General features: G+C 39.3%; 7 protein-coding genes across 9 annotated transcripts; 2 read left to right on the forward strand and 5 right to left on the reverse strand.

Moving 5' to 3' along the window:
- Positions 1-2,090: 2,090 nt before the first annotated feature.
- LOC133128607 (cytosolic 5'-nucleotidase 1A-like) lies at positions 2,091-8,562 on the forward strand. The gene is made up of 6 exons (XM_061242265.1): positions 2,091-2,323; positions 2,487-2,654; positions 4,313-4,442; positions 4,600-4,722; positions 4,848-5,032; positions 6,298-8,562. The coding sequence occupies exons 1-6, from the start codon at positions 2,204-2,206 to the stop codon at positions 6,658-6,660; spliced, it is 1,089 nt and encodes a 362-aa protein (XP_061098249.1). The 5' UTR covers positions 2,091-2,203; the 3' UTR covers positions 6,661-8,562.
- A 14,916-nt stretch (positions 8,563-23,478) lies between these two features.
- LOC133129300 (potassium voltage-gated channel subfamily S member 3-like) lies at positions 23,479-27,617 on the reverse strand. 2 transcript variants are annotated; one of them, XM_061243280.1, is made up of 4 exons: positions 27,377-27,617; positions 26,382-26,547; positions 25,491-25,559; positions 23,479-25,379 (listed from the first exon to the last, which is right to left on the reverse strand). In XM_061243280.1, exons 3-4 carry the CDS (start codon positions 25,491-25,493, stop codon positions 24,033-24,035), a joined length of 1,350 nt encoding a protein of 449 aa, XP_061099264.1. In that variant the 5' UTR covers positions 25,494-25,559; positions 26,382-26,547; positions 27,377-27,617; the 3' UTR covers positions 23,479-24,032. The 2 variants fall into 2 exon arrangements, with proteins under 2 accessions (XP_061099264.1, XP_061099263.1); XM_061243279.1 differs by having other exon boundaries at positions 23,479-25,559.
- Positions 27,618-32,180: 4,563 nt separating this feature from the next.
- On the forward strand, positions 32,181-37,082 carry LOC133128702 (uncharacterized). The gene is made up of 21 exons (XM_061242420.1): positions 32,181-32,328; positions 32,406-32,464; positions 32,536-32,628; positions 32,693-32,817; positions 32,931-33,059; positions 33,190-33,273; positions 33,368-33,529; positions 33,703-33,799; positions 33,872-34,092; positions 34,203-34,359; positions 34,520-34,728; positions 34,898-35,015; positions 35,093-35,292; positions 35,360-35,474; positions 35,556-35,725; positions 35,822-35,901; positions 35,993-36,120; positions 36,193-36,382; positions 36,453-36,594; positions 36,680-36,788; positions 36,915-37,082. Exons 1-21 carry the CDS (start codon positions 32,306-32,308, stop codon positions 36,977-36,979), a joined length of 2,676 nt encoding a protein of 891 aa, XP_061098404.1. The 5' UTR covers positions 32,181-32,305; the 3' UTR covers positions 36,980-37,082.
- Positions 37,083-38,662: 1,580 nt separating this feature from the next.
- ttc32 (tetratricopeptide repeat domain 32) lies at positions 38,663-40,254 on the reverse strand. Its single transcript, XM_061243626.1, has 3 exons — positions 39,889-40,254; positions 39,535-39,701; positions 38,663-39,272 (listed from the first exon to the last, which is right to left on the reverse strand). Exons 1-3 carry the CDS (start codon positions 39,999-40,001, stop codon positions 39,145-39,147), a joined length of 408 nt encoding a protein of 135 aa, XP_061099610.1. The 5' UTR covers positions 40,002-40,254; the 3' UTR covers positions 38,663-39,144.
- A 4,886-nt stretch (positions 40,255-45,140) lies between these two features.
- On the reverse strand, positions 45,141-61,048 carry LOC133128814 (matrilin-3-like). Its single transcript, XM_061242622.1, has 10 exons — positions 60,970-61,048; positions 51,675-52,250; positions 50,486-50,611; positions 49,935-50,060; positions 49,337-49,489; positions 48,627-48,752; positions 48,033-48,158; positions 47,383-47,535; positions 46,730-46,855; positions 45,141-45,325 (listed from the first exon to the last, which is right to left on the reverse strand). Exons 1-10 carry the CDS (start codon positions 61,046-61,048, stop codon positions 45,141-45,143), a joined length of 1,776 nt encoding a protein of 591 aa, XP_061098606.1.
- A 4,629-nt stretch (positions 61,049-65,677) lies between these two features.
- LOC133129622 (syndecan-2-like) lies at positions 65,678-71,960 on the reverse strand. Of its 2 annotated transcripts, none has more exons than XM_061243837.1 (5): positions 71,784-71,960; positions 67,729-68,262; positions 67,202-67,307; positions 66,389-66,571; positions 65,678-65,789 (listed from the first exon to the last, which is right to left on the reverse strand). In XM_061243837.1, exons 1-4 carry the CDS (start codon positions 71,844-71,846, stop codon positions 66,402-66,404), a joined length of 873 nt encoding a protein of 290 aa, XP_061099821.1. In that variant the 5' UTR covers positions 71,847-71,960; the 3' UTR covers positions 65,678-65,789; positions 66,389-66,401. The 2 variants fall into 2 exon arrangements, with proteins under 2 accessions (XP_061099821.1, XP_061099819.1); XM_061243835.1 differs by having other exon boundaries at positions 65,719-65,842.
- Positions 71,961-75,442: 3,482 nt separating this feature from the next.
- LOC133129477 (apolipoprotein B-100-like) lies at positions 75,443-93,310 on the reverse strand. The gene is made up of 26 exons (XM_061243594.1): positions 93,215-93,310; positions 92,573-92,617; positions 91,766-91,878; positions 90,436-90,581; positions 89,657-89,804; positions 89,124-89,276; positions 88,593-88,717; positions 88,318-88,403; positions 87,683-88,133; positions 87,379-87,496; positions 86,174-86,320; positions 85,856-86,067; positions 85,505-85,733; positions 85,214-85,384; positions 84,889-85,092; positions 84,633-84,800; positions 84,287-84,492; positions 83,992-84,174; positions 83,757-83,890; positions 83,439-83,640; positions 83,169-83,341; positions 82,862-83,037; positions 82,585-82,697; positions 82,088-82,461; positions 77,030-81,801; positions 75,443-76,897 (listed from the first exon to the last, which is right to left on the reverse strand). Exons 1-26 carry the CDS (start codon positions 93,267-93,269, stop codon positions 75,737-75,739), a joined length of 10,065 nt encoding a protein of 3,354 aa, XP_061099578.1. The 5' UTR covers positions 93,270-93,310; the 3' UTR covers positions 75,443-75,736.
- Between the last annotated feature and the right edge of the window lie 8,562 nt (positions 93,311-101,872).

Consider the following 101,872-nt stretch of genomic DNA (forward strand, 5'->3'; position numbering starts at 1 on the left):
GTAATGCAGGGGGATACAAGCCGTGTCGATACTTAGTGGAATACAGTAGGCTTGGGGTCTTACAGCTGGACGATGACAAGGATGATGTTCGCGTGGGTTTCTTCCAGGTACTGCGGTTTCCTCCCTCAGCAAACAACATGCAGATTAGATATACACCTGCCATTGACCTCAGAACTGGAGTTGGTCTCTCTCTCTTTTTTTTTTACTTTTTAAATTATGTATTGCACCATTATATATCTTTCTTGACTTCATCTTGGACTCAATACCTGTGTCTTGGTTAACCAATAGACCTTGAAGTGAAAAAGTACCAGCAGACATGCATTATTGTTGCTTTTCCAAACTAACAAAGGGGGTTACAATAATTCACAAAGGATTGACAAAGGAGGTTGCAATGCACTCCATATTTTGGTGTGTAGAATTGTGTTCAAACTTGAGGCATCTGAGACACAACAATTTTTTAATGAATACTGATGTATATGTAAACCTACAGTAGCAATATGTTTATTATGTTTATTTTATATTTACTGTTGCAATTATTATTTCATAAATGACATATATAATCATGAATATGAGGATTATACACTCAGTGACCACTTTCTAGGGTATTGGACTATTTGGTATAGCCCATCAACTTCAAGTTTTGTGTGTCAATGAAAACTTGCTATTCTGCCTACCACATTCTTCCCCTTTTTCATATGGGTGATATGGGTGTTTGCAAACATTTTGTCATTAAAGAAATTCAATAATTGTTCAAGTATGTTTTGTGTTTAGTTAGTTTCCCTTTGTCAATTATTACATTTTGTCTAAACATCTGAAAATAAATATGCAATACTAGAGGAAATCAGAAAGGGGGAAATTTCACAGCATTGTATTGTATTTGAATGTGATATCTGATATCTGAAAAAGTGCAAACATTGTTTTAATCGGTAAAAATATATTGATATCTAGCTTTGTGTTATTTCATGTAGCAATTTATCCTTTGCTATTGAGCTAGGTTATACCACAAAGGCGTAGTATATCAGGTTTCAAGTGAATCAGACCTATTTTCTATGAAAAGATGATTATAAGGATTAAGAAAGTCTGTTGAACCTGCATGATAATGTATTTTCAAGATCCTTTGTACTCCATACGTTATTTTACGATTTCCAGGTTGGCCTACCCAAATATCTTTTTAGTTTAGTGGTTAAGGTACATGACAGGGTCCGCAAGGTTGGTGGTTCAATCCCTGGTGTAGCCAGAATAAGACCTGCGCAGATTGTCCACTACATTGTTTAATCAACTGTAAACCGCTTTGGATAAAAGCGTCAGATACATAACATACAATTTTTTAAAAAGGAAAATGGTTTCCATTTATATAGCGCCTTTATCCAAAGCGCTGTACAACTGATGCTTCTCATTCACCCATTCATACACACACTCACACACCAACGGGGATTGGCTGGCATGCAAGGCACTCAATACAAATGAAGAACTGCTCGTTTGCGAAATTGAGGTATCTCCCATGGAGCTATGGTACCCTCTAGCGGCGGTGTGTTTTTACTAAAAAAATATTCATGAATCATAACTGGAACTTCTTTTATTCCTGCGAATGCGGGTCAGGATTAATTTAACAAAAAATGCATTAATCAGTCCGGCAGTCTTAAGTATTTCAACCATCATCGCTCTTATGTAAGAAAATTATAAAATCCTCCATAAATCTATTGTCACACCTCGAAATAAGTTATAATTTGCTTTATGGTTAATGGTTGGAAAAGCGCTGTCCAATTGATGCTTCTCATTCACCCATTCTACACACACTCACACCCCAACGGCGATTGGCTGCCCTGCTAGACACCAACCTGCTCGTCAAGTGCGTTTGGGGGATAGGAGTCTTGCTTAGGGACTCTTCGACACATCTAGGTCGGGATCGAACCGGAAACCCTCCGACTGCCAGACGATAAACATCTTGTTATGTTTATGACGATAAATATCATGTTATGTTTATCGCTCGAGTTTAAAAATGAAAGCAAGCACGGTACCAACATTGGGTAACGCCACAGTTCTTATACAGTTCTGTGGGTATCTGGGTGACGCCCATTTCAGTTATGTCACAGTTCCCGTTCCTCATTTCCGCAATCTAAAAAGTTGCGGCGCTGTCTCCTTAGAAGGTGTGGACGACTATTATTTGTAGTATAAGTTGATTTTATCTGAATTCGCCGCAGATATGAGCGAAATAAATACGAACGTTGACGAGAGTAAAGCGAATGGTGATAAAACAGAGGAAGAGGAGTGGGCTGCAGCTAAAGTCGCCTTTGAAAATTTAAAAGCAAAGAAACCACTGCCAGTAAGTGATTTTGGTATGCCTGCTCATGGGAAGCTAACGGAGTTGTGGAAAATATGTGCCCCTTCACCAAGTTTAGGGAAGGCATTATTGATTTCTATTTTATACATTTTTGAACAATTTAATGTGGCGTTTTTAAACTTTTATTTTTTTACATCATAACTAGCCCAAACCTCGGTTTGCCGTCACCATCGCAGTGTCATCTCGCACGCTGTTTGACATGGTAAAGGAAAGGAAAATCTACGAGGAGGAGGGTGTGGAAAAGTACGTTGCCTACCAGCAACAGCACGAGGATGAGCCTCTGATGCCAGGCGCCTCTTTTCCTTTTGTGAAGGTAACAACCAGGAAGTGTGTGGTCTGGTATGCAATGCTTAGTTTGTCATCTCATTTGTTTCTATTACATTCTAACTTTGGAGCCAGGAAAATAATATATACAAAGATATCCAAATTACATTCTAAACACACGTCGTACAGCTAAATTGTGTATCATAACTTTACTCGGTTGTTGCACAAGTACTTTATGCAAAATGTGTATTTTCAGTTTTCATGATTCCAGAATAATTTGTACCGAAAGCTGCCAAAATAAAAAATAAAATGAATGAATAAATAAATAACTGACTCAAAAAATAAATTAATATGCCATTAAATGGGCCAAAAATACTATTAAAAATAATTAATTGATAATGTGACATACATTTATATTTCTGTTTTAATTTGCTTCTATATTTATTTACCTTTGTATTAATTCCCCTATTTCTTTTTATGAATCAATTAAAAAAAATAAAATGTATCATTTATTTTTACATTTCTTTATGAGCTAGTGATGTATTATCATTTTTGTTATCAGTGTATGAATTTAACTGCACAAGCCCGATGGTCAACACTCCCACATTGTGTGTAACCCATCACAATGGGCGGTGAAGCAATTCTGCATGTGACTCATTCAGTTGAACCACAAAGCACATGCTATTTTAGGCTCGGGGAGGTATGATGTCTAGTGGCTTCATAAAATATTCATACCCCTTCACTTTTTGCACACTTTATTGTGTTATAGATTTAATTTAAATGGATAAATGGATTGCTGAAAGGTGAACCATCGCCCCAGTCTGAGGTTGCGTGCACTCTGAAGCAGAGATTCTTCAAGGATCCCTCTGTATTTGGCTGAATTCATCCTTCCCTCAATTCTGACCAGTCTCCCTGTCCCTGCCACTGAGAAGCACCCCCATAGCATGATGCTGCCACTTTAAATGCTGCTTGGCAAACTCCAAGTGGGCTGTCATATGCCTTTTACTCAAGAGTGGCCTCTGTCTAGCGACTCTAACATAAAGGCCTGATTGATGGAGTACTGCTGAGATGGTCATCCTTCCGGCAGGTTCTCCCATCTCTGCAGAAGAATTCCAGAGCTCTGTTTGAGTGACTGTTGGGTTCTTGATCACCTTCATAACCAAGGCCCTTCTTGTCCGGTTACTCAGTATTTCCGGATGTACTGCTGTTGTCCTAGTGGTTCCAACCCTTTTCCATTTCACAATTATTGAGGCTACTGTGCTCCTGGGAACACTCAAAGCTTTAGAAATGTTTTTTTACCCTTGCCCGATCTATGGCTCGCCACAAGGCCACAGGTCTACAGAGAGTTCCTTGGACTTCATGGCTTGGTTTTTGACCAGACATGCAGTGTGCATTGTGGGACCTTATATACACAAGTGTGTGCCTTTTTAAACTATTGTCCAATCAGTTCAATTTGCCCCAGGTGGACTTCAATCAGGTTTTAGATTTTCTCTCATTAAATGAGAGAATTCAGTTTTTGATTTAAAAAAAAGATTTATAAAAAATGATGGGCAGAATGGCAATTTTATTATTTAAAATCTACAACACAATAAAATGTACAAAAAGTGAAGGGGTGTGAATACTTTCTGAAGCCACTGTAGATGCAGTGCTTATCCCAGGTGCTTAACTGTTACTCTGTCCCAGGCTGAATGTTGTATTTATGGACAGGCTCTAATGAATGTGAACAAACGGTTGAGGGAGCTGTACCCTGAAGGCCAGGAGCTGTTTGACATTGTCCTGATGACTAATAACCCTGCCCAGATCGGGGTGCGCCTCATTAACAGCATCAATCACTACGGTACGTGTATCACACCATCACATCCAGTGTCTGCTATGTGCATTGCCTATAGTCACAAATTATGCTACACATGACATTAACTTCTTAAATGACGCAAAGTGAGCAAATGACAGTAATGATAATGACATTAATCGGTTGTATACTGTATCCAAATTAGATTTAACAATTGAGCGGTTCTGTATGACGGGTGGGAATAGCCCAATTGGATATCTGAAGGCCTACATGACCAACCTCTACCTCTCAAAAGACTCTGAAAAAGTACAGGAAGCAATTGAAGAAGGTGGGTAAAATTTTGGATATCAATATTTCACCAGTTTTTAAAAGAAAGTGTTACCTGACATAACACATTTTCTGACATAACCTGCATTTTGATTGAAAGCTCTCGATAATGTTCCACTGACCCAGGTATCGCAGCTGCTACAATGTTCACTCCACAAAAGGAGATCCAATTAAGTGACACACAGCTGCGTGTGGCCTTCGATGGTGATGCTGTCCTCTTCTCTGATGAGTCCGAGATCATTGTGAAACAGCATGGGCTAGACACCTTCTTTGAACACGAGAAGAAGTATGAGAACAAGCCCCTAGCACAGGTGAATAGACTACATCAATGTTTTTGATATGCAATACAGTGCAGTCCGTACGTATTTGGACAGTTTTCGGCTCTGTAGTCCAGCGCATTGGATTTGAAAGGAAACAATGTGAGGTTAAAGTGCAGAGTTTAATCCCCTTTAATTTGAGGGTCAATATCAGGTGATGTGTGTAGGAATCACATCCATTTCTATACATAGGCTCCCCTATTTTAGGGGATCAAAATTAATTGGATGGTTGGATTCTTTTATGCATTTAGTTGCTGCCACATGATTGGCTGATTAAATATTTGCATTAACAAGCTGGTGTACAGGTCTACCTAATAAAGTGATCTCTCTCTCACACACACACACACACACACACACACACACACAGATAGAAACTTGTGATCACTTTTAAATAGTGCACCAGCTGTACACCAGCTTTTTAATGCATAATCAGCCAATCACCAGGCAGCAAGCAGAGAAGCATACGACATGGTAAGGAAACTCACTTGTTGTTCAGACCAAACATCAGAATGGGGAAAAATATGATCTAAGTGACTTTGACAGCAGAATGATTGTTTCTCTGATCTCTCTCATTAACAAAGCATTTTCACCCACAGAACTGCTGCTCATTAGATGATTTTAGTTTTTCGCACCATTCTCTGCAAACTCTAGAGACTGTTGTGTGTGAAAATCCCAGGAGATCAGCAGCTAGTCAAACCATCCCGACTGCTGCCAACGATAATTCCAAGTCACTTACAGTAGATCACATTTCTTCCCCATTCTGATGTTTGGTGTAAACAAAAACTGAACCATGTCTCCATGCAGAATTGCTGCCACATGATTGGCTGATCAGATATTTACATTAACAAGGTGGTGTAGGGATCTACCTAATAAAGTGGTCACTGATAATTTCCATATAATTTTAACTGTAAGTAAGCATTCAAGTGGAAAAAAGGCAGTGGCATTGTAAAGACAAATGAAATGCTGTCATTTTATAGCTAGCCCCATACTTTAGATTAGATTAGATTAGATTAGATTCAACTTTATTGTCACTGCACAGAGTACAATTATTATGATGATGAAATACAGTTTGGCATCTAACCAGTGCAAAATAGTGCATAAGGTTACAGAAATAGTAAATACAGGATAAATGTGAATATACAGTATGTACAAGGGCGATTGTTGTTATAAATAAATACTCAAATGACCTTGACGTAGACACAGTGTTATTGTTGATTTTACATTAGCTAAATTTGTTAACACATTGCCTTCCATCTCAGGGGCCCCTGAAGTGCTTCCTGGAGGCACTGGGGAAGCTCCAGCGCAAGTTCTACGCCAAGAATGAGCGAATGGACTGCCCCATCCGGACCTACCTGGTGACAGCCAGGAGCGCAGCCAGCTCCGGGGCCCGGGTACTGAAGACCCTACGGAGCTGGGGTTTGGAGATCGATGAGGCACTTTTCCTCGCCGGAGCCCCCAAAGGTCCACTTTTGCAGAAGATCCACCCACACATCTTCTTCGATGATCAGATGTTCCACATTCAGGGGGCCGAGGAGCTGGGAACCATTGCTGCCCATGTGCCTTATGGAATTGGACAAAAGTACCACAAGGGTAAACTTATTGAGAAGACCCCTAAGGAGTAAAGTACTCGGCTCTCTACATAGGATAGGAAAACAGGAATAATTGTACACAATGGTAGAATATTAGTAGCTTCACGGCAGTTCTGTCTAGTTCGCATCAGTATCTTGAACTATGACGTTGAATGATCCAGGACACAGTTATCAAAATTTGCATTGCATTGTTATATTTTAAATATATTTTTATTCATATGAAACACAATTGCCATTATCAGAATTATGCAAAACCTGAAAGTGGAATTTCAATACTGAATGTAAATGTTAGCTCAATACATACTGGTTTTGTATTTTTGTAAGTGAAAAAGAAAAGCAATGATGTCAAGTCAAATTTATTTATAAAGCACGTTTAAAAACAAACCAGAACCGGAAGTTGGCCAGTGTGCTGTACAGAATAAAAGTAAAAGATGTCTAAGAATTTACACAATGATCACTTTATTAGGTAGACCTGCATACCAGCTTGTTAATGCTGCCAATCATCTGGCAGCAACTAAATGCATGAAAGCATGCAGAAATGGTCAAGAGGTTCAGCTGTTTTCAGACCAAATTTCAGAATGGGGAAGAAATGTGATCAAAGTGACTTTGACCATGGAATGCCAGACAGGGTGGTTTTATTATCTCAGAAACTGCTGATCTCCTGGGATTTTCACACACAACATTGCAGAGAATGGTGCGAAAAACATCCAGTGAGCAGCAGTTCTGCAGGCAGAACCACATTGTTAATGAGAGAGCTCAGAAGAGAAGGGCCAGACTGGTCAAAGCTGATAGGAAGGTGATAGTAATACAAATAACCACACATTACCACACAGTGGTATGCAAAAGAGCATCTCTGAACACACAATGGATCAAAATTATTAAATGGATAGGCTACAGCAGCAGAAGACTTAATAAGTGTTAATCAGCACATTTTTCTGGTACTTTCCAAGAAATATTTTCCTCTAAGAAGGGAAAGGAATCTGTCTGAAAGAAAATTATTCTCCGTTTTTTGGATTACATTACACGATGACGTTATTAATTTGGCACATGGAACAATTAATTGTTTTTCATACATATTATACTCAGTTGCACCCAGTCAGTTGACCTCCAATTCTGTAAAGACAAAAGCAATGAGATGGATTGTATTTTTTTTAGTTTACCATACAATTCTTTGTGCTTGTTGCGCTCTGAGGAATGTCTCCATGTGCCTCCAGTTTTTTTAACGGCGTACATGTGCGTAACAAACTTTTGCGACTTGCACATTTTGATATTCGTTTTTTTTTGACAACCTATATTCACCTCTTTATGAAAGCGTATATCTTTTGTATTACTCTTTGTTAAACTTTGTCGAATACTTTACTAATTCACTACAATTTTCCATGTTAACAAAATTAGGCAAAACACAGGTACTCCTGTAGGGGGTGGGTTCACAAAAAAAAAAGCTGTTTCATATTTTACATATTATTATGAAAGGTTATCTTGATGTTGTTCTTGCATTCCATGTTGAAAACTGGTTTCTGGGATGACCTACAGGTTGTCAGACAAAATGGCTAAAAACTCACTATTGAACATATTCTTTTTTGATAACACTGTAGTGATTTATAGTGGTAAGATTCCTGCTTAGCAGTAGGACCCTTTTACTCATGCTTGTTGACTATTGACAACATAATGGGTGGATTAATGCATTTTGTGGCTATAATAATCCAACACAACGTGTTGAAGATTTTTTCTTTGGTCTGATGACTATATGTAGTTTCTTATTTCTGACACTTGAAATGGCTTGAAATAAGCTATAGTATTCATGTAGAAGGTGCTATTTCTATGTATGCTAGTATGTTTTCTAGGCTATGGTCTTTTGATGTTCATATCTTTTTGCTTCATTAGCATACCTTAAATTTTATATGGATAAATAAAGTTTTTGCAACCAAAAAAAAAGTTTTTATTTATTTTTTATTTAAACTTTTATGTGGTTTCCTTCTTTAATGGCCTACACTACAACAATCAATAATTTGTGGGAAACTACTTGTACCAGATTTGTATGGTAATCGCACATTCCTGGGCTATAACAATACGACACTAGAACCGTTATATTACAGTTCAATGTCCAAATCTCATCAGGGATCCTACTTTACCTATATGACATAACATCTGGGTGTTGCATCACCGGTCCATTATTATCTATAATGATTAATGACCTTTATGTATGATCATATAAATCCAGCCATTGGTAGATCACTGTTTGCAGATTATGGAACCCTCTAGAAAAGGGGGAGGAACAGAGGTGTTACTAGGATGTCATCTTTGGGTGGGCATTTGGATTATTTGGGTTTCTTAAGTCTGAATCAGTCACTGATTTTAAGGAAAAAAAATAAAACCAACAGACTGTGGTTCTCCAGACTGTGGTTCAGCCCAGGACTGAGACATTTTTGTTCAAGGTATATTCCTTCCCATAATATATTTTCTGCTATGTTACTTTGGCGGTATACACAGAAATCTGTAATTCATGGGATCTACATATTTTAACAGATTTTGATCTGAGTCGACAAAACTGTGAGTAGGAAATTAATACTAAATATTGACCACCAGGGGTCAGTGAAGTTTTTTTTGCAGAAATTGCCCTGTCTGGGAATATACACTCAGTGAGCGCTTCATTAGGTATTTATTAGACTTATTTTTTAGACTTCTACTGCTGTTTAGAAGAAGAGTTATGATGTGTTGTTTTTTCAGAGATATTCTGCATACCACTGTCGTTATTTGCGTTAGTGTCACCTTCCTGTCAGCTTTGACCAGACTGGCCATTCCCCTTTGACGTTTCTCATGAACAAGGCATTTGTCGACAGAACTGCTGCTCACTGGATTTTATATTTTTGCACCATTCTTTGCAAACTCTAGAGACTAGTGTGTGTGAAAATCCCAGGAGATCAGCAGTTTCTGAGATACTCAAACCACCCTATCTGTCACGAACAATCATTCCACGGACAAAGTCACTTAGATCAAATTTTTTCCCCATTCTGATGGTTGATGTGCACATTAACTGAAGCTCCTGACCAATATCTACATAATTGTATGCATTGCACTACTGCCACATAATTGGCTGATTAGATAATTGCATGAATATGTTAAAATGTTCATGCAGTGCTCAGTGAGTGTATTTCACAGTTCAGTGTTTTGTTTTCAGCTGTATTAGATTAGGGAGCCACTATTGTACCAAGTCAAAGACATCCAAGATGAAGATACATATGTTAACATATAGAAATGTGTCTTTGAAAATCTACAGTAATACAGCTGTAAACAAAAGATTGAAATGTGAAATACAATTAACAAACAATGTACTGTTATATGTCATAAATGGCTGTAAAGATATTAATTGGCTTTTCTATTTCTCATTGTTAGTTTAGTTTTTCGAGAATATGGGCTTACTTGCAAATTGCTTGCAAATGAAAGATGACCTTTTCAGAAGGTGGTTCATATAGTATGGCACACAGCAATGTAGCTAGGACAGCTCTAGTCTTTTTCAGCAGCAGGGAGGGCAGAGGAATCTTCACAAGGGTCATCCCTATATACCGCAGGCACTCAACAGTATGAAGTCAGTGCTGTGCTGGCCAAGCCTGATTGAATTTGAAGCTGACAGTTGCTCACTTGATGCAGACATCGAGTTGTGATGTGATGGCAAAGACTTTGCAGTGGTCCAATGCCATCTTCATTGCCCCAGGGGTTTGCATTCTCCATTATGAAGTGGCCTTCTTCCAAACCGCCGAATTATCGGAAGTGAAGTATGTGTCTAATGTGAATTGCATAGTGCAGTGGTGCAGTATTCAGAGATGCTCTTCTGCATAGCACTGTTGTAATGTGTGGTTATTTGCCAGTTAGTTTACCAGTCTGGCCCTTTTTGCACTGAACTCTCTCATTAACAAGATGTTTTTGCCCACACAACTGCTGCTCATTGGATGTTTTTTGTTTTTCGCACCATTCTCTGCATAGTGAACTCTAGAGACTGTTGTGCGTGAAAATCCCAGGGGATCAGCAGTTTCGGAGATATTCAAACCACCCTGTCTGGCACCAACAAACACAGTCAAAGTCACTTTTCTTCCCCATTATGACATTTGGTCTGAAAAACAGCTGAACCTCTTGACCACATCTGCATGCTTTTATGCATTTTGATGCATGTATAACCTCCCATTGCCCCCAGATCAGCCTGAATTCTTTGTGGCATGGAAACCTTGTTATGATGACATTGGCAATACATTCATTCTGCAAATCTCACAGTCCACCACATCTCAAAGCAAAGGTGCTCTATTGGATTGAGATCTGGTGATTGTCATGTTTGTGGAGCCAGCTTGAGGTAACATGTCCTTTGTGATATGCTGTGTTATCCTGCTGAAAGCAGCTATCATTTCAGGCTGCTAAGGGGACTGCCCCACATTACATACAATCCCTGATCACTCCCTACTCCCCAGCTAGACCACTCCGGTCTGCCAGCTCTGGTCGCCTTACGATTCCCTCTCTACGGGCACCTGGCGGTCGAGCTGCACGTTCACGCCTGTTTTCCGTTCTGGTTCCTCAGTGGTGGAATGACTTGCCTACTGCTGTCAGGACAGCAGAATCCCTCCCCCTATTTCGACGCAGACTCAAAACACACCTCTTCAAACTCTACCTTAGTCCCCCCTCCTGATTTACCCCTATCCCTGTCTAACCCCCCCCCCCCCCCAAAAAAAAATAAATAAATAAATAAAATAAAATTGCACTTATGATGACGACTATATGTTTAGAACAGCAGTCCAGGTGTATTTTTCTAGTTCTGGATGTGATGCTTTGACTTGTGGTAGAACCTATGCACTTGTAAGTCGCTTTGGATTAAAAGCATCTGCCAAATGACTAAAATGTAAAATGTAAATATCAGAAGATGTGTAGACTGTAGCCATAAAGGGATGGACATGGTCAGCAACAATGCTCACACAGGCTGTAGCATTTAACAATGCTCAGTTTGTATTAAGTTGCCCCATGAATGGCAAGACAACATTCTTCAAACTTCATGTGTTCAGCAATGCTCTTCTGCATACCACTGTTAAATACTATGCGTGGTTATGTGAGTTACTGTCACCTTCCTGTCAGCTTGAACCAGTTGGCCATTCTTCTTTGACCACTCTCATTTACTAAAGGTTTCCATCCACTGAACAGCTGTGGCAGCTGGCGAGGGAGGCTCCTCACCTAGAGGACCCGCTGCTGCAGCTGGTGGCAAGAGAGGCAGGGATAGGCCTCAGCCACCCGGGTCAGGAGGTCTCCCGGGTAGTCCAGGGGGCAGTCCTCAAGATCCTCCCACATCCAGGGCCCTGTGCTCTCTGAGGGCTGGCTGGGAGGAATGGTGGCTCGGTGTGGGCCTTGTCCCCGTTTCCGGCATATTCTCCACAAGGAAAATATATCTGTCTGCTCACCAGGGCGCTAGGCCCACATTCTCCACCATTGTGATGCAGGGCTGGGGGTGGTCACTGTTCACAACCTATGTGCCACATCAGTGCAGAAGTGAATGGCTTACTCAGTTAGCCAGCTTCAAGAAATACCCCCTGATACAACATCAAGGCTTTGATTTGATGCATTGGTGGGCTTGAGACAGAATACATGAACCCGCATCCTGGGGGTCCCTGCGAAGAGGTTTGTGAACAACTGGCACAGTGCACATTATCCATTCATACGGCTGCTTAATTACTGATTTGCACATCACATTAGTAAATCCCTGCACACCACATATTGTGTGTTCTCACTACAGCTGAAGGCTGAATTATACCTTTATCTATAATGGACATACTGCATGCATCACTACCGTGATGCTGATTCCACTTGGCACAAACAAATCTATTACTTTCTCCTCTTCGAGTCAGCAGTATACTTGTAAAATTACTGCCAATGGGTGAATTAATGAAGCTTCAACCCATTTGTCTTCTTTACAGACCTACAAGGTTGCCAAATTCCTTAAGATTGCACACAGGTACAGGCAAGTCTGCTTTTATCCATCCTTGAGATCTATGAGGTCTCCCTCTCGATTAATGGAGTGTAAACTACTTTATTTCCATTAAAAAAAACATCTGCCTCTCATTCATTTCAGAGGAAAATGAGTCATTAGCCGCCTTCCAGCAACCTGTGAATGTGACTGATTTTCAAAAAGAAACTGCACATGTCTAGTACCGGTAGGTCATTCAATCAAGCAAGTGCCATTTAATAGACCAAAGCATGCGTGGAAAGACAGCTGGCCTTTTCCAATTTGGGGAGCTGAGGGAGAGGGGTGTTGTTTGTAAAACCGTTACTCAGCCTGATGAAGTCCGGATGAAAGTATTGTTTTCTCTGTGGGTTGTAGTCCATACCTGAGCACTGAAAAGTTTGTATACTCTACTTTTAGTCTTTAGTTTTCTAAAGATACAAGGTACGCTCTTTGTTTTGCCAATTTATTTATAAAATTACATCACTGGTTCTTGGTCAGGCATATTCATGCTGAAATCACAAAGTGAGCATCTGTGATTAATCTACTCTAAGATTATGAATTCTTTGAGAGGTTTGAATCTTGAACAATCTGCCCAGTGGTGACACATATTGTCTGATGTAGAGTAGACATTGTACATGGCTGTGGCATGTTGCCAGATATCTGTGCTGATACCTTGATGGAGAGCGGGGTGATGTTAGTGTTAGGGCTGATCAATTTAATTTCCTTTCTTTTGAACCTTTCAGAAATGCAAACATAAAACATATTTTTTTGTGATTAATAGAAATGAAATTAAACAATGGTCAATTGCTAGAGAAATGCCAGTGGGAATATGTCTTTGTTTCGCCCAATGTATGCTGGGATAGGCTCCAGCCCCCCTGCTACCCTGTTCAGGATAAGCGGGTTAAGATAATGGATGGATGGATGGAATATGTCTTTGTTCTTATTAGAAAATCTTAGACTGCCACTTTAATAGTAATCATCCGAAAGCTAGCAAAACACCAGCCCTTTTCCTCTAGGACCCGTGAAATGTATCCCACTGATTTGTGGCTTTCATATGAGGTCATTAAATGTGAAACAGGGCTCATATGACTCAGTGAGTAGTCCTTTTTTTCTGTGAGAGTGGTAGTGATGATAATGTGCCGTCACTGTTCTGTGATTGTAATTGTCTTCTTTTGGGTTTTTTTTACAAAATGTCTTTAGGATTCAATACATAAGTATATAATTAGGCCTATTAAGCTATATAATCCTATGAATAAATACAGTTGGCTCCATAATGATCAGCACCCTTGATTAATATGCACAAAAAGTGCTGTAAACTAAAAAATATATAGTTATTGACATAAGCTTTATTTTCCAACATATGTAAAGTATTGTGCTTCTGTTTTTACCATTTCAACATGCAGAACTTTTTAGAATTATAGATATCCTTGAGATACCCTCTCTTAAGTTCAGACCACAGGTTTCTCATGGGATTTAAGTCTGGAGACTGAGATGGCCATTGCAGAACATGGCTGTTGTTTTTACTTAACCATTTATTTGAAGATTATGATGTATGCTTGGACTCATTGTCCTGTTGGACAATCTACCTAGACCAAGACTCAGCTTCCTGGCAGAGGCAACCAGATTTTCTGCCAAGATTTCCTAGTACTTTGTTGAATTCATTGTGCCAGTGATCTTAAATAGTGGCCTTGGACCACTGCCACCAAAATAATTCCAAAACATCAATGACCCACTGCCCGATTTGCTTCTACTTGTATGCATTTCATTTTGGCCAAGGCGTTCAATTTTGGTCTCATTTGACCATAGCACTCTCTTCCAGTCATAATTCTAATGAGTTTTGGCAAACTCAAGATACTTGGTTTTGTTTACTGTGCTGTCAGGGCTGTCATTCTGCCACAGTGTCAATTACTATCTTTGTCTTCTGAATTGAAAGTTATTTGGTTTTTCCTAGGCTGATGGTTGACAAAGGGATCTTGCATGCTTGTTGCCTCATTTCTAATGAAACATGAAGTGATGGAATAACACAATATAGTAGTTCCTTTAGACTGTGATGAACTCAATTAAAGTAAAATCGTATTGCCAATTCCACTTTGTTTGATTTTATCTATAATAATTGTTAGGGGTGCCAATAATTTTGGTGTCTGTGGTTTTCAGAAAAAAATTTGAGTAAATATTTAAGTATGTATGTGTGTTTGATTCTTCTGCTGTAGCCTATCCACTTAGTGTTATGATGCGTTGTGTCTTCAGAGATGCTCTTCTGTATACCACTGTTGTAATGTGTGGTTATTTGCGTTTTGTCAGCTTTGACCAGTCTGGCCATTCTCCTCTGACGTCTCTCATTAACAAGGCATTTCTGTTAGCAGAACTGCTGCTCACTGTATTTCTTTTTGTTTTTCACACTGTAGGGACTACAACTTCCACAAAATTCCGGGACGTCCACCACGAATGACGTCTAACTTGGTTCAGCCAATCCCGTAATGGCGGGAGCAATAAACGGTCCCGTATAAGAGCAAGACACGTTCTTGGGATCTCTCTCTTCTGCTTTTTCTGCTTCTTCTGCTTCTTCTCTTCGACGAACCCTTTTTGGCCATTCGCTTCAGCTCATCTGCTCCGAGACTCGGACAGAGGCTGAATGCTGCACAGCGCACTACCAGGCCTACGGACACACCCAGTTACCTCGCGGTAACTTCGTGGCCTACAGCGAGTGGAAACTGGTGTACGCAGAACGCTACATCAGTTAACCCCTGCAAAGCTCACCAAAGAACAACAGCAACGAACTTTTCCACCCGGAAAAGCCTGCGCATCTCTCCAGGACACACATTCACAGCACCATCGCGGCTCCTACAAGGACAGCACGTCTTTTGGATCCAATGCGTATGGACTCAGTAAGAGAACAAACATTCAGGCATAGCCAGTGTTTAGTTTAGTCTTAACTGTTTTTGTGAATCTGTGTTTCCATATTTGCCGTCTTATCGTTGGAATGTATTGTGTTAGCTATATATGTACGTGAATTGATTCGCCGTCTTTTGCGCATATATACTACGCAAGTAGTCTTCTCACAGCTAACAATAACTAACACACCCAGAACTCTAGCTTACCCAAGCTAGCTACTCCCACTTTTACCTTTCCTTTGTTCAAGTGACACGCGCGCACACACACATACCCAACTAAATTTCCCGTTAGTTTATCTGTTCTGTGTTTTACGTTTGTTTAATAAATATATTTTATTAAACCCCGGTGTCCGTTTTGGAATCACATAGACATGAGAGCCGAGTTCAAGCAGACTTTCGAAGAACTTCCAACCTTCAGGTTATCGGTATGTTTAATCATTAATATTGGTTATTTTAATTATTAATTAAAATACTAAATTTGTGGTTAGATATTTCTGATAATAGTAATTTTATGAGACTGATTACTTTTTGCAGTTATACTGCTACACAACGTTTAACTGGCACCCCGGTTTCGTAGAGAGTAAAATCCCTGCGTTATTTGGCGGCCCGTGCGAGGACCCTACATAATTTGGAGTCCCGTGCGAGGACCCCTACAACACCATTCTTTGCAAACTCTCAAAATTAGTGTGTGTGCAAATAACGGGAGATCATGAGATTGTTAATGAGAGACACCAGAGGAGAATGGTCAGACTGGCCAAAGCTGACAGGAAGGTGACAGTAATGGAAATAACCACACATTACCACACCAGTGGTATGCAGAAGAGCATCTTTGAACACAAAATGTATCAAAACTCTCAATGGATAAGCCACAGCAGCTCTAAAAAATAAGTCTAATAAATACCTAATAAACTGCACACTGAGTGTATATGTATATATTATAACCTGTTACCTGCATTATCTATTTTATACAGCCTTTTTTATCTTTATTCAGAGTCATTCTAGAGGGCTCTGTAAATTGGTGGGCACAAAGATTTGCAGTCTGGGCGTTTCCCGTTCCTGTCACGCAAGTTGACATGACCTCGAATACATCATTTAGGAAATCAATATAAAATCTCCTGGAATGTGAAATAGCTCTTAGGAAAGAGGTTTTGTGGATTAGAAAATGGTCATTGTTGGCAGAATTTCAAATACAATATCCAATTATGTCATATATAACTCCTGCTTAAGACTGATTCTGAGTCAGCTGATTGATTCTGAGCAGTGTGCGTTTTACCATGACAATGCATTAGCCAGACCAAACACACACACACTAAATGGACCACAAAAGGATATTAGCATTTCAGTAACTCTATCTAATTTGCCAGGTGTGTTGAAATATATTAAATAAAACATATATAGTTTTTTCAGCCTTGAGTATCAGATTGATATTTCATATGTATCAGCTGCAGTGATAACCATATGATTTACTGAAATGAAATATGATGTACACTAAAGTTGGTCCAAATCCAATTCCGACAGGGCTGAGATCATTGTACTCATTCTCCAAGAATGATATATGCACAGCAAGTGAAACAGTAATCCCTGAAAAATTAATTAATTAATTCAATAAAATCAATCAATCAATCAATCAATCAGACAGTTATTTTAGCCATAGCTCAAGTGTGACTTCAGCATATTCTATAGACAGTCTCTTACAACATAGTAATGGTTTTGTGAGACGCTTTATACAGGGGCATACTGGTTACATGCCTGATATTAATGTTACTCTTTCTGATGAGTCATTGTTGTATTTGGTAGCCTATGGACACCTATGATAAATCAAGGGCATTTTATTTTCTGCCCACGAAGGAATCATTTTCTGGTCCTTGTGATATCAGTAATTTGCCTTTATGTCTGATGTTTCTTTTTCTTTCTGGAGAATGTCATAATCATTATCATTATTCTAGTGCAGTTGTATAATTGCTTGGGGCAGCATTAGGACTTCAATTTGATAAAAGTAAAATTATCTTTGAAAGGAAGATATTTTATGTTGGGTACAAACTGATCTAGCCACACAGTATCCTCATGGTTTGCCCTTGCAATGCACCAAGTTGCCAGAGAAATTCACACCTTCAACTCAATTGTACCAGTCACTGTCAGATTGTATTGCAAATACCTCAAATTATTTGTCAGATATCTTTATTTTTGGTTTTAAATGTTACATCTTTTTTTCCTGTATCACTAGAGTAAGAGATATATTTATGGCTTTATACAGTATGTTTCTCTTATCTCTGTGTCAGTTGCAGGAGATTTGATGGTCAAATCTGCTCTACTGATGCAGAGAGTAATGTGTCTCGCTCTTCAAATTAGTCAAAGAATGAATCTACTCCTGAGGAAAACAGAAGAAGTTTGAATATTTGGGCGTGGTGTCAATGCATGATGTGTCATTAATCTCTCTCTCTCTCTCTCTCTCTCTCACTCACACACACATGCACTCACAATGCAATCTCTCAACAGCATGGCTGCATGCAGGTAATAGTTTTACTTTGCACATCTCCAATGCGTGTGTATGCCAGTGGGATTTATTCCCCCAGTCCCGCCCATGATGTGGGTGGACATATTGATTTTTTTTCCCAAACAGACTGCTGTTGAGGCAAGAGAACAACGATCAATACGCTGATACTGTAATTACAGCTCAGGCAGAACATAATTCAGCTAAGCTCTCCCAAAGTTATTGCTAAATTGTCACATTGCACTTCCTCTAGCACACATCTGAACAGTATGAACCTCTTTTACATTACATTACATATTATTTAGCTGACATTTCATCCAAAGCAACTTACAGTTGATTGGACTAAGTAGGACAATCCCCCCTGGAATAATGTGGGGTTAAGGGCCTTGCTCAAGGGCCCAACAGCTGTGTGGATGTTATTGTGGCTATACCAGGGATTGGACCATCAACCTTGCAGGTCCCAGTGATGTACCTTAACCACAATGCAACAGGCTGCCTCTGTATGTTCTTAATGTTGTATTGCTATGGTTTGTTATGTTTAATATGTCATCACATTTAATCATATGATAAATCATACTGCAATGAACATGGAGTTGCTGTGTGGCATAGTAGTTACAATGCCTTGCGTAAGTACTCACCCCAGGTAGTTTTCACATTTTGGCCTCAGACCTCACAATAATGTTTACATGAAAATGAATCTCATCAATACATGCTTCTCCACATTCTTGAACTACCAAGGTGCAAAGAAGAACTACATGTAACCAAATAATATACATATTTGAATGACCTCTCTGCAGTTAGTGATTTCCAAGACTACAGTATATATATGCCTATATATAATAATATTTATGCAACACCTATGCTCCAATATCTCCATATTTCTAATTAATTTAAGGCAAAAATGTAACCATTCAGAAAAGGAGGCATCAGCATAATTCAGGGATACAGCTGTAGAAAGGCACAGAAAATTACTACTTCATGAGGAGGAATATCCATTTGAATATGCAGAGGTGGAAACTCCTGATTCACAAAGTAAAGGTCCTCCCTGGTATTTTGTTACAATCACATTTTGTATTCACTAATTAGCACATTTTTTCAGCAAGGATTCCCAGGAGTGAAATCAGCTAACTGAAACATATGGGCAGGACTTTTACTTTCTGACCCCTTTCCACCACTGTGAACATGATCTAATCAATAAAACAATTGAAGCTTTAATCTAGTATCACAGCTGGCATAATCCTAACACACGCTGTGCAGTGGCCAGGCATCAGCATCCCTACTGTCAAGCGTGGTGGTAGCAGCGTTATGTTATGGGGATGCTTCTTACCAACAGGTACTGGGAACCTTCTCAGGATTGGAAGGGAAAATTAATTAAATAAAGTACAGGCAAATCCAACAGGAAAACATACTGCAGTCTCCTAAAAAATACAGCTGAGAAGGAAATTACATTTTAGTACGACAAGGACCAAAATTCAAAGTTACAGCTGGAGTGGCTTAACAAGAAGACCAAGTGATTGTCCTGCAATATCCAGCACTTTTGTTCATAGCTAAAACCCACTCTGTCACCTTTCCTAATCTCAGTGTTGTGAAAGAAGATAGCAGGCTGACAGAAATGTCATTGCGCAACAGTATCATTTACCTGAACTGCATTAGGGTCATCCAGTCCATGCACGGTGACTAGATTGGAATCACTAAAAGACAAAATGTTGCGGAAACAAGGTTATGGTGTTCACAATTTGGTCTTCATGATATAAACATTTCCGACTGTGTTTGAATTCTTATATTAGGAACCATGGAGGCAGAGTGTACTGCAATAAACATTTAAAAAAATGATGAAGTGTGAAAATCATAAATATTGCCATACATACTTGTCACTGGGATGTTTTATGTAACAATACACTGTATATTCAACTATATAATCAATAACATAATCTAATGCATTTATTTGTATAATAAAAGTGCATTCAATGTCACACTGGCCCAGCAAGTTTGCAGTACAGCAACATTCAACACAATGGTCATATGGACTGGCTTAAATACCCTCTCTTTCTTACAGGATGACACAGGTTTGTTCATCAACATTATATCATACATGCTTAACTATGCATACAGAAAATGTCTGAACCCATCACTTTCTTGTTGATTTTCATGATATTGATTTTGAGATAAAGTATCCTTGAACGATTCATTGATTGTTCAGTGGCATGCATATACTGTTTCATGAGCTGTTTAAATGCACATGACCGAAATACGGACAAGGTCCATTTTCTTCAGGCTGCATTTCATCATAGTATTTTCTGTCCCCATCTGTTTATTAACCTGTTAGGCATGGCCCACCATTACTTTTTCTGGTTCTTAATAAAAAGGTTCATAAAAATCCAGCAAAGTTACCGCATAATCTGAGGTGCTCTTTACAAAGTATCTAGAGTGGAACTTATTTCACTGAGACACTCTGGCTGACATCACCTTATGATGCGACCACGTCACTACAATTCCTGTGGACCTACTTATACTGCTTGGGTGTCTTCCACCATACTTTTTAAAATTATGATTTGCTTCCTTAAGGTTTCAATATCTTGGCCATATGTTGCATTTAATAAATTCATGCATTCGTGCCATCACTTTCACTGGTATAAAAGGCACTGAACATCACCCCACCAACAGGGGTTTATAATTTCACCTGGCATAACAAAACTATCACTGCACTTTTGAAACCGGTTCACATAACTACTAGGAACATACACTGCCTGTGAATTGGTTTATGAATCAACATTATAAATACACATGGTCATTAGCCAAATGTACCAGTACATAAATACTTAATGAGCAGTGTGCCAGCTGACTGATTTAGAGAGCTGCGGAGAGGCTACTAAGTGCTAAATGGCTGTATACTGTACTGAAAGTCTCTGTGAACAGATAGCCACCCAGCCCATGATCTGTGCCCTCCTTGGTGAAACAGACCTGCACATAGCATCCAAGTCAATTTTCTGTTAGGATTCCTCTCCCAACCATTTTAAATCATCCCCCAGTGGCATTTATAAAACAACGTAATGATGCCTTTGCACTTCTAATGTTGGCTGCAAAACTCTTTGCATCTTGTAGGCCATGCATAAAATGTAGGCAATCCTATTGCCATCAAATATTTTACAGTTCTCTACATTACTAGTCTACATTCAGTGAACACTTTAACACTGTATTTATTAAGACATATATTTTTGATTTATTGGTCTTCTGCTGCTGTAGCTCATCCACTTCAAGGTTTGATGTGTTGTGTGTTCAGAGATGCTCTCTGCCTAACACTGATGTAACACATGCTTATTTCAGTCACTGTCACCTTCCTGTCAGCTTGAAGAAGTCTAGCCATTCTCCTCTGCCCTCAACAAGGCATTTTTCCCACAGAATTGCTGCTCACTGTATGTTTTTTTCTTTTTCTTTTCCATACCATTTTCCATTTCATTTCAGGCTCTGTAGAGACTGTTGTGTGTGTAACTCCCAGGAGATCAGCAGTTTCTGAGATTCTCAAACCACCCTGTCACCTACAATCATTCCACAGTCCAAGGTCATTTAGATTATATTTCTGATGTTTGGTCTGAACAACAACTGAGTTGCTGCCACATGATTGACTGATTAGGTATTTTCATTAACAAGCTGGTGTTCAGGTCTACCTAATGTTGAGTCTATATGACAATCACACATGCACAATGTCATTCTTGCAAGTTTATTCCACTATCATTTGCGATTCATAAGCATTTTTGATATTACTAAACATATTACATTATTGGCATTTGGCAGATGCTCTTATCCAGAGCGACATACAGTTGATTAGACTAAGCAGGAGACAATCCTCCCCTGGAGCAATGCAGGGTTAAGGGCCTTGCTCAAGGGCCCATCGGCTGTTCGGATCTTATTGTGGCTAGACCGGGATTAGAACCACCGACCTTGCGTGTCCCAGTCATTTACCTTAACCACTACACTACAGGCCGCCCCATACAGGTGCTTATACTCAGTTCACAACCTTCATTTCTTCAGTCAAATACAGCTCAATTAATATCTACAGGACGAGAGAACAGTGGTACAGACCCATTTAAGATCTGATCAGGAGTCAAATTAATGTTGCTACATGTAACTGGTATAATGCAGACATATAACAGATGGACACCGTCAGAAAGCCATTTTCCAGCTGAACTGAGACTAAATGTAATGTATCTCAGTGGAGTCAGATTCCTCTTAGCTTTTCAATTCCTGTGTCAGATTTCCTCCATGGTGTTATAATAACAGTAACTCCCTACTGTGGGCTCAAAGCTTAAGCACAAGGTTCTTAGCTTGTGCATTTCTTTTGAAAAGGGCACCCTGTAGCCTAGTGCATAAGGTACATGACTAGGAACCGGAAGGTTGGTGGTTCAATCCCCTGTGTAGCCACGACAAGATCTGAACAGCTGTTGGGGCCTTGAGGCCCTTAACCCCGCATTGCTCCAGGATTGTATTTGGAAGCATTGCGCTGTTTGTACTTTGAATGATTGTAGCTAATGGTACTAGTGCTGTGATGTTGTTCAAACTTCTTAAGATTAACTCAAAAAGGTCTACACTGAGGAGTATTGGTCAGTGCACTGAGGTTTGAGTCTGAAATAACATTCTCAACCCTGGTCCTGAGCACCCACTGTATATAAGTTATAGAGAGCCAATTTCTAAAGATCAACTAAGGTTGTGTGACTGACTGAAATTTCCAAAGATATTTCTGGCATAATGTGGCTAGAATGAGAAGCTAGATTGTCCTCCATTAGTTGTAACAAGTTTGAATAAGAACAATGAGCAGCTCATTACAATACAGAGCACAAACACTGCTCTGTACAATAGCTCAGGGATCATCAAAATCACAGCCCTCAAGGTCTGAGAACTGCTAGTTTTCCAACCTCCCTTTAATTAGCACTACTCGTGTGGCCAGGCTGGCCAATCAGTAGCGCTAATTGTTCAGGTAATTAATTACCAAGGAGAAAAGAAGATCTGGGCTGGATTTTGATTCAATATCCAGATTTGATGATTGCTGCTATTGGTGGTGAAAATATTCTGGCATAAGGAAAATCAGTAGATGAAGAACAATCATTCAAATCCTCTTATAGATGTATGTGTGGCCATATATACATATGTCCTATTAAATATGCATGTATGTGATTTCTGCCTTTTTTGTGATTCCATATCAATAACTTTATTATTTACACAGCTGGACATAATTTTTGAAGCAAGTACCCTATTGATGGGTACAACAGTGGTTAGGATTTTTGGCTCGCCTTGAAATGCTTCATTATGTCACATGGTGGAGTGGATTCAGTTTTAATTTGTTGGAATAAGGTAGGCTTTTAAGTTCAATTAGATATCACAGCAAGCATTGGGTAAATATTTTTATTGAATAATAAAGAAACATAATGTTTGTGGACTATGATTTATTGAGCATTTATCAATATTTCACAATGTTTCATTTAGTATTTATCGATATTTCACAATGTTCACAAAGCCTGTCATCATGCATGCACTCATTCATTTCTAAGATATATTTGTTTTATTTTTTTTGAGGGGAGGGTCATTGAGGCATTGCAACGATATGTCATAAAATTAAGTCAGACATTTTCTTTTGTGAAAATCTGCAAATTGGTTGTATACCATGTAATGCATATACATTTGCTTTGAAGTGCAGTACATAAATATTTCATCACTAAGTGGTTCATTATCAGCAATTTGATTTTTCAAACAAACCATGTATTGACAAGAAACAGAAGTGAAACCACAGCAAAAACCATTCACAAGGCACTTGCACTATTAAAATGCCAGTCTAGGAAGCAATTTACATTCACAAAGCAATTTAAAATGTATTTATTTGGATAATCTATTTCAATGCTGTGGAATGATGTCCCTAGCCTGATGGGACTGATAGTTGAACTTTTTATCCCATTTTCTATAAGCTAACTTAGAGATACAATGGACCAAGGCTGTGAAAACAAAATACTAATTAATTAAATGTGGCATACCTAGCCCTGACAGCTTATGAGCTAATGAGCTAATGTATATTACCTTCATTGGCAGTTTCCATGTCTGGAAGACTACAAATATCTGCTATGTCTTTACTACCCCTGGGAGAAGCATCCTCTATGAAAGAATGCATCTTTGCAACATATATATCTCTAAAATTTAAGTACAGAAGGTCTCCTTCTGGAGACTCCATTTCATTGCCACACTGATCCACATCCATGGCCTTGTTCCGCTGGTAGTACTTGGAGAACTTATTGAATATCATTGTGATAGGCAAGGCTACTACCAGTAACCCACAGATAATGCAGAGAGTTGCAACCACTTTCCCCGCCAGTGTGACAGGACATGTGTCCCCATATCCCACTGTGGTCATACTGATGGTGGCCCACCACCAGCCTACTGGGATAGTCTGCAACTTTGACTCTTCCTCCTCCTTCTCCATGAAGTAAATAATGGCAGCGAAAATAGACATCCCCACGGACAGAAAGAGGATAAGCAGACCCACCTCGTGGTAACTGTGTCGGAGGGTGGAGCCCAGTGCACGAAGCCCAACTGAGTGCCGGGCAAGTTTGAGGATACGGAAAATCCGCATCAGTCGCAGGATCTGCACCACCTTTCCCACGTTCTCCAGGTCATCTTTCTCCTCGTCTACCTTCTCAAACGCCAGCGTGGCGTAAAATGGAAGGATGGAGACAAAGTCGATAATGTTCATGGGGCTTACCAAGAACTTTCTGGGGCTTGGGGCCACAGCGAGCCTAAGAGAGAACTCTGCTGAGAAGCAGATAACGCAAGCGATTTCAAGGGCAGCAAGCACAGGGTCCTCAACATGCCGGTCGTTGGCATCAACTTGTTGAAATTCAGGCATACTATGAATGCACATGGCCACAATGGAGGTAAGGACCACACCTAGCGAAGCAATCATGACCGCCCTGGAGTAGCGGGAGTAACCAGGGTCTTCCATCATCAACCAGACCTGCCTCCTCACCTCTGAGCACCAGGTGCCCTCAAAACTCTCCAGGTCTTCATCTCGGACCGAGAGCACCTCAAGAGAGGAGTCCATACTGAGCTGCTGCTCATCAGTCATGTCCCAGTCTTGGTACTCCAGGTGGTATTCCATGTGCTCCTGGAAACTGTTGCTACAGCAAGGTCCTAGGTGATGCTCCTTAATACCCCAGTACTCTATCTCCTGACTGAAAGAGAACACACAGAGTTGCTCCATTAAGTGAATCCTACCCGTTTTATAGAAGTTGAGGACACAGCGGAAGACAGTGGGGTTCCTGTCAAAGTAGTATTCCCTTTCAGCCGCACAGTAGTCGTCACACAGCTCCAAAATGGCCTCCTCAGTCCGGCAGTGGAGCAAGCGAGCCAGCCGTGTCTGTGGAAAACGCAACAGTGTGTCATGGGACACTTTCTGCCTGAATCCACCCACATTTAGGTTGATGAGGTCCTCCTCAATCCCATGACTGTGGAGGATGTGCCCATATACCATTGCAGTGTATACCAACTGGGTGTAGAGTGGCGTGGCTGAGGAAACTCTCAGGTTGCAACTTATCACCTACAATAAAAACAAGGTACATATAATCAATACATTTTAAATGTACACTGAGTGAGCACTTTATTAAGTTTTTTTTGGGTGACTTATTTGTCTTCTGCTGCTGTAGCCTGTACAGGTTCAATGTGTTTTGTGTTCAGAGATGCTCTACTGCATACCACTGTTGTAATGCCAGTCTGGCCCTTCTCCTCTGACCTGTCTTATTAACAATGTGTTTTTGCCTGCAGTACAGCCACTCACTGGCTGTTTTTTGTTTTCCCCAACATTCTCTGCAAACTCTAGAGACTGTTGTGTGTGAAAATCACAAGAGATCAGCAGCTTCTGAGATACTCAAACCACCCTGTCTGGCACCAACAATCATTCCAAGATCAAAGTCACTTGGATCACATATCTTCCCCATTCTGACATTTGGTCTGAACACGTCTGCATGCTTTTATGCATTCAGTTGCTGCCACATGATTGGCTGATTAAATATTTGCATTTACAAGCTAGTGTACAGGTATACCTAATACACTGCTCACTGAGTGCAGCACATCATTTTAAAGTATTGTGCATCTAAAAGAAGGAGTTACAACTCTGACAAATGTGTTGTAGCATTCTCTGATTTACTCATTTGTTGTAGCTATAACTGAGATATCATGTACTGGCACTGCCTTGATGATTCACTGTTTTGGAAAGGGGACTCCGCAGTGCCATCCCAATGGTTTTGGATGCCAAGATTCCTCGGTTTTTACATATATTTGCTGAATGATGCCACTGCTACTAATATGACACTGCAGCATAAACACTGTTAGCTAGCATTATATCTGTACACAAAATGCTTGCCTTGAGTTAGCTGCTGCCAGACTCTGTGGAAATCAACCTTCCTTGATAAACTTGGATCACTCTAGTATAGACTCATGGGCCTCAGCAAAAGACATGGAAGACTGGACTGGAAGAGATACTCTCACTGGACTGGAAGAGATGGCCCAACCCGGGCATTTTTTTTTGCCTGATATAAATCAAGAAAGAAAAAACATGAAGTGACAAATAATTTGTTCTCAACACACAAATACAAACAAACAAACAAATAAATAATGCAATAAATAAAGCATTGCTGGAAGAAAAGCAATGCAGGATGACATTCCAGGAATTGCGTGTCACACTTAATTGCTCAAGTTATCTTTCTTATTAGAAACCAAAGGAAATGATCATAATTGTTAAATGAGAAGGCATCCTATAATACACACAAATGCAAACATATAAACAATAAACCAAGCACTAAATAAATCATTTGTAATAATTATCTACTAATAAAGTACTAAATGCTTTAAACTGTATAAACACTAAGTACACATATCATATAATTACATATTAAGTGTTTATGGACAGGTTTTTACAATTTAAAGCATTTTTAATAATGAAAAAAACTCTATTAAGTAGGTGGTTTTAATGTTGTGGCTGATCGGTGTATCTTGTAGTTAGGTACATCATAGGGTCTATACATTATCCTGTACGCAAGAGAATTCTGAGTAGGCTGCACAGTCAATAGGCTTTCCGAAGAGCATTGCAGTCACTGCCCCTCATTATCATTAAAGCAAGGATTATATTGCACCACTTCGGAGAAAAACGAAACAATGCTTGAATTTTAAGACAAGAATTCATCCATCTATCAAACAGACTAATTTGAACCACGTGTCAAAACTACAGTATTTTATAATATTGGTGACGCTATTTTCACACAGACTAATTGAGGTTGTAGCATTTCTACTTGATACAACAGGGAGTATGTGTGTGTGTTTGTGTGCCTGTATGCCTGTATGCAATTATTAAAAGCCTACCTGATCATATTAGATTCCCCATTTTCGCGAAAAGGCGCCCGAAGATGTTTGAATCTTCATATGAAAGCATCTTGAATAAATATATCTCTCGGGCTCAATGTGCTCTTTGTTTGCTCCTAGTTTTTGCTTCGGGTTGTTCCTGTGTCCCGGGAATGCAACTAGTCTCAATTCCCGCATTCACTAACATTGCATGTTCATTGGCTTGTTGTGCGAACAATCCCCGTTTGTATAGTCTTGCACAACGCTTTCTGAAAGCATTAAATAAGCGTCATTTCTTAGAAAGGCATCATTATTTTCAGCTGAAGAAGCTTGTAGAAGATGATAAAAAAGAATCCCTTGTCATTTGTAATTAATTTTGATATGCTAATAATTGACAGAAATGAGTGCGGTAAAGTTCGTTTAATGTTCGATATTAGATTTTCGAACTTCAATAGCAACAAAACAGGTCAAAGTGCTCAAAATAACTGTTTCGTAATCAGAGCAGCTAAGAGAACGCAGCACAACGCTTTGTTTGATCTTTTATCGCACTTTTAATATTAGTCAATAGCTTCGAAATTACAATTAAAACACATCCCAGGAGGTGTGCTATTACGTGGCACCTTCCAACATCAAGGCGCAACATTTAATTCATCCATTAAGCCCATTATTTATTTTTTAATAATACTGATGATATGTTCGCAACAATTCTTAATTTCTGTTGCTCAGATTGCTCATATTTAGGGACCGTCTGAAAAGTGCTGTATTGTCTGAAAAGTGGTTGTCAAATAAACATCTTAATAGCTTTCGAACCACAGTGCTCAGAGTGTTCAAATAATGGGTTGATGATCAGGAGGATATGAACATTCGGGCCGTTTTCGGGCTGTGGCGAGGCGTTTGTTGGGGTGGGCCCACATCCTGTTCCCCTGGCTGTCAGGGGAGGGATGTGGGTGCGCCCTGGTGGACTCTGCTGCGGCCCGGGGGTGGCCTGACGCATAATTCTGGTGGGACTGGTTGTTTTACTTTATTGTTTTACTTTATTATTGCTTTTATTTTGTAATGTGTATCTTATATGTATTTTTCTTTCACTCTTTCACACTTTCTTTCTCTCTCTTTATCTATTTCTTCATTTTATATTCTGTATAAATATTGTATATTGAGTTATTGTTCTCAATTATAATTATCTTTGATTGCTTTAAATAATAGTTAATTTTGTAGTTCTTTTTTCTATAATTTGTATGCAATGGTTTCTGACCATTGTGTCTCTTGGATGAGGCTCCAGTAAGCCCAGTAGGGTTTCATGTCTCACCTTGCATTTTAAACTGTGATAATCTCTTTTTTGTTGTCTGTCTTTGCTATTGTGCAAAAAATAAATAAATAAAATAAATAAATAATACATATTCCTGGAACCCCGCAGGAGTTCATGTTTGATTTTTAACAAATATTTCAATTATTAGGCTTTAATATGTTTTGTTAATATTTCAATAGCTTCCAAGTCACATGACCCACTGACTCCAAACCAATCGGAAATAACCAGGGGGACATGAAGATAAGGGAACAATGCTTTGATTCCACTTTGGTCTTGATCTTTGATAATTATAATATTTCAATGCCTTGTCACACGACCCACTGAATCAAAATCAATGCCAAATAATTCCACGATTCAAATAGGGCTCTAATTAGCTGAATAACTGCACTGAGTAGGCTAAACCATGGAACATCTTTTTTTTTTTCATCCACGTTCCAGATTTAGGAGGGTTCCAGGTTTTACTCTGGGTGCAGTAATCCAGTAAACTCAGTAATCCGGTTTTGTGATACAGTCCCGTGATCTATGGATGCTTTTCTACTTTAACCCAAAGATGACAGCCAGGCAGACATGCAACTGCAGCTGAGATACAGTAACAAGCATATGTCACACTGCACCACTCCCATTCATACAGGTCAGCTAACTGTGGTATCGAGCTACTCCCTGTAATTTTGCCAAACTCCGAGATTGCAAAGAAAATATGTGGATATGGATATACATGTCCTACGAAACCTTATTTTTGTATTTTATTTTTGAGTCCTCATAACCATCTAATTCATGTCCAGTCAAGCAGATATTTGACATGCAAAATTTGTGCATAATTTATTTTATGAGTAATTATAAAGTCAGGACAGGATACGGAGGTGTGTTATGCCATCTAGTTAATTCTGTCAGGACTGGGACAGAGGAACCAAGCAAAGACCTGACTTGGAGACTTGGAGAACGTGAAAAATGGCAGGCTTTAATAAAGAATGAACAGAGGTCAATATCCAGGCAGACAGGGTAATCGGAGGCAATCAGTTGCATAAACGAAAGGCCAAAAATGGGTACGCAGTCCAAACAAGTGAAATTACAAAATGTAATCCAGAATCAAAATACAGATAAACCATTCAGAGGTCATAAACGGGAAATCCAAAACAGAAAAAAAACAATGCCACACAGGTAAAGGAAACAGATAAGTGGTGGCAAGAACAGCGGACAGGAAAATAACAGGTACATGATAAGACAAACTAACAATAAGAATGGAAAAGGACAGGCTTACATACAATACTAACGAGCCCACAATGAGAAACAGGTGAAACAAATAAATTAGTAAACAGTCACAGCAGAATATTCAGAAGGGGAGCAAGGAGTGAATATACAGAAAACAAAAGGCAAAAGGGCACAGATATGACAAATTATGTTTCTAAGACTGTTTTTGCTTACTGTTCAATAATTAGGTTATTATTGTTTTATTGCACATTGGATATAAATTATGTATCAATAAAGACTGCACTTATTATTTACCATTTGCCACGTTTTCAATTTATTTTGTCATTTTATTCAAGCATATTATACAGTGTGCGCTGACTAGTGGGAAATAGTGTAACTACAGGTAGGATATCTAATCATGCCAGCTATGCATTATATCAAAGTTAGCCTACTTTTTTGCATTGGTAACCGATACAAAATTAACATTATCAATCTTTCCTGCATTGTCCCTTAAAATCTTGCATTTGGACTGTTTGCATCTGGTCATCCTATCGATAAATCTAAATTATGCAACCTCATGCAATAAAATGGTTACGTTTCCTGAAGCCTTCTTACCGCTACGTCGTTCGTAAATTGTACTTTAGGCTCAATCTTTACGTTTCAGCGTGTTTCCCGAAACGTTCTTAGCTAACTATAATATCTGTACGTTGTAGTTAATTTCGTAAAGTTGGTCTGGACCACTCGTAGCTATACCTCAGCGATGTTGTCAGCTCACTCCGCTAGTGGCCACCACTGTTACTACCGCAAGCCTCTGAAATCAGCTGTTGCACTTAGTTACTTCTCAATCTGTTAAGTAGTATGTACACTGATCATTCTACAGTTGTTGTTGGCTAATGATATTACAAAAAATATATATATTTTAATAAAATTATGCAAATAATAAAATTGTCAATTACGAAGGATGCATGTTGCACTTTATTGAATATGTTGCCTAATTGCCTTTTAAATTACTGACTATTTCCCACTCTCTCTCTGTGGGCTGGAGCGATGCTTAACCATACTTCTTTATTTGTTTTGTTGGACACCGTAGTCCTAAAACTGGAAAATAATGTTTCTTTACTCAGCGCCACGTCGAACAATATCTTCATTTCGTTTGCTGTGAAGCTGTGGGACCGCTTATTTATTTGTTTTTGTTTTTTCCTGCCATATCTTATGTTGTTTTCGTATTGGTGCGTTTTGCTTGTTGGTGAGTTTTATTGAAAACGTCAGCTAATCAGGGAAAATAGTGAATTACACCAGTTATGTGATGGGGCTTCTGGCAAATCAAAGTAATTTAAGGCACCATGACAAATATATTAAAATAATGCAAATAAAACATGACATGCCAAAGAAGGCGTAGCTATTGCTAGATGGCATAGCCACAAACCGTATCACTAACTGAATATATAATTTGGGGAAATTTATATATACTGTTGGATAATTTAGTTTAAGTTTTTAATTCTATTAATACGTTCCCACCAGTCGTGATAAGTGCAATTTTTTTTTAGTATTCCTGCAGTGTGTTATTCATAAATAACACTACTTTCTCTCATAACGCAGTCAAACAGTCGCTGCATGGAGTGCATAATCGATCTTAGAGTGAGTCGATTGTCCTAGTAACGTCGTACGTAGAAGCTATGCCTTAAGCAGCCTCCTAAGGAAAAGTTCAGGGAACAACTTTATTAAGGTATACCTTTCAGGTCTTCGTAAAACGCTAAGATACACCGTTATCGGGAAACGCGGCCCAGGAAGATAATGCAAGTAAATTAATTAAATAAAAAAGACAAATAAAATAATAATGAGCCAAACCTGTATGTTGTTAATTATTAATTAAATAAAACACAACCTAAATATGAGCTTATTGATTAACCTCAGTCTTTCCCTTTATCAAAAAATGTATTTTAAATGTCTCTTTTTCTGTATTGTTTTTGCAATATAGCACAATATGACCTAGGGAATTTTATTCATCATGGTATGCAGAGCCATTTCTAACATAATGTGGTTTACATATTCCCTCTAAACATGAAGCACCCAATTAAGCAAAATGAACTGCTGTCCAAACAAGAAACGGTTACTTATGAACAAACAGTATCCAAACTCTTTGCCTATCGCTTTACAATTAGATAGCCCTTTGTAACATGCAGGCACACCTAGTTATACAGTGTGTCTATATTGCCAATTAGACTGCAACAATAAGCACCTGAGCTCCATCTCTTTCTTTCTATATTAATGAGCTCAGGTAGGTGTGGGGTAGTATCTAACCCAGCTATAGAAAGGGGGGGGCTTTTTAAAAACAACATAAATAAATAAATAAATACATACATAAAATAAAGGGCCTTTGGGGGGGGGGCTTGGTTGGGTTCATTTTATTCATTATCAGTAATTGCCAGTTTGATTAATTACCTTTCAATTTTGTGATGGGACATTTTCTTGGATTTCGGTACGAATGCATGCAAATGTTTGCTCTTTATTATTATTTTATTAATACAATTACTACTTCTCTTCTTTGCCTGTTAGGATGCTGTGGTTTCTGCTGATTGCTCTTGGGATAGAAGCCCAAAAGCATTCCATTCCACGTAAGTAATTTCAGTGTTTTGGCTGAGTAGTTTAGAAATTACTATTCTATACCAATGCCAAATGTATTAAGGTGGACCCAATGTGGAGTGCCTTGGCGGCCTGTTGCGGTTGTCGTCCAATGAATCTTGGTCCTGGGGACATCAGTTGGAGATTGACGCTGTTGGTGAGTACACTCGGTACTTTATTTAAATGTATGTGCTGATTTATTTTCTCCAATCTGTCTGCAGATGGTGCTACCTTTTTACCCATAACTATGGAACTGGCTTCGCAATGTGGATTCCGAAAGAAAATTGACCATTGGGGCAATACCAAGCTGTTTGCTTCAGTCCTGAACTGCTTTGTTGACAGCACTGTAAGGCTAGTTTCATTTTCTTCATGGTTCAGAAAATGGGAGGCTCAGTCATTTCAGTCAATTAAATGTTTTTCCTTTTTTTTTTTTTTTTTTTTTTTTTTTTTAAATGTAAGGATGATGAGTCCTTTGCTCTCACCGTACGACTTAGACCATCTGGAAGCCCTGCATTTGAAGTTTCCAAAACCTGCCAGTACAGTGCATGGGCTTCTCGTGAGATCATTTGCAATGAAAATTATATGGAGGTGGGTTGCTGGTGTGGGATACTTGCTTACTTTTTGTTATGGTTTGGAGGTTTTCCAAGGTCTGACACATTTTGGTCATGTGCTTGCGCCCTAATTTCTACATTGTTGCCCCTCCCCTTTTTTGGTTTAGGTTTCTGTAAGGAGACGGGTCCCGACTCTTGAAGATTTTGACCTAACTGAGCATGAGGGGGTTGATGATGATGATGGAGATCAGGTAACTACTTTCACATGTAATGATGTGAGGCTAATGGTAACCTTGCTTCTGTAGCTGATTGTTCCACAATGCTGACATGTCCCAATTGCAACAGGCAAGCTCTCCACTTAAACTCTGGAAAGTGCAGTTTCTTACTGGAGCGTCTAGGACCATGACCTTAGAGGAGGCCCACAATGCAGGTTTTGGCCTGTCTGTTTCCCGCACACGAGCAGTTCTGAGAAGCCCTTTCGATAAACCTGAGATCGTTATGATGAATGTGAGTTTCCTTTTTAAACCTCTGCTAAATTGTGACTTCACTAGCTTTAAGGCTACATTTCAGACTCGATTCAATTTCTAAGATTGTATCTGTAATCTGCATGAACTTCATGTATGTCCTGAAATTTCTAAGGCAACCCATGCCTTTCAGTGATTCTCAAATGATTCACACAGGTGTCTGGAATTCCCATGCAAGTGATTAAAGCCTCTACATACTTGAAGCGCAAATGGATGGTGAAGCTGCTAGACTCTGCTGCTGCTTGCCCTTCTGGTGAATGAGTTTAACCGACTCTTTATAAAGCAACTTTTATTCCAAGTGGTCCATTCTCTAACTTTTTTGTAGGTGGTGTCACCTTCACGGAAGAAATGATCACCTGGCAGCTGCCCATCCGAATCTCTCCTCTACTTTCCTCTAATTCCCCCACCATTTTTGAGCTCCACATGGGAATTGAAGGCAAAAGGCTGGATGCTTCAATAATGGCAGCTAGGAACTACAAACTGACAAAGACTAATTCTCACCTCATTGTTGAAATTCCAGTGGGGTCAGTTGATGGTTATTACAAGGTTTGTCTGGCAGTGCACCTACCGTTTACTGCTAGCATTCTAGAATGATTTAAAGCATGCTGAAGCTTTATTTTTTATATATATATTTTTTTTTAACCCTTGTTTTCTAGAGTCATGTATTCGATTATCAGTACTACATCACTTATAATATTGAACCCATGCTGGAGGTGCTATGGAGGGAAGAGGCAATGTATGATGACACAAGATACAAGGTTCTCTTTCCCATAATCACCCCACCTATGGCCAGACCACCTTTTATCCAGGACTGTAAGTATTGCATTCTTGCATTGCATGTAATTACAGGATGGCCTCCTTTCCTTGAAGACATGAACTGTTTTTTGTATAGCACTCCAGACACTGAGGTTGAAGGGGTAGCATTAAGGCTGCATGTAAGTTTAATTTTATTACATTGTCATCCTACCCACAGACACTGTTGGTGAGAATAGAGTGTTTGACCTCTTTGTGGGGAGCTTCCTAGCTGATGTAGATCTGGTCAACATCTCATTTACAAGTGGTGTGATGTCTGTTGCTGAGGCTAATGCACAAGGATTCAATGTACAGGAGCACATGTTGCCCAATGGCTTCAAGGGCTACTCGCTGCAAGTGCCTTTCTCTGACCCTGTTGTACACCAAGAGGTGAGAACTCCTGGGTTTAATTCCATTTTGTAGTTTGGAAGCCCTGTTGCAACATTAAGTATAACCAGTGGATTGACATTGTTCAATCCAAGAGCTACATTCAATCTAGAGGGGCAATTTACTATCGGTGACTTCAATGGATAGTTTGTATTGACCGTCTACCCTTTAGAACTCTGCTGTGGATGTCACAGACAACATCTTGCTTGTGACTTTTGGCTTTGTCACCCTACCGGAAAATGCCCCCTTCTCTCACCCAGGAATGCTTAAAGCCAGCCTACAGGATATTGGTATGTGAATTGTCAAAGGTATAACTTGCTTCTCAGTATTGGTCTCCTGTCCCTTTTAAAACAAATTTTGTTTCTAGTTTTGCCCAATGTGGTTGGGACCTGTGACCAGAAGTACTTCTATATCACTGTGGCATATGGAAGCCAAGGCCATAATTTTGATACTGTGGTGGGCCAGAGGAAACTTTCACCGGACATCGCAGAAGAGCATAGATATACACAGAATGACACCCACTTCAGTATCACTGTCCATTTTTTGGCTCAGGATGCTGCATTTGAGGTATGGTCTTATGCTTGTAAACCCTGGTGTAGTACATGACCATTGTTGACACTCCCTTTCTCCTCAGATGGTTTGGGCATCTACACTCAGAAGCAGGTTAAATGTTGTTCTGAGGAATTCTGTTAATGATTGGAATCTCAAAGATTTCTCCCTATCCTGCAGCTTCCCCATGACCATGACTGGTTTGTATTCAATTTAATTCTCCATTTGTGGTATAAGGGTTGTAAAATGTCAGGTTCAACATTAATGTTGTGGTTTTGCAGAATGCTTCTCTAATGGAACAATGACTGCCCTGGCTGTGAAAGTGGAATCTGTACCAGACCTAGACATGTCTCAACTGACTCTGAAAGATTCCCGGTGTAAACCTGCCTACAGTGACCACATTTTTGCTTTATTCTCATTTGGTGTGAGCACTTGTGGGACTACTAGAAAGGTACTAGTTTTTTTTTTATTTATTTTTTTATTTTTTTGTAAATGTTTGCTTTCTATTGATTTCAAGAGTAAATGCTCCTAACACTCTCTCTCCTAGTTTACCAACCACCACATGATCTATGAAAATGAAGTGTCCCTAGGAAGTAGGAAGGCCATCACTGCTGCTGACCAGTATCTGTAAGGATGTGTGGTGTCATCCAGTTTGGGTTCGCCTGTGTTTATTTTTTGATTTTAAAAATAATAGTGCTCACGTCTTTTTACATTTGAGGATCATGGTTTCCTGCTACTATGGGATCAATGACACCTACACACTGCCATTTGGTACCATGCCAAACCCTGAACCTGTTGTGGATGCAGGCATGGGTGTGTTTATAGTCAGAATGCAGCTTGCCCTAGGTAGGTCTTGCTTGAAATTGGGCTGGGGTTTGTTCATCTTGGCCTCCCTAATTTCCCCTCCATTCCTTCCAGATTCATCATATTCATTCTTCTACTTGGAAGAGCATTACCCAGTTGTGAAGTACTTGAGAGAGCCTCTGTATTTTGAGGTGCAGCTGATGCAAAACACAGACCCACAAGTGGAACTGTCCTTGGAGAACTGTTGGGCCACTTCTGCAGAGGAAAGGACTTCTGTTCCTAAGTGGGACATTATAGTGGATGGGTGAGTTGACTGGCTCAAATTCTGAAATGTGTAAACCTTGACATGCATTCATGCTTCTCTCTTCCATCAGGTGTGAGAGTCTTGCAGACTCCTACCATACCATTTTCCACCCGGTCTCAGCGGATGCCAGAGTACACTTCCGTAGTCACTTCAAACGCTTTGAGGTCCAGATGTTTACATTTACATCAGAGGGTGTAGCTCTGAAGGGACCGGTAATCTCACCAGCATTGAAATATCCATGTACACTTGTTCAAAGCCAATCTGGTCACAATGAAAAGCCCTCAATGTCTTTCCTAGGTCTTTGTCCACTGTGATGTTATAATTTGTGAGGCCACCAGCCCCGCAGATGGCCTCTGCAGCAGAGCATGCATAAACAAACCAACCATGAGTACTGCATCAAAGAAAGGTATAGCAGACATTTCTGTTTCTGTCCAAGTAATGGTCTGGCTGACTAAAACCATATGCAAATTGCTGTGTTATCCCTTTTCCTGTCCTGAATTCAAATGGCTGGCTCCTCTGCTTTTGTCAATAGCTCGCAGGAGTACAGGGAATGTCCATATGGAACCGGTGTCATCTGGCAAAATTGTCCTGATCTAGAAGCACCTTGTCTCCTGGCAAACATGGGTTGACGTGCCAGTTGACAAATTTAAACCGTTCAACATGTGTATGCAATCCAAATAAACCTTAAACTATATTATGACTCGGTGGTGTTTTTTGCTTTTTGAGACTGTTCACCATAGCTAATGACAAGTTGGCTTTGTACTCCTGGAAAGCTATTGGATTGTCTTGAAGCTGCGTATCTTCCAGGGTCCCAAAGATGACTTGTTTTCCATGAGCATATTGTCCTAACATGTTTAATGGGTTTCTCAACTCAAGCAACCCAGACCACCTGGAGAGGGTAAGTGCTCTGGAAATTACAGACTATTGCAGAGTATCCAATCCCTCCTAAACTTCACCTTACTACCCCGTTTTAACTTTACAATAAAACGGCAACCACTTGCAAATGACAGTGACTAAATGTTTCTCAGAGGTTTTTTAACAAGACGTGCTGTGCCATGGAATGTATTTACCCCTTGAATTTCCTAACTGCATATTTGCCACCATAAATTGCTGACGATTTAAACAAACTAATTCTAGACCAAGGGAACTGGAGTAAACCAGTTTTAAATGAATTCTCAATCATACCTGTAGAAGTAACGAAGTTGAACTAGTTGCACTACCTTTTAGCAGCAATAATTGTAAGCATTTCCTATAATTCATTGCTGTGGGTAAATTTTAGCCCATTCTTTGCAGAACAATAGTTTCAAATTTGCAGGTTCAAGGCTGAACTGCTAGTTTCATGTGAGGACATTCCAACCTGTTAAATATTCCTTTTAGGAGGTAGAAATTAGGATCTCCCAGTCGTACCCAAGTAAGGAAACCTGAGACCCATTCTTTCCTGTGGAGTGCTTTAGTTGTGCTTATGTTTGGGGTCAATTACAGTGTTTGACATCTTCGAAACCAGTTAACCTTTTTATCTTTATACTGTTTTTTTTTTTCTAGTTTGGTGGGATTAAATGGTAAACTTGCAATAAACAATTATTTTTCAGAAGTCCTGTACCCACTGCATGTGTTGTATGGACTTATTTTGACCCTCTAATATATGAATGTATAAAATGTCAGAATATACAACCATTTTTATCTGCTGGCACTTTCCCATACAGGAACTTTCACTTCCTGTACTTCAGGCTCTAAAATGAGTCCCAGAGCCTTAGAAATGGCTTTGGAGTGCCATGAAGTCATAACTTCAGCCTAAAAGATTTTGTGACCGCACCTGACACGAGCAGTTCATGCTTGAAGACCTACCAATTTGGAGACTGGGGTTCACTTCCTCCATTGCAATGTGAAAGACCCATATCAATTATAGGGTTTGGTTGCAATTATTGCAAAGGGGTTATTTGGAGGTTTTTATTTTTTTTTATTTTAATTGAATAAATGAAATGGTCATTTTAAAGTAGTCCTTTTACAGTTTTGTTTACTGAGGTCACCTTTGTCTATTACAATTTGTAAGTTTGTAAGCACAAGATGAATACAGATGATCACCATAAGCAACATACAGCTCTGTAAAAAATCTAATATTTCAGTTTATGGGTTACGTGTAAAGTCTTCTGATATTCTGAACTATTTATATTTGTTCCCATAAGTAATGTCTTTGCTTAGGTTTGACAATCAAAAAAATAACATAGCCTTTTTCCCCCTAGCAGTATGTTGTATGCATATACAAAATAATGAATGAGAGAATAGGATGCATATACCTTTTATTCCTAGAAAGTATAATGGTCAGTTGTATTTGTAGATCTGTCCCATCACTTTAACTTCACAAGAGTGCAGTTCTACAATAACCTTTGCATCATGGAAGGACACTGCATTCCAACAGCTAAGCTGTGCACACATTGTGCTGGACTAACGTTGACTAGGGACCTACAATAAACTTTCCAAAGTGAAGTGAGTTTGCTCAAAGATGGAAAATCCAGCCAAATTGGATCCTTCTTCCTCGTGGAATGCCTATTCAGTTTTCACATTCTGGAACTCAGTCACTACTGGCACAGTGCATTATGAGCATGAATCTGGAATGTCGCTGCACCAAGGACTGGTGCTTCAGACACCTAGGCAATCAAATTCAACTAATTTATGCTTTGATTTTTTTCATGTCGTGTTGATGAAGGACACATATCTGTGTTCATTGAGTATGTACCCCAAATCATGGCTGATGTCTTTGTACTTCAATACCCCCTGCTTATCCTATGTTCTCTGTCAATTATGGTCTGCTTTAAACTGAGTTTTGCATCTTCGAAAGTAGGATTTAGTTCCAAAGCCTTTCGGAAGTCTTCCTCTGCTTCTTGAAAGAATCCTGTGAATATAACAAACACATTTCCAGCTAATGGCAAGTTATTTCACTGTTTTAAAAATATGCAACATTGCGCTGTATTGCAAATGATTGCATGGAGAGGACATTTTTTAACACATCAAATAAAGCTAATGTTAACTAATATTCTTTAGTTTACTGCATTTTGTGCATGATTATCATGGGTGCCAATAATTCTTGAGCCCACTTATTATATAATGGGGGAAAGTCATTTTATACTCAAGCGAATTACACAAAATACCATTACCTAGCCTGTAACGAATAAGGCCTCTGTTGTAGAACGGAACTTCGAAACTGCTCTTCGCCCGAATAGCGAGTGTGTAGTCCTCCATTGCTTCGTAGAAATCAACCCTCTTGTACTTTATTTGTCCACGGTTGTTAAAGGCAATAGCAAGGTCGTGTGCGTCACGTGTTCTAGAACAAAACCACAATGGTATTGTGATTTGGGCAGCCAAAAATCAAAGCCAATAACACGTCAAGCAAGCTGGCAACAGATACCAAGCTAGGAGTGAATGCAAAGTAACTTGGCGAAGTATAGATTTGCATGCTAACTTGGCTAGCTATGAAGCAACTACCCTAACGTTACCTAACTAACTGTTACCTTGGTTGAAAAGATGTGATGAAGTTTGTATACAAATCCTCCGCCTTATTAAAGCAGTTTTTATTAAACTCGATATGAGCCTGCTCTAAAACAGAAACGTTATAGTTTTCCATTTGAGCCGGCTATACGTATTGGTAGCTAACCAAGTAGTTCTGGAGACCAATCTGGGTCCCATTAGACGGGAAGTGCATGCTCCTCCACTCCGTGCCCCGGAAACCGATCTTTGTGGACTCCTTCTATGACTTCTTCTCTTCCCTGTCCCATTTTCAAAGTAGACGAACAAAATGGCTACAACATAGACATCTATGGGCTACAACTCCACCCTCCCCCACTCCCCGGGTCGAGTGCACTACATTGAACTGTAATATTCAATCGTGTACAACAATGTATATTCCAGCGGAAGTCTTTTCACATTTCTTCGTGTATGTGTGCTCACGCCCACATACTATGAAAACCCAACCCACAAAATCTGGCAAAAATCATTTCTGGATCAGGACTAGTTCATTCATCAAGACACTTGTTCATTAAAAAACGGCAATAATTTATTATTCATCATAATTATTACTATATTTTATTTTTATTTGGGGGTGCAAGTTTCACGTGTCAATAGAACTATCGCCACCTTCTGGTAAAATAAAGAATTGGATGAATGGGGGAAAATAGAACATTGGTCATCTTTTTGACATTTGCTGAAAGCTGAAATTATTAATAACTTATTTATCTCTGATAGATTTCACCCTGTTCCCTAGTTCGATTTCAGCACGAGTTTAATGGGGTAAAAGGAAATACAATCCTGTAGCCTACTTTTTGTTACAACAATTTTATAAACATTTTTTTATGGTGATATTTAAGGAGAAACAAATTACATGCTTATATTTGCACCGCAAAACTTAACTATACTATACACTTCAGCCACAATAGCATGCTACCGAGTCATTTTCACCTCTGTGTCTTGCAGTACTGTTTTCTTCAGCAGATCCATCTTTCACACAGTGAAGCTGTGACATGTACTTCCATGCGCATGTGAAATGGTTTCCACAAAATATTTGTCAGTTGTATTGCTGGGACATCCGTCCTGTGCCTTTCTCCCTCTCACAGCTTGACTCTTTTGCTGGATCGAGGGAAAGAGCCAGAGTTTATTTTTTCAAAAGTAAAAATGTCATAGTGTGCTGTGAAAATTAACACAGAAGGCCCAAGTCCTCTCCTGGCCAGGAGCAGAGTGAACAAGCATCAATCAGCCCACCACATCCAAAACAACACTATAAATTTCCCATCTTGTCAAAAGAACTGTAAGATGAACTAAGAGCTTCTAAGACTTAAGAAAAGTCATTTTCAGTAATATTCTGCACTGCCAGGAGCATGCTTAATACATTTACCTGCCACATAGTACTACCTATGTAGTACCAGGTAGGATCCATTTGACAGATAATATGATGCGTGCATTCATTTCAGGGGAGTGCAAATCAACACTTGTTTAAAAAACGGTAATAATTTGACATTTTGATTTATTATTATTATTATTATTATATTATATTATTATAGTAATGTAAGTTATCTGTGAGTCAGCAGCTGACTGTACTACAAAGGTTTGATAGGCATACAGAGATAACCAAGCAGGATCCTTGATATTACTATCGTTTTGTGATTTGTGATGTCTTTATTTGATGATTTGATGTTTTTTTTTTTAAATCCTTGGGTACATAAGGGATAAAGTGTAATGGTTTGGGGAGACTCATAACAAGACCTCCTATGTGACGCTTGCATATACAGTAGCCATTTAATTACTCACATATGGCAGTGTGCCATTGCATATTGCTACTATTGCACATTTAGTACAATAAATAACATTTGCTCTAACCTTTCATTCTGATCACTGCAGATATAGTGGTTTTAAGGTCCTAACAAATACAAAAGTTAGAATGTTATTTTGGTGTCATATATCTAATGTAGAAAACATTAAATTACTCCTGTTCCATCAGCAACAATGTTTAGGCACGCTGTAGCATTCAACCGATGCCAGTCCGTATTAAAGGGCGCAATGTGTGTCAGTAAAACATTTCCCACACCATTAAACCATGACCAGCAGCCTGCATCAATAACACAAGGCAGCATGGATTCATAATGTTACGTCAAATTCTGACAGCTGCACATCATAGCAGAAATCAAGATTTTTCCAATTTTCACTCATCCAGTTTTGAGGATTACATGCCCATTGTAGCCATATTTTCCTGTTCTTATCTGACAAGAGTGAAACCCAACATGGTCTTATGATGCTGTCATCCGCTTTAAGGTTTGATGCGTTGTGCATTCAGGTGCCCTTCTGCACACAAGTTGTAAACCCCCGGTGAGAATTTGTGAACTTTATGTTAGCTTGAGCAAGTATTTCTCTTCTGACAATTCTCATTAACATGGAATTTTTGGCCACAGAACTGCCATTTATTGGATTTTTTTGTATACTCTGAAAACTCTAGACTCTAGAGAGTAGTGCATGAAACCATGCCTGGTACCGATAATCATGCCAAAGTCCTGCAAGGTCGGTGGTTTGATCCCTGGTGTAGCCACAATAAGATCCACACAGCCGTTGGGCCCTTGAGCAAGGCCCTTAACCCCGCAATGCTTGAGGGGAGGGTTGTCTCCTGCTTAGTCTAAAATCAACTGTAAGTCGCTCTGGATAAGAACGTCTGCCAAATGCCAATAATGTAATGTAATATAAAATGCCAAGAGATTTTTTGTATCACTTACAACAACTTGAAACAACCTGAAAATATTATAAGCAGACTCTGGTGATGTTGATAGGTCAAAGACTTCAGGAAGTCATGGAATGCAACCAATATGAAATGTGGAGCTGTATAAAAAGTACTAATAATTATTACTACATGGTGGAACCAATATGTACAAAACCCTTTAATAAAAGCTGAGAATCTATACTTTGACCACGTATGAAATCTTTGATTACAGAGAAAAGAAAACATTAATAGGAAAAAGCAGAAATGGGCAAGCTATGTGCAAACCTTTGACTGGTACTGTATGTATGTTGCCAGTAATACATACCTTGCATACCACTATGCTGTCTTAAAGACAGACAGCTTAGTGGTATGCAAGTGAAGTATTCCTCCTTTTTATGTGCTGCAAGCCAATGAAAGGTTTCCCTGTTGCCATAGAACTCAAAGGAGACACGGCGGCCCTTTGGAAAAATCATAATACAAACAGCACAGGGAGGCCTGAATGTTTGCCTGTCTGTAATGACAGGGAGTGTTAAATGTTTCACTTCTTGGTGAAGGAAGCTGAGCCTGCAGTGAAGACATTATGTACAGCCCTTTCTGTACCTGCATCTACCAGTATCACATAATTTAAGAAAGATATAAATGGACGAATCTCATAACACTTTGTGACAGGAAAAATATAAGCTGTTTGCCTGGCTATTACATCCTTATGTGCTATTCACTAGTAATCATTTTGAAAATATGGTAAAATTGTCATTTTGAAAACCTAAATGAGCACCCATGAGGCTAGGGATAACTAGTTCAGGTGTGTCACACTGTACTGGATGGAATTATTTCAGATTTTTCAAGACCCATGAATTGGGCAAATGATTACTACTGTAAGTAGACAAACTTCAGTGCTTTTAGAACAGCTCATCTTCATAGGTTTGTATGAATTCTGGCTTTGCGCAAGGATGAATGGGGAGTTAATGAAGAAATGTTTATTTCTTATTTACTGTAACTCTTAAATATCGAAGTCATTTTCTCCAATGGAAGATACCATTCGAATAAGAGAATGGCTTGCCAGAGTAGTTACATACAAAATATGCCAATATAATTTAACAATATAGCTCTTCTTTTTCATCACCTATTTTTAGACTTTGTATTGTTCCTGGTGGTGCTACTAATGGAAAAATTCCTAGCGTGCTTGTATGTGTTGCCTTTCCAACAGTAGCCTTTTTTAAAGTTCAATTTTGGTTGGAAACAGTTTACTCTAGAATCCAGTCAATTGTTGTTTTGAGAGATTTAAATTCATCCATGCATGAGATAGTCAAAAAACTGAAGATTCCATAAAAAGATTACTACTGTCTTGAAAGAAGAGAGCCAGGGCATAAAGGGAACTACAAGGCCTAGCTGTAAAACTGTGCAAAATTGCAAAAAAATAAGTCTCTACTCATTGCCAGTATGTGAATATACTGTATGATATTAGTGGATGTATTACAATAAACAATGTACTCTGAATATTGATTTTTTTAAAAACTGGAATCCTACAGCCATTTCACTTCTATGTTTCTATGAAAAAACAATTTATCCTGAAACAAAATCTTTTTTATGGTTTTAGGTTTTTCCCCTTGGGGAAAATTGCTTCACATTGTTTGCGTTCACTATAGTGATGCTGCATATAGCAGCTGATCTGGGAATGTTAGGATTATGGTGCCATTGCTCAAATAAATAAGGTAAATGCAGTTCTGCTATGCATAAGATAATCTGCTAAATGAATATGTAATGCAATAAAATAAAGTCATATTGATACTTCTTCAGTGATTGTTTATTATCACACAGTACTATGTTAATAAAAATAGAATACATTTTACATATAGAAAAAACAGCACACAGAGGTTAATACTTTCCATGTTCTTTTCCCAATGGTATTGCTTGTGTAATTAGCACCTCAAAATGTAAACTGAGATAGGATGGCATATCAATGAAAACCTCACACCATCACATAGCTCATGAGTGACATGATAATGACATAGAATGTAATGACATTGATATCTCATAGAAGTCATAGATATGTTTGCTGAGGCAGTAGAGAGTGCAGTCCTATAATTTGCTTACAGTACATAGCTATAGTGATTCATTTAAAGGTGCATCATGGCAGCTGATTACGTAATGGACGGAATCTAGCTTGCTTGGTGATATTGGTCCTCCCCACGTGAACACCAGCCATCTCTTCTTTTAGAAATTACGCCTTCCACTCTCAATTTGGTCAACTCTCCTTGAGATGTCGCTTAGTGATAAACCGTCAAGGAAGACTCGTTTCTGATTTATAACATGTACATCATGATAAACTACCATTAAAATGGAGCTGATTTAATAAACTAGCCAATGTGTTGCTGGGGTTTTCTTCACTGTATGTACAAGCCATTTACATTTGACATCATTGATGCCCTTGCAACAATTTGCAATATAGCTTAGTAAACAGAAAACTGCATGTGTGTGTGTATGTGTAATGTCTGGAACAGAATATTTGAATGGCAGCCAAGACCCTCAAACAAACCAGTCTGTTCGATGCATTGATTGATGATGACCATCATGATAATTGAGAATGTGGTCGAGAGCTGAAAGGATATGTCTGGCAGCCAGGTCCTGGATGGAGGACTGAACTGTTCTCTGGAAGGCCAGCTGAGCCTCGCACTTGCAGGGGTCTACTATCACCTCCGCTCTTACCTCTTCTGGAAATATGTAAAAAAATATATTCCCGGTTAGCTTCTGAGATAAAGCAACACAGGGGTCCTGCATATTCTGCCAATTTCCCATAACCCTCTCTTTGAAATAAGCAGAGTGCCAAAGCTTCTCCATAATGGAAAATGTCCACCTTCTCCAGTGATGCCATGCCAAGCCTGTACTGCATCTTCAGCTTGTGCATGTTTTGGGGCCTAGTTACCTTACGTTTTTGCTTCAGCACATGGGACACATGTTCAATTGGATTATGATAGGGTGAATGACTTCCCCAGTCAAGAATTTGGCATTGAAAAACTAATTTGTTGCTTTAGCAGTATGTTTGGAATCATTGTCTTCCTGTAGGATGAGGCATCATCCAATGATTTTGGAGGCATTTGGTTGAACTTGAGCAGATAAGATGCTTATGCAAACTTAATTAAATAATTAATTATGCTGCTAATATCAACAGTTACATCATCAATGAAGGCAAGTGAGCTAATACCTACAGCAGCCATACATGTCCAAACCATAACACTCTCAGCACCATGTTTCACAGAGGATCTGTGGATCTTAGGCAGTTCCTTTTGGCCTTTTGGCCAGCACTCTGATACAAATGAATCTTGGCACCTCGTCTGCTCTTTTAACAAACTTTAACCTGGCCATCCTGTTTCTTTTGGATAATTAGTGGTATTTTTGTTTGTGAAGTGTTCTGCAGACAGTATCTACACCTGCTGCCTGAAGAGTGTTTCTAATCTTTGAGGACTTTTCTTCATTATGCTGAGAATGATTTGCTTATCAACTGTTACTGAGATCACCTGTGCTCTATTTCTTCTTAATGATGTTCCAGACAGATGATTTTGGTAAGCCCATGGTTTGGCCCATGTTTTTCTTATTTCTTATTTTCTCATAATGGCTTCCTTGACTTTTACTGGCACATTCTCATCCTCATATTGACAAATGTGAATAACTCCAAAGGAAATCAAAAGCATAGAATCAAGACTAGATACTAAAAGCTCTCTTATACCTCCACCAAGGAAGCATTTGAACACACCTGTCAGCAGCCATTTCTCCAAAACATTATGGTGTCCTGAAATGGGGGAGCTATGTATAGAAATCAATGTAACTTCCACACAGTGAAATCAAAACAAAAAACAAAACAAATGCTGAGCACTTTAACCACACGTGAAATATTTGATTACAAATCTAAAATTGAGGAGGACAAGAAAAAAACCCCCAAACATTATGGAGCTCACTACATATATGCATGTGTTACATATGTGTGAATATGGCAATATATTATAAAGTTCTTCGTCCTCACTCTCAACAGTCTTATTAATGTGCAATGAATGAAATATCAAATTAATAACCAAACACCCCCACTGCCCCAGTTATCATAGCACCAGCCACCATCTTACTTTTCTTGGAACAAGTTTTCATGTCCTCGTTCAAAACAAAGCCCTCTCGACACCTGCAGTAATAGGAGGCATTGCTGCTGACACATATATGCTCGCAGTCATGTCCCATGGCACAGGGGTCCACACCTGGAAAAGCACAGACAGAGGATTGCCTTGGGGTGGCAAAAAACATTAAACTTTCGTGAACCAGACTCAACAGCACAAACATAATGAATGGGGTACCTTGGATTTTTTTCTGGTAGATGGTCAATCTTGATTAAGAATTTTTATCATACCTTTCTAGTTAGAGGGTAGCGTAAAACATCTGTTACACTGAATCATTAGTAAACCTAACCCAGTGAAAGGACACCAAACATGCAGCTGGGACAAACCCATACCTTACTGTAAGTGCTATTAATGGTGTATACATTTTCTTAAAATCTTAAAATAAATAAATATTGACGTTTTATTAAGTTTTTAAGAGAAACAAACATAAAAAATCAGACATATTCCATTTGGATGGAATGGAAATATTTGTGCAGTTGATATTGCGTTGAATTAATCATTTGACTAGACAGTATCAACTTGCTTGATACTGCACATTATAGCCAGCTCAATGTAAGAAAAGCTTTCAAAATGTTATATTATTACTGTTGCAGCATGCATAATCTTACTTTGCTTGGAACAGGTATTCATGTCCTTGTTCAAGACAAAGCCCTCCTGACACTTGCAGTAATAGTCACCATTGCTGTTCACACAAATATGCTGACAGTCATGTCCCCGAGCACAGGAGTCCAGATCTGTAACAAGTAAGGCCCGAGAGCCACCTAGGGGACGATGGGGTCGGGATGAGGGCGGTGGGGACCATAAAGCAAGTAGGATTAGTAAACTTACACTACATGACTCCGTTTGAATTGTTTTATGCAATATTTCAAAACTGAAATAGATTTTCTTTGTTCTGATTTTGGTTTCAATTATTTGAATACCAAACTCAGAAAAAGTGCTTGGCTGAATAAAAGCCTACCAAACACACTGAAAGTACAAACAATCCTTGATGGTAATGCATTTCAAAGCCCTTGAAACAGTGAAGTTGCTATTGTTTGAACACGTTGAACATGTTAGCATAGTTAGGCTACTAGCCAAACTAAGTATGAGCAGTCTTGAGTGACTGTTGCAAAGATCCATTAATATTTATCTATATTACATGGATCGATCAATGCATGATCAATATGGGCTATAAACCTATCTACATAAAGAAAGGTCCTGATTCTCAAGCCACCTCTTTCCCTACATATCATTACTATTGCAGCATGCAAAATCTTACTTCGCCTGGAACAAGTTTTCATGTCCCCGTTCAAGACAAAGCCCTCCTGACACCTGCAGTAATAGTCGCCATAGTTGTTGACACAAATATGTTCACAGTCATGTTCCAGAGCACAGGAGTCCTGACCTGTAACAAGTAAGGCCCGATAGTTGCTTTGGGGACATTGGAAAGGAAGACAGGGAACAGAAACTATCAACTCAGACTTAGAAAAAAAAAATTGAAATCAAAAAACTGTTTTGGTTTCAATTATTTGAAAAATAAAGTTAGGGAAAGTGATTAGTTGAATATACCAAACATACTCCAAATACAGAGTATGACATTTGATAGGTTCAGTTCTTCCCTAGCTGTTAAAATTAAAACCCTTTTTGTTTTCCTTTTGCCATTGAATCCAAACAAATAGTTGATTCCGATTCAATACATTGTTCAATACATTGTTGATTCTGATTATGACAATCAGCACAGAGAAATCAAACACTTGCTACAATCGCATTTGAGAGCAGCTGAGAACAAGAGACAGGCACAACAATGGGAGGCAAAAGCAGAAAACACTTCATTTCATGAATGTTATTACTATGGCAACATGCAATATCTTACTTTGCTTGGAACAAGTTTTCATGTCCTCGTTCAAGACAAAGCCCTCCTGACACTTGCAGTAATAGTTGCCATAGTTGTCAACACAAATATGCTGACAGTCATGTCCCAGAGCACAGGAGTCCAGATCTGTAACAAGTAAGGCCAAAGAGTTGCTTTGGGGACATTGGGAAGGGACAGGGAACAGAAACTATCAAACTATCAATTAAATTGAAATTAAAAAACTGTTTTTGTTAAATATGGTTTCAATTATTTGAAAAAGAAAGTCAGTGAAAGTGATTAGTTGAATATACCAAACAATCGTGTGCTTCAAAAGCCCTTGAAAAAAAAATGTAACCTATTTTTTTTTCCTTTTGGTATTGAATCCAAACAGCTTATTGATTTCTAAGGCAATACATTGTTGATTATGATTATGACAATCAGCACAGAGAAATCAAACGCTGGCTAAAATCGCATTTGAGAGCAGCTGAGAACAAGCAAAAGGCACAACAGTGGGAGGCAAAAGCAGAAAACACTTAATTTGATATTGGAGTTGAGCATGTTGCATAGTAAGTCTACTAGCCATACTAAATATAAGCAGACTAGAGTGACTGATCTGAGATCAATGCAAGAGTCATTGTGGGTTACAATCCTGATGAAAAATCCAGCCATAACCAGCTTGAAATACCAGCTACCAGCTAATGTTATTACTATGGCAACGTGCAAAATCTTACTTTGCTTGGAACAAGTTTTCATGTCCTCGTTCAAGACAAAGCCCTCCTGACACCTGCAGTAATAGTCGCCATAGTTGTTCACACAAATATGCTGACAGTCATGTCCCTGAGCACAGGAGTCCAGATCTGTAACAAGTAGGGCCCGTGAGCCGCCTAGGGGCCATTGGAGAGACAGACAAGTAGGATTAGTACACTTACAGTCCATAACTTATGACAGAATCGTTCAATGAAATATTTCAAAAACTGAAATATGATTTCATTGTTATGATTTTGGTTTCAATCATTTGAAAACCAAACTCAAAGAAAAAAGGCTTTGGCTGAATTCAAGCCAACCAAACACACTCAAAGTACAGTAAATACTTCTTGATAGGAGCACATTTTGAAGATGTTGAAGCAGTTAATTCGTTTTTCTTTGGAGTTGAACTAGTTGCATAGTAATCCACGAGCAATACTAAGTATGGTCAGGCAATAGTGACTGTTGTATACCTATTCATATAAATTAAAGAGCCGTGAATCTGCAATGAATCTGCACAGGGTGATTCTTAAGTTACCATGCTCACGTGCAGTGTTACTATTATGGCAGGAGGCAACATCTTACTTTGCTTAGAACAAGTTTTCATGTCCTCGTTCAAGACAAAGCCCTCCTGACACCTGCAGTAATAGCCACCACGGTTGTTGACACACATATGCTCACAGTCATGTCCCCGGGCACAGGAGTCCAGACCTGTATTAAGCAAGGCCCGGGATCCGCCTTGGGGACATTAGGGAGGGAGACAGGCAAGTAGGATTAGTACACTTACACTACATTCAGACTGTGACTGAATGGGAAAGATCAGTGCCCCAGAAAGACTGGAAATCACATTTTTCAAAAGTCTTTTGGGCTGAAATAGCAACTTCTTGATTATTGTTTACACATATTTCAGATGTGACAAAACAAAGAAGTTAAACACTTGTGACAACAATATTTGATAGAGTATTGTTGTCTGCTTTCTTATCAGTACCAAATTAAAAGTGAGTCTGTATTGCTCTGTGAAATATATAAAAACTGTTTAATAGACACATATATAGTCTCTTTTAACATATCATTTAGTAAACTCTTGGAGATAGAGAGAGATGCACATGATTACAAGAATGCATGCAACATCTTACTTCGCCTGGAACAAGTTTTCATGTCCTCGTTCAAGACAAAGCCCTCCCGACACTTGCAGTAATAGTCGCCATAGTTGTTGACACAAATATGCTCACAGTCATGTCCCAGAGCACAGGAGCCTGGACCTGTAACAAGTAAGGCCCGAGAGTTGTTTGGGGACATTGGGGAGGGAGACAGGCAAGTAGAATTAATTCAGTACTTACAGTACATTCAGCCAATGACTGAATGAAAAATCAGTGCCCCTGAAAGACTGGAAATCACATTTTTCAAAAGTCGTTTGGGCTGAAATAACAACTTCTTGATAATTGTTTACACATATTTAAGATGTGACCAAAAAACAGAAGTTAAACACACGACAACATTTGATAGAGTATTGTTGTCTGCTTTCTTATCAGTACCAAATTGATACTGATTCATTTATATCAATGATGAGTACTGACGGTTGAACTCAGAGTGTTTGTTTGGATATAACAATTGCACTCCAAGGACAGTAAACAATCATCGACATGGCCCATTTTCAATGACCTTAAAGAAAAAATCTAAATGGGATTTTGATTTTTTCTTCCTCTTTTGGATGGAATCCGTACAACTTGTTATACCTGGCATAGACACATAGTCTGAGAAGAACAGTAAAGGTTATGAAGTCATGCAATGGTAAGTTTCCTCAGTGAATAACTTAAATGGTAGGCAATTCTGCATATCTTTAACTGGGAAGATAAAATAAAATATTTTCAGCATCCCCTGTAATAATTATAAAAATATTGTGGTATTTTTTTCATACACAGCATTTAGCTAAAACCAATTTAAGAAATGTAAAATAAGATGAATGTAAAGTAACACTGCCTTCAATTTACTTCAAGGCAACATTATTGGTCAACACTTTGCAGTCAGTCGTTTCCTTTAAAAATAAAAATTTGTGGATGTAAAACACACTGCAATTAAAAATACTGTATTAATGGTCATTTTTAACATTTAACAATAACTAAAAAAAACTATAGTTTACATACTAAATAATACTTTGGGAATAACTAATCTGTAATTATCACAAGGTAGTCCTGTGCTTGTGCTTTTTTTTCATGGTTTCACTTCAAGAAACAGATTTGCTATAATTAGCAATATACCTACCTTGACACACAAAACAGGACAAAGAAAGGAAAATAATTTGCTTATTTTTAGCTCAGCTCTTACCACACAGGGTCTCCCGGAACTTTGAGGTTAGCTTCTCTATAACACCATATGTTTCAACATAGAAGACATGTTCATCCAGTGGGTTGCTGGCCATAAGGCGCAGGGACTTCATGTCGGCTCGATCCACCCCAACGGCATAGATCTCTATCCCCGAGGCTCTAGCTACTGCAGACACCTCCTCCACCTGGTCCTGAGGCCGGCCGTCAGTGACTATGATGGCCACCTTAGAGATGTTCTTGTCGCGCGGCCGAGCTCCAGACTGCTCGGTGAAGGCTTGTTCCATGGCAGTCTTGATGGCCAGGCCAGTCATGGTGCCAGCTGCCAGTGGTTCGATACGTGAAAGTGCCAGCTTCATGTCAGCCTTGTTGAGGTAGGTCTTCAGCAGGAACTCGATGTTCACTGTGCTGGCGTAGTTGACAACGGCCACCTGGGTGGCGTCTGGGCCAATCTGCAATGTGTCTACCATGTCGGCCAAGAAGATCTTCACCTTCTCAAACTCAGCTGGGCGCACACTACGGGAGCTGTCGATGATGAAGACCAGGTCCAGGGGTCGGCTTATGCACTTTGTTTCTGCCCCTGGAGATTAAATAGAGACATTGCAGCTCTGTCCAGCCTAAGATGTACCACATCTTCACAACTGGATTTTCCCACTAATTAATGCTAATTAATTTATTTGTACAAATTACTAATTATTTCCATAGTTTCTGCTTAACTATGGAAATATATATCTCCTCATTTTAAGTCGTCATCTTTAGCCAATACCATTTTAAATCTAGTAGTTAAGGAATAAGAGTAAGTGGACATACACAGAAAAATATTCAGTTCAGGGGTACACTCAAATTGAGATTTTTGTTAAAGGTGATAATGACTATCTGGAGTGGTGAGAAGTCATGAAACTTTGCAGGGTTAAGGTTGACCACCCTCGTTTGATTGTATGTTAGTTGGAAACCCTTGTGCACACAGTCCTGCCAGCTGACATAAAGATTTAAACAATGTAAAACAGAAGTAGCCACTGCAGTACTGCACGAAAACATCTGCTTAAAAATCCACACTGATTGATAATGATATTGAAATGTGTTTTAATTGCAACCGATTGTACAACTAAAATACAAATGTTCTCTTTGCAGTCTAATCAGAAACGGTCTGAACCAAACAAGGAAAAGTATTTTTGCACACACTTTACTTTGCATAATTGAACTTAACTGCTGGGAAATTTGCATAGTTCCACAGATAGCTTACAGATACTTTATTGAAAATCAACAATATATAAAATTTGTAGGATTAAATAGTAATAATAATCCTAGTCATACATAATAATAATCTACCAAGAGGTTATCGGAACACATTAAACATACCTTGCGGAGTGAGGGTTCTCTGTGATGTCTGGACGCGATGAGGAGTACGCTGTCGGTATCTACTCTGTGCATAACTTCGGGATAAAATACGATCTGTCTCTTCTCCACTGACCCTACTGCAAGTTTCGCGAACCTCCAATGCCAATATAGAGAGGCAATAGACGAGACCTCTGAATAAGGATTTCATTGTTCCGGTGCCTTCCTCTCACGTCCGTTATAAACCCTGGCTCTCTTTGGAAGATTGCAATATTTATACCCGATGGTAAGCAATATATCACAACCTGTACACGTGTAAAAATCTTATCCAATCAAAAGCCAGAGAACGGGTAAATAGCCTACCCATTTCTCATTTCAGAAGAGAAATATCCTCTTCAGGGGCCGGTTTAATGCAGTCTTGATATATTTATATGAATATAATTATAGGTAATTTGCGCACAAGAAATGGAAATGGAAGTAAATTAAGAACACCCGGTTTAAGTGGACATATTTATGAGGATAATTCTGTTTTTCAAATACTTTTTTCAAAATGTTCCTTTTACTATATACAATAGTAAAATGTTAAGGTGAAGACCGTACTACAGTTGCTGTTGAAACACGAAGAAATTAACCAAGAACGTTTGCGATAACGAACGGGACGCATTCTACACTTCAACTTGTTTAGCACAAGATGGCGCTCTAGTATACAAAAAGCTATGGACAGAGGCCAATAGTCACTCACTGAGCACTGTATTAGGTAGACCTGTACACCAGCTTGTTAATGCAAATATTTAATCAGCCAATCATGTGGCAACAACTAATTGCATAAAAGCATGCAGACATGGTCAAGGGGTTCAGCTGTTTTTCAGACCAAATGTCAGAATGGGGAATAAATGTGATCTAACTGACTTTCACCTTGGAATGATTGTTGGTGCCATTGTTGGTGAATATCTCAGAAACTCTCCTGGGATTTTTACACACAACAGTCTCTAGAGTTTGCAGAGAATTAAGCAAAAAACAGCAGTTCAGCAAAAACTCCTTAGGTCAGTGGAGAAGGGCCAGACAGGAAGAGGCTAAAATCCAAAGCTGACAGGAAGGTGACAGTAACGCAAATAACCACATATTACAACAGTGGTATGCAGAAGAGCATCCTTGATCTCAGAATATCATTAAGTAAAAAAAAATAAGTGCTGACTGAATTTCATTCAAATCCTAAAATTAGGACTTAAGAGTACAGGAACATTTATTCATTAATTAATTCATTATCCTAACCCACTTATCCTGAACAGGGTCTCAGGGGGGCTGGAGCCTATCCCAGCATACATTGGGCGAAAGGCAGGAATACACCCTGGGCAAGTCGCCAGTCCATCGCAGGGCACACACACCATTCACTCACACACTCATGCCTATGGGCAATTTAGACTCTCCAATCAGCCTAGCCTGCATGTCTTTGGACTGTGGGAGGAAACCCATGCAGACACGGGGAGAACATGCAAACTCCGCACAGAGAGGCCTTGGCCAATGGGGATTTGAACCCAGGATCTCCTTGCTGTGAGGCGGCAGTGCTACCCACTGCACCATCTGTGCCGCCTGAGTACAGGAACACAGCTATTGAATCCATTGGGAACTCTCATGCCCTACCAAACTACATATATTGGCATATATATTGGCGTTCAAAAAAAAAAAAAAAGAGCTCCCCAGCACTCCTGTCGCTTAGTTAATTTGTCAATATACATATACCTGCCTGTTTGTTCTGTTCTTTGCTAGTTTGTCTGACTTTGTTCTTGCTTCATGCCTGTTCTCTGTTCTGGTCTAGCCTCCACTTCCCTGTCCACTGGTTTTTTCTGTATTACCTGTTATCGAACGTATCGGACTACATTTTTGTTCTGTCGCTTGTTAGGACTGTCTGCCCATTTTTGGACTTATTGCCTGTCTCATGATTATGCACATCATTATCCTGGTTATACCTGTTTGCCTGGATTTTGACCAATGCCTGCTTCATCTGCCTGTCTTATGAAAGTCTGCGGTTTTCACTTTATCCCTGAGTCTGCACATGGTTCTTCAGTCCTCATGCCTGATTGTCGTTTGGGAAATGGGCTCTTGAGGACAATTCAATACTGTAGGTCGAAATCTGAACTGCTGAAAATGCACCTACTTTGATGAATGCCTCATCATGACGCCATAAAGTATTTGGTACCTTGGTTAGAGTTTTGAGCAGAGCTGCCATCTCATACAAAAGTCCTTCCTTCTCCTACTAGTGTATGAAGTTGCAAACCAACTGTGTGGCATACCCAAGGAAGAAACTATTATTTATGGTGTCAAATACATCCATCCATCCATCCATCCATCCATTATCTGAACCCGCTTATCCTGAACAGGGTCGCAGGGGGGCTGGAGCCTATCCCAGCATACATTGGGCGAAAGGCAGGAATACACCCTGGGCAAGTCGCCAGTCCATCGCAGGGCACACACACCATTCACTCACACACTCATACCTATGGGCAATTTAGACTCTCCAATCAGCCTAGCCTGCATGTCTTTGGACTGTGGGAGGAAACCCATGCAGACACGGGGAGAACATGCAAACTCCGCACAGAGAGGCCTTGGCCAATGGGGATTTGAACCCAGGATCTCCTTGCTGTGAGGCGGCAGTGCTACCCACTGCACCATCTGTGCCGCCTGAGTACAGGAACACAGCTATTGAATCCATTGGGAACTCTCATGCCCTACCAAACTACATATATTGGCATATATATTGGCGTTCAAAAAAAAAAAAAAAGAGCTCCCCAGCACTCCTGTCGCTTAGTTAATTTGTCAATATACATATACCTGCCTGTTTGTTCTGTTCTTTGCTAGTTTGTCTGACTTTGTTCTTGCTTCATGCCTGTTCTCTGTTCTGGTCTAGCCTCCACTTCCCTGTCCACTGGTTTTTTCTGTATTACCTGTTATCGAACGTATCGGACTACATTTTTGTTCTGTCGCTTGTTAGGACTGTCTGCCCATTTTTGGACTTATTGCCTGTCTCATGATTATGCACATCATTATCCTGGTTATACCTGTTTGCCTGGATTTTGACCAATGCCTGCTTCATCTGCCTGTCTTATGAAAGTCTGCGGTTTTCACTTTATCCCTGAGTCTGCACATGGTTCTTCAGTCCTCATGCCTGATTGTCGTTTGGGAAATGGGCTCTTGAGGACAATTCAATACTGTAGGTCGAAATCTGAACTGCTGAAAATGCACCTACTTTGATGAATGCCTCATCATGACGCCATAAAGTATTTGGTACCTTGGTTAGAGTTTTGAGCAGAGCTGCCATCTCATACAAAAGTCCTTCCTTCTCCTACTAGTGTATGAAGTTGCAAACCAACTGTGTGGCATACCCAAGGAAGAAACTATTATTTATGGTGTCAAATACAAATATTTCTAAATGTTTATTGAAGCTACAAAGAGAACACATATGGAAGAAGCATGCATTCCCTGGCTCTTACCGAGGATAGGGCATGGTCACAAACCCCTGCCTTTATACACTTCACAAGTAATAAGAACTGAGCAACTCAGCCAAGGCAACTTTGAAGATTTTGGCACACTAAGTGGACAGACAAAGATGTCTGGGAATGGAAACAGATTACCTATGGAAGATAAGTGCAAATTGAAAAATGCATTTCACTCTTCAATAAACCAAAAAAAAGAGATAATTCTCTGCAATCTCAGGCAGGTTTCCGGCTGTTGATATACCTGTTGTAGCAGCTCCATCAGCTCCAACACAGTGGATCAGGTAAGCCTGCAGAGTAGTGGTGTTTCAGTTCTCTTTATCTTAACAGTGATTATTTATCCTCAGTGGTATAAGTGTTCGTAAAAATATAACATTTGACAAATCATATTAAATTATTGCATATTCAAAATATTACAAGAGACAGTCTGAAGCAGAGACACATTGTGTTCAATCCAAGATTGAATCATCAAGACCACCACCATAACACAGAATATGTTGGTAGCTGACTCAGGCGTGAGAAGAAGCTGAAATGTCCTTGCAGCAAATATGAATCCTAAGGCAAAACTAAATTTTCTCAGTGGACCTTACCTTGAGAATGATTTGGAAGACAAAGAAAATGGACAAAGGACAAAAAAACAGTTGGCAGCAGGAAACCCGGAACAGCTCTTTTGACTTAAGTCTATGTTCCAAATTTGGGAGGGTTCTGGGTTTCACTCAGCGCAGTTATCCAACTAACTCAGTAATCCAGCTTTGTGAAATACCCCCCAGATTGTCCTTGCAACCCTGGCTGCACACTGTGCGATATCGGCCACTGGCTGCACACTGTGCGATAACATCCAATAATTCTATATTAAGAGCAGAGATTCCATCCTATGATTACAGTAGCTACGTCATCTGACATCCACACACAGGATTTGAAGATGACGGAGCAAAAAGCTGAAGACTAATCAGGAAAAAAATGAAAACGAGAGACATTGTTGTCAGAGAAGTTAGACAGTTTGAACTATAACTGCTGAACACACATGTATCCTGTTCCTTCTTCCACTCGTTGAGCCTAGTGATCATCACACCTTCTGAAGGTAGTTTTAATAGGTTTAACATCTCTGAAAAAATGTCTTGTTTCCTGCACACATATTTCAAATACAGATGATACCTTGTGTAAATAAGACAGCTTCCGAGTTGCTCTAAGGTGTATTTCTTCACTTTGAAGGAGGTAGGCTATTGACTCCTATAGGTTACTGACTCCTATAAGGCTTAACACATTATGCTAACATGGAAATTGAGCCAGTGAATACTCAAAAATGAAAATTAACTATGTCAGAAAAAAAGGCATATATTTTCCTTTAAGAATGGGAATCTGATGATTGGTCCAAGTGTATATGAGGCCGCTGGGAATGGTTAGAGAGTGAGTGGAGTTTGTGTGTGCATTTTGAAAGAGAGCATGGTCGCAGAGAAAAGACAGTAATGCAACGTAATTTTCTTTGGTGCAATAAAGGAAGCAAATGCCTAAGGACTCCTTGTTTGCACCAGAAACCAGCCATTAAGTAGTTGAGTCGGGTATTACTCCGAGGCTGCTAACAAGTGAACCATGCAGCTACAGTTAACTAGCTGTAATTAGCAGCTTTGGCCCTGGAATTGAAAAGGAATAGTGGTTTGGTACCCTTTTGTCTCCCAACATTGTGAAAAGAATATCAATTTTAGTCTGAATCGTGTCGTCTGTGAAGTTTAAAAATGCATAGATTAGTTCCCCCCATGCTTGATTTGTCACCGCACATACAATATGGAACAATTGTTGCTAAAACAGTGGCATCATAAAATAATTCATACAAATATATCTGTTATTTTATTACTAACTGTTAAGAAGAATTTAATGGAAATACATACACTCTGGCTGTGAATTTTATTGTTGTCTGTTTCGGTGTTGTATACTTCTACAAAATCCTGGGATTTATTAGGATGACAGTTTTTAAATTTTTTAATTGCCTGGGTATTTTAGGGGCGTCAATTTATGCTAATAATGTTAATAAAGTTCTGTACACACATTTTTTGTTCACGCTTGATTGATATTTCTGAACATACACATGTGAATATGAAGAAAAGCTGTGTCTATGTTTAATATTTATGAAAATATTGATTAATGAGGCCATAATTGGATGGTTCTTCATCCCACAGCAAGGCAATGATCCCAAGCATACTATGCACCAGTACTCTCTTTCTTATCAATGATGTTCCAAGCAGTTTATTTAGGTTAGCCTATTGTTCAGTCTCTGACTGTTTATTTCTCATTTTCCAGCCTCATAATGCCTTCCTTGGCTTTCATTGGCAAAGCTATGGTTTTAGACACTGAACGTTTTCTTACACCTGCAGTATGGAAGCATCGGAATGCACCTGTCTAATCAAAAACAGCTGAATTATATTTGGCCCCCTAAAATGGGGGGGGGGCAATGTCTAAAAATGGTTGGTATTCCTACACGGATTACCCAGATCAGCCACCCACCACTGCGCTGGAGGGGAACAGGAAAAAAAAAACTTCACAGTTGGGGATACTTTTTAAAACTTGTTTAATTGAAATTAGTTTGCGCCCGTTAGAATTTGTATAGTGTGAATGTTGTCCAGCAAAGATGGATATCGAAAACTTGGATGTTATGCATTCAAATGTGAGGTTGATCCAGGAGCAAGACTTCTGTTCATCTTTTGTAACACTTGACATTCATAGCTTATTTCTATGAAGAGAAAACATCTTGTACAAAAAGAAACTGTATTTGTAACGTTTGGTGCAACTACGATTTGCAAAAAAAAATACTTCACTGATCTATGAATAATTCTGAATCCTGGGTAAGATGAGGCTCTCCCAGAGGCTTCGGTCATATCTTCTGACTGCCGGCCCACCCACTTGTCTGTGTACACCGGTTCCACAGCAGTGTGAAGGGCCATGGTAGTGCTGAACAAACACATACAGTTTTGTGCTGAAGAACACTCTTTACTTAAACACAGATCTGAAATCAGTCTAGCCAGCCCGCTTGGCAAACAGCGACGTGCTAGACTCATAGCACTGGACTCATAGCACCTACTGTCTGTAAATAATGGCTGGCTTTTGATCTACTCTGTGCCTGTGATTTGATTCCTGGCTGACACCTAGCATTCACTCAACGTTACAACGGTTTTACTGCTACGTACAGAAGGCAGTGAGATCATTCTACTTTATTCAGGTTAGAAGCAGATACTTATTATACCATGTCTATTATACCATGTCCCACTTGCCATAGTCCCACTTGCCTCATTCACAGCTGTTTAATGCAGACAAAAACATCAGCACTCATAATATTACCAGTAACCTTGGCTTCTACTTTTAACTACACCACAAGTGGACCAAATAGCCATAATTCTGAAAAATATGGATCATCTATCAACTCGAAGTAATTTTTCTTTCAGCATGGCAAACTGAGATTTAAAGATGTACATTGGCCTGTACATTGAATTATTGCCAAAAAAGGCTGCGTATAATAAACAACATTTATAATTATCTATATTTTATGCTCAAACATATATGTACTCAATACAATACATGTACTCAATGTTATTTATCTCGTTTTTTAAATTTAAATTATTGTAATCATATTGGTTCTTTTTTTGAAGTATTTTTGTGCGTTGCCAATAATTCTAGAGCCCACTGTAGATTCAATGAAATCATATTGCCAATTTAACTTTGTTTGATTGTATTTGCAATAATTCTGACACCCAGGTTTTTCAGAAAAAATATATATATTAGAAAGAGAAACATTGAAACATGAGAGTAAATATATTTAAATAAAAGTATATAGTTCTCCCATGTGTTTGAACATGACATATATTATCATATATGTTATTAATTATATATTATTATATATTATTATCTGTGTGGTGAATGATATGCGGCTTTTTAAATTAATTTTTATCAAGGGTGCCAATAATTGTAAGTGCTTACAATAGGCTACCTCAGCACCAGTCTTTCTGAAGGTACAGTATAAAGAGCACATGTTGAGTACCACTTTTGCCCACTAGATGACATAAGAGTATTAGTAATGCTAACAGTTTAATACTGTAATATGATTTTTCATCATATCATAAAAATAAGACTCTATCAATGGTTTATAAACTGGAAACCTTTGCTTATGCTGGTTTTTTGTGACAGCCAATGCCTTGATCAATTCAGTTTTTTGAAAGGTCTAAATTTTGTACTTTCACTAGTTCCAACATAATACAGGATTGTATTATGTCATTGAAAATATCTTTGTTTGTTTACAAATAGTTTTGGTGAGAAGGTGACAGCACTAATAACTTCACCTGTCTATAATAGCAGAGCCGGTTCAAGGCATCAGCGGTAACCTAAGGTGGTCCCCTGGGGAAGCACCAAATAAATCCACCTCCATGCCAAACTGTTGGTAAGGTTTTCTTCTGTACAAAGGCTTCACCCTTTTTTCTCCAAACATACCTCCTTTGGTTGTGGCCAAAAGTTTAATTTTGGTTTTTGTTCCAATAAGCTTCTGGTCTGCCCTTCCTTGATCCGTCATTTGGGCATTCCCGGATGAAGACTCCTCTTCACACCAACACTCTTACATCACTCTTAGATTCTGGTCTCTGGCAATCATTGGGAGGAGATCTCTTTTTTTAATTTTTTTATATTGGGCTTGGATAACCATGGCTTGCCAAGCACAATCCCTAAAGGGACTGGCCTCAGTTCTGGTGGCAGCTCTGTAAGTTCTCGGCCACCTCAGAAGGAGGAGGAGATCGATCTCACCAAGGTGCCAAGTGAATATCACAACCTCTGCCCGGTGTTCAGCTGCTCCTGGGCCTGCTCTCTCTCCCTTAACACTCCTACAACTGCCCCATCAACCTGCTTCCAGGAACCTCGCCTACCCTGTATCGCCCGGTTTGCTGGACATACGGTATACCTGTTTCCATGCACTTTGATTAAAGCCTGTTATTTACTACCTCTTAGTGTCTGCATGGGGTTCTGATCAGTCCCCTAACACATCTAGAAACAAAGTGTTATAGCGTTCCATGAAGCTCAAAATAGAACTTTCTTCCATTTTATGACATCTGACATAATGGCAGGGGCCAGTTTTCAGTCCAACTGTTTTCACTCTATTGAGATGCATTATTATGCATAACACTGTTGATAGGTAATTCTGCCACAGCTTATACAGGTCCTGTAGATTGATCATAAGTTTCCCTGGTTCATATGAATTTCCTTCCTCCTTTTAAAGAGTTCAGTACAAAGATAGATACCCCCTTTTCCTGACATGGTATGCAGGTTATATAACTTATTTTTTTACAATCCTTCCTTTCCTTGCTGCAGTGGGTACTGTGGATATCTTGGAAGTTCTCTAGGGGTGAAATGATCTCTGAAGGATGTGAAATAAATCTTCTCTATGTGCACATTCCTGTAGAATATAGGTTATGCACACAGCGGAAAATAGAACAGTAAATCAATTGTTTGCAGAACAGAAAGATGACTGCAGAACAGGCATCTGAAACCTCAGGGGGGAATTACATTTAAAAAAACATGGTGAAAAAAATAGGATCGTATGACCTTTCCAAAAACTTGGAAACATAGCAGTGAAATGTTAACAAAATTGACCTGTATTCAGCAAAATGATTGAACTTTTTAACATCCTTTGTATCAGCAAGCCTAAGTTTACACTTGGCCTCAGAGACCTGCTAAATGTTTCCATATCTTCAGTGGCATTGTTTTGTTATTTAAATATCCTGGTATGTACTGGTGTTCCTAATCATGGCTATCTTAACAGATGCTCCAGGACGTGTATAATTTGTCATATTTAAAAAATAAAGACCGCCTGCCATGGCATCTACATCAGTTTCACCCTTCTTCCCTCCATTGGAATTACATGTGGTGAAACGTATGTAGGAATAGCATGCATTTTGAAATATGGCGGGTGGTCTCTATTTTTTTAACCTGTTTAGAGGTGATCATGAACAATGTTTTCGTTTGCATACTTCAGATGCTTAATTTTGTGTTTAGGTCGTTCTTTCAGGCAACTCTTCCATGTAAGTTGTGTAAAGTATGTTGTATTGTTGTCCTGTGAACAGCTAGGCCTGTGTTTGCTACTCTTTTTTGCAGCTCTTTTGCAGTGATGTGTGGGTTCTTTGGAGTATTTCTCAATAGGTTTCTGGCCATTCTATCTGAAGTCTTTATTGGTCTTCCAGACCTTGCCTTGACTTCAACTGTTCCATTTATTAAATATTTTCTGATAATGTTTCTGACAGTGGAAATAGGTAGCTTGAAACATTGAGTTTTTTGTAGTCATGTCCTTCTGGGTGGAATTGAACCATCTTCATTCTGAACTGTTCAGAGTTTTGTTGAAGTTTGTTAACACCAGACAGAGCGGCCACTGCAGATGGACACTTCTGAAGGCATGGAGCTATTACAAAATATCGTAGGTAAATAACCTTGGTCTGGGCCTTAGTAATCATCTTTTTAAAAAGTAACATGGAATAATCTAAAAGGGTTCCGAAACTTCTGCACAGGGCCCTTTTCCTTTTTTAAAAATAATTTATAAGCAGTAAAAAATTACAATAAAAATACATCTTGCTTTAAAATTCGCAGAAAGGTCTCATGTTTAACCATTTAGAGTTCAAAAGGAGTTCTAATCCATAATTTAGTTATACATGTCATGTCATGACTGCCCAGACTGACAGGCAATGTAAGATTTCATATGTTAATATACAAAATAAAGGCCAAACCGTTTTGGGCAGGATAATAATTGTTATTTTTATTTAAAAAACAAATATAATATAGACAAATAATATCCACATAAACACAAAACCTGTTGGGCGGATTGCTGGTACAATAGTTTTCTTTTGTTACTCATTTGATTGGTCTAGACAGAATGTAGTTTCAACCACCCCATTTAAATGGTAAACATGAATTTATTTTATCAGAATTCCAATACGGGTGAATGGCTGAATAGAGTAATAGACAAAATGGTTTTAATTAACTATTATTTCCCCATGTCTGCCACATTTCTTTTACAGAGAGGAGAGCACAACTGAGGAGACAGAATGCAGTGGAGAGGAGAGGAGCGCAGAACAGAGGAGACAGAATGCAGTGTAGAGGAGAGGAGAGGAGAGCAGAGGAGACAGAATGCAGTGGAGAGGAGAGGAAACAATGCAGTGGAGAGGAGAGGAGAGCAGAACAGAGGAGACAGAATGCAGTGGAGAGGAGAGGAAACAATGCAGTGGAGAAGAGAGGAGAGCAGAGCTGAGGAGACAGAATGCAGTGGAGAGGAGAGGAGAGCAGAACTGAGGAGACAGAATGCAGTGGAGAGGAGAGGAAACAATGCAGTGGAGAGGTGAACAGAGGAGACAGAATACAGTGGAGAGGAGAGGAGACAGAATGCAGAGGAGAGGAGAGCAGAACAGAGGAGACAGAATGCAGTGGAGAGCAGACAGAATGCAGTGGAGAGGAGACAGAATGCAGAGGAGAGGAGAGCAGAACAGAAGAGACAGAATGCCGAGGAGAGGTGAACAGAGGAGACAGAATGCAGTGGAGAGGAGAGGAGATAGCATGAGAGCAGCAGAGGAGTAGTAGGATATAATAACAGTAGTATTAGCTCTCAGCAATCTTTTCCATTTTAACTGACTTTAGGAAGAGATTTTTGATGTAGCTCTCATGTTAATGAGTAAAACCAATAATAAAAAAACATTCAAGCATTCAGCCCTTGAGTTTAGCAAAAAAGAATATCCTACATTATTGTGTAATGCTGTTCATGAAATGCATTGCATTTATTTGTATATAAGTTTAGCAATTATCTTCATTTTCCAGGGAGTACCCGTCCAGACACCACTCATCCCAGCAAAGTATGGTTCCCCCAGTAAAACGAGGCTATTTCCACCACTGCCTCTGTTAAGAGTAAAATTAACGCTGGACATATTACTGTGTGCTGATTTGAGCAGCTGGGGTAAGTCAAAGCATATACTATACTTAAGAAATGGCATTATAAGCCATTTGCAACAGGCTTTGTTACAAATTATAACTGTTGTGCTATAACAATATTGATGATGACGATTTTGGAAAACAGACTGCTGTGTATTTGTTCTAGTCATATTTTATACCTGGCATCTATTCCAAACAATGGGTGTAAAAGTTAAATGTGTTCTTTAGTAGATCCATAATACACCTTTAAAGCTTCCACAGAAAGTAAACTCTGGCTTAACAGCACTGAACTATTGACCTCCTATCCTGCTCTTATAATTTAGCAGTGTAGTATGACTGTTTTTATGGATATATGGATATATGACTGTTGTAATAGAATTTGAATCTGTAACATACAGAAAATGTAAAGCCCAACAGCTAGAATAGTCTATAAAATTCACCCTTACATCAATAATAATCTCACTGCTGGTACAGTCGTTTCCTTCATTACATTACATTACATTACATTACATTATTGGCATTTGGCAGACGCTCTTATCCAGAGCGACGTACAACAAAGTGCATACCCATAACCAGGGATAAGTTCGCTGAAAGACCCTAGAGGTAAGTACAATTTCAACTGCTACCTGTACAACAAAGATAAGGACAAGGGCAAATTCTTTTTTTTTTTTTTCTTTTTTTTTGAACAAACAAACAAACAGAGCAAAAGTCACCAAAGTTAACTATCCAAACACTGCTTACCTAGCCAACTAAAATACTGATACACAAGTCACAGAGACAACAATTAAGGTTCACAGGGAGGTAGGGAGGGATGGGGAGAGGTGCTGTTTGAAGAGGTGTGTCTTCAGCTTGCGCTTGAAGGTGGGGAGGGATTCTATAGTTCTGACCTCAACGGGGAGTTCGTTCCACCACCGTGGAGCCAGAACAGACAGTAGTCGTGAGCGTGAGGTGGAGGTTCTGAGAGGGGGAGGTGCCAAGCGGCCTGTGGAGGCTGAACGAAGAGGTCTGGCAGGGGTGTAGGGTCTGATGATTTTTTGCAGATAAGCTGGGGAAGACCCTTTAACTGCTTGGAAGGCTAGCACCAATGTTTTGAATTTGATGCGAGCCATGACAGGCAGCCAGTGGAGGGAAGTAAGCAGGGGGGTGACGTGTGAGTATTTGGGAAGGTTGAAGACCAGACGAGCTGCTGCATTCTGGATGAGTTGGAGGGGTCTGATGGCAGACGCTGGGAGGCCAGCCAAGAGGGAATTGCAGTAGTCCAGGCGGGACAGAACCATCGCTTGGACCAGGAGCTGGGTCGAGTAGGGGGTGAGAAAGGGGCGGATTCTTCCTTCAGAAGGATTGCAGACTAACCCCTGGCCAGTAAAAAACAACACGCTTCAATGTTGGTTCAATGTGTTCCAGATCTCTGAAGTAAAACAAAAAGAAATCTGAAATAATGAAATGGTGAGCACTTGGACTACTGTCTCAACATTTTGTAAATATGCATCATTTCATTCAATGTCCACTGTAGTATCATATCTCTTATGCTGCAACAATCAAAGCAGTAATCATCCTTGGGAAATCATCCAATTTCTGAGCATCAATTTACCCGTCAACATCTTAGAAGCAAACTCTTCTGAAAAATCCAAGGAAATCCAAAATTGGATACTTTCACTCCCACATGGATCCAAACTGTTTTCCGAAGCCAAAGCTCCAAGTTCCAAAGCTCCTAGACTCATTTTATGTTTATCCCCCAAAATAATAGCAAGGTGAGATAGCTATTTCCATATAAAATTGGAATGTCTGGAGTCTTATTTACTTCCGTTAAATTTGGAGGGGTTTATGTGTTTATGTATGTGTGCGCGCATGCATGGGTGCGTGCTTGTGTGCGTATGCGTGTGCACACACAAATGTATGTAGAAGGATAGGCAAGGAACATCTCTGGTTTGTGTTGAGGTACACAAGCATGTACCGTATGTGGAGGTTTATGTCAGCATTTCCTCTTGCGTTTGAGCTCTCTGGTACCCCCTGTAGGAGTTCTGCTGTGCATCCAGTGCATAGTTCCCCTCATCCTTCTTCTTCTTCATCCTGTAGACCATTAGAGACACCAGTGCCACAGCCAGGACCAGTCCTACCACACCTCCTCCAACAACACCTACAGAGGAAGGAAGATCAAAGATCGCATCAAATATGGACACTATGTCCCACCCTGGGCTGGTCACTGGGATATCTGGATATGTAGCTAATTAGCGAAACAAATACAGATCACCTTTTAGTTTCTTTCAAAGTAACTGTAAATACCTGTAGTTGTATTTCTTTTGGACATGAAAAAATGCTGCCTTTCCAATCTGTACCGTATATTTTATTTGTGCTATGCTCACATTTATATTCACTGTGTATGTTGTTCCATACTACACTCTCAGAAAAAATGGTTCCAAAAGGAACCCTGTGATTCCATAGAAGAACCCTATCTAGTTATTTGTCAGGCAGAATGGTTCTTTGTCTGGGAGCTTTCACACTTGATATCTGGGTTTCTGAGTAGGGCAAGGTATTTTTTTGTATATTTATATATTAAGCTATACATTAAGCTTTTAATTAACAAAATTACTTTCTTTTTGTGATAGACATTCATTCATTTGAATTGTCTTCAGACCATAACAATTCCTTCTGACAAAATAATGAATGTACATTACAAAAATAATATAACATTTTATTATGGAGAACCATTTCAGATTGCCATATTTTTGCCATATTGATATAGAAATGTTGAATCAGTAGGCCTTGCCTGCAAGAACTTCTTTCCTCTCCAGAAGACCCTGGCTCTTTGCCAAGTTCTCTACAGATGAATCTGTTAAGTCTGGCTTCGGGTCAAAGGTTAAGTCAGAATCATCCTAAGAGGTAACAGAAATACACACATGTTAATGAGCAGATCGATGTACAATTTACTGAAAATACCATGATAAAAGAAATCCAACAACAGATTGAAATTATAATTTCCATAATGATTTCTAAACCTTAAACATATTCATTTAATAATCTCTTATCCCTAATTTAAAATTGTCTCTGAAAGTAAAGGGCCTAATCATATTTGCAGGCCTGTTGCATCATTAAACACTTTCAGTCAATTGAGGAGAGTACAGACAAGAATGTAATGTGTTTTTTTGTTTGCTTTGTTTTCAGTTGTCAGTTTTTACATTATTACTTTGTTGATCTTGTCTCTGTATCTCTAATAAGACAACCCCCTGCTGTTAAACATGCTGCCAACAGTCTACTTTTCAAAAAGTGTGGTCAACAGTGAAATTAATTTCTTACAGGTATCTCGTTCTCTGCTTCATTGGCCCTGCCATGTGGGATGGCTTTGTTGTCCTCAACAATGACAGAGGCCGGCCTTCTCTCTACCTCTGTTGTGAATGGTGAAGAGGTGGACATCCCAACTGCACCATCACCAGACTCCATATCCTCTCCAGAAGCGTCACGGATGTCGATTTCGTCAGCTAGCAATATGGTCTGCCATGTCTCCTCTTCCTCAATCGGAAGCTTTGGGGTCATCTGCTTTTCCAGGATTTCTGACTCCGCATCCACCACAATGCTGGTAATTTTGTGAGGGACTTGTGTTAGGGCCTCTGCATGAGAGGGTGTGGTCACCACCCCTGGGGATTTGGTAACGTGTCCACTGATGGATAAACTGACAGAAATCGTTGGGTACTGGGAGTTCTCATGGTCTGTACTGTTGGTTGAAGGTAAAGAGATGCTCATCTCCCACTCTCCTTCTGACCAGTCCTCTGAGCCTGAATGTTCGAGATCATTGCCAGATCCATCCGTGTCCTCCAAAGTCATGGGTTCTTCCTGTCAGAAAACCACAAGGGAGAGAACAAATCAACAAATCAAATGGACAGATGCGTGGTCTACTGGTAACAGTACTGAATTCTTAATCTACCGTACAGATGAGACCTCTGATGTCTTTCTCGCAAGGTGGAGTCTGTAATGCGCTACAGAATACTCTACAAGACAGATAGGTACATTTACATTTTTGGCATTTGGCAGATGCTCTTGTCCAGAGTGACGTACAGTTGATTAGACTAAGCAGGAGACAATCCTCCCCTGGAGCAATGCAGGGTAGAGGGCCTTGCTCAGGAGCCCAACGGCTGTGCAGATCTTATTGTGGCTACACCAGGGATCGACCACCGACCTTGCGTGTCCCAGTCATGTACCTTAACCACTACGCTATCCCCCAGGTACACAGGGTTCAAGGTATATGCTTTTTCTTCACATGCTTACTAGGTATCTCCTGCAGATTCTGAAGCTTATTGAGGTAATGTACCTTACAAGATGTCAGAACAGCGGTCACTCTAAACACCCGCCCCCCATTTAACTGCCTTTGGAAGACAATGGGTTTGACACAATGTTGACACAACCTTCATTGAAACATGTGGGCCTTTCCATCAAGTTTGAGTTCGGGTCTGAGACAATGCCACACCATTGCACCGAAACTAAAATAACTAAAATAAGTATGTACATAAAGGAATGTCAGAATTGCCTCTAGGTAATTTTATTCATACTCTTGCAGACGGATGTTGCAGCATACTCAGAAAAGAGATGAGTCAATAAACTGCTGATCTGTGCATCAAAATTAGCTTTCCATAAGTGAAATGTGAATTACCAGCATGTCTTACTCTGGATGATACCAATCAAGGTTGGTATGCCTGGTTACAGCCTGTAAAGGAGGATACAGCACTTAGACACACACACACACACACACACACACACTCTCTGCTTACACCACACCCCACCTGCTGCCTTTTGGAACCAGAACACATGAACAGGCCTTTAGACAGCAATACAAACTGGTGAACTTTGAATACCACTGACATCAGTATAGAGGGGTGTGTACATGCCTGTTATTAGTATTATTATTTTAATAATGTATATTGATGTTTGACTGAAGTGAGCTGTCCATATCTCCCAATGAGAATTGGTAGAATCAAGGTTAATGAAACTTCCAGCACACCAACATTAAAAATGATGTCGGGAAAACACCTTACAGCTTAAAGGAGGAAGTAGGCTAGGTCTTCTTATCAAAGGCCTGATAAAAACTTCAGTTTCGTCTTAATTCTGAAGTCTGACCGGCAATATATGTTGGCTTGGCAGAGCAATTAAACCCCACATATCAAAACCAAAAAGCCAGCAACAGTCATTAACTTAAAAAAACATACATACTTCTATTTGCATTTCATATGTAAACATCACCGGACATGCATGTCTGCAGAAAGTGTAATCAGCTGTTGCTCCTCACATATATGTAGCGCTATAGATGATTAAATATGACAATAGAGTGAAATTCTTCAGTCAATACACAAGTTGCCTAATATCTACACAGTGGAAATATCAGGCCAATATACAGTTCCAAAAGCCATCCAATCAGTACCTCTATAAGCAGGTCAACTCGCTGATCCTGGTAAAGCAGTAACATTTGGAGAATACCAACAAACCCCATGCTATGAAGAGAAAACCAACCCACCTCCCACACAAGTTTATCACCCAGGCATTTAGCCAACACCTGCATAGATATCTTGGTTGTTTTTCACTCTTTCCTGATCTGAAAGCTCAAGGGATCTAAGAAGAAGGACATATAAATATAAAAAGCAGATAAATATGTGATGTCTCTGTGCATACTGCTGACAGCTAGAAATTATATAAATGTTTCAGTCCCCGGGTGTGTTAACACTCCCCTTTACCCCTCCCTTGCTACTGTAACATGGAATGCTCACAGCAGGCTCACAAAACTTTGAATTTACTATGAAATCCATGCAGTTACTTTGCAAATAGAACCTATACCAATTCCTTTCAGATAACACTGAGACTTACCTCCACTTACACTCTTCGTAAAACACAGAGGAAAAAAGGAGTCACTCACAACCCAAATAAAATACAATAGAAACACTTAAATGAATGAGGTGAACAAAGGGAATGAAGCATAATTTCTTGTGAATATGTGCCACTGGGTGTGTCCGTGGAAACACAGACACTGGCTCCCAGCCTAGACAGTGCAGTATCTGAGAAGCTGTGTAAATGGATGTTGCTTTTCACAATACCATATTCAGCTGTGCTCACAACCATGCGCCTGTTCCACTGCACTTAATGCAAGCCCTGGGAAAACACGGAAACCTTAGAACCTTTTATTGCTCATAAAAACAAATTAAGTAATGGAAGTAGGTTCCTATTTAATCTGTCAACAACATAGGGCTCTTTTCTGTCTGAAGTCTTACCACAGCCGCCATTATGAAATCAGGAATTCTACCTCTATGCTCTCAAAAACATAAATTTACATTTCACATTCTTTAACCGACAGCTCAGCATGTAATCGGATTCAGAGCAGAGAATTAATCAATGGCAGTTCCAGGACCATGGGACTCACCCTTGGTGTTTTCCTGCCCCTTACCAGTAATGAACTAAAGCCTGTCAAGAGTGACAGGTTGCTTTATAAACCTCTCCTGATCTCCAAACTCTCCTTCTTCAGTTGTTCATTTAATTTAAAAATCAGTTGTTGAGTGGAGTGCAGGTAGTGAGGAAACAGTCTGGAATTCAACCACAAGTGGAGGGGTGCTGTTCAGTACCAAGGAAATCATACAGTAACATGTAAGGTGATTTTTTAATACACGTCATCCTGTCTCCTACTACAGCAATTTGTCTAGAGTGAAAACCATCTATTGACAAGTGAAACAAGAGGCTTAAATTTTCCCAGCTGCCTTCGGATGTCTTCAGCATACAGGCCAACAAAAAGAGACTCCTGGACCAAACAAAATATACTACCAAAAAGAAGATATAGTGTATAATTTATAACTGTATGATGTATAGAAGTCTCAGAGGAAATCTATTATGTCTGTAGAGGAATGCTTCTAGGTTACACCTCATGTAACCATCACTTCAGTCCCCTCATCAGTAATGCTAGATAAAGACATAAAAGCAAGAGACAGTTTTCAAAGCAGGAAGAAAATCTGCATTTTTGTGTAGCTCATCTGATAGACGTACTGTAACGAATCCCAATAGTCTGCAGTTGAACTATTACATAAAGCAAAAGGTGAACCACTTTTTTATATAGGCTAGCCCACAAATTCCGCCAAAGAATTGCACATAGTTGACTTAAAATCCTTATTTTAAAGATGTCGCCTACATGATATTATTTTAAGAAAGGAAATGGTCTGACGAACGTCTGAAGCCAATTGTTTTCCAGTGCAGAATAAACGTTAAGCTTACTTGGCCACCCATGCTCTTTCGGTTTTATACTATAGCGATTAGCCTATTTCTGTTTTACAGTAATAGGCCTAAACTACAATATCATAAAATGATAATAAAAATCCAAAACTCACCAAAAGCGCAACATGAAAACACCAACCGAGGCACAATAGCGTGATTGTATACCTATTCTTCATTTTTTCCTTTGTGTATGCCCTGTTATTTTATTTTTTACAATAGGAAGCAGTAGCTACTCGTCACCAGAATTTGTCTTCCAGCTGCGCCGTAACGAATCTAGTTGTGCTAATGAACGTCAGCCACAACTGTTTCAGTTAACCTCCAGATTAGCTACTCTTATGACTTGTCGAAGGTGAGTCCATAGGAACAACCTTTGGACCATGTGGAAATATCGGCACAGAAAGTTTGACAGACATGGAGTCATATTTCATTGGTTAGTTTCCAAACATCCCACATCGCATAGATTGGACATTATGTTTGGTCTGAGTGGCTGAGTGGTTTAACTGCCCAAACATACTGACTAACTAGTATTGCTCTGTTACCTATATTTTATGATTCATATCTGTTTTCAACTATTGTATGTGTTTATGTATGTACTTTATTTTTTTTTAAATTATTATTTTTTTTTTTACCACACATTACCTATTCGTCTTCAGCGAGTTGATCCACATGTGGGACTACACTGCCATCTACTGGTTGTTCTTCAGCGTAGAAATTTCGTGTAAATTGCGGGACTTTCCAGAGAGTGGGTCCCCAGCAGGCAATAACTATTATTTGTATGCTAAATGCTCATAACTTTTCTATTCTCCCATTACTTTTCTGACTATTTTTAACGATATGCAATGTGTATTCTCATTGCATTTCAGTTGCGCATTTGCATGCATATTTATCCTGTATGCAGTCCCCTCCAAAAGAATTGGAACAGCAAGACCAATTCTTGTTTTTGCAATACACTGAACACATTTGGGGTTGAGATAAAAAGATGAACACGAGACAAGAGTTAAAAATTTCAGCTTTTATTCCCTATAGATGTGTAAAACTACTTAGAACATAGCACATTTGGTATCCCAATTTTTAGGTGAGCAAAAATATTGGAACAGAGGGTAATAAAGTAAATTAAAGTAAATGACAGTTAATATTTGGTAGCATATCCCTTGCTTGCAATAACTGCATCAAGTCTAGGACCCCATGACATCACCAAACTGTTTCGTTCTTTTTTTGTGATGCTTTTTCCAGATGAATTGAAGTTCCTCCAAATTAGTTTGGATGCATTTCTCCATAAGTTGGCAGACATAATGTTTTTGTAGACTTCTGAAGTCATGCTGTTGCTAACATCATGAGTTAATCATCAATAAAGATTAGTGAGCCCACTCCAGAAGCAGCCATGCAAGCCCAAGACATAACACTTGGAATTTATTTAGCTCTTTTATCCAAAGTGCTGTACAATCGATGCTTCTCATTCACCCATTCACACACACTCACACACCAAAGGCAATTGGCTGCCATGCCAATGCTGGGTTATACAGTGATTGAGAACTGATTCTAAAGGATGACTGGTCTGGTTAATAATTCATTGACACTAATTTGAGCCTTCTGATTGGTTGAAACGGGAATTCAAGCCTTCTGGTCAGATCAAAAAGTGAGTGACAGGAACTCTGCCCACGCAGTTTCTGGTCTGCAGATATACATACTTGGATATTTTGGCTGCTGCAAACCCACCAACTTGTCCTGATGCATTATGGAACATACAGTTTTAAAATCTAGACTACTAATCCCACTGTACTAATTTGTGTATTTAATTTATTATGGCAAATAGCAACCTTGTTTTTTGCCAATGATGGGGTGGCGAGCCAAAATGAGCACACGCCCCTGTATGCATAAAGAATAAAATTCCCATGTTCCTATTGAACTTACCATGCTGCATTTTACATTCAAATTACATATTATTTTTAACTGATGAAAATAAAGACAGAAGTGAGTCAGTAGGTTCCTAATTGGTGAAGGTTTTGACACCCGGCCACCAACTTTCTGGAAGATAATTCAAAGTGATAACAAGGCAAACATGCATTGTGTTGATCCATTTAAGGAAAAATCCACATGAAATTAAACACATCTTCACCTACCTAATTATGAGCCTATTGGGTAACCTCAGTTTTTTTATTTGTTACCTCTTCTTATATCATTGTTGACAAGATGGTGCAATAAGCACACAATGATTGTGGTCATTTTATTCTTCATGCCATTGCAAAGCTGTTTCTGGCATAATGTGGTTTTAAGGTAAATAATATATCTTAAGATGCAAAGCACCTAATAAAGAAACATTAACAGCTTGTTAAAATTATTTGATGGCATTTGGGGTTGGAAAAATAAGGCAAACACAGGGGGACTCCAGGAACAAGTTTGGAAATCACTATTTTCGACAAAGTGAACTCTTTTCTCGCTTTATTTGGGAATGTTCAGTATCATTAATTATGATAAGGAAAAAAATAAAAGATTAAAAAATATATGTTTTTTGTGTGACTGTAGTATGTCCCAGGGAAATCTTTTCAATGTTTGTTTTGTTCAACGTTGAGGGGGGGCCTGTAGCGTAGTGGTTAAGGTAAATGACTGGGACATGCAAGGCCGGTGTAGCCACAATAAGATCCGCACAGCCGCTGGGCCCTTGAGCAAAGCCCTTAACCCTGCATTGCTCCAGGGTAGGATTGTCTCCTGCTTAGTCTAATCAACTGTACATCTCTCTGGATAAGAGCATCTGCCAAATGCCAGTAATGTAATGTTCCAATTACAATATTATTGCTCACCAGGCAAAAATCTACATCTGACCATTTACAATGCAACAGTACAGGAAAAACTTACCCTGGGAATTTTATAATTATCAAAACCGACTGTTGGGTTTGGCCAGTTTTTGCTGTATTTTAATGTGGAACATAAAACCAACCAAAAATAAACTGTGAATACAAATAAAAGTTACCTGAATGATTGATGGAAAATGTGTGTAGCATTATATGCCAATATTACAGCACTGCAATCTAAGCATTGGCATGGTTCATTGTTAAGATATCTTTGCACAGAAAGCAACAAGTAATATGGAATTAATTGTAAGGCAAATTACATTTACATTATTGGCATTTGGCAGACGCTCTTATCCATGAGCGACATACAGTTGATTAGACTAAGCAGGAGACAATCCTCCCCTGGAGCAATGAAGGGTTAAGGGCTTTGCTCAAGGGCCCAGCGGCTGTGTGGATCTTATTGTGGCTACACCGGGATTAGAACCACCGGCCTTGCATGTCCCAGTCATTTACCTTAACCACTACGCTACAGGCCCCCCCTCAATGTTGAACAAAACAAACATTGAAAAGATTTCCCTGGGACATACTACAGTCACACAAAAAACATATTTTTTAATCTTTTATTTTTTTCCTTATCATAATTAATGATACTGAACATTCCCAAATAAAGCGAGAAAAGAGTTCACTTTGTCGAAAATAGTGATTTCCAAACTTGTTCCTGGAGTCCTTGCTCAAGGGCCCAACGGCTGTGCGGATCTTATTGTGGCTACACCGGGATTAAAACCATGACCTTGCTTGTCCCAGTCATTTACCTTAACCACTACGCCACTACTACTACAGGCCTCCCCACACAAATTAATTTAGTCATTTAGAAGCACAAGACATATGTTGAATCCAATTGAGTAGAATGTGCCCAGAGTGATTGTATTGTGTGTATTCTGATTTTATTACTGATTAAATGTTAAAAAAAGAGTCACCATACGTTCTGCAGTGCAGCTGGTCTTTATTCATAACCCTTCATTGGCTCTTCAAATGGTACATATATAAATGGAACAATAAAGATTGCAAATTGCTTTTTTTAACTTGATAATAAAGATAATTAGTCATTTACACAACAAAGAACAATGGGGTAGCTTTAACTAGACGCAGGTGGGTATAACTGTTTTAAATACAGGCTGAAAATTTTTAGGAGAAAATAAAGAGTTCACATTGCAACTTAGCTGGTTTTTATTTTGATAAGCAACCCTTTCCACTCAAATGGTAGTGTTTATAAAAACTCATTGTGTGTCTTCCTTGGGCGCAGTTTTGGAGGGGTTCCAAGCAAAGGGAAGAGGAATATCAATGTCCATTTTTTTATCACTCACGCTCATGTAGGGCTGCACATCGGAAATCTGCTTCAGAAGCTCAGTGATTTCATCGCTTAGTGAGTTGAGGTGTTTGACAAGCGCATCAATCCAGGATTGAAGGATGGCATTCAGCTTCTCCATGGTCATATAGGAGTAGACCTCTTGGAGTTTAGTTTTAGCGAAGGCTAGCTTTTCTTCAGCAATTGCCCCGGCCCCCTTCAGCTGTATAAATATGTCACTCAGGACTTTAGAGTTCACAGCATCAGAATAGATGGTGTTGACCCAGGCTGAGAGATTGTCCAGATTTGGTGACATCAGGGAGGTGATGAAATCATCAGCTATGTTTGCAGTGTAAAGAAGAAAATCCTTCAGGCTCTCCAGCATGTCCTCCAGACTGACAGCCTGAAGTTCCCACACCATTGTGATAACTCGGGCCTGTGCATTTTCCATTATATTTTTCAGGTCATCTACAATGTCCTTCCCGATAATTAAGTGGTTGGAACCTGGCAGTGTAACCACAGTGTCCTCAACTAATTTAATGAAGGAATTAGTGTTTAAGGCAACAGATTTTGGGACTTCCCGTATGGCATCTTCAATCACCATGGTTACAAATTGGCTAACCTTCTGGTAGATCTCAAACCCTGTCAGCTTCTCTGCAATTCCAGGCAGCTGGAATTGGGTCTCCTTCAGGAACTGTATTATAGCATCCATAATTACTTTTATGTTGTTCTGGTACTGGCTTAAGATGGACTTGACATAGTGTGAAAGATCTCTGCTAAATTGCTGCAGGTTTGTGTCTGCAAAGCTTTCAGAAGCTCTTTGGTACATTATCTTGCCCTGGTCCTTGATCTGCTCAATTCCACTCTGCAGGGTGTTTACAGTTCTGGGGATCTCACTATATACTTTCTCAATAGTGTTTGAGACAGTATCTTTTAGGTTTAGGGTAGAAGTAATATCAGGAACCCTCTCTTTCAACCCCAATAGCATCTCATAGGGAACCTCTGAGTTCCAGATGGTCTGTAAATGCAGCTTTCCTGGATGCTTGAGTGATGCTTTCACACTGAGTATCTCCACATCATTCTCAGGTACAGACTGTGAAAAATAAAATGAATTACATTAAAATCAAAAAGTCAAAAGTCAAAACACAGTTAAACAAGAACTAACATGAACAAAAATACAAATGTTTATTTCTTTTTTTGTTTGCAATAAATTAAAGTGCCTTACCAAGTAGCGCCCAAACAGCCTTCCATGCACCTGTGACTGGGTCTTCTTCTGCAGCTGGAATCCAAGGAATCCAGTGGATGGAGAGGAGACTGAAGCTGAGATCCCATCCTTGGAATTTCCAATTAATTTCTGATCAAATTCTATGGTCTCAGTGGCCAGCATGATCTTGCCAATATTTGCCATTGAGGTTTCCATGCCCTTCCGGTTGAGGGCGATGGTGCTTTCATGGGTGCCCTGAATATATGTGTGCTCCAGGGACATAGTAGTAGCCAGTTTCAAACCTCTCTTCTTTGTTAGGGTGGATGTCCCTTCAAGCTTGCTTTTGAGAATTTCAAAGACAGAGGATGAAGTAACTCCAAACTTAGCCACAATGTCATTTTGATTGTAAATGCCAGCGTTGGAATTCAGAGTGAACACTGCAGATTTGAAAGATAATTCATAGGTCATATTGCCCATGGCAGGGATCACGATTCTCTTTCGCATTGTTGGCAGAGTGAGACTGGGCAGGGTCAGTTGGCTCAGTGTTTCAGGCACGTGGATGACTGGAAGCTGAATTACAGGAAGTACAAGGATGTACGATGGAACCACAAAACCTACTATTGGCAATTTGTAGCTGGGTGTGTGGATCTCTTTTGGCATTACAAAGCTCAATGCAGGCAACTCAGCTGTGAAAGGAGCAACATCAATGTTCAAAATGGGAACAGTATATCCAGGAATTGTGAAGCTCCTTTGCAATGAGTTGGAAGTATCAATCTGGAATTTGTCATACTGTTCTTTCGCTTGGTTATATGAGGTAGTGACCAGGGCAACTGCAATGTCTCTTCCAAGAATAAAGTTTTGATTCATAATCATTGCACCCACTTCAATGGCTTTGTAGACTGGCTCCATGTTAATGTCAATATTGTACATTTCAGGGTTCTTCTGATACTGAAGTTTTAAATTTAGATCAAATGACTGCTGCGTGGTAGCCAGGAGGCTTTTCAAGCCAGTGTCTTCCCAAAGGGAGAATTCTTCTACAGATGAAATTTTCATATTGATTAATGGCACAGTCATCTCAGGTATGGTGATTGGAATATTAAGCACGTCAAGATTAGCTTCACCACCCATTGCTATGTGGAGGGCAATGGCATTTATCTTGTTATCCATTGTAAAGCGGTTCGAATACTTGTACTGGTTGAATCTTGCCTGAGTCACCCAGCTGATTTCCTGACCTTCAGAGTCCAAGGCCACTTTGTAATCATTAAGAAGGTTGATCTTTCCACTTAATTTCAATGGCAGTATTATCTTGCCATTTGCCTTGTTTTTGCAGTCAAGAACAAGCTCAAAGGGCTGGGCCAAAAAGTTGATGGTGTTGGACAAGGTTCCTTCAATTCTGCCAACTAGTTCAGTATGATGGGAAGCAATGAGTTCCATTTTCAGGTCCTTCACCAGAACCTTTCCATTTAGTACAATGACACTGCTCTTGATGAAAGGCGTCTTAGTTTCAGCACGGGCATTAACAGTAACATAGCTGAGCATGGCAGATTCAGCATTCACACTCTGTGTCATTTTTAAGAACTCACTGTCTGTGTTACTTGTAAAATTTAGATTGGCAGTATTGATATCAATGGTGAACTCCAGGTTGCTCTTGTGGGTGCCTTCATCAGAGTAGTCGAGGAAGGACCACTTTCCATTACCTGTGTTTTGACTGGTAACAGAGATTGCACTAGAGTCAAGTTTCATAGTAGATTTGTGGGTTGCTGAGGCTTGACTGGAGATGTCAACAAGTGGCATGTTCAGATTGTGGTTATACTTATTGTCCAGAGATGCAAAAATGCCATTTTCCAAAATAAGTGATGCACTGTTAGTGAGTTCTGCAGTATAAGGCTCAGTAGTGGCCTTAGCAATGGTCCTGGCTGAGGCTGAAACTGATTTACTAAATAGGGTTGCTGAACTCTGGTGCTCAACTGTGAAAGCCATGTGGGTAACCTTCAGGTTTTCATTGATGAAAAGACGGTCCATTTTAGGGGCGGCAAGGAGGACATTAGCCACCAGAGAATGGGCAAGAAGGTCAATATCAGCTTTAGCCTCAGAACTGAAGCAAGCTGTGACTTGCGGTGTCACTGGGTTAGTTGTAGTGTTATGGAGCTCTGCCTTTGTTGTGAGCTTGTATGAGGGAGAGAGGACTCCTAACTGACCACTGAGCTTTCCAAAAGCAGGGACCTTCATTATCTGCCTCAGATCATCCAAAAATGTTTGGTAATCAAATGACTCAATGTTCCTTATAATCCTGTTAAGAAATGTGTCAAAATCATTAATCATTCCCTTGAAGTCAATTGCTTTCAGTTGGTTGGTCACCTCATTCAGCTCATGCTTAGCCTTTTCAAACTTGCCTTCAAAGTCAATGGATTTCAGAACATCAATTACTGAGTCAATTTTTTCAGTTATTTGGTATTCCTTAATACATCGTGAAGCTCCCTCCATGGTAGCCTCAACAATCTTTTCAATCTCATACTTCTCAAGTAGCTCTTTTAATTTGATATGAACAGCTTTCATCTTTCCTGAAATTCCAAGTTCTTCTATGCCCTCCATGAGTATCTCTTTTAGGGAGTGAACTAAACTAATGATTTTTTCAGTAGGAATTTGTAGTGGCATGGTAGAGATAAAATTCTTCAGATCTTCTGTAAACAACATGATGTCAAAACTTTGAATGACCACTTTCAGTTCACTTGCTTTCTCTTGAATACTAGCACTAATTTTATATTTAACATCCAAGTCCTGCAACCAGTCAATGCTGCTGTCCTTCAGATTGACAAGGGTTGTTTTTAGCTGCTCAAAAATGGCAGGAATGTTCTCAATGAAAGGCAAGTTGATAATGTGGCCCTCACTGTTCTTGTCATATTTAAGGAAACCAGAGATAGCAAATTCTTGATTCTCTCTTGCAGGTCTGTTTAGAAGGTCTGTCATAATTGTTCCAGAGAGCTCAGTACCGATTATGGTAAGGTTATTGTAAGTGTTGATTTTGTGCTTATATTCATGCTTGTTCAGTTTAGATTCCACTTCCCATTCTGCCTTCTGTTCCTGAAGATTCATTACACCATCCATTTTACTGGCAAAGCTAGTCTCAGTTGAAGCACCAGTGTCCAGATTGTGGGTGGTGGATCCTCTGCAGTCATGTGTGTAAGTAATAGACTGTGGTTCTGCTTTCAAAAGGACCTTGCTGTACAAGTGACCAGTGTGTTTTCCATACAGCTCCACATCACCATCAGAGTTTAGCATACCATCAATACTGAGGTCGAATGGAGCAGCAGCTATTTCAAACAAACTATTTAGGCGGAGGGATTTGGAGTTGAGAGTACTTTCACTTTTCAGTTTTGAGGAGAGTCCAGAGATCTCCAGGTCTGTGTTGTGGGCTATCTGAGTTCCTATGATTTGGCCAGTGGTGATACACTTAACTTTAACTTCCTGATCAGCATAGATTATTTCATACACATGTTTGATCTGTTCTTCTCTAAAGGCTCCCTTCAGATTGCCAGTCAGGTCCATCTTATATGGCTCAAGCTTGAACAGGCCGTCATTTGTTAAATGAACATCCAGTATTTTAAGATCATTGTTCACCTTCATAGAAGTGAAGAAGGGCATCAGGTCAACTGCTATATCATGCTTGTAGGAAGTGCTGTCACTAATTAAATTTTCAGTCTTGGATTTGAAGGCCAGGGCCCAGAAAGTGAGGCCAAAATCTATTTGGTTTTCTGTTTTCATCTCACGTAGCGAGCCAATCAGATTGTTGGAGAAAGTAAGACCCTCCTGGTCTACTTTGAATTTCATTGTGTTCCTAGAGTCGGCATCAAAGATGATGCCCTTGAGTGCACTATTCAGGTTCAGGTAAGAGCCTCCGATTTTCCCGTCTACACTGAGATCAGCACTGTGCTGCAGAACATTTCCTTTGGAATTCAGAGACATAGTAGCTCCAGAGCCATCGACTCCCCCATTGAAGACATTCTCAAATGTTAGTGGACTGAATTGCAGCTTAGTTGTGCCACTAGTAGATAGGCCACCACTGTTGATCATCACAGTAGCTTTGTGTGAGCCTTGGTTGTCTTTAAAGTTGATGGAGGCATCAGTGTTGATCTCAAGGCTATAGGCATTCAGTGAGCCAGAAAGAAGACAGGAGGCACGGTTTGGAGAATTATCAGCCAGGGACTCTACTCTGAAGCTAGCACTTTCTGGAGAGGCAGTGAATGCAACTTGGTGACGGAGTGTTGTACTAATTGCATTTAACTCAATGTCAGACTTCAGGGAGACTTTGGAATCCTTGTAGCTGATTTCAACCTTTGTCACATGCTTCAGACGTTCATTTTCCATCTTCGTGTTTGAGTCAATGGTCAGCTCTTCATTAGCATAGGTCCCCTTAATCTTATTGACGATTGCTCCCAAAGGAGTGTCCACTCTCAATGTCGACTCTCCTGTTGCCTTTCTCTGACTTAGGTTCATGATATATGCCTGGGTGTATGAGGTGCTGGAAGACAGGCTACCCAATTTGATAGCTCCATCCAAGCTAGCATCTCCTGCTATTTCTTCATCAGTAGAGGACATCTGGGTTGTCAGGTACATGGATGATGAAAAACCCAGAGGACTGGAGGCTTCAACCTTGTAGGTACCTACTGCCCTCATTCTGTCTGTTATGGTCATTGACTCCTTCAAACTGAAGCTTGCCTCAACAAACTTGTGGTTCAGTGAAGCATTAAAAAGGGTCGTCAAAGTTTCAGTGGTATCAGTGATCAGTACAGTTCCTATTTGAAAACAGAAAGTGAACCAAAAATTATATTAAGTATTAATGAAGATACATCAATAATACAACAATAATAGATTCCCTCACCAAAAAGGCTGATTTGAAACATAGAAATAATTGAACTAAATAACTAGTCACCTTAAAACCTCTCATTCAAACTCTCAGTGATAGTTTTATTCTGTGATACCCAGGATCATATAATAATTTTTCAGATAGAACATTAGCCACGAATCTATATGACAGTATTTTATTTACATTCAGGATGTTTAAGAAGAAAAAAAGTTTACCTTCTGTCCTATAAGAGAGGAGATCCAAGGGGGAGTCAGCCATGACCTGGTACATAGCAATATAGCTGGGGGTGTCCAATGTATTGTTGCCACCAGAGACTTTCCCTTCCCAGCTGTAGAAGTTACTATTCAGCTTGGTTGACACTTCAGCCATTCCAATGAGAGGCAGTTGGAGCTCATAGCTGGGGGGTATGGAGAAACTGGGGATGCTGATCTCTTTGGAAGGAATTTCCAGGCCAAACTTCGGCATAGACAAGCGAGGGGTGGTCACGGTGGTAGGGAAGTTAAGGTCTGTGGAGGACTGACCACCCAGAGGTAGACGGAGGGTAATGGAGATGCGATCCTTGTTAAACTGGTACCGGAACATGGTCTCTCTGTCACAGAGAAGATGCATAGATGTAAATTATATGCATTTCCAATTAAACTAAGAAATGTGGGTCTGAAAATGTCCTTCAAAACCCAATCATGAAATTTCAGAATAGAAAACATATAATTACGATTTCAAGAACAGGTTCTCCGGCACAGAAGGTAGAACGATGCCTGGGATGCCTCTCAGGTTCTCAACATAGGGGATATCATCAGCAATTTTGTCCAACCAGATGTTGCCTGCCTATAAAAAGATAATATCAATTTTATCTGAAATATAGAATCCATAACATAATTTGAACATAGAAGAAACCAGGACATTGCAGGTAAAAATTAGGAATCGATTCAGGTATAAAAGTTAAATTAAATTGCATGAAATTAAGAAGATAAGCAATAGGCATTTCTTACCTCGATGGATTTGGAGAAGATGTGGCGAATGTTCATGTCAGTCTTAGCCACCTTTTGGTCCAGGATGTCATCAATGAACTGCTGAAGCAGCTTGTGGTAGTCTTCTGCATATGGGAAAAGCTTCTGGATGTCGGAGCTCATGTCTGACTTGAATTTAACCTCAACCTTGTTTTCATCTGCAAAAGAGAATTATTTCACTACCTATACAAGGGTACACCACACTGATTGAACTACATCTGCTAACATTAAAACACAAAGAAACCTCCATGACACGTAGGGAATAATCAATGGGAGTTGAGGTATGTACCATATGTGAATATGATTTTCTGTTGGGAGGACGTCTCAGGAATTTTGATGACACTTTCAAGCCCCAGAGTCAACCCTTCAGCACTTTGCAGAGTTGCAGTGACAGTGGCATCAGTCGTGAGTGTGGGGATTGTCAGTTGGAACTGAAGCATGCCATCTGCCATAGCCTCAAGTCTGCAGAGAGGGAGCACCACACTTTATTGTGATCTGGTTCATTGGTAACTTGTATATCAAAAACTAAAGAAACCACCTGGAAGATGTCTTTTCTTACTTGGCACGGCAAACAAGAGACAGCTGGGGGATTTTCTTGTTGGTGATGTCAAAGGTGATCTGCTTCTCTTTACTACTGCTCTCAGAGACACCAAATCTGATTCCAGCTTCCACATCATAATCAGGGATCTGGATGTCAGTGGTGAGCATATTCATATTCCTATTGTACTTAATAGTGCCCACAGCCTCAGTAGGTGTATTGCCTGTGATCAAACAAGGAAGATGTTAGGTACTACTACCAGGTAATACTGACATTTAAGTATGAGATTATTCAACAAATATTCTTTGAATCATAGAAGCATTCTGTAGATGCTTATACCCTCTGCCTTCAGAGTCATCGTCAGAGCATCCACTTTCTGCAATCCATCTATATCTCCCTCATTGAGGAGTTCGTAGGCGATAGTGGCCGTGTATTCATATACATCCCCAGTGGGTTGGATGTCCACAGCAAATCTAGATGAACATCAAATTGCAGGTAAACACTTCAACTGATTAGTTTGTTAGGTAAATAATTCAAACATAATACACCAATTCTCTTGAAGTATAGTGCTTACTCGGACTCTCCAGTTAGAGGGAAGTAGGGAGCAGAATCAGTGGAGGATGCGTCAGAGTAATGTTGAGTGGTACAGAACTGTAAACCAGTGAAGAGTGGGCCACATTTCACAGTGTCAGTTCTGCCCTCTGCCATTGTAGGCACCATCTTAGTCTGACCAGCGGTTACAGAGAACAGCTTGTTGCTGTGATCGGGGAGGAACGCAAAAAATACCCGGTAGTTATTTTATTTAAATTGATAAACTGAACAAATAAGCTTGTTTTATAATAATGTTATACCATAGAACTGAGGCCCACCTGATACCAAGGAGTTGGGTGTTATCCTGAGGAGCAGGGATAGAAAGCTTGATCTGGTTGCCCCCCATGTTTACCTTGGCATTGAGGGCACTCTCATGGATGATACTTGTGTGCATCTCAATGCCAGAGGCTACAAACTCAGGGAAACTTACTCCCATCTTTGTCACAAATTCCACTCCAATGGAAGGCATGAAAGATAATTCATGCTGCAGGCAAAGTCAAAGCACAATGAGTACATTTGCTAACAATATTTCACAATACTTTATGGATAGAAGTGACTATTTTTATGATTCTTGATTCCATCACAGTATATACAGTATGTCTGAGCAACAGTATAGGTACTAACCATGTTGGGTGAGAGGCGCACCCCTCCTTTGGCTCCAGGGGCTGCAGTGCCAGATACCGAAACTTTCATAGGCAAGCCAGAGGAAGTAGGCAGTGAAAATTCATTGTCCATGAAGATGTAGTGGACAAAGAACTCATTGTCTGTACTAGACACCAGGGATTTCAAGAACTGAAAAAAAAATTAAGTTGTTACAGTATGTTATGTATTTATAAATATAATAAGATGTATTATAATATAATATAGACAGTGTTTCTACCTTAGCTGGCATCATCCTGGAGAGCATCTCAGCATATACGGCCCCAGACTGGGCCAGGCTTTTCAGATCACTGGCCTTCATATATCCAAGCTCATCTCCCATGATCCTCAAATAGGCTGTAGCCTCTGGGGAATCCTGTGACTGCAGCTCATTCACAAGCTTGTTGGCATTGCGTGCAATTTCCCTCATGATGTTCTCTGGCACCTGCACAGAACAGATGAGTAACATGGTGTAGAAGTGCTTTTGACATAGGCTATAAATTAAAGTGATCTGTTACAAAATAATATCCTGGGAAAAATAAAATATTTGGTTTTGTTTTATATACCTGTCTGTTATTCCCCTGTGGAACAATCCAGTTGTTCAGAACTTGCTTCACTTTGCTTGGCATCTTGTCCTCAGCCCAATACATGGCTTTTAAGATGGTATCAGGGAAGAAGCCATTCTCTCCAAACAGAGCCTCAATTGTTGGCTCGAACCCCTTTCCTTCCATTCCAACCTTCACATTAAAATAATTTCAGATTGTATGGGGTGAACATTACAGAATATCAGTAAGAAACCAACATATTGCACAGTATATGGCCAATGTTTGGGTAAATTATGTGTGGACTTTACTCACCTCCAACATGTCTAGGTTGTATCCAAAGGCCTTCAGAGTAGTCTCCAACATGATCTCTTTTGGCATGTAGCCAGTTGGGTCAAAGATCATATTCCCTTGCACACTGGCCTTCAGGGGGTCTTGCATTGATACAGAAGCATCCATCTTATAGTTGCGAGAGAACTTCTTGTAATCAAAGTGAGTGGAAATTGTTTGTTCCTGCATAACATCAATGATCCTGTTTCTTAACCTATCGGGATGAAGAGGATAACAGAAATTGAAATGGAATGATCATTAATTGGCAAGAAAATATAGGAAAGTGTATGAAATTCTGATTTTGTCCACATGCAAGCCCACGTTGTGTGTACATACTCTTCTGTTTCACCATCCTTTGAGTTGACAATATTGTAGATGTGGGAGGCAACAAAATTCTTGATTTGCATATTCTGCTCCTGTTTGAGGGTTTTCTTCACTATTTCCAAGTCAGATACCTCAGGGTTCTTCATCAAGATCAGGTAGGCAGCAAGTCGCTTTTGCACAGCACCCTTACCATACTGGAATACCTTCTGGAGGTTAGTACGCACCTTTATGAAAATAAATACATCAGTTATTCCAAATGCTCCTCTCTGCAATGATTATGTGTTCTGTTGATTCAGGTTACATGCTGAAGAAGGAAGCAAGTATGGTTACCTCTCCAGTGACTGTCATCTGTCTGAAGGCTTGGATAGCAGCCTGCTGGACAGATAGTGTGGTTGCAGGTTGTCTCATGCATTTGAGGAGAGTGGATTTCAATTCAGGATCCGCAGCCTCCATAGCTTTTCCCATATTACCAACAACCTACAAAAAATGTTCAAGGGCAGTTAAAGGGAAAATCACCCCAATAAAAAATAATGCATTTCACTATATGCAGAATAACATAGACACCAAGAGCACAATATGTGTCATGCCCTGCCTTAACAGTGCATATAGCACTTGTGATGGTACACCTGAGGAGAATACCACTCCTGTTTCATATTAAACCTACAGTACCAGTCAAAATTTGGACACACATTGCCTCTTTCTGCTTTTTCCTATTAATATTTTATTTCCTCTGTTTGTAATCAAACAATTCATACGCGGTCAAACTGCAGATTCTCAGCTTTTATTAAAAGGGTATTTTTGTACATATTGGTTTCACCATGTAGTATCTACTAGATTCAGCTGTAAATTACGCCAAACAACATGCGTTCTATACCGTATCAGCTTAATTTACAGCTGAATCTAGTCCCACCCCCCAATTCCCATAGAGATCCATTAAAATGCAAAGAGTTATAGTATCGCTTGTAGGACAACCTGAGAACAAGATATCCAGACTCTGGTGATCTTGATAGGTTACAGACACCAGGAAGTCATGGTATGCAATGGATATGTAACCAAATACAAAACATGACAATTTTATTTGACATTATGTTAATTTGTCTCAAACATTGAAATGGGGGGGCAAAATGTATAAAAACATGGTTTAATAAAATATGAGAATCTGCTCTTTGACCACATATGAATTGCTTGATTACAAACAGTGGAAATAAAACATTAATTAAAAAAAGCCAGGAAAAGGCAAGGTGTGTCCAAACTTTTGACTGGTACTGTATATGTACATTAGTACCTACATATAGTCTTTTTTTGCGGCCTTTTAAATGTTTACCTTGCCTAAAACTGACATAGTTAAATTTCAATTGCTTTGTCTATGATATCTATTGTAATTGATGAGAATTGTATCAAAGTGTCAGTTATGTCAAGCACAACATAATTCTTAAAACCTTCAATTTAAATCTTATTGAAAGTAATCAAACTGTATTTGATATACAATTACAACACCAAGCATAAATAATAAAATCAAGTTACTGGATACATACCCTCAAGGCTAGGAATATTTGTTCCTTGTCACCAGCGCATTCATTGCCGAGTAAGGAAGCCATGAACTGAGCTACATCAATGATCTCAGGGGTTACTTTTCCCTCAGCCTGGTAGAATCTGATAACACAAAGTGAACAATAATAAGAGCACCAATTACACATCTATAGTTTCCAAAACTGACACTCCATCTGGCTAATATCGCCATTACAGTCATCATCAGGAATGTGTTATGCTTAAATGAGCTCACACTAAATCAGAAAATATTGACATAGAACATGGTTTCACTACTAAGCCTAAACTTACCTTTTAACAATCTTACTCAGAGTGTATAGAATAGGCTTGCTCTTTTTGTATTTTGCCATGTCCAACATGTCTTGGACAAGTTGATTGTTTGGGTTGGATATGAGCCCCATTGCATAAACGGCAGCATCAACCTCCGGAGCAGTTTTATCCATCGTGCGCAGGATCTGTAGGATGGCACTACTGCATTCGGGTGTTCCACACTGGGCCAAAGCCTGCCAAGTAAGGGGGGCAGACACCTCTACCATCTCCGGGACAGCTGGGCTCAGGGCTTCACTCTTCAGCCCTCGGATCTCAGTCACCAGCTTCTGGAACAGGTGTGCCCGCCGGTTACCCTGGCTTGTCTGAGACAGGGTGCTTAGTTCCCTCAGAGTGGCCAGAATAACATCCTTAGTTTGAGCAGGAGACTTATCTTCAACAACCTCCATATGCAGGGCCTTCCGGTTAGCCTCATCTGCACAAACAAACATTAGACATAATATAAAGTTATAATGTGGTTGACCAACTAGAAAAGTTGTCTGGAAACAAAACAACTATTTACATATAAACATGCCATGTTGGTGGACGGCAACTATTTTCAGCCCTTTTTCAGAATTCACTCAAATCTTTGCCACTTATTTATATGAAAAAAGACTTACTGTAGTCAAAGACTCTGTCGTTGATGTTGCTTGAGTCTCGTAGGGTCAAGGTCTGTTTAACCAGGGTTGAAATTCCATACTCCCCTCTGAGTAGATAGAACAGGAGAGAAAGAATAAGCTGGTACTAATAATAGCCAAACATCATATATGTTGGCTGTGCATAGGCATGTTCACTGAGGAATACAGGGTGGATAGAGGGGGGTCAGTGTAGAAAACACAGAAGGGAGCAAATTTACATTGAGAGATAGGGGTAACTGCTGGTGTGTGGGACTTACTGGTAAGAGAAAGGCAGGAAGATGTGCTTCTCGGTGCAGGTTCCCTTAGTCATGTGCTTCTTCTCATTGTCAAATTTGTAGTTGCAGGTCTGAGTGCTGCTTATCAGTTTGGAGAGAGGAATGTGCTACACACAAGGAGATAATGACTGTTATTCTATTTGTACTGATCTGAACAGCTAGAATAATTGGTCAGTCTGAAGCCAAATACCTCACATCTTGTGCATATACTGTAATGTTCATCCCTCAAAGTGATAATCCCATTTTATTTAAATTCCTAAAATTGACATGAATGCTGCATTCCTTTACACTCTACATCCTGTGTCCTATGCCTTGACATTCAATCTCTACAATTACCCCTACCAATCCAACCAACCAAATCTCAGACTATTCTTTTGATCATGCTACCTCCATCATTTTCATTAGTTGATTGCACCTTTGCCAAATGGTATGGCATGGTATATTTTTATGCAGGTGAATGTGATGTGCATGAAACCTGCTTCTCAATCATTTCCTATCAACTGTAGCACTTACCAGGCCAGAGATGAGTGCCAGGGGGCTGGTAAAGTCTTTCTTGGGACTGAAACCATCACAATGGGACAGATCTCTTGTGACAGTGACATCGGTGGCAATGTCCTCCCTGGTGTTGACAGCAAAGTCAGTCTTGCAGATACCGTGCAGAGTGACCTGCAGGAAGGGGGGAAAGTAGTCAGCAATCATCATATTGACGCATCATATTGACGCAAAATATGTAATCATTTTTCACAATATTGCATCTTCTGTAAAAACATTTTCTTGTTTTATACAGTTCTGACTGCCAAAGAAGAAGATGAAGAGAAGAGAAGATGGAGAATAAATATAGATATAATATGATATAAGCAATGATCAGTCTTCCTCAGGCATTTCAAGCAATTGGTTTTATAAACTTTGTAGGTTTATAAAGATTAATTATATATCAAATATTTTTCTCTCTCTCATTGTGGATTGATTATAGAAATACGGTTTTTGAATTTGGTCAACAGTGTATGATGATCTATTTGAGGAATTAAGTTAGAATGAAGTCCCACCATGTTTTTGATTTTCTCCTCCTCTAACACAGGTACCAAGAGGGCAGACATGATTCCTCTCTTGATGTTCAGGATGTTGATGGGCTCATCCTCTTCAGGGAACAGGCTGACCCTTGATTCGCTCTCCACAGTCAACTTCAATGGGTTCCTGTAAAAGTGAGCCACAAGAGTAAGTCTTTCCATAGAGGAACTTGAAACCAGTTCTATACTACAGTATGTCATTATAGGGATAAAGTAATTCCTTTTTGCAGCAATAATGCAATATGTACCACACAATACAAATGACTGGGCTGAATATTGTCCTGTGAGTTGCTTCAGAGATACATTTCTGTCAGTAGTTATAAAGTACACTCACCGTGTTCCAAACAGAACACGGGGAAGTGGCCACTTTCACCAGAGTTTAAGTTCTAACTAGCAGCAGCTGCACAACAAGTGGTCACCATGTCATTGTATGTTGAAATGGATTGCATATGTGACTTGTACCACGTTTTTATGAAAACGGAAGGAATTAGACTACACACACAAAAACCAAAACTGATCTGGAAGTAATTTTTGATTTATTCGTATGAAAGTTGTACTCTTCAGAACATAGTTAGCTAACTTGGTGTTCGGAACACAGTTTACGCTATATCCATATGTTTCTAATAAATGGAAGTGTGTTTTTCCTAAGTTGAAACAGTCTTGTTGATGTGTTACATTCTGGGTCCTGGGCATGTCGGCTGATGGATTATGGGATAATGTGAAGTTATGGGCCTTTGAGTGCTGAATGCAGTACGTACTTTGCCATGGCAGCTCGGAAAGCATCGGCTCCAGCAGCAGGTCCATATACAGGCAGCCCCTCTGAGTCGATGTCCGTCACCTCGCTCAGTGTGCACTCAGAGGTGTGCACGACATAGCTGCATGTCTGAGGCACCTCGATCTCAACCTGCAAAAGAAAGAATTAGAGAAATCCCATTTGTTTTGGAAACTGATGGGCTTTAAATAGAGGAGGCAAACCGTACAGTGAAATTTGCCTTAATCTACACTCACTGAGTGCATTTAATTTATCAGGGAAATGGAGAAAATCATGCAGATATGGGTCAGAAGCTTCAGTTTATGTTCACATCAACCATCAGGACGGGGAAAAAATCTTTGCCACTGATCTAAGTTATTTTGATCGTGGAATGATTGTTGATGCCAGACAGGGTGGTTTGAGTATCTCAGAAACTGCGGATCTCCTGGGATTTTCACACACAACAGTCTCTACAGTTTGCATAGAATGGTATGAAAAACAAAAAATACCCAATGAGCAGCAGTTCTGCGGGCAGAAATGCCTTGTTAACCCTTGTGTAGTCTTAGCATTCTGTTTACTCCCCTTGTTCTAAGTTTAAAAAATGACTTCACTAAACCCATAAAATAAAGCACCTTAATTGAATTTTAACCCCAAGAAGAAACAACCTTTCACTCATGACAAACTTTATCATCAAATTTCAAGTTGAAAAAATATAATTTAGGGGATTTTCTCTGCTGTTAAACATAGTGGCGGTCATTTTTGACCCTTAAGATAACACAAGGTTTAATGAGAGAGGTCCGAGGAGAATGGCCAAACTGGTCAAAGCTGACAGGAAGGTGAAAGTAACGCAAATAACCACTCATTATAACAGCGGTATGCAGAAGATAATCTCTGAACACACAACACGTCAAACCTCTGTGGATAGACTACAGCAGCAGAAGACTTAATAAGCCTAATAAAATGCCCACTGAGTGTATATTTAACTGATTGCTTTTTAAATAAATATAAATTCATATGAAGAGCATCAGTAAGAAGCTGATTATTTGTACTTAATGGCATCCAGCTAATCTTTCTAACCTTTGGACATTGCAATAATGAACTTAATCAACAAACCTTGTAATCCTTGTAATCAAACATTAAATGTAACCTAATGTTTAAGATACGGTCAGGTAATGCTACCAAAGTCAACTGCAAATGGGTGATGCTTATACTGTATCGATCAGGTTTTAAGATTTTGATCTGTTCCACGTTCATGACTGCTTTCTTGTGGGTCTTCCATGCAATACAGATAATAGGACAGATGGAGGGAAGATTTGACCTACAGTCCTCACACCTACCTTACAGGTAACTTTGGGGCCATTCTTGAGGTCAGATGCTCCATTCACTCCATTCAGGTTTTCAGCCTCATACTCGTACTCATATTTGTTAAAGCTTTTAAACCTTGTTGCCACTTCAAAATAGAATACAAATATATATGAGGAACAGGTCTAAGAAAAACAGATTTATATGAGTGGAACATTATGACTAGGATGTTGAAATGCCTATAATCTGGGGCTGATATGGTTTGATAAGTGGACCTGGACTCTGGATTCTATTGATTATGATCTAATAGATAATGTTGACTCAGGGAACTAGAAGCTTGTGCATGGACAGTCCACCTGCCAGAAAGGGTCCAAAAGTCAACTGATGTAAGGGATCATTCCAAACTAAAACTAGGCTGCCAAACACAAAAGTTGCACAACACATCATGTATGGTGCTGTTGGGAGACGAAGTCCAGAGCTCATTTATCACAGAGCTACCAGCTCTGGACTCCCACCTCCCTTCAACATCACCATGATGTTACATAATACCTAGCCTGTCCTCAAATTACCACTGACTACACAAAGTAGGTGAATTACAGTTTCTATATTATCAGTATTATAGTTACAGTACAGTAATTATTTACTGTGCTGTCATTTTTATTGCTTATAAGAAGGTTTATTTTCTATTAGAAATACGGTGAAAATGCTAGGTGTCATGTAATATTAAACACAAAATAGCATATTGCTCAAATGTGTTTATGCCCATGGATCCTGTGTGTTCATTAAAGTTACAATAGAGGGTACAATGCAAAATACATATTGCTAAACATTTGCAGACTTACGTAAGCATGTTGGAGACTGTTCCTCGGTAGTGCTGGTGTCTTCCTCTAAAACAAAAATGTACATAAAAATTTTTGTAAAATAGAATTTAAACTATACACCCAGCAAGGTTTCCTAAGACTGTGTACAAAGGTGATACAAAGTATTGAGAAATGTAGAATTTTGTAATGCTTATTATCATTTTGGCATATTGTAATTTAGATTAAAGCACAGAAAATGACTTGTCAGTGCTGTGTATGGTAACATTTATGTATGATATATTTTCATCACAGGCCTGCCCAACATTTTTGTTCTTTGGTTTGCTCTCTAAATGGTAAATGGTTAGCATGAATTTATTTATTTTTTATTTCTTTATTTCTTTATTTCTTTATTTCTTTATTTCTTTATTTATTTATTCAGTTTCTCAATCTAACCAGGCAACATTCAACATTGATGTCGGGTAACATGTTCATGGGCAATAATTTATTTCTTCACTTTCATCAACAAAAAACTAAAACCTTTTTTCAGTCGGAAAGCAGTTGTGGCTATCTGAAATTCTGAATGTTTTTACCGAAAAAACCCCATTGTGTCCTTATTTCTGAAACTAATCAATTCAGTCAAGTTGAAAAACATCCTCAGCTGAGGCTAGGTATCCAAGTACTTACGGGCGATGGCATAGGCACATAGAAGCAGCAGAAGGCAGAGCTTTGTGTCCCCCATGATGGGTTCGATGAAGCTCTGTTCCTCCGGTTTAGCGAGTCTTCTTTGAGTCAAGACTGATCCCACAGCTCCTGCTCCTGTCTTTTATAACTCAAACAGTCCAGCCCATCCAAGTTGCAAAAGTCCTGCTGCTGCTCCAAAGGTCAGACCGTCTGTGTGGCAGGACAAAGGCGACTTAAATAAAGTATCATAAACACTACTAAGAAATGATAGTCAGCACTGGACCTGATGGGACTCTCTGATTGCAGTGGATTATCTTCTTTTCCACTCTAATTTTCACTTACTTCCTTCTTTCATTAAACAAAATCATAATTTTGGGATAATTTGACATTCCCATGAACTAGTATGGATAAACAAACTCTTGCTGTTAATATGCATGTAAACTATCACTAAACACATTCTGAATGTATATTCTGGCTTCATATACAAAAAAATAGTTTTGTATAAGAATAAAACACCAGCATGTTATACAAAAACATGGTTGAGGCATTTTACAAAAGCATACAAATTATTGATCAGCTCTTCTTGGGCATTATGCACTTTATGATTCTGCAGAATGTTGTAACAGGTGAGGGCAATATGGTGTAGAGGTCAAGAAACAGGACATGTAATCTTAAAGTTGCTGGGTCAATTTGCAGGTGGGATACTAAGATAGTACTCTTGACCAAAGTACTTCATCTTAACTGCCACTATAAATATCTAGCAACATAAATTGGTAATATTTTGAAAAAACAAGTATAATTCACTGGTAAATAATCAAATAAAAAGCATTAAAAAGTTAAGTTTCTGTTTTGCTTGGCAATAGATTTTCTACCGATACATATGTTTTGTTCAGTTAATTAAATCATTCTTCAATCACTTTTACTGTAAGTGTAAAGGCTTGTGCCACCAATCATCAATACGACTATACACTGTCCATGGCATACATCAATAATGCATTTTCATCACAATAATAGGCTACATGTTTTTTTTAATATTATGCATCTATGATTATATTTTATGGAAACACCCATTGTCAAAAAAAGCTGTTCAGTGAATGTATATTGAAGGAAACATGGTATTGAATGACGGTATGGTATAAAATGATTTAAAAGTATTCTTCATCTCATCTTATTTCCAGGTGTTCTAGGTCAGAGGTTACCAATCTTTTCAGGCCCAAGCTACCTCTGTAAATAACTTCCATTTCCGATGATTTATGCAGTTTGCAACAAGGTATATACATGTTTTAAGTGTTGAAAATCTGCTCACAGTTTGAATTGGTTGTAATTCTTGTAAATGTGTATTATACGACAGAAATACAGTCAGGTTCAGAATTATTGGCACCCTTGATGAAAATGAGCAAAAAACACTGTATAAAACAAATAATAGCAATACTCAGATATATTGTAATTCTCCAACAAGTGGAAAATATTTTACTTTATTAATGATTCAAGGGAATCAACCAAAATTACAAATTTTTCTAATTTTCCTACCCCTGTTTTTAGTACTTGGTGCAGCCTCCCCTGGCAAGGATAACGGCACTGAGCATATTTTTATAATGTTTAAGAGCACATTTGGAGGGATCTTGGACCATTCCTCCATGCAGAACCTTTCAAGATCCCTCATATCCTTAGTTTTGCGCTTATGGACTGCGCTCTACAATTCAGAGCACTTGTTTTACAATATTGTTTAAATCCGGTGACTGAGATGGCCATTGCAAAACATTGATTTTGTTTTCACGGAACCATTTCTGTGTTGATTTTGAAGTATGTTTGGGGTCATTGTCTTGTTGGAAGGTCCACGTAAGGCCAAGTCTCAGCTTCCTGGCAGAGGCAACCAGGTTTTTCGCTAAAATGTCCTGGTACTTGGTGGAATTAATTATGCCATAGATCTTAACAAGGGCAGTAAAACAGCCCTAGAGCATCAATGATCCACAACCATATTCTTCAGGTAGGTATGAGGTGCTTTTCCTTGTATGCATCCCTTTTTTGACGGCAAACATGCTGACAGTGTACATGGCCAAAGATTTCAATTTTGGTCTCATCTGACCATAGCACCCTGTTCCAGTCATAGTTCCAATGACATTTCGCAAACTCCAGAAGCTTGAATGTGTTGGTTGCTCTTAGTAAGGGCTTTCTTTGTGCAACCCTTCCAAAGAGCCTGTTGGTATGGAGGTGGCGTCTTATGGTTGATTTTTAGACTTTGTGACCCCAAGACGCAACTAAAGCCTGCAGTTCTTGAACTGTGGTCCTTGGGTTCTTCTTTGCCTCCCTCACCATCTTCCTCACTGTGCGTGAGGGCACCATGCACTTGCGTCCTCTTCCTGCAAGTTTGCAACTGCTCCAGATATTTTAAACTTTTTTATTATTGCCCTAACAGTTGTTAGTGGTATGTTTAACTGTTTATGTATGTTGTTCGTACCCATTACCTGACTTGTGTAGATCAACAACCACCTGTCTCTTTTGATTGACTTTCCCCATTGTGATGGATGACAAAGGGATTTTACATGTGTGTTACCTCATTTGTATACCCTAGGGAAACAGGAAGTGATGGAAGGCCACAATACAGTTCCTTAAGACTGAGATTAACTTTAGATTTAACTGCAGATTTAACTTTGTTTGGTTTTATTTAAAATAATAAAGGGTGCCAATAATTTTGTCAGCAGTATTTTTCATAGAAAATAGTATTACTCAATAAACAGAAAAGAAAAATTAGAATAATTGTATTAGGATAAAAGTATATGGTTGTCCCATATATTTGGACATAGTGTCCCTGGCTTGAGTTGAGTATATTTTGGAAGTTTCTTGGAAGATTACACACAGAAATTATATGAAATATGCCACAATTACCTACAACGGGAGGTCATTCTTGTTTTTCTACGTGGCAGAATGTCACCACATTTTGTTAATTTTGTATGATGTGTTAATTATGCGTTACTTTTTATGATATAGTACAGGTCTGAAGGGGTACAAGGTGCTTAATTGTTCATCTACTTCCATAGAAAATATACTAGTACTTAATTTTCTAATAATCCTCCTATCTGATTCATATACTGTAGAAATATAAAATAATTATGTAGCTATGAGATATTTTAATAGATGGATAAAGCAGTTTTTAATATTTATTCATATTATTATTTAAGATTTATTTGAGGAATGTAGTTTTCCAAGTGGCAGGGAAATAAACAAACTTAATTGTATCAACTAATTTTGTGAAAACAACTCATTGGGGAAAGGGTTACACTAATATTTTGGGCAAAGTGGAACTGCCCTATCTTGTTATTGTGGAAAGAAAACTCAATATCAGTCTTGATGACATATGCCTTTTCTTTGGAGGGGGTGGAAGGACATTATGCAGTATATGCAGACAGCTGTTGTAATAAAGACATTATTATGTTATTATCCTGACAGGTATTGTATTCCTTTATTTTTTACAAGACTGCAGTTTGACTTGCAGTTAAAACAGTTGGAGCAAGAAATAAAGAAGCAATATCAAGGACAGTCAGCAGGTGAAACATAATTTATTATGAAATAGTTTCATAAAACTTTATGCTGAGATCTGGTTATTTTATTTTGATTAAGAACACTGCACATTGATCACACACGTGTGAGGTCACTATCCCATACACACAAAAATGCCGACAATCAAACTACTTTTTTTCAGCACAGATGTACCACTATGGAACTTAAAACCGTGTCAAAGTTCAGAGCAGATACTAAAGAACCACCATGTGTGCACACCGCATCTGTGATCACAATTCAGGCTTTGAAGAACTGATATTCAGTCTCCATACATATTTCATCTGTTTTAGCATGTTAAAATGATCTTATCCAATTTATTGTATCTGTAGGTGTGGTGAGAATGAATTGCAGAATACGAAAGGCCATTAAACAAGAAATGACTGATATGATTCATTAAGGTCATACAGACATGATTCATTAAGGTGCCTTCAATTCCTCAGTTTTACACCTAACTTTACACAAAGCTTTTGAAATATGGTTCTGATTTGCAAGGTAAGATAATGTAATGTAATGAACATGATTATTAAAAAGCAAATCCGGATTCATTTTTAGTCTTTATTATATAAAATCTAGGTAATCCTTCTTTTAGAATTGAATGCAAGTAACGGGATATAAACCTTTTTATTTTTACTACTAAAAAGCCATCAAATGCAACACCATTAGTCCAACACAAAGCATCAGCATGCATTACCCGTGAACTAATTCTAGCTGATAATGCAAAGCGAAGTTTGCTTTGTCAAGACATATGGCAGGTACAAGCTATTTTGTCACATGAACGAATAAATAAGAAATCGTTTTGAATTCTTTCAACATGGTGTTAATCATTCACTAAATGTTTGTGGACAAATACGTTGTCGTCAATTAACCCCTTAAGTATCGGCCCTTTTCTTGACTCAAGCTTAAAAATGACATACCCAAAATAAAATGGTTACTATACTAGAACTCTTTTGACTAGAGGCACAATCCTGGTCTCTTCTGAAAGGTAACCCTTTAGGATTTGTTTTCCAAGAGTCAGAATTACTCCAATATTAATAAAACAAAGTTACAGAACTCAAACACAGTGGAAGCTTTTTTCTCACTGAAAAGAAAAAGTTTTTGACTGGATACAGATTATTGTAGCAGTGACTGATGCGCTTAGAAAGACAATGGAGCCAAGTCACAACAGCGGACAAATCCCCTTTAAAATTTGAGGACAATATCACCATAAATCAGTATTCTGCATTGTTTTTTTCAAATCTATGTCCAGTCAGTTTTTACAAAAAGGACATTTGGAGCCTCCAAAGGGACACAAATGATATTAAGGGTCTTATGAGGTGTAATATGCTGCATTTTGCTTACTCCCTCTCCCTCTTCAATCACTTAGCAAAGGTTGGAAAACTGTGCTTTATTGTTGCTGTGTTGGTGTCATGCTGGTCACAAATCTTTCAGCATTACTCGAAGAACCTTCTTTTGAAACCTATTCAGTGTCATTAGGAATATGTATTTGAATTATGCTGATAGGGCACATGACACAACACAACCCTGTTTTTGAAACAGGCCATATCATTTAATATTGAGGGGATGATTCAAGTTAAATATGAAATTGTTTAAAAAAATTGTTTTTAGAATTTGATTCAGAAGTCAGTTATTTGGGTGCATTGAATCCAATGATGATATTGGAGAATAAACCCAAATTAGTTTCATAACCAATGTATATAGTTTAGTTGATTTGCTTGCACAGTTTTCTATTGTAAGAGGTCATGAGAGAGCAGTGACCTTTTTTAGGGACACAACACAAACGTCTAGGAACCACCCACCAAAAAGTCAATCATCTACAACAGTGGACCATGTTTATTTGGTTTCACTCAATAAATTCATGAATGCAGACACATTATGTTTTGTATGTATTAAGCATTGGCGGCATCTGTAAAAAATATTGGCCAAATATCTACATTTTTATATGACCAGAACATATAGTCCCAATCCAAACTTTATTGTTCAAAACCTGTAAGCTATTGCACTTAATCAACATTTAAATTTGCATTCAGGCATTTAGCAGACGCTCCTCTCTACAGTGATTTACAAATTACATACATATGGTAGACTCCAGAATTATTGCCACCCTTAATACAAATGGAGAAAAAAAGGTGTATATAATAAACAACATGGATATTGATCTACATATATTTAATGTTCAAACCTATGGGAAAACTATATAATTTTATTTCAATATATTTTCTGTCATGTATCAATGTTTTTTATTTACTAATAAAAAAAAATTCTGAAAAACCACAGGTGCCAAAATTATTGGCACTCCTAACAATTATTATAAAATAAAATAAAACAAAGTGAAATTGGCAAAACAATTTTACTGAATTTAGTTAATCTCAGTCAAAGGAACTTATTATTGTGTCATTCCATCACTTCCTGTTTCACTAGAGTATACAATTTTTAAATAAGCCTGCTAACATGCATAACATGTTAAACATACCATTTAGCACTGTAAGGGCAAAAGTAAAACGGCATAAACATATGGAATGGCTGCAAACTTGCCAGGAAGAGGATGCAAGTGCATATTATCCACATGGATGGTAAGGAAGATGATTAGGGAGGTAAGTAACCCAAAGATCACAGTTTAAAAAGTGCAGAGATTGGTTTGCAGTTTGAGGCCACCAAACACAAAGACAGATGATACCAAAAAGATGATTCCAAAAAGTTTTGGCCATACACACCATCAACATGTTTGGTAGCAAAATAGAATGCATACAAGAAGAAGTAGCTCATACCTACTGTCAAACATGGTGGCGGGTCATTGTGGTTTTGGAAATGTTTTACTGCCAGTGGTCCAGGGGCTGTCAGGCTTCAGAACAGAGGAAAAAGTAGCAAACTTGAAGAATTTCCAATTTGTTGAAAAACGGGTAGGTTAAACAGGCAAAGATCAGATGCTGGCAAATGGCGATGACAACACAGAAGGTAACACAGTTGGTAATCAATAGTTCAGGTAGGGATTCATAATCTGGGCTAACAGACACAGCAATGGAAATCCAAAACGTAGCCATGGTCCCAAAAGTTTGATAACAAGAAGGCAGTCCAAACAGGCAGAAAAGCAAAATGAAATCCAAAACACAGGCAGGTCAAAAAAACAGGCAGATCAGACAGAGAAAACTCTGGCAGGAGCACCTTAGAATCTAGGGTTAGGGTTTAAAACAAATGGTCATTATGTCTTCACATATATATAGATAGATAGATAGATAGATAGATACTTTATTCATCCCAAGGGAAATTTTAGGCATCCAGTAGCTTATACATACACACATATACACACATATCTCACACACATAAAGATCAAAATCACTCACAGACAAGTAAAAGTAAAGAAGTGATTACAAAGGCCTAGTAGGGACTGGCCCTGTGATATATTGACCATGATAAGGTGCTATGGTAGATTGTGTGCAATGGTGGTAGTGCAAAAGTACAAAGTAAACAGTAAACAGTAAACAGTGCAGGGATTTAAGTCCAATTCTCTCCTCCCGTTTTGTGTGATGTTGTATAATTGAATGGCCCAGGGAACAAAGGACCTTCTTAACCTGTCTGTTGAGCATGTCAGAGACAGGAGTCTGCTGCTGAAGATGCTCTTCTGTCTGTTAAGTGTGTTATATAGTGGGTGGCGGTCATTGTCCAGGATTGCCAGCATCCTGTTCAGTGTCCTTTTCTCTGCTGTTGATATTAAACACTCCAGCTCCATTCCAACTACAGAGCCAGCTTTCCTTACCAGCCTTTCCAGTCGCCCAGCGTCCCTCTTCTTAATGCTGCCTCCCCAGCACACAACGGCATAAGAAAGGACACTGGCGATGACAGACTGGTAAAACATCCAGAGGAGCTTACTGCAGACATTGAAAGACCGCAGCCTCCTGAGGAAGTAGAGCCGACCCTGCCCTTTCCAGTGCATCAGTGTTGGCTGACCAGTCCAGTTTATTGGCCAAGTGTACCCCTAGGTATTTGTATGTGCTGACCACCTCCACATTGACCTCTTCAATGGAGACTGGCAGCATAGGTGGCTTAGTCCTACTGAAATCTACCACCATCTCCTTGGTTTTGGAAATGTTCAGCTGCATATGGTTGAGATTGCACCACTGCACAAAGTCATCCATCAGGTTCCTGTACTCATCCTCCTGCCCATCCCTGATACACCCCACTATTGCAGTCTCGTCCGAAAACCTCTGCATGTGGCATGACCCTGAGTTGTACCTGAAGTCAGACGTATACAGGGTGAACAGGACTGGTGAAAGCACAGTCCCCTGTGGCACTCCGGTGCCGCTGACCGCCTGCTCTGAGAAACAGTCCTTCGGCCTGACGAACTGTGGTCTCTCCGTCAGGTAGTCTGTAATCCAGGATACCAGGTGAGTGTCTACCCCCATCTGCACAAGCTTGTCTCTCAGTCTGGCAGGCTGGATGGTGTTGAAGGCGCTGGAGAAGTCAAAGAACATGATTCTCACAGCACCTTTCCCCTTGTCCAGATGAGAGTGGGTCCTGTGCAGCAGGTAGATGATGGCATCTTCCATGCCCACCTTCTCCTGGTATGCAAACTGGAGCAGGTCGAGTGCGTGGCGGACCTGGGGTCTGAGTATGTTGAGTAACAGTTGCTCCATGGTCTTCATCATGTGTGATGTTAGAGCGACTGGCCTGTAGTCGTTGAGCTGGCTGGGGTGTGGTTTCTTTGGGACTGGGACTGAGAGACATGATGTCTTCCACATTGCTGGTACCTTTCCCAGTCTTGACATTAGCATACAAGAGGTCAATTGCCCTGTTCTTTCGTGTTGGGCATTTTACAAACTGATGAAAGGCAGAGAGTGTTGATTCAAGGGTTGCATGATTGAAGTCTCCAGTGAATGCAATAAAGGCATCAGGGTGCCGAGACTGAAGCCTCGCGATAGTTGAGTGGATGACGTCACACGCAGTATCAGCCACGGCTCGTGGTGGAATGTAAACACAGACTATGATGGGATGTGAAAACTCCCGAGGCATGTAGTATGGACGTACACTCACCGCTAACAGTTCAATGTCTGGGCAGCAGACAGTCTCCTTCACCGTTTCATGTCCTGGGTTACACCATTTGATGTTGAT

Source organism: Conger conger, chromosome 5 (genome assembly GCF_963514075.1).
Source record: "Conger conger chromosome 5, fConCon1.1, whole genome shotgun sequence".
NCBI lineage: Eukaryota > Metazoa > Chordata > Actinopteri > Anguilliformes > Congridae > Conger > Conger conger.

What these genes read in the sequence shown, in the direction of transcription:
- LOC133128607 (XM_061242265.1), top strand. Translation starts at nt 2,204, where the DNA reads ATGAGCGAAATAAATACGAACGTTGACGAGAGTAAAGCGAATGGTGAT. An exon ending in AAGCAAAGAAACCACTGCCA is followed by an intron (nt 2,324 to 2,486) that starts GTAAGTGATTTT and finishes CATCATAACTAG; the next exon opens with CCCAAACCTCGGTTTGCCGT. An exon ending in CCTCTTTTCCTTTTGTGAAG is followed by an intron (nt 2,655 to 4,312) that starts GTAACAACCAGG and finishes ATTTATGGACAG; the next exon opens with GCTCTAATGAATGTGAACAA.
- LOC133129300 (XM_061243279.1), bottom strand. Translation starts at nt 25,493, where the DNA reads ATGGTATATGGGCACATCCTCCACAGTCATGGGATTGAGGAGGACCTC.
- LOC133128702 (XM_061242420.1), top strand. Translation starts at nt 32,306, where the DNA reads ATGGGACATTTTCTTGGATTTCG. An exon ending in CTTGTGGGACTACTAGAAAG is followed by an intron (nt 35,726 to 35,821) that starts GTACTAGTTTTT and finishes TCTCTCTCCTAG; the next exon opens with TTTACCAACCACCACATGAT. An exon ending in GTGTAGCTCTGAAGGGACCG is followed by an intron (nt 36,595 to 36,679) that starts GTAATCTCACCA and finishes TGTCTTTCCTAG; the next exon opens with GTCTTTGTCCACTGTGATGT.
- ttc32 (XM_061243626.1), bottom strand. Translation starts at nt 40,001, where the DNA reads ATGGAAAACTATAACGTTTCTGTTTTAGAGCAGGCTCATATCGAGTTT. An exon ending in ATCACATCTTTTCAACCAAG is followed by an intron (nt 39,702 to 39,888) that starts GTAACAGTTAGT and finishes GTTTTGTTCTAG; the next exon opens with AACACGTGACGCACACGACC. An exon ending in CCTTATTCGTTACAGGCTAG is followed by an intron (nt 39,273 to 39,534) that starts GTAATGGTATTT and finishes TTATATTCACAG; the next exon opens with GATTCTTTCAAGAAGCAGAG.
- LOC133128814 (XM_061242622.1), bottom strand. Translation starts at nt 61,048, where the DNA reads ATGACGGATCAAGGAAGGGCAGACCAGAAGCTTATTGGAACAAAAACC. An exon ending in GTTCCGGGAGACCCTGTGTG is followed by an intron (nt 50,612 to 51,674) that starts GTAAGAGCTGAG and finishes TACTTGTTACAG; the next exon opens with GTCCAGGCTCCTGTGCTCTG. An exon ending in GAAAACTTGTTCCAAGCAAA is followed by an intron (nt 48,159 to 48,626) that starts GTAAGATATTGC and finishes TACTTGTTACAG; the next exon opens with GTCAGGACTCCTGTGCTCTG.
- LOC133129622 (XM_061243837.1), bottom strand. Translation starts at nt 71,846, where the DNA reads ATGAAGAATAGGTATACAATCACGCTATTGTGCCTCGGTTGGTGTTTT. An exon ending in GTTTTCATGTTGCGCTTTTG is followed by an intron (nt 68,263 to 71,783) that starts GTGAGTTTTGGA and finishes GTTTTCTGACAG; the next exon opens with GAAGAACCCATGACTTTGGA. An exon ending in AAGCAGAGAACGAGATACCT is followed by an intron (nt 67,308 to 67,728) that starts GTAAGAAATTAA and finishes GTTACCTCTTAG; the next exon opens with GATGATTCTGACTTAACCTT.
- LOC133129477 (XM_061243594.1), bottom strand. Translation starts at nt 93,269, where the DNA reads ATGGGGGACACAAAGCTCTGCCTTCTGCTGCTTCTATGTGCCTATGCC. An exon ending in ACAGTCTCCAACATGCTTAC is followed by an intron (nt 91,879 to 92,572) that starts GTAAGTCTGCAA and finishes TCTATTTTGAAG; the next exon opens with TGGCAACAAGGTTTAAAAGC. An exon ending in TCTCTTGTTTGCCGTGCCAA is followed by an intron (nt 83,342 to 83,438) that starts GTAAGAAAAGAC and finishes CCCTCTCTGCAG; the next exon opens with ACTTGAGGCTATGGCAGATG.